The sequence below is a fragment of the Lagopus muta genome, chromosome 5, assembly GCF_023343835.1.
Source record: "Lagopus muta isolate bLagMut1 chromosome 5, bLagMut1 primary, whole genome shotgun sequence".
Lineage (NCBI taxonomy): Eukaryota > Metazoa > Chordata > Aves > Galliformes > Phasianidae > Lagopus > Lagopus muta.
Genome location: NC_064437.1, coordinates 31,475,649 through 31,597,544, shown reverse-complemented (window position 1 = coordinate 31,597,544; position 121,896 = coordinate 31,475,649). Strand labels below are relative to the sequence as shown.

The window sequence follows — 121,896 nt, the reverse complement described above, 5'->3', positions numbered from 1 at the left end:
TAGCCAGGAGGCTTTTGCTGAACGTGTCCCAGTGTTTGAATGTTCCAGAATCCACTGCTCTCAGCATAGCCTTCAAGAGTCCATTGCGTAATTCAGCGATCCTGAAGCTGGTGCACAATAGGAGATGCGATATGCTCATTCTGTGCTGTGCTCTTTGGCCCATGTGGTTATGAGATTGTTTTGGAAATGAGTCCCATCACATGATTCCATTCTTTCTGGGGTAATGTTAGCACAAGACTTACTTTCAAGACCCAGGGTAGCATTTCAGGTGGTGGCATGGGATATGTTTCAAGCCAGCAAGTGGTTGCTTCCACCATTGTAGCACATAGCATTTGCCATGGTATGTTTGTGGGACTGTGATCCCTAACTGCCATGCATCTTCATACTTGTATTTCAGTTGTTGTCCTCCATACCAAAGAGGTTTTATTCCCTTGCAGCCCATGTTTCACATTCACAGATACAGTGTGCCACAGCATCCATAGTCATGTCCACCCCTCATTTCCAAGCCCGTCTATACGTTGCAGCTCTTCCTTGATGGCCTGGTGTGACATGGGCCCACCAAGCTAGAAATAATTCACCCTTATTTTGCCTCTCCAGTTCTACCTGAGCTGTCTCAATCCTAGTGGCCCAATCCACCTGCTGGCTGTTTTGATGTCCTTCAGTTGCACGACTCGCGTACGTGAGCACCTACATGATGTACTTTTACAACCTGAATGCCCAGATCTCCTTTTTTCTGGCAGTTTGTTATACAACGGAGACTCTTCAGCACATCACCTTCTCTTCTGGTGATATTACAAAATCTTTGCCTTTGGGCCAGTCCTTAAGATTCTGAGATTCCCGGACAACTATGGGATTCCCTGTTTGAGCCCACTGTGTGAGGGGTGTGACCCATTTACTCCACTTAGCATCAGCAGCATGACGTGCGGAGGGGACACTTCCTTCAAACATCCAGCCCAGCACAGCCAGTCAGGGTGTCAAGAGGAGTTGTGCTTCAGTACCAGACATTTCCAAGCTGCTTGGACACTTCATATGCTGTTAATATCTGCTTTTCAATTGCAGTATAGTGGGCCTCACATCCTATGTATATCTGGCTCCAAAACCACAGGGGCTTACCTCAAGTCTCCCCTGGAGTGTTCTTTTTTGTTAGTTGGTGGGGACATAGCAGTTATTTTATTGATCACATCTTTGAGGGTTTGAAAACATCCATCTTGCCATTTTGTTCCTAAGAACTGGATCTCCTGTGCAGGTTCCTTGACCTTACTTTGCTTTATGGCAAAACTGGTTTTCAGAATGATTTGAATTATTTTCTTCCCCTTGAGGATGCTGAGCTCGGTAGGCATGGGCCAGGTCCCAGCATGCTGCAGTGATTTATGTCTCTTTAGGATTGCCAGGGTGATCGCAGTCCTTTTCCAAATATTCCACTAGTTTTTCATGATTCTGCAGCTGTTCAGAGTGAAGTTTCAAACCTCTGGCTGTGTTCATTGCTCTACATGCCTGCTCATACCACCCCAGCCACTCAGATCTATCCTGTGTCAGGGCAGAGATCTCTGGGTTATTTTTAAATAATTGTTTAAACTTAAACATAACCTGAAACACATTCACAACACATTGCAATAGGAGCATGCTAATTTGAACATCCCACAGATATTCAAAATTCTCAAGAGCTATTGTAACTAATCTAGGGAAAGGAGGAAAATGAAAGAGAAAGGGATGCTGAGGAACTGCTGGAAAATGTACTTCCTTATCTCCTTATAGCTGGGCTCCCCAAGGAGACAAAGCAAAGTGTCCAATAACTAATAGCCTCCACAAAGTGGTTTCTGAAACCCAAAGATGACTGCAGTGCTGAGGACACACACGTTATACCCTGCATAATCTATGTTGAAATGGTTTTGGACCTGCTCCAAAAGCTGGACACTCACAAGTCCAGATGGGGCCAGTTGTTCTGCACCCTAGAGTACTGGGGGAGTTGGCGGATGTGGTTGCCAAGCTCTGGTTGCCAAGACTCTCCATCATCCTTCAACAGTCCTGGCTAACTGGGGATGTTCCAGTGGACTGGAGACTGGCAAATGTGATGCCCATCTTCAGAAAGGGCCAGAAAGAAGATCATGGTAGCTACAGACCTATCAGTCTCACCTCGGTGCTGAGGAAGTTTATGAAACAGATAATCTTGGGAGCCATCATGGACCAGTTAAAGGTCAACCAGGGGATCAGGCCCAGTCAGCATGGGTTTATAAATGGTAGATCCTGTCTGACAAACCCGATTTCATTCTGTGACAAGGTGACCTGTGTAGTGGATGAAGGTAAGGCTGTCAATGTGGTCTACCTGAACTTCAGTAAAGCCTTTGACACTGTCCCCCACAGTATCCTCAGTGGAGAAGCTGGCTGCCCATGGTTTGGATGGGCATATGCTCCACTGGGTGAAACACTGGCTGGATGGCTAGGCCCAAAGAGTTGCAGTCAATGGAGTTAAACCCAGTTGGCGGCCAGTCACGAGTGGTGGCCCCCAGGGCTCAATACTGGGGCTGCTTCTATTCAACATCTTTATTAATGATCTTGATGAGGGGATTGGGTGCATCCTCAGTAGGTTTGCAGACAACACCATGTTGGGAAGGAGTGTTGATCTGCCTGAGGAGAGAAAGGCAGTACAGAGGGAACTGGATAGACTGGATCAGTGGGCCAAGGTTAACTGCACGAGTTTCAATAGGGCCAAGTGTTGGGTCCTACATTTTGAACGCAACAACCCCACGCAACCCTACAAGCTTGGGGAGAAGCAGCTGGAAAGCTGCCTGATGGAAAGGGACCTTGGTGTTCTGATGGACAGTTAGCTGAATATGAGCCAGCAATGTGCCCAGGTGGCCAAGAAGGCCAATGGCATCCTGGTTTGGATCAGCAATGGAGTCGTGAGCAGGACTAGGGAAGTCATCCTGCCCCTGTGCTCAGCACTGGTGGGGCCTCACCTCCTGTATTGTGTTCAGTTTTGGGCACCTCAGTACAGAAAGGACTTGGAGGTGCTGGAGCAGGTCCAAAGAAAGGCAACAAGGCTGGGGAAAGGCTTGGAGAACATGGCCTAGGAGGAGAGACTGAAGGAACTGGGGCTGTTTAGTCTGGGGAAAAGGAGGCTGAAGGGAGACCTTACTGCTCTCTTCCAATATCTGAAAGGGGCTTACAGGGAGAGCTGGGTTGGTCTCTTCTCATTGGTGACAGGTGACAGGACGAGGGGAAATGCCCTTAAGTTTCACCAGAGTAAGTTCAAGTTGGGTATCGGGAAAAACTTCTTTACAGAAAGGGTTGTTAAGCACTGGAATGGGCTCCTGATCCCTGAATGTGTTTTAAAAACTGTTTAGATGTGGTGCTCAGGGACATGATTTAGCGGTGGGTTGTTAGAGTTGGGTAGTCTGGTTAGGTTGCGGTTGGACTTGATGATCATTAAGGTCTTTTCCAACCTGAGCAATTCTGTGATTCTCTGATGAGTTTCTCAGCAGCTATTTTTATCATGATGTAAGCCAAGACCACAGAGTGTTCCTCAATCCCATCCCCAGAGCTGACAAATGATGCAGAAGGGAAAATAAACAGCAAGCAAGGTGCTACACAGTATAGTTCCATGAGAAGATTCTCAAAAAGCTCCAAATTAACACTGTGACCAGCAATTATCAAACTACCACAGCACCCTGTGTTAACATGGTCAGGTCAGATCTGCTGTTATTTCAACCCTTCAAGCTCTGTGCTGTGTGCCAAAATGACTGCAGTGGCTCAACCAGACAGATGGCTCAGCACCACACAGCCACTCGCCCACTAACCCCTTCCCAGTGGGTTGGGGAGAGAATCGGAAAACAAAGCACAACTTGTGAGTTGAGATAAAACTATCTACTAGGGAAAAGGATAATAGTTGTGACAAATGTATGTATGCGAATGCATATAACAAGTGATGCGCAAGCAATTGCTCACCACTTGACAAACAGTGCCCAACTGGGCTCTGAGAAGCGGGAGAGAGAGAGGTGAACTCCCACCCCCTTCAAATTTCTTCCTGTATGATGTCGTAATGGTGTGGAATACCATTTATATATCCCTTTGGCCAATTTAAGTCAGTTGTCCTAATCCTGTCCCAGCTGAAACTAAGACATCTTCTTTTCTGATGTCTTATGAATTCAGCAGTTCTTCCCAGCTATATGGACTGGGCTCAATTTTATGGACTGTGTTATTGTCTGGATTAGGTCTCATCATTCATTAGTTCTCTCTGAGAGCCTATTCACGATCAATAAGCATTTATTTAGTGAGTAAAGAAAAACAGTTCATTTTTTAGTACAATAAGAATCAGTGAGATTCATCTGGGACAGGTGCTATTTGAATGAAAATATATCAAACTAATGAGGCTGAATTGCAGGTAAAAGTCAAAACTTTGCAAAAAGCTGAGCTTTGCACAGCAAAGGACAACGAGAAGCACATAAGCGACAACAACATTTTTCCTACAGAGGAAAAATGCCACAGAAAACCTCCCAGGTGTTCATTTGAACATCACGGGTATCAAATCTACTGTTCAGAGGCAACAATTCCTTTAATGAAAACAGTTGGCTACAGGTTTGTAATTTCAAATGCTGCAGATGTGCCTTCAAAGGGATAGAACTGCTTGAGCAGCCTCCTGTAGTGCCCGAAGTACTGGATCCTGTAGATGCCAGGCTCTGTGCTGCTAGGGATGTGCCATTCAATTGTCACATTGCTCTGGCCAGACGACCCTTTGGTCCAGTAAAACCTAGAGGGCAAGACCGAACTGGAGTCAGCAAGAAAATACATTTGTTTTAACATAAGATGAATGTGTTCCAGCTAAGTATATTTTAAGAGCTACTATTACCCTTTTGCTCATATATTTAGGCTATCAGAGCAGCAACCAGCAAGCCAATCCCAAGCTCTACAGGGTTGACAAATTTTTAGAAAGTGTTAGGCTGTGTGTAATGCTGTGACCACAAAACGCTGCTGTGATGGACCTGTGCTGATGGACCTGTGCCACCATCCTCTCTCTGTCCCTTGGGACCCAGGAACTAGAATTCAGCCTAGATCTCACCTGGGAAGAACTTTGGGCAGATGAGCTCGTGGCGATCTGGCCACCATTTATCTCTGTTTTCTGCCTTCAACAAAAGGCAGGGCCAGGCAAATTGCTGCCCATCCTCCTGAGCAGTGCCAGGGCAGCGATAACTGCCCACACTGCAGATGTGGGGTCTGGTCTGATGCTCCACTGTTGTGAACACCAAGACAGAGCCCAGCAAGTCCCAAGTAAATTAGAACACTCTCTCCGATGCCTGACGTTATATGCGGTAGGATGTCGCAATGCCAGAAGATCTCAATATGGATGTTTTCCACTTTCTTATTGGTTGGTGTGTGTGTTCTTAGAGGTGCAGGGGAAGACTGGCAAATGCCTCGGTTTATTGTAGCAGGAGAGTAACTTCAAAATGAAAAGTTTGACCAAAGACTCCCTTGACATTTGTACTTTGTATACTGGCTTCTAGGATAGCTTTGAAAGGTGACATCAACTTTGCTGCATAATGGCTGTTTTTCCTCATGATTGACATCTCCAACCTTGATTTTCTTTTCTTATAGACTTTTAAAATTGATATCTGTTTCTGCTCTATGATGTACAACAAACCAGACAGTCTTCTCCTATAAAAGCCTTACTGTTGTCTGGGCCTCTTATTTGGTATCCTATCCATTAGCACAATACTAAAGATGGATGGATGGATGGATGTAGGCTGTGAACAAATTGAACACTGATCCTGCTCCAATTCTTACTCTTCAGTATACCACTCTCAAATTTATAAGCTTTCATTGCAGAAGATATACCAAGGGGAAGGCTGAATGTTTTGTTCTGGACACGTTAACCAAACGAATGTGGACTGATGTATTCCCAAAGAGCACTGTCTGAAGGAACAAGACCAACCTAAGGTTGGATTAAACTCAAAGCCCATGCAGAGACTGCGAAGCAGTGTTAGGGACACAGACCTGGTGTCCCAAGAGGCATCGTTCTGTACCACCTGCCAGCTCCCTGTAACATTCATGTATCTCTCCACGGTCAGGAAGTTGTGTTCAGTCTGGAATAAAAACAAAAGAATTGGCCAGAGGCTGAGTGAACAGGCAAGTCCCTACTCTTCTGTGTCATTTCAAGTGGAAAAGGGACTATGCTTCTGAACTTAAACTTACAAATGAAGTAGGGAATATGTAAAGTACTTGACCATTGCACAGGCAAGTTATTTGTGACCAGTTTCTGTCTTAGATGACTGATGGAGTGAATTATTTACATTTCTGACTTTCTTCAGCTAATTAAATGGATGCACTGAGCAGACAAGATGGAGACTAGAGTCCACTCTTGCTCCAGCTGGAGGGCATTTTATACTGGACTGTTGCATGGCATAAGTACCTTCAACTTCAATAGTGTGAATAGATCATGGATGATTTGTATATGACCTTGAGTGTGGGTTTCATATCTAATATGTCAAATACAAGCCAACATGGTCTCTAACAGACAAAAGTCCAAAATAAGGACTTTAATCCAAAAATCTTCTGTTGGAGTGAACTCTCAAAGGAAATCCCTATAGGAAAAACTGTCTTCTGAACTTGCAGTGAAACAAAAAGCACTGGAAGCACATGGTCTTACTCCTTTCGAAACAAGAACATCAGTGAGTTAAATGCATAGGGCAGATGCACTAACTAAACATTAACTAATCCTTAGCATCTCCATCTCCAACATTTCTGTGTTATATTTACCGTGTTCTCTGCAGAGTTCCTGGGGTTTGCACCTACAAAAGTTACTGCAGCAACTTCTCCCTGAGGGGGAAATTGAAATTTATGTTAAAGTCTGAGCAGCACATTAATAACATCCTTTGAAGATGTCTTAAGAGTGTTTTGTTTGTTGTCTTAAAATAATTTCACTTGTTGCAATAGCAGTGAACAGTTTATATCATGAACTGGCATTCCGTGCCTTCCCCTTTCCTGGTTGTTGGACAAACATCACAGCATGTACAATTTCTTTGTAAAAGACAGTAGGAAATAGGTCAGATTTTAAGAATAACTCCCTGCCTTCTTCCTATCTTACTGCTGGACACTGCATTGAAATGAAAGCTCTTGCTCTGAACTCCTTATCTACATTTTAGGTATTGAGAACTCAACCCTTTCTAACATTTTTATTTCATTTACATTCCACCCCAGAAACATCACAGGCGTCCTGATTTCTGCTTGTAAAGAAATCACTGTACAGTATTTGACCACTTCATTATCAACAGTTACTTTACGTAGAAGCAGAAGGGAGAATGTTCTTCATGTTGATTATCATAAGGACTTAATTTTTCCTTAATTTTAACCATATTCAGTACAATTACATTGGTATGAAAACTCTGTCTCTCCTCTGCTACTCTGATCTGAAGAGTACTGCTGCTTTGGAAAATTGCTAGCGTGTTTAACCATTTTGCAGAAATAAAACTTCATGGTCAAGGGGTAAGTTTGGTTCGTTACCAGAAATAAGGAAGAAAGGAGGCATTTTGAAGGAGCTTTTAGAATTCCAGAGCGCTCTCTGACCTTGTGCACATGTGGAAGATACAGAAACGAAGTGCATGACACGTGCATGGATGGGTACAGCTAAAATCTGCCTTTTCACCCGTGCCCAAAAAGAGCAATGATGTCTTTTAGGTTTGAGATCACCACACAGTTTAGAAAATTCAGACACTTCAGCAAGATAATTAAGCATTTAAAGATTATTTTCTAAACGGGTTTTAGCAAATGCTTGAAGTTCTCACCACTCGATACTGTACGTTCACTTCTTGAAGCACATCCCCAAATGTCTTATTCACTGGTGCTCTATCGGGAGTGACAGCAGGCACCAAGGTCAGGCTGGTTACATTGAAAAGTGGGGGCTCAGGGCCACTTGGCAAGTCCTGCACTGTGTTCTGTGGGAGGGAAGATGTGTTCATTATACGTCAGTCCATATAGCCACTCTCTCCATTATAGAATCATAGAATCCCAAGCTTGGAAAGGACCTACGATACCATCCAGTCCAACTGTCCTCCTATCACCCTTGCTACTGCAAGCCACTAAACCATATCTCGTAGCTCCTCATTTGAGGATTATGAATCACATCAGTGTTCTGGTTCTTTATCCAAATACATATCCAAACATATAGCATATAGAAAATATTGATTACCGTAGCAATAGCCCTTGCAATTCCTCTGTACAACTGGATGTAAGCAGAAAGGGTGTGTGGTCCATAAATAGTCGATGCCGCCTCGTATCGTTGAACCTAGGAAAGGACAAAGTTAGAAAAGGGGGGGGGCTGAAAGGACTCTTGAACAGTGTATGTGTCTCATCCAGCTGCACCAAGACAAGAACAGTACTGTACCTGCAAGGGCTTATTTAATGATTAATATTTAATTTATAATCCTTATTTAAATAGTTGGTTTCCTGCATCTCAATCACCTTATTGCTAGGGGACAGTCCCACTGCTAGCCCAGGTATTTCTGCTGTGACTTCAGGTTATTCTTCTTTCTCCTATCCATCACAAACAGGGAGAACCAGCTGTTACTCTTCTGTTTTTCATAGCTCTTTCACTCTCTCAAAGGCTTATAATTTTTTGCCTCTGACTCTTTGGTTTGGACAATCCCAGCTCTCCCAACATCTCCTCCCAGGTCAGTTTCCAGAATCTTGGAAATGGTCTGCACTTTGGCACTTGCACCATCTTGACTAGTCCAAAATAAATAAGGTTGTGTTGGGATTGTGGCTGCAGAATCCTCAGTTTTTCGTAGCAAAGGAAAAGTACTCTATGTGTGCATAATTTCACATGAATTATTATCTCATATAGGAAAATCTGAATCAGTTACCTGGTATTCTTCATAGGTGGTAATGTAATGCGTGTAGACATTACACAGACCCGCAATTACAACATCCATTCCTACTGTACCGTGAGAGCCAAATTCCTAAGAAGGGAAATAAATAAATCACTCATCTTTTATCAACTTCTTAATGCATGGTCATGTTATTATATTGTAATGTTATTATTTACCAGGGCAGATTACAAAGTTACAGTGGGTATGGGGCTGGATGTTCATGAAAGCCATACTGCAAGTGTATTAATGATCCTTTTTCACTTTCTACACAAAGAGAGGAAAAATGACCTCATGCTCCAGTGAATACAATTAGTTTAAGGGTGTTGTGAAGTCTGATATCTGTATTCTCCTAAATATCTTGGCAATGTAACAGTGTGAGATAGCCTCAATGTGTTGTGGGAGCAGTAGGCAAAATTAAGTATTCAGACCAAAATTGAGAATGAGATGTATCCACCACGAAAAGCTACCTTAATGAAATCTAATTAGTTTGCCTCTTGGGGAGGATGTTTGTTTCTCTTGTATATCAGTAAGTGCACACAATGTGAGTGTGAAGGAACCACGAGAAGGAGAGCTCTGTAAGGCATGAGCTGGGAGGGGACGAGGGAAAGATCAGAAGGATCCAGAAATGTGAAGTTCCAGGTGCAGTGCCCCATCAGGAAGTCTCGTCTTTGACAACTCACGCTTTTAACAGCTTCCCGCAGCCTGCGTCCCGACATGGTCCTAGGGATGTTAAGGGAAAAATGTCAGCCTACAGAAACCGAGGGGCTTAAGCAGGAGTCACTTGTTCACCACACAGCACAGCAGGACAGAGGAGAGGCCACAAGAAGCTCATTGAGCACGTTCATTTCCATCTCATTCATTTATACAATGGAGAAGAGAATGGGAATCTCCAAGGAACCAGAGAAGACAGCATACAGGCAACTCAGTGCAGTGGATATATATATGTGGAGCCTGCAGAGCTAGTGCGTATATGGGGGACAATTTTTAGCCTGCTCTCCTTTTCTACAATAGCAATGCTCTCAGCTGTGATAAGTGGAGCAAGAAATACGTACGTGAACTCTCCAGGAACAGCAACAATTGCCAATGACCCAATAGTAGCAATCTGAACATCTACGATGTCAGGGTGCCAGGGGTGAGGCCAAGTCATCTGAGACAGAAAAATAAGTTGATATGACTTCTATGGAAAAGTAGCAAAAAAAAAAAAAAACCAATCTAGCCCTGGCTTCAAGCCACCCCATAGCACAGACAACACCATTCTTGAACACCACTGAGCAGCATTTCAGCTTGAAAAAAAAACACTTTTTAAAAAAATGAATGTCTGCTAAAAAGAAATTGAAAACAAGAACTCGAGAGTTATGTGGCTCTGGAAAACGAAATGCAGAATCCCACCCAATATGGCAGGCTCAGAGCACATATGCTGCTCTGTTCTTACCTCCCCGGTGCTAAAGAGGACTGGCTTTGGTTGGTGGCAAGCCTTTGTTTCATTGGATGGCTCTCCCAGGAGCTGGTCCCGGATGTTGTCCCAAAATGGGTCCCCTTCTACTGAGCCTGGAGGAAAAAAATCTCTTCAACACTACTGCTGCACAGCCTCTGCAGGAGCTGGCAGACAGAAGCCTCATATATTGCCCACCCCTTCCTTGTGCCAGGTCAGCTGTTTCCAACCATTTCCTTTTCTGGGGTGGTTTGAAATGCCAGCTGTGCATCAGGGCAATGAGAAAAAATTGGAAGACTGCCCTGAAGCAGATCTTCTTCCTCCCCATTCCATGTTCAGAGCTCCCCTTCCTGCAGGGCAGGGCCACATCCTTCTCCAGGATCTCTCTAATGAGCACAGACAAGCTTGCATGGGCTTTAAGGCCACACCTTCCTCAAAGCATCACCTAGTGGAATTGGCTCAATGTGCTGTTGATGTTTTCTAAAGAAATAGTAGGATTTGAATCCAAATGGGACATGCCCCACCTCCTCCTCTTTTATGTGCATAAAGCCACATTGAAACCCACTCCCCAGATCACCTTGTGTGAAGTTGAAAGCCCCCACTCCATCTATGGTCCCTGCAGCAAAACTATGTCCCAAGGCTGGTTTGCATGTTTTAACCTTAATCAGAAGAGGGGAAAAAAAAAAACAAAAAAAAAAACAAATTACAAGAGAGAGATTTTAAAGCCACTTCCCTCCAGTCTGTCTCATCACACTGTGAGAGCTCAAACCTTCTTACCATGTGTGTGGCATTGAGCTGCACCTGGACATCACTCATGTTGACCCACTGGTGAGCGGAGAGCAGCGGCCCAGTGAGCTCCTGGGTAGCACTGATGTACAGCTCCTAGAGGACGTAACAAGTCAGCACTCCAAGCAGGACACAGTGCAGGGCCTGCTGGAGTGGGAGGCCTGATGAATAGGCAGAATTCCTTGAGGAAGGATAAATCGGGCATCCAGCCCTTCTGAGCTTCATCTAGAAGAGTCGTATCTCCACTCCCTGACATATTCCAGTGATGCCAGTAAGTGGCATGTGATGGTGTCCTGGAGCTCTTCAGGAGTCTCCAACATCTCTGGTTTTCCCACCTGATATCTCTGAGCTGCATGCACTTGGAGGGACAACTGTAAGGGAGCAACACCTGCATTGTGCAGCAGCAAGGAAGAGATTAAGATCTCAGAAAAACATTTGCAAATTGCAAGGCCTATGATCAAACATCTAAATAGATGTGTGCACTTTTTGAATAATAGGGAAATTTTCTTTAAGTATACTAACATGGATTTTGTAGAAATCTAAAAGAAAGAGCAAGTGCAAGAAATTTGCCCAGACTAATGCACATTTGTTTTTGTAATAAGAGCACTCGGGCACATTTGTAAAGCAAAACATCACTCACCTTTGCTTTCAAGTAGATATTTTGTGCAATAATTCTTGTGCTGTCGAACATGTCAGTGCCAGGTCCCATGGCCATGCACATTGATGCCTGTTAAGAAATGTGCTTAAATGATAGTGGCCTGTTAATATGGAGGGCATTTTGCTGCCAAGCGGGTGAAGGCAAAAGTGATTTTCTTCACGTGGGAATTAATAGCTTCTTGTTAGCCACCTAAAACGTAGGAAGTTGGGTTACAGCACTACTGCAAATTCACAGCATGACACATTTGGATCTGGGCTGCCTGGCCAGAAAACAGGGAGGACAACACATGTTATGTTTATTGAAGGAGTGCCCAGAGCAGTCTCAAAGGGGTTCTTTACATGCAGAATTGTAGGAAAACACCACACAGTGCTGTATGTGCAGTTCCAGTTCAAGCTTTCTTTTTTGTCATAATTTATGTGGATCAAGCAATCCATACATACCCCCCCAACAGGACAGGTGCTCTGTGGGTTATCACACGATTCCCCTGTGTTTATGCAGAATGGACCTTTGGTGTTGGGAGACACATCCCCCAGGTTGGAGGATGCAAAGGCAGCAACAAAAGAGCCCTGTAAAACAGAGATATTGTCAGATGGGTTTTACTGACTTGCAGTGATTGCAGACATTGCCTGCATTCTTTCTTTTGGGGCTGCAAGCGTGCAATTTACCTCTTCCTTCCATGTGGCCCTGCATCCCCAGCTCTGTGTGTTACTGATCACGCTCATTGCAGCAATCTCATCCAGCTTTTCATTCTGCTAGGCTTTCACCATGACAGATTTATAGGGTGAGAGCCAGTGGGTACGGGTGCAGGAGGTAAAACGTCGAGAGCAGCAAGGCTGGGTGCACACCAAGTGTGGCTGAACTCAGCTCTCAGCTCATCTTCTTGTTTCCCCCCTTCTGGAGATGGCATGTGTCAACAGCATCTATTTTCTTAACTTATCAGCTCTTTAGTCATTTGTGAGACTGCTAGACGAAACTGTCCAGCCAACCATACTACTGAATGGCAAGTCCTGCAAACATGTCCACACATACAGCCTTGTGTGCATGTAAGCTTGCACCAACTTGCATCCATAACCATGCACTATGTCAAGGGAAATAATACTTTCTAAAGGAGCTGTGTTTGCATCTGGATATATGAAAACCAGGAGACAGAACCAGCTGGAAGCCACAGGAAACAAGTAACCAGAGGTTTGATCCTACACTACATATACAGTGTACGGGATCTACTATCCCACGCTTGCCTTTCTGGTGTTTTCCAGTGTTTCCAGTAGTAAATAGATCAAAGGATGCATCTTCAGCCTCCTTTTGCTGCATTTACCCCACTGTCCTATTTCACCATTCAAAGGAGCCTGCTGTGGACCATGGTAAGTATCACCCTTCCACCCCATTGCACTATTTTTCCCCATTATTTTCAATCATCTGAAAATGCTCCCACCTCTCCAGGAAGCACACCCTTGTTCTTCTCCTGCTCAAACAGGAGAGATGCATAGCCTATGTTGTCGCTGTTGACAAGATGGTTGGTGTTGTTCATGCTGACAGGATGCACAGCAAACCAGCTGAAGAGAAGACATACATAAGGAAATCCTTTATTTAAATGCATCTACCTAAATATTTGCAATTGACTTATGGGAATTTTCTACGGGGAAATAAAAAGCCAGACCACCAGTGCCCAGGGCTGGATTAACAAGGGCAGAGCTATTTACATCTTCTCCCATCATGAACAGGACTCACGAAGAGCCAGATCATGAGTGTGCAGATGGCAGAGTAATCACCAGGGCCACTGAGAGTTAATTGAACCCCAAATGAGCTCCAAGGTTCACCGCAGCTCGAAAGGACCCTCCCTCCATGGATAAAACTGCGTTTTCAGCAGATTGCTTAACTCTCACTGGGCAGAGGCTGTCAAACAGCACGTTTAATGATTATGCATGACAGCCGGTGGGACAAGACCGTATCATAAAACTGCTGAGGCTTGTTTTTTTCTCATCACACTGACTGTGACACAAGTATGGAGAAAATCACAGAGGAAAATGCTCCTAATGCAGTCAGACTCTTTTCTGGTTTCTGAGTGGAGAAATCATACCATTGGCTTCAGGACTGCCTTTGACTTCATTGGCCCAGCCTTGAGCTCTGAACTTCGAGCAGCCAAGAACATGTGCTGATAGGATGGCTGTCATAAAAAGGGCACCAGGCACCCAGCACCAGGAACAGCATGCTTTGATTGAAATATAGGGTGCTGAATGAGCCTCAAGGGCTGGCAGTGTGATCTTCATCCCCTGTTCTACACTGTTGAGATGGACGAGCCTTAAACATCCAACACCCAGCAGGTAGGAGGTTTTTGCACCCCTATCAGGGCAGGCCAACTCTGGTCATCTTTTCCAGGCTCCTCTGCAAGCCACAGTGTAGGAGCCATAACCAGAGAAGTGCCCATTGCAGTTCCAGAGCAGATGAGAGACACTGACCTGGTTTACACCCTCAAGGACTCTCACCATAACTTGTTCTTCCCTCAGAGACTCTCTACTGACCATCTGGGAAGAATGGTATATAGGAAAGTCATGTAGATCTTCCTGAAAAGCAGGAAGGCTTGTGCAAGCAGGGAACTACAGAACTACCCCTGAACCACACTCCTGATATTCTCTGGTTTATGTGAATTTGGAGAGAAGAGTGTTTCTTCAGTAGCCAGTACCTGATGAGTCCTAGGTCGTGTCCATTCTCATCTACCATCTTCAGCATCACCATTTCTTTATCTGTGTTGGTTGAGTACCTGGGACAATGAAGTGGAGAAATCACATTAGCACCAGGGCCAAAGTCAGACTCCACGTTGTTAAATCTCCACTGGACTGTGCAAGAAAACAAAGAGGATATTACAGATATTACCAGGACATGGTGAGACCTTACAGGACCATCCTAAAATAGCTGTGAATATAAAGCAAGAAGTATGGTCATTGCTGACCTCAGTCACTGCTTCCTTTAGTGATGGAGAGAGGAGCTCTCTTCAAATACAGCCTCATGCATTTTAATGCTGCCTGACATACAGTGTCTACTAAGGACATTCTTTTTCTGTTGTTTTTAATAATGCAGAAGGTCACATCTTTAGCCAATGCCTCACATGCTTGGAAGGAACCACAACTTCCAAGCCTGCACATACAACTCCTTTTTGGGAATGCAGATGCCAGACAACCCAGGATGGTGACAGTGTCATTCTGCTGAGGACTTGCCTCCACTTTTGAACCATCCTATAAATGACCAGGAAAAGCTGGCTGTAAAGACAACTGGCTCCCAACACAGTGTCTCTCTCATTTTTGAGGTGAGTTTACCTGCTACGTTCAGATGCTGGATTCTGGAGATACGAGTAAGGGCTGCGGTTGATTTGACTGTTTTCTACCATGCCTCTGTTTAAAAAAAGCCTTCCTCTCTTCATGTTCTGATGTGCTATATCAATGCTCTGAAAATCAGAAGGATATTAGACCACAAATGTGAAAAATATATGAGATTATTTGGAGAACTCCTCCCCTGCCTATTCTAACACTTTCTTGGGATTTTGGGGGTTTTGTTTGCTTTGCTTTTCTTAAATAGCTGGAAATCTTAGAAAATTAGAAGCTAATTAGAAGCAACATTTCAAAATCAGCCATAACCACCTCTTTCTAAAAAGAGTCTTTTGTTTTCTGACCTGATCTCACTGGCAAGCAGAAAACCACTTTTGAGTGTATTTTAAGGCAGTGGTTGGAACTGGAGGATTTTTAAGGCCCCCTCCACCCAAAACTGTTCTGTGATTTAGAGGTTCCTTTGATTTAGAGGTGCTGCATCCTCAGCATTCTTGTGAGGTGCTACCATGAACATCACAGCGAGTTGGTCACAAAAGCATCTCCCCCACCTTTTCTGTGTTCACGGACTTTTATGTCACCAGTTCCTGTGACCCCTACCTTTACAATGCCATTCACTATAGCATTGAGGTTTGGTTTGATCAACCCTCTGCTAGTGATCCAGAAGAGTGTGTACTGGAAGTAACCACCAGGCCCTGAGTGCGTGTGGGTGCCACTCAGGATGACGTTGTCCCTTCTGTACAGCTCGCCATACTTGATCTTCAGTTCCTTCAACACCTAAGGGAAAAGAAATGGTCCTAAAACCCCTTTTTCATGTTCAAGGGCTGTGGGGATTTGTATCAAGCCCTGCAGTAAACCCAGCCTCTCTACCAGCTCCTCACTCCTCATTTTCCACCTGATACTCCTATACCAGTGGCCAAACAAGTAGGTTGTAGTTGTTGACTTGACAACTGTCTTAAAATAATAATATATTAAACAATAATATATCTAAAAGCGAAGACTTCTATGGCCAACTTGCAGCCCACACTAAGTCATTCATGGAGTCTCCATGTCTCAAGGATCTCCTTTCGTCCTCTGTGGTGCTAGAAACTCAGATTTACTCAGGCACCAAGGTCACATATATTTTTTGATAATTTTTCTGCTGAGAAAAGCCTCAGGAATCAGCAGCTCTTCTTCAGAAGAGACAGGACATCTCTCAAGATCGTGCTGCAAAGAGATTCCCAAGCAAACAGTCATGGTGCTGCTAGATTCATTATCATTTTGTAATGTCTGCAGCCTTAACACTAACACCTGCCACCACTCAGACCTTGCAGACTTCCAGCCACATACCTCCAGCCTCAGCCTCTGGGACATCATCCCTATGTCAGTGCTGACAAACACCACTCTCCTGGAGTCATTGGGCTCAGCCACGATGAAGGCTCGGCTGTAGAGGCGTGTGAGAAGTCCGCCACCCACCTGGTCTGGATTGGCATAGCCCATCTGGAAGGGAAGAGCTCCGCCAGACAAAATACGGGATGTGTCCATTTCCATATGTTTTTCTAAGCATATTTTCCAGAAGATCAGAGAAATCTTTTAACTCAGAGATGCAACTATCTTGCCTTTTGATTACACAACAATTCACATAATGATTAATGAAGACAACTGTTTGCGAACACAGAGATTGTAAGGCAGAAGTTCTGGGGAAAAAAAAAAAAAAAAAAAAAAAAAAAGCCCACACAAACAAACAAACAAACAAACAACAACAACAAAAAAGCCCACTGCAACACTGAGGGATGATGAAAAATCAGTATTTAACTGAACTTCTGAGCAATTCCCCATACATACCAGAGGAATTTCTGCTACAGGCCCTGTGCAGTCTGCCCGACCTACACCCAGTAAGTAGTTTCCAGAGCCATCAGTTGTTGGTGGTTTCTGGGTTGGCGATGGTTTATCATAATCTATAATAAGATAGATAGGGAATTTATTTTAATCAATGGGAGAGAGTGGATTTCAACCACTCAGAAATCTACTGGGGAAATGGCACAGTAAGCTGCAAGCAATCCAGAGTCCCATGGGATCCATTGACAACAACTTCAGGTGTTGGACAAACCCACTAGAGGTGAAGCATTGCTGGACCTGGCACTCACCAATGCAGAGGAGATCATTTAAAAAATTAAGATTGGAAGCATCTTGGACTGCAGCAACCATGCCCTGGTCAAGTTCATGAACTTGAGGAATGTGGGCCTGGCAAAGGGTGGATTGAGGACCCAGAACTTTGGGAAAACAAACTTACGCTTGTTTAAGGAATTGTTGGATGGGATTGCCCTTAAAGACAAAGGAGTGGTGCAAAACTGGCTCGCCTTTAAGGATGCATTTCTGAGACAAGCAAGAGTTCCCCAGCCCTCAGAATAAGAAAGCAGCCAGGGGAGGCAGGAAACTGGCTTGGCTAGGCAAGGAGCTGCTGGTCAAACTGAGGGAAAAGAAGAGCAAGTACAGGCAGTGAGAGCAAGGATATGTCACCTGGGAAGAATATAGGGATGCTGTGCAGACATGCAGAGATGGGATCAGGAAAGCCAAGGCACAAATGGAACTGAATTTGGTGAGGGATGGTAAAAACAACAAGAAGGGATTCTATAGGTACAGAATTCAGAAGAGACAGGCCAAGGAGAGCATAGCTCCTTTGGTAAATGAGAAAGGACAACTGGCTACAATAGATATGGAGAAGGTTGAGATACTCAATGAGTTCTCTGCCCCAGCCTTCACTGTCAGCCAGGCTTCTCTCTTGTGTCTCTCATATCCCACTGAGAGGGGTGCCTAGGGGAGCAAATAATAATAGGGACCCTATTTTGCTCCCCTACGCGCCCCTCTCAGTGGGGCCTGAGGGAGCAAAATTCCCTCCACTGTTAGGGTAGAACAGACATGAGAAGGCCTCATGAGGCTGAACATTTACAGGGCTATGGGGCCGGATTACACACATCCCAGAATACTGAAGAAACTGGCTAATGTAGCTGCCAAGCCACTATCCATCATATTTGAAAATTTGTGCCTGTCAGGTGAAGTCCCTGGTGACTGGAAAAAAGGAAACATCACTCCCATTTTTAAGAAGGGGAGAAAGGAAGACCTGAGGAACTACAGCTGAGGAGTCTCACCTCTGCCTGGGAGGATCATGCAATGGATCCTCCTGGAAGCTATGCTTAAAGCACATGTGGGATGAGCAGCTGATCTGAGACAGCCAGCATGGCTTCACCAAGAGCAGATCGTGCCTGGTCAATCTGGTGGCCTTCTTCTTCTGGAGTGACAACATCGGTGGACAAAGGGAAGAGCAACTGATGTCATCTGCCTGGACTTCTGCAAGGCTTTTGGCATAGTCCCCCACCACATCCTCATCTCTAAGTTGGAGAGATTTGAAGGGTGGACAATTCAGTGGATAAAGAATTAGATGGAAGGTCACAACCAGAGGATGGTGGTCAATGGCTCTATATCTAGGTTGAGACCAGTAATAAACGGTGTCCCCCTGGGGGCTGTCTTCAGACCAGTACTCTTTGACATCTTTATCAATTATGTAGATGATGGGATTGAGTGTTTCTTCAGCAAGTTTGTCAATGAAACCAAGCTGAATGGCGCAGTTGTTACAGCAGAAGGAATGAATGCTATCAGAGGGACCTTAATAAATTCGAAAGGTGGGCCCTTGAGAAACTCATGAGGTTCAACAAAGCGAAGTGCAACGTTTTGCACTTGGTTTCAGGGGGAATCCCAGATATGTACAGAGATTGGGAGAAGAACTCCTTAAGAGCAGCCTTGCGGAGAAGGACTTAGGGGTTCTGGTTGATGACAAATTGAGCATGAGCCAGCAGTGTGCTGCTGCAGCTTAGAAGGCCAATGGTACCCTGGGCTCCATCAGAAGAGGGGGGGCCAACAGGGACAGGGAGGTGATTCTCTTTCTACCCTGCTCTCATGAGGCTTCATCTGGAGTATTTTGTCCAGGCCTTGGGCCCCCAACATAGAAAAAACGTGGAGCTGTTGGAGAGGGTCAAGAGGAAGGCTATTAAGGTGCTCAGAAGGCTAGTGCTCCTCTTATATGAAGACAGGATGAAGGAGCTGGGATTGTTCAGCCTGAAAAAGAGAAGGCTGCAGGAAGACCTCATTACGGCCTTCCAATATTTAAAGGGAGATTACAGACAGGAGGGAAATCAACTTTTTCCACAGGTAGGTAGTGGTGGGGCAGGGGGGAATGGTTTTAAACTAAAGAAGGGAAGATTTAGATTAGGTGTCAGGCAGAAGTTTTTTTACTGAGAGAGTGGTGAGGTGCTGGAACAGCCCAGAGAGGTTGTGGATGCCCCGTCACCAGAGGTGTTTTAGGCCAGGTTGGATGGGGCCCTAGGCAGCCTGATCCAGTACTTGATCTGGTGGCTGGAACCCTGTCTATGTCAGTGGGATTGGAAGAGACCTCAGGGATCAGCAAGTTCCAACCCCACTGACAAGCCATTCTGTGAATCTGTGAGATAAGTGGCCACAAGAACAAGCAGAATTAAGATCATAAGAGTTAATGTAGCCTTTGTAAAGCGTGTCTGAAACCTGCTAAACATTCCTGGGAGCTTAGGAAGCCTATGGACCAGGGATCTGCCTGATGCTCAAAGTGTCTGGACAGCGTCACAGGAGAAAAAACAGTGAGAGTTAATAATTAAGTAAGTAAATTCTCTGTGCTTCAGGAAATCCCACAGCCACAAATCACTGGAGGCTGAGATAAGACCATGGGAAAATATTTGTGTGTGCTTAATCTGCTCTTCCTGCCCTGCTGGAGTTGGTCTTCCCACCATGCCCTTTCCTTGGCTGTCATGTAAAACAGAGGAGAAAAGATATGCTCTCATTGGCCACAGACTGCCCACAGGAGCAGCAGACAGATATTGCTCGTGCTTAAAGCAGCATAAAGGAAGAAGATTCCCATTAAACCATTAAAACCTCCCCTACCAATATTTTATCTCTTCAGAGGATAAGAATGGGGCATATGAGAAGTGATCTAAGGGTTCCTTTGAGCAGGTCCTGCCACCCAATGCCCCAAGTCTGGTGGTGGGCTTGGAGGCATAAAATGGTTGGTAATGGTATTGCAAACACTGTGGTGCATCCCATCAATTTAAATTGCAGGTCCAGGCACACAGCTCACAGACAACATGCTCTGTGCAACTGGAAATGGCCCAGGAGTGCAGACTTGCTCCTTAGATTTCTCCTTCTCTGGGTTTCAGTAAAGTGCTTCATCGCTTGACTATTTTTTTTTAGTGCTGTTTTAGGCTTTCCAAAAACGCAAACTGCTTCATGGAGGAATGGACTGATGGGATCTGAATGCATGGCCACAGGACATGTCATGCACATGAAATGACACACCACTGCAGAACTGGGGAGAACTGGGGCTGGTATTCAGATTCAAGCAAAAATCATTGACCAGTGCAAATAAGGGGCGCGCTTGTAAAGGCTCGAGGCTGCGAATGATTTGGAAATGAGACACCACCATGTCACTGTTTCATTTTGGTGTGGATATCACTGTTTCTGCTTTAAAAAGAAATCTGACAACTGTGCATCTCCACTCCCTCCTGCATCCTCCCTCCTTCACAGCAAACCCTCTTGAGCTGTACCAAAAGAGCTCAACTTGCCATTGCTGCTCTCCCCAGTGACAAAGTGGAGGACGAGGAGTGCCACGGTCACCGCTGTCATCAGCACCAGGAGAGTGATGAGGACAATCTCCAGGCTGGAGTAGGGGTGTCTATTCCTCTGTCTACACATGGCCCTGTGTGAGCAGAGAGGAGCTGGTGGGATGGCAGACAGGACACTGCAGTGAGCCACTGATGGTTTGTGCGCTGCACATCCCCTCACTGAACAGGGATGCTTGGCATGCTCTCTTAAACAAGTCTTTCAAATAAAAGTCTTTGAAAAGTCTTTTCAAATATTCAGATATTTTGCCAGGCTGTATACTCACCAACCAGCCAAAGGAAATGCCTGAAGCCTCACTGCATTTTTGCAGCTTGTGCTCAGAGCGCACAATATTTTCATCACAACAGTGTTTAATTTAGGAAACTTGAGGCAAGACAAACATCTCCATGGCATGTGCAAATGCATTTCTCTCCAGGATAGAAAAAGTAGTACTTGTGACAGTGCTCCTAGATAGGACCCTACTGTAGAGATGCCAGCCTTTCTCCTGCTATGCAGAGCTCCTTGCTTCTCCCATTTTGAGCATTGTTCCTCCATTTCATTTTAAAGACTAACAAGAAAAAATGTTGAAAATAAGGCAATGAGAAAATGCTGCATTTCCTCCTACATTAAAAATCTTCTATTTGTCCTGCCCTGACATCTGAATTTTCATCAAGATCTTCAGACTTGCTGGGTGGGAAGTCGCACTTAGATCTAGGATGTGTCTTTTGCCCTTCTTGGAAGCATCTGTGCAAGGCAGAAATAAGCCTTTAAGACAACTCTGGGCATTTTCAAACATACTTAGGTGCACAAAATGGCCACAAATCCTGTTCCTTTATATGCTTCTGCCCTTGTCTGATGCACATACCTGCCCAAAGGGGCAGATTTCTGAGGGTCTTTGGGAATCTCCATTCTTGGTGGTGGTCCCAAATTTCCTGGAGATGGCCCCATGCAATGTGGGAACCGCCAGCCTGAGTGACAGTGTTTTGCCCCTATGGCAGTGTCTCAGCATGGAGGATGGACCCACAATTGGAGAGGAAATTTATGGTCTTGGAAGCATGGCAATGAGCCAGTCACCCAAATCTGCTATAGATGACCTCTCTGTAAGTTTCTTTTGCCACAGAGAGATAAAGCAGCTGTGATCACTGCTGAATTTCACCTACCAAACCTTTTAGTGGTAAGAAACATAGTATTATGTGTTCCCTTCCATCCCCTTTCTTGGCTTTGCATTTTAGTACAGAAACTAGGAGCTGGCATCCTATCACATATCGCAACCTATCTGGGTAATTGTTATCGCCGTGCCATCCCAAAACACATCCACACAATAGGATTACATTCATTTCTCCAAGTGATTAAATAGCTAGAGTAATAGTAAAAAGTGAAAAATAGTACCACAGAATCTCAACAACACCTCATGCAAACTCACCTTGCAGCGCAGCCTCCAAGGGTTTTGGTGTTCTGGGTGCTGTGAGGCTTTGGTATGCTCAATTCTGTCTCTGTACCTGTGGTCTCTCACGTGTCCCAGGGGTTGGAGGAACATCTTCCTGCTTGAAACCTGCTGAAAAGTCCAGCTTGAAAATTATTGCTGTTATAGCCCTGTGAGTCAGGCTCCATGCAAGATAAGGGGAAACAGATCAATAACTTTTACTGCGAAAGCAGGCAGAGTTTTTCCATTCATTTAAGTTATGAACAGTGTCTGTCTCTTCAACACAACCTTTTTAGGATTGCATAGATCACCTCTAGTGCACCAGGAACTTAGCAGCAGGCCTGTTCCCTCCTCTTTGCCTCATCACTGCCTGAGCTGCCTGCAGGATCCTGCTGTGATCCCCAGTCCCTGTGGAAGATTGCTCCCAATGTTTGTTTGACAGACTTCACTGGATGAGCTCAAATACAGGGATATACTCTTCTAAGGCCTTCTAGGGTCCTACAACTAACTGGGGAATTTAAGGATGGAACCACATACCTTTTCCATCCTACTCAGCTTCCAAACATCAAAGCAGATGCTGTTTTCCACTTTTATCCCTGTTTCTATCATACTCCTAATCCAAAGGGTTAATATCTCAGTGAGCAACCTGAGTCATGGATTCAAGGTTCCCTCCAGTATTTTGCTAAGTCTCAGCAGATTTCAGGCTGGCTGGTGGGGAGAAGTAAGATTTCTTGATACGTTATCTCCTTGCTGTGATACCAATGGAACGTGCTGGCCCTGCTGTTGGTGGCAAACAGCCTGCAAGGCAGGATGCCATGGGAATAGGCGGGGCATTGGCAGAACATGAACTCTTTCCAAAGGTGATGTATTGGCTCTTCACTGTGAGACTGACTTTTCAAGAGCTGGTATAGTGATGGTGTGCTTGTCTTATAGAACCATAGAATTGCTTGGGTTGCAAGGGACCTTAAAGCCCACCCAGTGACAATCCCCTGTGGTGGGCATCCTCAGTGCATGAGGATGGGTCTTAAGCACATTCAGGGATGGGGAAGCCACAGCTTCTTTAGGCAGCCTGTGACAGAGACTTCCAGCTCTTCTCTTACAAATCCACAGGAGCCACAATCGTCTTCATGAACCGCCTGAACCTGAATCCTTCCATCCTTATCTTCCAGTGTCGGCGCTCAGGAAAGTCGATGGAGGAGACACAAGCAAAGGTACTGGTGGGACACTGAGGACTTCCATCTGTCCTTGCTTTCTAGATGCTCCTCCAATGCGAATACAAATTTGAGCAGACCACAAAAGAGAGAGACTAACTAAATAGAGTGCTTATTTGTCTGTTCTTCCCCTTTGTTTTCCTTCTCTCAATTCTCATTCTGACTCATCTCATTGGCATGTGGTAGACATTCATCCAAACCCCTCCTTGCAACAACTCATTTTGGTAACCCATAGGTGCGCAGCGTCTGAGGCAAGCCGGGAAGCCATTTATCCCCACCAAGAATTTACCACAACATTCCCAAGCCTAACGGACAGAAAATGCTCCATCTGTTAAAAATTCCAATTAAAAATCTCTCTTTGAGGTAATGTTGCAAGTGTTGGGCAGAGAAAAGAAACCCCTAAAGGGTATCTGCTTTTCTGTCCAACATCATCATCAGGACAGCAACCTTGCCGCCTTGTTTTTGCACAGCCAGCTGAGTTTCGGCCAAGAGAATCAGCATGAGAGCCAAAAGGCAGCTCATTTGCATTGCAATTAAAACCTCAATTTGTATGGAAAGCGGCCTCACATTTGGGGTGAAAGCCCACTGATTTGTTCTTGCAAAATACTGCTGGCTGGTGTCTCTGTCTGCTGGATTAGGCTTGGGCTTTCACTATCCCCAAAAGTCTGTCTCAGAACTTGCCCTAATTTTGATGAATTTAAACAACAGGAAGGCAGCAAAACGAGCCCAGAAGATACCGACTGACTGGAGCTGCATGCACATAGCAGGGGACAGGTCAGACCTGCTGCACAATTCCATGAGTTTCTGCTTGCCTCCGCAGGGCACTGTCAGAAGGATGGACAGGGAATGAATAGAGTGACATTTCCTTTCCCCCAAAAAATGCACGGCGTTGCCCAGGCTTCTCTTCCTTAGGCTGGAATGCGTTGTGCCACTCTGAAACCTGGCAGACACTGCAGACACTGAAAGCAGCAGCATCAACACCGCATTATTTGGGAATAATGCCGGGGAAGCCACAGCAGGTATCCCGAAGCAGTGACACACCACAGACTTTGGCATTCAGAGAATGGAAACTTCCTTTCAAACCTGTTTGTGCTGTGTTTTGCACAGCTGGTGTCTATAGCAGGGGCCTGGAACAAGGATCAGCTCTCAGTGGGAGTTTGCTGTTTGTCCAGACTCAAGATGTTCACCAAAGCTTGGGATCCCAACTGCGAGAAGGGAACGCAGGTCTGAAGCCTTTTGCATAATGCTGCTTATTTAATACAGAATGTCCAAAGTCCCTTTTATATGGATCCTGATGACAGCAGATAAGGTTTCCGAGCAAAGCCATCAGCAAAATCCTTCGGGGCTCTGGCAGAGACAGGCAAGGTGAATCAGGCAGCACCACGCAGATCTCCCCTCCTGATTTCCCAGCCAAAGCACCCCGACAGCAGCAGGTAACTCCATCAGGTGAAGGGCTGGGCTGTGGGAGAAACCGTGGAAATGGTGATATGTAGAATCAGATGCCACCTCAGTGCCTCTGAGCTTCTTCTCGTTCTGTTTTCCTTGAAGCCTATAAGACTAGGTGGAAATGAAAAAATAAGTGATAGCAGAGGCTCAACCACCTCAACTACATGGGCAGGCAAAAAGATCTGTCCATGCCCAGATTTACAGCCCCGGCTGCTGGACCCACATGCAAGAAGCTGAGATAAGCCAAAATTAACTTAAACCAACTGCTGCTCATTGCCCATTTCTGTGTACACAAAGATTTGAAACAGCACCTCAAAGGTCCACAGAAGTAACCCAAAGCATCACAAAGAGCTGCAAGGGAGAGACCCTTGGGCTCCAGAATTGTGTCGCAATGTTTGGGGATGGAGATGCACCCTTGCAGCTACAGGACTGGTGGAGGTTGGGACCCTCAGGCCAGCCAGCAGTGCTTTCTGTGCTTAGGAGGTATCAGAAGAAACCATGCAGCAAATTTAGGCTTCAGCCCACGCTGCCCCAGGCTGACCCCCTCCACCTGGAGGCCTTCAACAGCTTGGTGTCTGGTCACGTTTGGATACCAAAGAGCTCCAGTACAAGACCAGGAAACTCTTCTTGGGAATCTCTTCCTGCTCACTGGGCCCAGAGATGGGAAAATGACAAAACAGAACTGGGGAGGACCTTCCCAAGCTAACGCCAGCTGACATTTTATGGACAATAATTGAGTAGAAAGTGACTAAGATGGGCTGCTCTACATGCATCCATACCTACACTTGCCAATGATGGCAACCAGCAGGGCTGGGGATGCTGCTGGAAACCCTCTGCAAGCAAATTTCACAATGTGGCAGCAAAAAGCACCTCCTGCTGCAGAACATCATGATTTCAGCTCTGTGCTCACCAGCAGACACTCAGAGCACAGATGAGCTCAGGTTTGGAGAAAAACAAAGGTGCAGCCAAAACACTGAGCTGGTGCAAGAGTCCATTTTCTGCAGTGTGTGTTCCTGCTGGGTTACACAGGCAACACCAGGAGGCACCATGCAAATGCTTCACCACCTCTGTGCTCTTTGCAGAGAGTACCAAAAAGCAAAGCTTTCGTTGCCTTTGCTTGGCTTGTGCTCAAGAACCTTCCCTCCTTGTATTTTAAGAATCCTGAAACCTTCCCCACCTGAAAGAGCCAAAAACAAAGCCACAGCGGTGTGCAGCAACGTGGGGACTCACCCAGGTCCACTCCCAGAGAAAGACCTCAGCTACTTCTCCCAGACACCAACAACTGCAGGGTCCTTCTCGGTTCTGAGCCCTTTTTTCTTTTCTTTCCAACTTGTACGTCTGGAGATGTCTCCTTCAAATTCCGGTCTGCCCTGGACATGCTATGTTTTACCCCAGAAAAACAGCTGTGCCTCAAAACCTTACTTCTCATTATTTTTAAGTGCCCTTACAGATGCCCATCACAGGAAGCAAATGCAGAAGAAGTGGGTACACATATCATACCTGAGCATCCTGGGGGAAATGCAGAACTCAGTGTGGCACTGCTGGGCTCGGCATCCCTGCCTGCCCCATTATTTCTCATGACAGCACAGCATGCTTTACCAAAGCACAGCTCTGCCGTGAACAAACAAAATGAAGCCATGTTCAGCAAGACCCATGCAGTAAGTCAGACACTACAATGCAGAATTCAGCAGATTCCATTTAATGTCATGTGCATATATCCATACATTACTTATGTCAATGGTTTTGATGTGCGTGATGCCAGGTCTTGAAAAATCTACTTATTCTTTTACATCTGGGAGCGTGAATTCTCTCAAGCAATTGCCTTGGGATGGATTTGCTGTTTTAAAATCAGCTTTCAACCGCACACTTGCAAAGACAATTACTGTGAACTGAAGGCAAAGCATGCAGAGCTAATCCCTAAAACTTGCAGATGGCTCTGCAAATACTGCTGCAAAGGGCTTTTGCCAAGAAATGTGGAATAGGAAGAAATCCTCTCCCTTCCAGGGAGAGCTTCTAAGGAACGGGCTCATCTTGCTCAGCATCCCAGGCAATGGCGAGGCAAAGCAGCAGAAGTAACACAGGAATGATTCCTCAAGGAGGTTGAAAAGAGGGCGGAAAAGTAAAGATAAAACGCTACCATCACCACCACCACCACAAACCCTAACCTAAACCAGAAGAAGCAAAAAGTGATACTGTCACCATCAAGAACTCACAACAGTGGGACATTCTGGGCAGCTCCTGGGCTGCCGGCTGCCTGCCCTGCCACACGCTCTGCCACTGCACTTTTGGGGTAGATTTTTCAAGCCCTGGGGATGGTTCCAAGGAGGGCTTCTCAGATCCGCTCCCAGCTCCCACATGGTCAGAATGTATTGCATAGTATATATTTCAGATAAGGCACTGGTTTGCCAAAGGTGCACAGCAATTCAACAGCAATGCAGTTTCCATACAATTTGATGGCCTACAGTGCAATTACATGTAAAATCAAAGGCAAGGTCGGGAAGATTAAACCTAGCTTAAAATTTAAGATTAATACTAGAAACATAAAGGAAACTACATTTTTCAAAAGCCTTTTTATTTTCCTTCACCACTGTTGTTTTACAATACAAATATCACCTTGTGAATACACAAAAACCCTACAGAAGATAACTCTGCTTCACGTAAAATACAGAATGTATATATATATATATATTCATATATTTTTTTTCTCTTCTTCATTCTTTAAAAAAAACTATTTTGTTCTGCACATTGGCAAGTTTAGGATAGAATACTTCCCCAGACATACAGTATGTATGGTAGGAGTGAAACTTATAGTTACATGCAGTTTCTGCACAAATATTTTAAAGAAATAGATTATCTTTGTTGTTTTTCCAACAACAGCTCAATATGGGATGGAGAAACCATTTGTAGTTCACTCAGTGATCATTTGTAAAATTCTTAAAAAACAGGAATTCATGGCTGTTTTCTTATTAAAACACAGCTACCAAGTAGACAATAAAGTAATTTCTTTTAGTACGATCTGCTCACAATGTGTGAACAAGATCTGACCCTTCTTTTTTGGTTTATCCCTACCCATGGCAATTTCAACATTATAAGCAAATTTCCAGTTTAATTTAGCTATAAATGCAAAAATTAGTAATTATACAGTATATATATTTCTGCTTTCATGGAATACTTTATTTTAAATAAAAACATTTAAGACTGCCTACTGACCATACAATCAAGACAAGAAAGGCACTAGAAACATAGACAAATCTCTCTCTCCCAAGAAGCATTTTCTTTAAATTTTAACTCTCTATTCTCTGACATGTAAAAATCTTTTCAAATTTAATTTTCATACACATTTTGAAAAATAAAGTTAGGAAATACTTAGAAAATCACTTTACAACTTTTTTTTTTTCTTTTTTTTTTTTTTTTGCACTTTTTGACACAGTCACTGCAGATTCTACAAAACCAAGATTAGCAAACCTTCCTGTGTCTATCATCTCGCTTGTATCGCGGTGCAACAGGTAGAAAGATTTCTCGATTTACCCGAGGCAGGTATCAGAAACCTTCATAGAGTCATTAGCTAGAAAATGGCTTACAGCCCAATCTTTGGGGCAAGAGATATGAAAAGTATGTTTTCCCAAGAAAATAATACGCATTATTCCCAGACGTGACTGGAAAGACCAGAACTTATGGTATAAAAGCTTTCATTTATGCTGTCGCATCATATACAAAGGAACACGGTGATGGGTAATGGAAATCCCAAATCTATTAACAAGAAATGTATAACAGTGCGTGATAAGTTAAATTCTCTTTATTGTTGTCCAACGCAGATCCTTTGGAGAGGAAAAAAAAGATCACAGTGCTTACCAGGTAACTGAATAGGTTAAGTCAAGGGAGCTGTTAAAAGAAAGGGTTAGGGAGGGGTTGGGGTTGCTTTGTTGTTTTTTTTTATGGCATCTTCTTGCATGGAGTTCTTAGCACTTGGGACGGGCCCTTTCCCCCTCTGTCCACCAACACGCTGCTATGTGTCATTCACCAGCCGGCTGTATTTCACCTGCCTGCCCCGGTGCAGCACCGGCCAGGGGAAGGGCCAGTGGTAGGAGCGAGGTACAATTCCTTGGACATTCTTTTCAAAGTACTGGAAAGGCTTGTACCACCAGACCTTTGCAAGGAGGTTGGTTTGGGAAGCTTCTTTTAGCACCTGCAGACGGACAGTCAGAAAACAGAATTATAAGAGAGCGCATCTCCTGCATGACTTCACTGTTTGACAATCGCTCCCATGTATCAGCGCTGGCCTTTGCTTACAGCTGTTTCCAAAAACCTCTTGGCATCTTGAGGTATCTGCTGAATAAATCTGTACAAAGATCTGCCAAACAGCCAAGCTGCCTTTCCACAGCCTCCCTGCACACAGAACCTGCTGCACCTCAGTGACACTTGCCATCATTTCCAAGCCCTCAGCTGCTCAACAGCTCCAAGCAGAAAAACTGCATGTCAAAAAGGTCAATCTCACCTTTTTACCAGGAGCCCAGCTGTGTGCATGCCTTGGCTCATCTGGAAGAGGCAAAAAACCTGCCCTGGTCTTGGTGTGCACTCACACCACAGCCACCACTCTTTTTACTGCTCTCGGCTATGAGCAAGCCACAGCTGAAATAAAAGGAGTGGGCAGGTGCTGAGGGAATCAAGCGAGCACTTTGCTGCACATTCACTGTGCCACAGCAGGGAAGCCAGGCATCAGCCCACTGGGAAGTGCAAGCACAGGGCCTGCACATCAAGCTTTCTTTCTATCCCATAAACTCACATGTAAAAAAATCCACTTTCTGAAAGGAGCTTTTTAAGGTCACAAACAAGCCATGGCACAGGGAGCAGCACCAGGAACAGACAATAGGACACAAACACATGCTCAGGAAAGGATCCAGCAATCAATATTCCCCAGCATCTTAGCAGATGAGGGTAACAGTGCTGAGCCATCTCCTCTGAGCCTCAGCACGCTGCAAAAGAGATACATGTCCATACAGTAAGGCAAAGAGCTCTTCTGAAGCATGTTCTCATCAGAACTCAAAGCTTCCCAGCTGGAAACATGACCGCTCAGTGCTGCATTTTGATAGACTTTCGGAAATCTGAGGCATGGAAGCCAACCGAGTGCAGTGTGACAACAGGAAGTTCAGGCACAGACTTTAATGAACACCGTAGCTTCCGAAGTGAATGAACATGAAACTGCATGATCTGCATCAGGCATTTGGAAGCAGAAATATGCAACAAGGTTGGGGGTGCTGCTGCAAGTAGCACAAAAAAGGAGGAATAGCATACGACACAGTAGCTATATAGACCTTGGTATGAATTGAAAATCAGCACCACAGTATTAACTCATTTCCTACTATCATACTGGGTCTTTGTCAAACATAATTAACTGCTACTGAATGCAACAGTTATGTAAAATGCCTTCTCCATGTTGCACAGAAAATATCTGGACACTGATCAGTTGTTACAGGCCTAAGAGAAGTCTAGGATAACTTCTCTTAATTCACTGTGTGCAAAAAAGTGTTACCTCTATAAGCTATGTTAGAACACAACAAAAACTGCCCAAATTCAGAGGGAATTCAAAACCTCAGGTTACACAGCCTACGGCAAGCCTTCAAATATTTTCTGCAGTCGAGACACAAGATGAAACCAAACAACGCCTCTTCTCCTGTAATCCCATCATGAAAAGGAAGAGCAAGATGCTCCAGAGGGACAGACGCCTGCAGAAAGGCTCAGGACAATGTGTGGATACTCACCCCCACCACAATATAGCAAACAGAGTTATAAGGATCCAAAGACTGGGAGAAACTTACTTGCTGGTTGGCCATTGTGTGATACCACCAGAAAAGTCTTGTAGTGATGTAGTAAGCCACCACCACGTCCACAGTGTAGTGGTCATGAGCAAGGAGGATGCAGAACATCCCAGCCATGCTGAGTGTCCAGCAAAGCCAGTGATACCACCAGAGTCGCCGTGGGGAATCTGCAAAGAAGCACAAGCAGGCTGTTAGGAAGCATGCAGAGGAGGGCCATGAAAATGACCCAAGGGATGGGAACACCTCTCCTACCAGGACAAGCTGACAGAGCTGGGGCTGTTCAGTCTGGATGAGAGAAGACTCCGGGGGGACCTGAGAGCAGCCTGTCAGTGTCTAAAGGGGAGGAGTAAGAAAGAAGGGGACAGACTCTTTAGCAGGATCTGTGCAATAGGACAAGCAGAAAGGGTTTCAAACTAACAGAGGGAAGATTTAGATTGGATACATGGAAGAAGTTTTTTACAATAACGGTGATGAGGCACTGGCACAGGTTGCCTGGAGAGGCAGTGGCTGCCCCGTCCCTGGGGACAAGAAGGGTCAGGCTGGATGGGATCTGAGCTGTACGCATCTCCGTTCACTGCAGAGAGGTTGAAGTAAATGACTTTAAGGGTTTTTTCCAACTGAGATGATTCCATGATTTCAAAACATTATCAGCACTCAGGACCATTGCTGTAATTAGAAGAGGATGCACACTGCAATCCTGGGTGGGTAGAAGAGTTGACATTAAGAGCAGGAATGCTGAGATGACAAAAGCACCACCATTCTGTCAGGGTGCAGCTTTCTAGTGTACTTAGAAGTGATTAAACACTTGATAGAAAGGTTATAAAACCTTAGAGAAACAAGCCAGATACATAAAAATCTGATATATCCTGGTTTGTAAAATTAACTGCTGTATACCTCAACATTAATTCTACATAGCTGACAATCCATTCCTCTTGCTTTTCATAAAAGGCAAAATGAGTGACCCTGGCATCCATCTCTCTAGACAAGGAGATGCAGTTAAAATACCATCCACAGGGCACGGTTCAATGAAGGTATAAACTATATTCTAGTCAAAACACTGGAATTCAGATATATACTTCAGACATGCACATGGGAAGGTGTTGTATTTTGTCTCCAAAGTTTTCTTTTTCAGTAAAATCTATGTCCTCAAAGTTGTATTTCTTTTACTTCATGGGAACAGGTGCACTTCCACTGAAGCGGTATTTACCAATCCGCACAGCAGCCATTCTTTGATGAGCTGGGAATGTATACAACAGGAGATTCCTGATGAACATACTTACACTCTTTGATAAATAAGTATGTGAGAGTTAATATGACGGTGTGCCCGCTGTACAGATAGTCGCCGCACATGTTGTGGGATCCTGTGATGGACAATCCTCCGCCAGCTATCAGCTTCATTATCCTTCGCAGGTGAGATTCCCAGTCTCCAAAAAGCTGGTGGAAGAGCAAACCGCAAGTGAATGATGTCATATCACTGCTAACCTTTCCAAATTTAAAGCACGCCATCAGTCAGCTGTTTGTCTTTCACTTGTTCTCTCTTTTTGCCTTGATATGAAAGAATTTATTCAGTAATGTGTGCATTAGGGAAGTCTGCATGTGAGCACAGGCTGCACACGCCTGCATTTGTTTGTTATCTGAAGTATTCTCAAGAGAGAGAACCAAGAAAATTATTGCAACTTTCCTACAAATACAATATCCCAAAGGATTACATTTTTTCTCCTGCACCCACAAGACAGACAGAAGAGGCAGTATTATTTATCCGTACAGATATTCATGAATGTATGTATATGTGCAAAAAAGCCCTATACCATGTCACATCTGGTTGCAATGAGAAACATGGCACCTTTCAGTCTGATACCAAATCAAAGAAAGGTCCAAGAAGTGTCAACTTCCTGTCAGTGGCCACACCGAGTAAGGAACTAAGGGTAAAACAGGTAAGTGAGCAGAAACTGCTGCTATTTATAAGTACTTATTGCTGCTACCATGAAAAGGCATTATCTTTCTCCAAGGCCTTGCTGGCGGTGTTGTCAATGTTTGAGGCTGTGCGGGAAACTACTGTAATGGGAATCTTCAAGACCACATAAGGGGTTCAGATTTTTCATTCATTATGTCCTTTTATAAGCCCCACAGGTACAGTGAGGAGCAGAAAAAGGACTACTGCAAAACATGTGAATTCTGTAATAGTCTCAAAAAATCCAGCTTCGCAAAAAGAAAAGGAGATAAAAATATTTCCAGTTATAGTTAGAAATTTCTCATGATTGCTAAACATCTGTTTCCCCTTCTGTTCAAGAGGCAACACAATTTAAATAAATCAAGCTTAATTTAATTCATCTTGTTCGTAACAGTGCAAGCCCTGCAGATGATGATCCAACTGAAAATGAGACCAACTGCCCAAGTTGGACATCCAAGCTGCCTAAAGCCAGATTTAACACACATTTTGAGTTTCTCACTGCAAACACTAAAGGATCCCCCTGCCCTGCCTTGAGAAGTTTTAAAACTATTTCTTCCCACTTCACATCAGAAAAGAAATATAAATGGGATTTGTCATAGCACAAGCCATAGCACAAGCCAAACCTCTGCAGGGGCTCCAGTTCACAACACCCACACTACCAATAGGGATGGTCCTCCACACCTGAATGATCTGCTCTGCATGACCTGCAACTCATACTGTTGGCTCAGAAGGCATTCCTGAATATCTTCCATTTGCCTTTGAAAAGCCAAAGCGAATCAAGTCCTTCTCTTGGATTTGTTGCCCAACAGGTTGCTGGCCCTGTCCCTAGACCTTGCATTTGCTGCTCACAGCCCTAACATCAATCCAGCCATTAAAGAAATTCTCAAAGATAATGTGGGGAAAGCACAACTTGGAGGTACTGAGCACCACCAGGACCCAACGGACACAGGAACCAACTGAGTTTGGAGGAGGCCAAATGGGTCAGCACACTCAACTGCACATCTGCTGGATCCTTACCTCATTTCACTAAGTTTTACAATCCATTTAATGGTCAGAAGGAACACAGAATGCCCTGGTTAGCCATCACAGGCAACTTGCTCCTTTGCTTTAAACTTCCTTCTTGCTTTAACAAGTGGAAACTGTACTTTCTGGACAGATCTATGCAGAGTCTTTGTAGCAGTCAAATATTTCCTGCTAGCAATTCCTTATGAAACATTAAGATGTTCCCAAAGTCCACCCCGTGATTGTTAAGAGTAAGGTAATGAGATGTTATTTTTTCCCACCAGGGTATCTAAAGCTTTCAAGAAAGCTCAGCTAAGCTTTTAAGCAGAGCAATGAAAGAACACAACATAGGCTTGTCTTTACTTGAGCAACGAGCCCTACTTGCTGTAAATTTCTGGAGATGACAGATGTACTCAGGTTAGCCCATAAATATCTGTGTGGGTTTTTTTTTATTTCATAATGGCTGACTGTTCAAATACATTGTTGACTCTATAGCCTCTACTTCTCTTTAAAAAAGACTGACGTCCCTCAAGAAGCCACACGTGGCTTGGCAAAGCTCTGCGCTGCCAAACAAACAATAAAGCACGTTTGTTAGCTTTGCCTCCCCAAGGAACTCAAGTGTTTTGGCCCTGTTTGCACCACAGGTTTGTATGTTTCAGCAAACCTCATAAAAACAGTGACAGCACGTGCCTCGAGTTGAATCACAGGTTTGATTTATGGCTTTACTGCCTGTCATCTGCCTCATGGCTGTGCACACAACCCTGAACCCTGCACGCCACAGAATTTCTGTTTCACAGAAATTACATTTCTGCCTTTTCTCTTACAGTAGAGGCAAGGAGAGGCAAGGAGATGAATGCTATGAAGAAAAATCTCATGTATGAAGCTTATGAAGACATGAAGCTTATGTGACAGAGGTGGACTGAACACCAACACCTCAGTAACTCGGCTTCACCACAGCTTTTGTAAGCCCATGTGGCACAATAAACAGTCAGGGATAGCTCAGGGACGGTCAAGCCCTTGCACTAACACAACTGCAATATATCCAGGAACTAATAGCAGCAAAGACTTTCATGTGAAACTGACTTTTAAAAGTCTCCTTGGATCGTTTTCAACTAGAAATCATGAATGGGTTTAACAACAGGTTGCAACCCTGAACTGCTTTAGCAAAGAGGAAAAATGCTGAACGTTACGAATCAGTTACAACTGCTACAGAAACTATGTAGATGTGCAGAAGGAAGCTGCCGTCCCACTCCCACCTTCCCAGCACCCCCTCATGCCAAATTGTTTTCAAATTAGTAACGATCACTGCGAAACCACTGTCCACAGTTCTGTTAACGGTGGGACAAGGGGAATCATTAAAATACAGAAAGTTAGTGAAAAGTTTACCTTTGGAGAACACTTGAAATGCATTCCAGGTACTGGGAGTGTAGTTACATACATTGTAATACACCGATACAGGTATAGTGTGCCAACTATACAAAAAAACCTTCTGCCAATTATAGACCTAGAAGAAGAAAAAAAAGAAGAAAATACAATAAGGAAAGGTAAACAAAACACACAAGCTAGTAACTTTGGTCTTCTTGACGCTTTTGAAACTTGGAACTTTGTTCATCTATGTCAGCTTTCACCTAGGAATACTGACTTCCTTTACAAATATTCCCACGCTTTGCAGGTCAGAAATACACAAACGGCTCAACTAACTGGGTTAGTTAACTAACGTTACCCAGGAAGTTGGCTACAGGAAATTTAAGGATTAAAATACAAATGCCTAAGCAGATTTAATGCTGAAAACATTCCAAGGGATTTCATGCCCATACCCTTCCATTAGCTTAGAATGGTCACTAATTTTCTATTCAAGGAGGGGGATAAACTTACAATATTTTCATTAAAAGATGAAAAGGACTAAGTTAATTTCTGCTGACACACACCTCTTAGTAATTAGAAAGGAATGCTGTAGAAGGAATAGCTTGTATGACCCAAATGAATGAGAACATTTATTTCTTGAGCAGCATTAAGGGAGAAAGCAGCTCACACCAGCAATAGAACGTCCAAAATACCGATTGAGAGCTGCAGCAGCTGCAGAATGGGGTGTTTTCGTAGGAGGGCACTCTCCAGGCAAGCAGTCAGAGTTGCAAACGAGATTCATTCATTGAGGCCTGCCAATAAATTGCTCAATTTTGGGGTAACATAGGGAAGTTTTGTAAACACAATGAGAGCAGAGTTTTAAGTCTGACTCAAAAGCAACAGCCAGCTCCAAACCAGGCCTACTGAGTTTAACTGCTACATACCAGGCAACACCACAAGAAAAAAGTTTCCAGCACATCCATCAGCTTGCACAGCTTTTCATGAAAAAAAAATCACCAATAGCTTTATATAACGGAGGCCAGACCCAGCTACAACAGCTCAAGACTTTAACCACTGCTGTATCCTGCTGGCTACAGACTCTTTGGTTTTGGTTGATTCTAAACCACTGCTATCTAGAGTTAAGGTTATTTGGGGAATACAAAGGTTACAATACAAGGTGCGAGTCCTCACATTCATTTGTTCCTATTCTGAAGCTTTCACTTTGAAAGATGCAATAATAATTTTTTTACGAAGTTGAAGTTGTTTCATAGCTCAACATTGGTCGTATTTTCCTTTTAATAGCTTTCGGCAGAGTTATTAAACTGATTGCTCTGCTCTCAGAGGAGTTCAACTTTGCAGTGCCAGATCAATAAGAACGTGAGCGTCCTAATTTATCAGAAAAGCTTCAAATCCTCCAGTGCAAGTGCATTTTGCACTTGAGTACTCATTGAGTGCTCTCAGCTACTGAAGCACTGTACTTTGAGACTTTTCCCGCTCCCAGTGCAGCCAAGGACGCAGCAGGGAGCTAAGCAGCACACTGTATTAGTGTAGCTGCATGGACCGAGTAGTAGAATCAGATTCACCAAAGTGAAAATTCTCCCTTGGAAAGGTGATCCATTCTCACACATGCTCAGCTTTTTAACCACACTCAAGCTTGTTTCTCTTTATACCCCTGTATAAAGACAAAGACTAAGGTTGGGGAATTAAAAGCAGCAGCACATTTGAAAGGCCAAAGAAGTGGCAGTGTTTTACTGAGCAATGAACGTTTTTGTTAACATTACCCATGAATCTACTTAGTTTAAAGTAGATTTAGTGTGCTTTGGCTTAGGAAAGTCTGCATCAAAGTGCTCTGCTATGTAGCATTAAAGAAAAAAAAAATCCAAAAGGCCCCATATTTTCCCCTTTCAGCAAGGTTTGGCATATGTGTGTGTGAGCCAGTTAACAAGTATGCTGTAAGCTTATTACTGGCAAAGATTATTACAGTTATCCAGACCTTACCCAACATGGGTAGCAAGTACACTAACTAATCACATATGTGCTGCTTGAGTGGGCTCCTCACACTCTACAGAAAAACACTCGGGGCAACCAGCCAAGCCCCATGCATCCTCCCCACTCCTGCTCTCTGGTGAAACCAACCTAATCCCCTTGCCAAAAATACCAGGGGCAGGATTCTGTGAGAAGAAGGCGCTTATCTCCCTCTAATACACCTAATGCCTGCTCCAGAACCCTCACTGCTAAGCAAGCTGAGCAGACAGAAAACTCTAGTGTCTACCTGACTTTAACATTATTTTCCAGAGAAGAAAGAACTAGCAGGAGCCAATCTGCAAGTCTGCACCATGGTTAGCTGGATGGATACAACCAGCATCCAAGTCCACTTCATGTCTGGTTTTGTAGCACATCAAAAGACATGTAGGCCCTATTCACCTTCATCATGCAATGCCTGGACAAAACAAGGAAGAGATTGGTATCGTGAATGACATGTCTCTATCAGCCTTCATCGCTTGGGAGAAAAACATGGGATGAAATCAGGCTATTGGTAAATAATGGATATCGTGTGAGAAGCAATAAGAGTTTCCCTGCTTGACAATGACAACCTCATGCTTCTGGCTCATCAGTGATCCCAAACTTTCCCTCAGAGATATTGACGGGTGGTAGCTCTGTCAACTAAGTAGGAGAAGAAATGGGTCTCCTGCTCAGCAACCACCAGGCTTCACAGCTCACCTTCCCATCTGCAACAATGGCTATCCCTGACATTGCTGATGCTCAAGAAAGTGAGAAAAGTCCATCCGGCTTCATTTCCTCCCTTCATTCTTGAATTAAGTTTCAAAGAGAGGTGATAATGCTCTCCACCAAGTGACTCAGTTCTTTTATAGCACTTGGTGGTTCACCAACCAAAGCCATTAGAATGAGGTCTTCTAGACAAAGCCGTATCACCAGACCCTGTTCCTTTCTGCTCCTCACTCATAGCCCAGGCCTCTCAGACCACAACAACTCTGCTTCTATACACACAAGAAGAAAGGTCTCTAATGTGTTACGCAACCAGTACTCATACTGACTTGGCACAGAATAGCTGTTCCAGGACTGATACTGCAAATGGAAAGACCTATGACTCCATAACATCGTCACCTTACAGCCAAAGCAGAAGAACACATCAAGCAAATAGAAGGAAAACTCTCCACATTTACCAAGGATGCCAAAATACTTCGCTATTACTTTAACCCATCTCTCATTGCTTTGAAATCTCCAAACACTTCACAGACTCTGCTGTTCTTAATCCATCACAGTGTGCTTGAACCCTTGTACTGCCCAACACATGTTTGAAAGCAATTTCCCATGGTCTTCTCTGGGTTCTTCCCTTGGTTTTGAACATTTCTGCTCTGGGACACCAGTTATGGTTCCCCTTTTCATCACAGGACCACAGCAGCAAAGAGAACTCAGTATTGCAGCTACCACCATGGGAGCCTGACGCAGAAGCTTGTAACAGCAAGAGACCATGTCAGGCTAGATTCTTCTTCCTAAACATACATGAACACACACACAAAAAAGCAATTTCACCGTTTCTAAGCATTTTATAAGAATGGACTACATTAACCATTCTAGAAACTTTCCTTTAAGAAACTCCGTGGAAACGCACAATGGTCTTAAAATTTCAGCAGAGAAAACCCAATAACTTTTATAAAGCAACAATAAAGATGAATAAACAACAGCAATTTTTCCAGTATTCTTTAATGACCTTTGTATTTCATAAAATAAGGTGTGAGGTTTTGTTTTTTTTTCGATAGGAGGTGCTTGTCCACAGTTAATTAGTGAAAAGATACACAGCAAAAGCTGGGATGTCTGGGATAGGTCCACAGGATGAGAAACTGATAGCATCAGATTGCTAAACATTTGTCAGATAGCTGTGGAAATCTACAGCTCTGTTACGTAAAGGTATCCTGCCCCAGCACAGCAGTTCTCTCCAGCTGCCTGTACCTTAGCAAACTGGTGAACAACCTGAATACATTTAAGTTTTAATAATTTTCTCCATTATAAGGGTGAGTGAGCTGCCACCTCAGGTTTTACTGTTTTGAAAAAGAGAAACTGAAAACTTTAAGGTCATTACAAAGTCCTGCAAACCAAAGGATCTTGTATTTAACATGGTGCTGCACAGACTAGATGCCTTCCAGCTGTTGTTTGTTGGTTTTGTTGTTGTTTTTTGGTTTTTGTTTTTGTTTTTTAATATGGGAATCACATAAAAAAAGAGACCTTGTGTTAGAGGAGGAAAACCCCTTCGGGCAAGACAGCTCTAGAGCACACTTCTGCCTGGTTTTAGAAAGGAAAGGCGACATGCCACTTGATATTGCTTAGAGCCACCTAACTTTGAACACTCCAACGCAGTCCAAGGTATGGATTTATGGCATTTTAAAGAAACTGAATTAAACATCCACTTGCACAGTCACCGTGTAGAGGACAAGAGGTAGGTGAACTGCACTGGCAAACAAATTCTCTGTTGCAATTCTGAGCAGGTATAAGCAAGTACCCAAATAGCTTTGCAAATTCACTGTGGATCCGCACTTCTGCATATTTTATGATAAGCTTTCAACACACTCTGTTCCTGACATTACCTGTACTACTGAATGTCAAGCAGAAAATGTCCTTTAGAAGTTTTAATGCAGCATTGCTTCGGTTCACAGCACTGCCTGCTGTTTAGTGCCTGTCGATGCAGCCTGCTGATGAGGCCTGCTACCTCCAGCAAGTGCTTGTCCTGCTAGGGGACTTCAACCACTCGGACATCTGCTGGAAATGCACCATGGCAAGCTGCAGGCAATCCAGGAGGCTCCTGAAATGCACCGAGGATAACTTTCTGAGTCAAGTAATGCGTGGCCCCACCAGGGAGGGATGCAATACTGGACTTGCTGCTCACCAACCCAAATGACCTGATTGATGACATCAGGATTGGAGGCTGCCTGGGCTGTAGTGACTGTGATGAGGTGGAGTTCATGGTCCTGAGGGATATGAGACAGGTAAAGAGTAAAATCAGGATGCTAAGTTTTATGAAAGTTAACTTGCAGCACTTCAGAGAGTCAGTCAACAAAACACCCTCGGAAACTGTCCCATGGGCAAGGGTGTGGAGCAGAGCTGGCAGATCTTTAAGGAAGCTTTTCTCAGTGCACAAGAGCTCTCCATCCCCAGGTGTAGCAAGTCAGGAAGGCATCATGGGAGAAGTATAAGGAAGCTGCTGGGATGTGTAGGGATGGGATCAGGCCCGGCTTGAACTGAACTTGGCTAGGGATGCCAAGAATACAAAAGGCTTCTACAGGTACCTCAACCAGAAAAGAATAGTCCAGGAGGGTGTACTCCTCCTAGTGAGTGACACAAACAGGCTGGTAACAACAGACAAGGAGAAAGCTGAAGTACTTCACAAATTTTTTGCCTCAGTCTTCTCCAACAACTGCTCACCACACAGACCTCATATGTTTGGTTTGATAGGATGACATTGGGAAAGCAGTGTCCCTTCCACTGTAAGTGAAGAACAGGTCCATGACCACCTGAGGAACCTGAGCCATCCACAAGTCTATGAGCCCCGATGAGATGCATCCCAGAGTTCTGAGAGAATTAGCTGATGTAGTCGCCAAGCCACCCTCAATGGTATTTGAAAAGTCGTGGCAGTCAGGTGAAGTCCCTGCTGACTTGAAAAAAGGCAACATTGTGCCCATTTTTAAGAAGGGTAAAAAGGGTGATCCTGAGAACTACCATCCTGTCAGTCCCAACTCTGTGCTGGGAAAAATCATGATGCAGATCACCCTGTAAGCTATGCTAAGGCACACTGAAAGGCAGGGAGCTGATAGAAGAGAACCAGCATGGCTTCAGTGAGGGCAAATCCTGCCTGGCCAACCTAGTGGCTTTTTATGATGGTGTCATTGTGTCAGTGTACAAGGGAAGAACCACCGACATCATCTATCTGGACTTCAGTAAGGCCTCTGACACAGTAACCCACAACATCCTTCTCTCCAAATTGGAAAATATGGATTTTATGGGTAGACTGTTCAATGGATGAAGAACTGGCTGCAAATAGTAGTGGTCAATGGCTCAACATCTGGATGGAGATCAGTGACAAGTGGTGTACCATAAGGGCCAGTGCAGAACCAATACTCTTTAATATCTTCACCAATTACACTGACAGTGGGGTCGAGTGCACCCTCAGCAAGTTTGCCAATGACACCAAGCTGTGGAGTGCGGTGACACACCAGAGGGATGGGATGCCAGCCAGAGGGATCTAGACAGGCTGAGCAGTAGGCCCAGGTTCAACAAATCCAAATGCAAGATCTTGCACCTGGGTCAAGGCAACCCTCACTACCAATACAAGCTGGGGGATGAAAGGATTGAGAGGATCCCTGCCAAAAAAGACCTGAGGGTAAGGATGGATGAGAAGCTGTACACAAGACAGCAATGTGCCCTCACAACCCAGAAAGCCAACCATACCCTGAGCTGCATCTAAAGAAGCGTGATAAGCAGGGCAAGGGAGATGATCCTGCCCCTGTGCACTGTGCTGGTGAGGCCTCACCTGGAGCACTGCATCCAGATGTGGAGCCCTCAGTGCAGGAGAGACATGGATCTGTTGGAGTGTAACCAGACAAGAGCCACAAAAATGATCCACAGAATGGAACCTCCCCAGTCAGGACAGGCTGAGAGCTGCGGCTGTGCTGGAGAAGAGAAGGGTCCATGGTGACCTGATAGAGGCCTTTCAGTATCTAAAGAGGAGCTACAGCAAAGACTCTTTAACAGAATCTGTGGTGACAGAACAGACAGAAATGGCTTCAAGAGCCTTAGAGAGGGTAGATTTAGGCTAGATATAAGGAAAAAAAGACTTCCAAGGTAAAGCAGGATCAGGCCCTGTGTAAGCTGATCTAGCTGTGCATGTTCCTGTTTGCTGCAGGGGAGTTGGACTAGATAACCTTCAAAGGTCCCTTCCAACTCTATGGATTCTATGGAAAATACTGTGATCTTAAGGTAGGACCTTAACATCAAGTAAACTACAGTGAGAATTCTCAAATCAGTTCACAGATGATGACTCCCATCCCAAATCAGTTCACAGATGATGACTTATATGTTCACTCACCTACAGACAGGACAGTCAAATGAGTTAAGAACATAGTTACACTCAATTCAAGGCTTTTCAGATTTTAAAAGGGTTAACATTAACTCTGCAGTCAATTGAGATCATAGTTTCTTATGTAGCAGAACTGCCTGCTTTTGTACAAGCAGCCCACACAAACTGCAGAACCCGTGGTGTGGCATCTATTTCAGCTGGGATACCAAAACCAGAAAGACCACAAGAAACATCACTTTACTTGGACTGTACCTGACCTCCAAATCCATCACAAGTACACCCTAGAACACCAAGTTTCCAAAAGGTTTTACTTACTTGTATTTTAACAGCAGCCACTGAACAAACCACAGTCCTACAAGGATCATGCCATTAATTTCACAAATAGAAAAGGCCCATTGCACCCGATCAAAACGATCAAAAAATGCATCTGGTAGGGGAGGCTGCACCTCCTTGGGAGGCACTCGTTCGTGAACAACTGAGATAGTCACTGTGGTAAAGATGAAACAAAAAAGTGCATAAATAAAAGCCAGGAGAGTTTTGCCCCATTCCATGGGATACTGCAAGCGCTCTGGCTCTGGCATGGGGATCTTTATCATCTCCTTCTTATAACCATTTGGCACTCCGTTCAGCTTTGTTTTACTGCTCAAGCCATTTTCATGTGCGGTGCTGTTAACACTGACACGGATGTGCCCGTTGACATGCCCATTTTTGTGAGCCTCTATGTGATGAGCCATTTTTAAAGCCTCGATCATGTGCAAGAGCTGCTGGCCGCTGTCGGACGACACTCGGGAGAGAGGCGTCTTCTTGAAATCCTCCTCCGTCAGGTTGATCAAATCCTGCCCGGTGAAGCTTTTCAATGGCTCACAGTACTCCGGCACAGCATTTTCCATGAGCCAATTTGTCACCTCCTCAGGTGACCACGACACCACTTCTTTCATCCTGCCAGGCAGCCGGAGCACAGTCTTACATCGATTTTAAAGTGGGCAGCAGTCACTGCGGCTCCAGCACATCAGAAGGCTCCTCCTTGGCTTCATCTTGTCCGAGGAAGCAGTTTGGCAGGAGACAAGTCCCTGTCTCTGACCATTTGATGTGAGCACCCAGGTGCTGTGGCAAGCGCAGCAAACTGTTCACTTCATATTCATGTTGGCATTCTTCTTCCTGGGGAGGGGAAAAAAAAAAAAAAAAAACAGGCACTTAACATTTACTGAAAGTTTGCAATTCAGGTTTAAAGACAAAATGACTGCCAAAGAATAGGCAGACTCTGGCTTGGAAAAGAGAGACTGATTTGAGTGCCAGCCTTGCATGCACAAGCCTTGTCCCCTCTGAGCTTGTTGCCAATTATTCCAGAGCCTTAACAATTTTTATTAAAAACAGTGCTTCATAGTTGAGTTGAAGACTTCTTTTGCTCTGGACTGAACTGGACATGTGAGATACAGCTTTTAATCTCTTTCTCTGCGGAATCACCTAGGTCTGATGCTCAATAAAAGATGAAGCTTTGGAAGAAGGGCTCACAGCACTCCAGGTACACCACCTCTAACTTGGTGCACGTGCCAAGTACGTGCGTGCACTAAAATACACAAAGCTAACAGAGATAACGATAAATGCTCTCCCTTGCAACTACCCTCACTATTTAAATTCACGGGAAGAAAGGATACAGCTCTATTTTCTTTCTTCCTTTTGGCAGTGGGATCACATGTACTGAGAAAAGCTGTCAGACACAGATCACTTCATTACTCAAGTGGTGTTTAGCAAATCGGTGTTTAGTTACAGAGCTCCGAACATGGAAAAACAGGACTGATTGAATTATGCATGTTAACCCACATTACACACCCCAAGCAGACTCTCACCAGAGGACAGCTTGGCTTGATATCACACCATGCTGTGCTGACACCACGCTGTGCTGCATTGCCACAGGGCACCTGAGCTCCTGGGTCCCACACTGGCTGCAGCACAAAGCCTGGACGTGATCTACGCCACACTACCATCCATTCTGATGCCCACAGTATTCACATCTCAGGTGATGTGCCACCAAAGAGCTCCATCAGCTGCCTCTGCGAGCTTTGCTTTACAAATTCAGCACGGATGTGGGGCTATCAGAGCACTTGGCACACATCATGAGGTGGGGTAGCATTAAGACTTTTAACTTTTATAAGTTGGAGAGCAAATGCCAGTTTCTCAAACACAAAGAAAGCTGGAAAGGACGAGAGAACATCTTTAGCCATTATCTTCCTAGCACATCAGTCTTTCTGTCCAGCCCCTGACAAAACACTGCAGCTTCCTGCTTGCTTAAGGAGTCAGGATCCCCAAGACACAGAACTGCTTTTATCACGGTGCAAAAAACTGCAGCCAATCCCAACATTACATCTCATTGCTCACAATGTGTACACCTTCTCTTGCCTGGGCTAAGCTAGTAAATTTTAAGATGAATTCTACACGCAGTGTGAAAGAACAAAAAACTGATGCCAATTGTAAATGCTATTCTCATACTAGCACAAAAGTCATAATATGCTCCTGTAACCTTATGAGACGGGCCTGGCAGCTCTGCGAGAAGTAGCAAATGTGTGCTTCTGGCAGCAAAACTGTGGGAGCCTGCAACATTGCTTAAAGAAAATACAGTCAATTCTGAATCATGTACGTGCTTTATTCCTTAAACTCACCATCAATAATGCCTTTAAGAGACATGATGCAGAAAAATAGATGGCTCAAGTCCTGCATTTTTGTCCCTTTAGAGTATAAAAGCATTTTTTCCAAGAAACTGTATTGGTTTTAAAAAATGAGGAATCCTATCTCACGTATACATGGGCACACACCTTCATCCCTGTTAGAAATCCAGGTCTCACCCTCTGCAGAGGAACAGCAAATGGCAGCACTGGGACCAAAGAGGAGCTAAAGTGCACAAAGTCCCAGAGTCCCAGTCTTTGCCGCTCTGGCAGCGTGAGCTCAGCACCTGCTGGGTGAAATCCCAGCCTCTGCCACCATGCAACCAGCACATAAATTCCTTGGAGCACCTTTTCTTGTCCACAGAAGCCAAAGACATCAGCCACTGCTGATGTGCACTGGGGCTCTGTGCACTGGGTTGGGAGCTCAGGCAGGCAACAAAAATGCTCCCTCCATCTGCATCAGATCTGCCTCATTAAGGAGCCGGTATCTGGTAATGAACTACAAATACGAATGTGATTAGCATAATGATACCAATTGCACCATCACAATGACAACACAGGACAAAAACCGGTATCTCAAAACAGCCGTCACGAGACTGAGAGAGATGAAGCAACTGTGGCAAGTTTCCCAGCTCCCACCTTCTCATGTTTACACAACCTTTTCTCTACATTCACTGCAAATATTAAAGGAACTTACAGATCCTCTTCCAATTTCAAAACAGGGAGTGCTGGTAACCGAAGCTCTTCCCTCTACCACTTCAATCTAACCAGAGAGGTTGGAATACCAAAATAACACCAGGAGGTTCTACATGCACTAGGAAACCTTACAGAACAAGATCTCTTTTGCATCATTTCTGGGAGATGCAGTTGAGCACAAAAAGCAAATCAGAGAGCAACCAGCTCTTTGATTAAAGGACGCGATCTGTCTGCAATAACACCAGCCATGCCTACAACTCTGCTCTCAGCCTGCTGGCCGAGGTGCAGAAGCCTGCAATTTTCCACCCACAGGTCTGCTTGGAGGATAACCAAGGACCCACGCTACGTGTCATGACCTTGGCTTTCATTTCAAAGTCCACCTGCTCACTGCTCAGCAAGTGCTGGACAACCCCAGAAGTACAGAACTGGGATGGCTGTGTGGGCCACAGAGCTCTCATCTTCCTCCCAAAGCTGGCTTGCAATATAGCACTCCTTATTACTTCTAAACTTGCAGCAAAAACCATTGCTTCTCATCATTAACACTGACAATTTAGAAACAGCAGAAAAAGACGCTTTGGTGTCCGTTTGGCATCTGAATGAGGAAAGGCCTAAGTAGAAGTAGGTGGGGAAAAGGGAACAGAAGTATTTACAGAAGGGAAGGAATACTGTTGTGAAAGCAAAATCTAGACCAGTGATCCCTAATGCCTTCCTCATGCTTGCACAGTGCTTTTATTCTCTAAGCAAGGACCTTTGCTGCCAAGGCAACAGTCGCTATAGAAATCAGCTAAATAACCAGTCATCTCAGAAACCTCAACCAGCTCCACACAGCTAAGGAGATTTGCAAATCCTTTCCCATGAAGTAGGTGCATTTTAGTTGCAAACTGTGTGTCATTCATCAGCACCCCCAAAAAGCTGACATGATAAAGCCATTAGCAGAAGTATTGCTAAAACAAGCAATGCCTACAGATAGGTAAGCATGGTTTAAAGATAAAGTGACACCGCTTTCTCTCTTGAAAATTAACATACACTGCCATACACACTGATGATGATTGCACACACAAGCAGGAGAAAAGTGAGTGCTGTAACGACTGAAGTTTTAATGCTTTAGTAAGCAACTCCTCAGCCAATTCCAAAAACTCACCAGCAAGCAGAAGTTACATGGACACTAAATACAGTCTGGAGGAAGCTCTTGCCCTGCAGTTTTACGGCACAAAACAAACTGCTTGTAACAGCAGCATGTGAGTCACAGTAGTAGTCACCTTCTCCACAGGAATTTTGTCATCACTCACAATAATGCTCCCACATCTCCCCAGCTGGGTGTCCTGCACCTACAAAGCTCCTCTGCATGCCAATCTCACTAACATGAGCTCACAAGCAATGCACTGAACCATCTCCCTCTTTGCAGGACATCATTGCCTCTAAACCAGAAATTCCCCTTTGCACAATACTGCACTGCCGGCAAGCAAGAGACTGCTGGCATTTTAAAACACTACGTGATACTGGCTTTGTGCTGTAAAGACAACTATTTGCAAATTGAAGCTATCTGTACATATAAAATAGAGGCAGGGATGAGTGTACAAGTTTCACAGAGCTCTGAGATAAGTTTCCAAGGTCAGCCCCAGATAGAAAATGCTGTCCCACAGATGTGAAGCTGAAGCAAGCAGAATTACTACTAAGACAAGACAGGCTGCAATCAATCTGCAAAGCAACTCCCACGTCTCCTCAATAGCTGCTCACACCGTTTCAGAGAGAAGAAATTGCCTGCATGCTACATAAATCCCCAAGCAGCCCGTTTTTGCCTAAATTATTCTACAAAATGAAACAAGCCTACCCTAGTTTATAGGAGCAAAGCAAAATCCACTCGCAGACAGGGATCTCAGAAGAACAGCTCTGACTCAGTGCCAGAGTTCAGCAGCAAGGATTTCAAACTGAAAGTATTTGCACTGAGCCTGAATCAACAAACAAGTTTCAGAGAGGAAACACTGCTAAATCTGTTACACAAACACATAACTATACATGTGTGTATTATACGCACACACCCTGTACTAATTCATAGAGACAATTTTTTCCTCCAACTCTGATGAGATGGAAAGCCTTGCTCTTGGCTTCTTTGTAGGCCTAAATCTCTCTGCTCAACTTTTCTCCTCACCCTTCTTTCTGCAGCTCTGAAGTAGTTATGGAAACCAGCAAACACTTGGAGAAGGCTTCAACTGACCAGCAAGCTCATTATCTGGCCAGTTGCTAAGCAGAGCTTTTGTTCTGACGCTACGGAAATCCTGCTTCTAGTGATCCAAGGTTGGACAGGATGGGGTGGGGAAGGTAGCTGCTGGCTTTGCTTTAAGTTTTGAAGAATTACTTCATCCCCAGAAGTCTCATCACGAAACACAGGACCAGAAGAGCAGCCAGCACCTGTAGGAACAGCTAAGAGCTTTCCACCTACTGGAAGGATGGTCCAAGTGTGTATGCCATTTTGTAATGCATGCCACAGCACAGACATTCAAGTTCTTAAGAACTGCAACACCTGCAGCAGAAATGGGATAAATATTAGCCTTTTCCGAATGACTGCAACTGGAAACCATTCTTCTAATCCCCCCACTCATATGCTTTTAATTTTGTACAAAAAAGATGCAAACAACAACCCACCTTCCCCCAGAGCTCATTTTCACTGGTAAAAAAAAAAAAAAAAAAAAAAAAAATCTAAATTCAACTTCTAAGAACTCTGTTTTGCAATTCTAACAGCTTACCTCACACATGGGTACACCTACTTTGACACTGGGATCTTTAATTCTTCAGCAAAGACTTCTATAGCAGTACCAAAGCCGTCCACAGCACCCGTCACTTCTGCACTACCTCAGAAGAAAGCCCCCACGGACCCCACTCAAACCTGGCTCATGTGCTCTCTGGACAGAGTGCAGCTTGGAGCTGCACTCGGGCAGCTCCAAGTGTTGGCCGTTGTCTCCACCAGAGCTGAACCACGTCCGTGCTGCATGTTGGGATCTGGGTCAGGCAGAGGTAGGGCAGAGCTAGAAATAGAGTCCATGTCCTCACGCAACCTTGGAGCTAACACCAGTACTAAAATGCACACAGTGATACTTCCCTGCCTCTTGAAACTGTACAAACCTTCTTGTGTCTGCATAGAGACAACAGGAGACCTCAAAGGGAAAACAGATGAAACATCGAAAAAGGCAGAAAAAGCATCATTTTACCCCAAGGCACAGAAATGGGGAGAGCACATCACAGAGCAAAAGGATGGAAATAAGAAGGTAAGAAGGAAAAGAGGCAAAACGTTTGTCAAGTGTTCCATGTTTTGGCTTGGTTAACCAAGCTGAGGTGATTTGGGCTGCCTCTTTTTGGCCTGCTTTGAATACCTAGAAGTCAGTTATTGTCAGGAAGCCAGATCTGTGGTGAGGCTCTGGGAATCCAAGTAGTGTAGCGGCAAGAATTAAAAACAGAAAAAAGAAAAAGAAGAAACAAAACAAAAACCACCACATATTTATCAAAACAGAACGGAAGTTTTGCCTGGGGAAGCCAAGAGCAGTCTTGTGACCAATGGTAACGGAGCTCTAAATGCCTACACCAGCACATTTGTAAAAACGGTCATGCAGACCGGGGAAATGAAAATCAGCAGAAAGTACAGCAAAACTAAAGCCCACATTGAAGGCTTAATCAGTTAATTGTCATATTTATTAATATTTGGTCTTGGTCCTGGACATATACTAGATAGCATCCACACCACAACAGCTGCTTCCTCCTGACTGCCCTTCTCTGAGCTCCAGCCTATGCAAAAGAAAACTGGGTTTGTGTGCTTAGAAAGCAAACCTAAAATATGTTTTCATATCTCATTAGAGAAATAAATATTTTATTTAAAATACACTATTTTTGAAGTCCAGCCCAGAAGAACCAGATCAAAAAGCCTCCAAGCCCCAAGAGTCAAAATTTCAGAAAAAGAGAACAAAAAGATTTAGCATCATTTCTGGTATAGCTTTCCTTGGCCTGATTTCTGAGCCCACATTCCCTCTTTATCCAGTAGTAAACTGCTCAGGGTTGTACACATCAAACTCAGATACGGAAAACATATCTGTAGGCAGAAGGAGATTAAGACTGCTCTCGTGTAGCTGGCCCGGATCAACCAGAAGCCTGGAAAGCCTAGAAAAAAAAATAGCATTTTAGACTGCCAACAAGTTAATGATATACAATTCTAACAATGGGAACTTGCCTTACCAGAGCCAGATCTACTGAAAATTCAGACAAACTGCCCTGGCACCTTTCTTTTGTGGCTAACGCCGGAGACAAGAAAACTATCTTGCAGCTCGCTCACCTGCCAAACTTCAGCTACATTCCTTCTCCTCCTCACCACCAGCCACGCTGATGCCAAATCTCCTGTCTGCAGTGGAGATCTGTCACTATCTGCCTTCAGTTTAATGGCAAAAACACATTCCCGTCCATTCAGCAGCATCCAGCAATGCTGGAAATGCATCCTTTCTCCACCCCAGCTGGGCCATGCACCACCTCCTTCTTCAAAAGCAAGGAGTGCCAGAGAGGGAGAGCAGTTCAGAGCAGCTCTGTTTCCCACTCTATGGGTCCCTATTTTTTTTCTTTCCTCTTGCCTTTATACAGACGATTTCAGAACTGTTGTAATCCCTCCCACTGATTCTAATACTGAGACATGGACAATGCTACTCCAATCTTCCTTCCAATATCAATTCAGCACGGAACTCAAAGAACAGATGCACACGACCTTACTCCCAAAAATGTCATGCATTCCTAACACTTTTTATTGTGGGATATTAGCAGAGCACAAACAGCACTTACAAACACACCTGCTTCCACACAACCAGTGACAACTCTGTGTTACCAGGGGTCAGTGGCCAAGACCATTGGCACAGTTACCTGGAAGCTCTGAGAAGAATTCAAAGTCTGCAAAATACTCAACCTTTCCAATATTCATCTCATCTTATTTTCAAAGTTATGACCAACTCTGCTCACTGATAAGAAACAGATAAGAGATAACAACCATGCATCTTGTTATCTGACTGCTCTGGAAATTATGAATATTTCAGTAACAGACTGAAAGCCTTAGAAGTTTTTCCTGCACACATCCTACTACCTCTTCATTTTCCCACCCTCTAGTTTCCTGTACACTAAGGGTATAGGAAACGACTGTTGCCTTTTGCTAACAGCTCCACGGCGATGCCCATGAGCTGCTCAGCAGTTCCCACTGCCATCCCACGGAGCACCCGGGCAGGGTGGTTCTCAGCATTCCCCTTCTGTCAGTTTGTAATTCCAGCCCAGCACAAGAACTTCAGCTGCAAGCACTAGCTAAGAACTAGCAGCCTGCATTCATTTCATGGGAATTAAGCTACACTGAAAAAACACTGTTTAATGACAATAATCTTTCACTCACACCTGCTGTCCCCAAGCACATTAACACCCATGACCCACCTGCAGCCCATGGAGCCCTCACAGAATGCCTCAAAAAAAAATGCAAAGTGTGCTCAGCAGGCACTCCACACTTCTCAAGCAGCACTAATAACACATCATAAGGCACGCACCTCTCTGGAGATGGTCGGTGGCACAATGCCTCTGACCTGCACATCCTGCACAGAAGGGTTGGAAATGTGGGCCCAGACTGCCAAGATAAGGGCACGATTCCACAGCCATGAGAGCGGGCGTGCGGCCTCCAGCAAACCTTGCTAACCACTCCAAGCATTTTCGCTAACTGAAGGCACACTGAGCTGTTTGCTACAGAGCGTACGATAAAACCCTTAAGAATCCATCCCCTCCTTGAACTACACATGCAGAGGGCAGAGCTGATGGCTCACTGCAGAGCAGTGGGCCGCCATTAGCGGCCACATAACAGGCTGTGTCACTGTGCACATGCTGCGCCGAGCCGGCAGCAGCAGCTCCAGGGGCTGAGCCGCACGGGGCTCCCCATCTGTGCTCTGTGTGCTGCGAGCAAATCTAATTGCTCAGATAATTTCAGCTGGTTTAGAAATTGAAAAGCATTCCTCGTGAGAGTAGGCACGTGGATTAACTATTTAATTATGGGATGCTGTCACTCCAAGAGGATTGCTGAGCTGCTCATCTGCACAAATAAATCGCCCTCACAGCCCACAAGGGACCCCTGTCACAAATTAACAGGAAGCACATAATGAGACCTGCATATCCACAGCAGCATGAGAAGTGCAGAAACCCAGGAAGATAAACCCAAATAAACTGCAGCAGAGGAGATGAGGAAGAACTTAAATCTGCGGTCATGCGGACGGCGGAGCTTTCCTCAAGCAGACGGGTGACACTCAGATTAGCAAGGCATTAAGAAAAGCAAGGCGTTAACACCAGTGAGGTCCTGCTCAAAAATAGCCAAAGTCTGACCTACCTGTCCCAGTCACATTGGTGCCGACCAGCTATGCTGGCTTCTGGGAAAGGAAGGGAGCTGGCAAGGAAAGCAGAGCACAGTTGGAAACAGCCTCAGCAGTTCAAGCCAAAAAATGAACAGCAGAGCAGATAACGAAGCAGCAGCCATGTCAGAGAGAGCACTGCTCCTCCAGCAGCGAGACACAGAAGGCTCGGTGGGAATATGCCCTTCCCTTAGGTTAACATCAGGGTGGAATATCTCTGCTGTATGCCCAAGTAAGCAAGCAATACAAGGGAATATTGATTATGCTGCTGTTCCTGACACACAGGATCCAGCAGTGGGAACACTCACATGGGGGGGGGATCATCCCTTGTGGGGCATCTCTGGTGAGATGGAACTGAAAGCATCACCAGGAGGGAGCAGTTACCAGTTCAGCAGACACTGCCCCAGTCATGTCCTGAGCCTCCACATGCCATCCAGCACTGTGCTGCTGGCAGGGACACCTCCCACAGTGCCCTCTTCACTGCAAAACATGCTCACTAATCCCTGTGGTCCCAAGGAACACACACACACGAGTATTTTAGCCTCCTGAACAGACTATTTTAAGAGCAAAGGCTGAACAAGGGCCAACCTGACACTGCTGTTGCTCTTTCAGTCAGTCCTGCTCTGCGGGACTGCTCCTTGATCTGTGCTCTGGCAAGCATCCCATAGCTAGATCTAGCAAGTGAAAAGAACATTTTTAAGATCCTGCAACGCTGATAAAATATGACATTTTAAAAGGAGGTCCTAAAAAATAATCTTCCATGTAGAAAGATTGTGAAAATTGACAAGCGGTCCCCTGGCACTGGCAGTGCTTCTCATGCAAGCCATACAGACCTTTCAAAGTGCCGCTTGGACTGCTAAGGAAAAAAACTGAACTATTTTAGAAGAGATAAAATCAGGTACTATCAAATCTTCAAACCAAAAGATATTAAACAGTCACTGTAATGTGCATCTGGGGTTTGCTTGGGCTTTTTTTTTTGTTTTGGTGGTTTCTGTGGAAGTGAGGGTGGGGTTGCACATGCGAAGACTGCAAAGAACAGAAACGCATATGAAAGTTGCTTTTAAAAGCAAGTGTGTTGTTATCTGTCCTCAGGCACTCCAAAGCCTCTACTGGCTCTGAATATCCCTGTTCACAAATATTTCACGTGGGCAAGGGGATGAAAGTACCACGGTGTAAATCCCAATGAAATATGCAGCTCACCCCAAGTTGCAGTACCACAACAGCACTAAAAAAACCAACCGAGCCTATTATAGGTTTTACTTCATGTCATCAGTGAAATAACGCAGGGACTTGATTTGATTCTGAGAGCCAACCGGTGCTGGTCTTACTCATTCTTGATCAGCTGAATTACCAAAGCCTGGCAGCATCAGAGGGGCAGCATTTAGGATAACCCTGACCACAGCAGGAAGGCGGCACCCCTGGGCTCACTGTTCAACACACTGCTTGCTGCAGGCACCTTTCAGCATGGCCCAATAATAAAACAGCATCTTCCATCAAGCACAGTGAAACCAAGAGGATTTTGCATTCTCATCTGCCTCACGGATTTCTCATCCTGCCCAGTGGGCACAATGGATCCGCAGGAGATGGGCAGTGCAGAGCAACACCGGAGGCTCTCCTCATTTTCTGCATGAGTAACAAGGAAGGCTGAATGTTTACAAAGTGTCAGGAGATCCTGGGAAAGAGCAGCATGAGCAGCAGGAAGGACAGCATATATAAACAGCACCAGAACAAAATCAGGAAACTTATTTCACAACTTCACTGAAAGCCATTTTTTGCTAAGTAACCAATTTCCTTGCACTCTTTGTTAAATAAAATATGAAGGGCAGGCAGGGACGTAAAATATACATGCATGCACTTACATAAGCAGTAGGCCCTGTTATTGTAGGTGCTGCACAAATTGTTGACGACAGGGAGATGTATGTACCCTGACGGAGGGCACAAACCTCAAGGTCAGTCCGCAAGAAAGGAAGTTTCATACCAGCAACTGGTGCACCCTGATTCCTTTTGGTGATCCACATTGAAATGGACACTACAATTAACAGAAATCAATCTGTTCTGTGTGTTACCTAGTCAGGCCAAACTGCTGAAAGGCAGAACCAAGCCTCAAGACAAACGTCAAGTGATGGAGGATTTGTCCCAGATCACTGACATTACTTTTTTTTTTTTTTAAAGCAGAAGACTGACAAATAATACAGTGCTCATGTTTACAGTGCACATTTTCTTTCCCTTCTTGCTCTTCGAAAATTTGATTCAAATTCTGCTGACACCTCCAAGTTCAGTCATGAAAATTAACTGCATTCCCACTTGCAAACAACCTTTCACCTACAAAATTACAACACGGGGTAAAGTATTTTCACATTATCCTCTCACCCCCCCATATTTGCGAAGGGGACTTTGCGGTGGCCTTCAGCTTGCAGCCAGACAAGCAAGTTCTGGATGAAGGCTGTGCTATACTGTCCCAGCAGCTTCTCTACAGCAGGACATCCAAAGGTCCAAGACAGCAGTGTGTAGGTCTTTAGGGAACCTCACACTACTCCTTTTCCCCATACAGGACTTCAAAGCATAATAGGTCCCTTCTGCAGCTCCAAAACTAGCAGCTCTGCCCCAAGCCACGTGTCAGCTTGCTGCTGCCTCCTCCCTAATTACTCAGAGGCTCAACAGAACCAAAGTCGTCTTCATACCCTGAGTGGCTTCTGAGTATAAGCTTTCATATGGAATGGAAAAAAATAATCCTTCTGTTTATCTGAATTAAAAGGGACTTGTAGACAGGAGTCCCTTCTTATTTCAAAACACTTTTCAAAGCTCTACGTAAAGCCATATTTATTGATACAGACCCATGATGCATACTTGACAGCTGGACTAGATGATCTTTAGAGGTCTTTTCCAACCTTAACAATTCTGTGATTCATCAGAAGAGCAAGCTGAACTGCATTACACCAGAATCTAACAAAAATACAAAGAAAGGCAGTGTTCATCCCAAACCAAGACCTAGACAAAAACAGCGGGTGCTCATGCTCTCTGGAGCTTCTTATTCCCTAATTTTTCCTCTAAGCAGCAGCAGCACTCGCTCTCCCACCCCTCCTTCACCCACTCTCCCGCAGTTCTCTGTAAGACCCGCCTACCTCCTCTTTCCCTCTTTTCAGATTTTCAAAGGAAGGAGAACCAACCTGAGAGGATCAGGAGGACCATAAACAAACGATGGCTGTTCAGCAGTGATCTCTGGCCGCTGAAAGGAAAAGCACAGCAAGCTCTGTAATCACTCAAAATAAACTCCTCTGACGGCAGCTCCTGTGCTGACCGCTCGGTTATGCCTCTGCAGACTGTTACAGAACATTAAGCACTAACAAAACTTTTTCCCCATATAAATCTCATTCGGTAACAGCGCTTTCAGTCTGACTAACTGAATTATTGGATCCATTCTTTTCCCACCCTTCTCTCACAAGCTGCAAAAACCAGGCCGCCACACAGTGTGACAAAAGCTTGCAAATAGTCCCTTTGCTAAATAGCTGTAATTTGATTACATGGGAAGATAATCCTACCACTGAAAAATATTTATGGTTTAGGAGAGGGTTGTTTACGTAAGTTTAGTAGCTCAGAAATCAAAACAGGCACAAAGTTTTCTCCTGGCTGAGGGATTACTCCAGCCTCCTGGAACAGCTCTTTCTTTCATCCAAAACGCAGCCCCATGCAAACAGCTGTAGCTTCAGAACACATAAGTTGTGTAAGGAGATCCCTGAAAACAAAGAAACCTTAATGCAGTTGCAAGTTGCTTTGAGTTCTCGATTTGAGTTTGCAATAGAGTATTTGCACCTCCTAGCTTCAGTGCTTCCCACAAGCAGATGCCCTCCTCTTCTGAAGCAACTCCCCACTATCTCTCAGCAGCTGTACTAACACAAAATACAGTTCCTTGAGGTTTGCTCAAATCAGATCTTTGCTATTCTACCCGATGTACTGCAAGGGACCCACATGCAGAAGGCTGAACAATGCTAGGGTCTTGCCACGGATTCAGGTATGGTGTGACAAGCTTAGAACAGACCAACAAAAGGCCCCCAGAAAGCTTCTCAAATTAGAAGGGAAAAAAAAAATTAAGATACAAAAGGAGTTAGAAATAATATGGGGGAAAAAAAAAAAGAAGAGTAAGAAATCAAAATCAAAGATGCATCAAAACAAGTGGTCGTGCTAGGAAGTCTTCATCACAGCTACTTAATGCTCACTAGCCACAAAGCATTAGATTCCCCGGTATAAATAAACTGGGTTGAATTGAGTTAAACCTCACAGTTTCTAAAAATTAAATCTAACAACACTGCCGTCTTTACTGATGAAAAATCTACTTGCACTGCTAAAGGGATCTTTTTAACAGATCCTCTGTACTGCTGGTTACAAGAAGCTAACCAGTACCAAAGGAGAAAGCATCTTGAAACGTTTTGAAGTTGAACTGAGTAAAACTGGCTTCTTGAATGAAGAACTCTCATCCAGAGGTTGAAAAGAGGAACTTCAGTTGTTAGAATTCATCACTTGAGATCACAGAATTTTACTTGGTACAGAACTTCACTGAGTTCTAGACAGGTTTTCTCCACAGCCATATGCACACAACCTCCTAAAAAGAATAAATACTGTTTGTCTCCAAGCTGTCTGTCCAGGCAAAGTGTTACATTACAGGATTTCTGCACTACGAATTCTATCAGTAAACATTACCAAGATGTGCTGAACTAAATGCTGTTTTTCCTGCATGCCCCATGCAGAAAAACAGCACCTGGTGCAGCACACTTGTTGTACCAAGCATCTGGAATGCCCCTCTCTTATATTGGTACTATTAGGATAGGACATTTCACTGGTTATTAGGAGAGCTGTGACATCGGGAATCTGCTGAACCAAAAAGCAGCTTGAGAAATCCCACTGTTCTCAATGCTGACCAACACAGGGCCAAAAAAAACCCAACCAACCACCAGCAAAAAATACAAACCCACAAAGAACTACGACCAAAAAACGAAACAAAACAAAACAAAACAAAAAAAAAAAAAACAAAAAAAAACCAACAACAACAAAAACATCAGAAAACAAACTTTCTAGCAAAGAAAATTGTGGATTTCTTCAACTGGCTTTTGTCCATATTTTAGAAAGGCCATAGAAAATATACTCAAAGTTACAACAACTAGTGGTAAGTACAAAGACTAGACTGAAAGAGAGAATGAAGAGCTGCTGACAGGACACCATGTAATGGAAACTTTCTAAAAGCAATTCTTAAGAAGTACGCAGCCCATAGCGTACACAATATATTCACCCTTGGAAGCCTGCTGCCAGCTTCTTCCTAACATTTCACATGCCTATTGCACACTGAAGTCTCTTACAGTTGTATAGTACCCAGGCAGAACACATTCAGTAAGTGAAAGTAAGGCTCCAGTACTTCTCAAATGTTTTCCAAGCTCCTCCAATAAACCTTCCCCATCGACTACCAGAATATGAGCGCTACAAACAGCAAAGTCAATCTCCTTATAACTTTGTACTTAAATTACACAGACCGACTTGAAAACTAAACGAGCCACAGCTACAAACAGCCGCACACACACTGCAGCTGCTTTCACCCCAAGCTGAGCATGCTGAGAGCAAACAATAACAACACCAAGCATTTGAGATGCTCACCTGAATGCAGCTCCCGCACACCTCAGATTACCTGTTCCAGAGGAGTTAAACCATCTACTTGCAGGCACTCAGATCCCCTCCCCTCCAGCTCTACATCCCCACCCTTCTCTCTTGTGTGACCACATGGTGGAAAACTCCTATTTTCCTGGCTGGGCTTTCTGCTGGGTGAGGCAGCCAAACCAGCTGCGCAGTCACACAAGCACAAGCAAGTTCTTCCCCTTTCGGTGGCGGCAGCGAGTCATCAGAGCAGCTCAGCTGCGTGTCGAAACCGTACCTTGAGTTTCCTAATCTCCCTTTCTATTTTTAAGTGGAGTCATTCCCCCGTTCCCTGCCATGCAGGCAGCTGCAGAGAGCAGCTGGTGACAACAGAGCAGCTGATACGCTCTCCAGTGCTCCCCTGCACATACAACTCAAGATAGCTGAAACTGGGCTCTCTTCCCTCTCTCCGTCCTTCAGGTCTTGTGTCAAGGACAGCTGAGCATCGCTACCCGGCTATCCAGAGGACTGCTGCTCTCCTGACACAGCTCATTTAAAGCAGCTGAAGTCCCAGACGGCACCTCTTATCCCTAAAATGTCCAAGGAGAAAGGCACAGAGGTACTGGAGAAGCAGCTCACAGGACAGCCAGCACCTAACTCAGCTGCAGGAAACCTGACAGAAACGGGATGCAGGGCTGCAGGTCCCACTGACCACTGGAAGGTTTGAGCCCATGTCCTCCACGTGCCCCAGTATTAGGCATACGTAACAAACCCTGAATTCTCTCTTCACACAGCTGAGAAGCTTTAAAATGACAGGCTTTAAAATGCGCAGTCACTGTAAAGTCAGCCAAGCAAGGAGGGCACTTTCCTATGTGGCCAGAGCTGTTCTGAACCTCTGTGGGGATGCAGAGCACAGACTGTGCAGGGCAGCCAGCCGCATGGACCAGCAAGAAGCTGGGCTCTCAGAGTCTTAGTAGCACACACTTCCAGGAGAGAAGTGGAAAGCAGGCAGGTCAGTCACTTGAGGGGGCCTGGCTGAGAGCTCAGCATCTCAAAGGACACTTGAGATGAGACTTGCTGAGAGCAAGCTAAGACACTGTCTCAGGGCTGCACAGCTTCATTCAGCCTTGTATGCTTTTGGTTGTGGGCAGCTGGAACAGTTTGAGTCCTTTCTGAACTAAGCCCTTTTACTTTCATTCTCACAGCCACAAATACAGAAAATGAAGCTACTTTTACTCTTCCTCCTATAACATGTTTTTGTGTGTTACCTGCTACCTACAGTACAAATTATTTGAACAAAAGAAGCTTATTGGAAATGTCACTGATAGAATTTAAGGCACATGCAGACAGGACAAACAGATAAGTATCAAAACACTGGACAAAGCCCTTTTTTAAATGCCTGCAAACCCTGGTGTAGATTTAAGCATGCCAAGGTGCCTAGACAGCTCAAACTGGCAGATTCAATCCACCTGGATTCTAGGAAACAAAGCCACCAATCAAATCAGCCCATCAGCCATTAACTCATTTAAAATTAAGCTTTTCTACTGAGTCACAGTAGTTACGGGCAGCTGAGTAATGCTTCTGTGGCAAAAGGTGATGGGACTCAGCGGGTGCTCCATGGCTGCTGCTGCCCGAGGAGCAAAGCCTCGTGGTGAGCAGCCCAGCCGGGAGATCTGAGAACTGCTCCCCGCTACCCAGACAGCAGCAGCCCACAAGGACACACTGCACTCGCTGCTGTGTGGACAGCTACACATCTTTATCGCTGTTTGCTTCCTTCCTTCCTTCCTGGCCTCCAGTTGCTTCAACAAACAGAGATAGGATGCTAATTTCCCCGTCCACCCAAGCTGCTGCAGAACATTTCTTGCTTCTTCATACAACATAAGAATGTTACCTACCTATAGTTCTTCCAGCGCAACAGCAAAATGTAAGTGAACTCCACTGAAAGCCTGGCTTTCCCCCTCTGCCTCACCTTCCTAATCCAGTTTGAGGTGAGGGCTGTGTGCCTTGGCGCAGGGAAGGAGGTTCCCTCCTGTTCCCAGCCCCCTGGACTCCATTGCCTTCCGAACCAGAACAGAATGCACACCAGCAACAAAAGCCCACAAGCTAAACAAAGACCTGCAAATCACTTTGCTTCTTACCTCCTGGAAGAGGGGAGTTTTAGGGAAGAGGAACCTTTCTAGCGGTGTTTGCGGGAACTGAGACCTCGTGTTAATGATTTACCCAGTAGTGCTGGATATGTGGTTTATTGTTATCCGCCTTCCTGCCTCAATCTGCATAACCAAATCAACAGGCACATGAAGAAGGGACTTTAAGCAGAATTGAATGCCTCAAAGCTCGCTTATCCCACCCCAGTTTAAAAATACATTCCATTTATGTGTGTATGCGTGTGTGTGCATATACACACATACACACAAAAAAGTCGATGCCTAGAGGTCTCAGTGTGGGTAAATGTATCATAGAATCATAGAATCACCAAGGTTGGAAAAGACCTTCAAGATCATCCAGTCCAACCGTTCACCTATTCCCAGTAGCTCCCACTAAACCATGTCCCTCAACACAACATCCAGCCTTTCCTTGAACACCCCCAGGCTCGGTGACTCCATCACCTCCCTGGGCAGTCCATTCCAGTGCCTGACCACCCTTTCTGAAAAGTAATACTTCCTGATGTCCAGCCTGAATCTCCCCTGCCGTAGCTTGAAGCCATTCCCTCTGGTCCTATCACTAATGACACGAGAGAAGAGGCCGACCCCCAGCTCACTACAACCTCCCTTCAGGAAGTTATAGAGAGCAATGAGGTCTCCCCTGAGCCTCCTCTTCTCCAGGCTGAACATTCCCAGCTCGTTCAGCCTCTCCTCATATGGCCTGTGTTCCGGACCCCTCACCAGCTTTGTTGCCCTCCTTTGAACACATTCCAGGGCCTCAATATGGCCTCAATACAGTATGTCTGTGTATGCAAACCAACACCTCAGTGATGGATCTGCCCAACCTCATCCCATTTCCACAGGGAGATTCTGGAGCAGAATTACCTGCAGATGTCTTCAGTGACACTCAGCATCAATTCTGTGAACTCTTCCCACTGAGCACATAGATGAGAAATTTCAGGACTAATTACATGGCACACTACAGGCCAGATTCCTTGTTGCATGAATGACACCATGTTTACCTGGGTCAATACATAACAACGGGGCACAGGATAGCAGCCAAATTAATAAATCACTTCTGACAAGAAATGCATTCAGATTTGACCAAAATGCTCCTGCTTGCTCCCATAGGTCTTACCTTTATGCTGTATTTTCCTAGCCACCTATGGCTGTATGGCTTTAGAGACTAGAAGATACAAAAAGCAGCCAGCCTTGTTCTCCCATGGCTGAGGTGGGGCTAAGAGGAGGGGGCAGCTTGATGACTGCAGGTAATTAGGAGCAAGCTGTTGAAATACCTTCTAAACACATTTAATCATTATGTATTTAAATATTGCATGTGTTCAGGCAGATGCAACTTAATATCACATACAACCCTAAACAAATTAAAAGAAATATGCTTAATGAATTTTTCCAAAGTACCTGCAAAGCTTTTTTGTTGTTGTTTAGTTGTCATTTTTCCCTTTTCTACAGACTTTGGCCAGGACATATTCAGACAAAGGGCTACCAGGGAGGACAGCCTGAAGTGGCTGTATGTGTATCATTTTTCTTCCAAAAGATGGAACATCTTGGAGTTGTGCTTCCTGTTACGTGGCAGTTGCTTTGCTTCACATCTACCTTCCCAAGCATTGCTGTGAATGATGATCACCACAAAAATGCCTGAAGTCAGCCACGGAGCGTGTGCCTGTTTGTCCCTAATCAGGAGATGAGCTATGTGACAGAATGCTAGATCTGAGGATGATTGCTAGCACTTCAAAGAAATAGCTACTATGAGCTTCAGCACGAATGTTTCTCTGTAGCTCCAGCAGCACTGACACTGGCTGGAGAGCATCCTTCCTGAAGTCTGGCTGGGGAAAGGCCTTCCCTGTCCCGGCATCTTAAATCTGCTTAAGTACGAAAAGCAAAAGGTCACAGCAAGTAGATTATATTGGGTCACCTCCTTCCATGCTCATCAGGAAGGAAGGTGGGAAGTAAAGTCTAGTGGAAGTAACAGGTCATACCCACTTACACCAAGGTGACCCAATCCAAATCCCCAGCACAACAACACAGACAAAGGAAAACAGTGGCATGGCTTCAATGATAACTTGAAATACCAGGAACTTGCAAGCTTTTCTGCATGCATGGCACTCACGGGTGACAACGCTGTCTCCAGCTGAGCCACTGGCTTGGACAGGAAACCAAAAGCAGAGCTGTAAAAGTGGTTTTCTATAAAAAGAGAGAAGAATGCCCACAGAGCCAAACTCAGTGAAAAGAAGAGGTCAACAAAAATAAAATTTAAAAGCAACTGGTAAAGAAGAAGTAGCTTAGAGGTGAGATAAGTCAGTTTTTAAAGGGCTTCCCCTTAAATTACTAAGAAGCACTCCTTGCAAAGCAGGGCTTCAATGAAGCAGCTACACTCCTGCCTTTTCAGGACGCATTTTACAGGGCCAACACAAAGGCATGCTTCTTGCTGGCTACCACAGATCACCACCAGCACAATGCAAAAGCAGGTATGAACTCAGCCTGGTTCTGTATTTCTCGGATCATCATCTACCAGAGAGGTCCCATTCAGATTGCTACACATGAGCAACGTAAATCCCCACATTCACTGCTCATATCTCCCAGAGAAAGTATCCTAAAAACTTCTTAAGCATTGTTGTAAGTTATCTGATTCTGGTCACTGATGCAACAAACCAGCATAAATATGCCACAAGACCATAAAGAAGTTAATCCCACCATCATTTGCTTTAAAGCACTGCGTTCAACAACAGTTTGAGGACATATTTTTAAGCACTTTCAAATATATAGCCCATTTTCTTCAAAGTGAAGTTTTTTGGTCTTAACCGCAACACAACTGCCTGACCATCTGAAAGGAAACATCTCTTACTGTACTTGACTGCTGTTTGCTATGAGCATCAAAAACTCTCCCTCACTTAGCATTCAGTGCCATGATGTGCCAAACAAGCCAACACCAGTGGGAAACTGCTGCCTATTACTCTGCTTCAACATTTCATCCCCAAATCTAGTGGCCTAGTTTATACTAAACCCTCTGTGCAATCTGCAGCACAAATCTCTCCAGAGATGCTGTGAATGCAACAAACCCATCTCCTCAAGCTTATTACTTCTAGCTCCAAGGTGGGTTTTTAAATCACTTTTCCTAAGCTGAAATGCCTTTTTAAAGCAAACACGAAGTTGAGAACATTGGTAAGTTTTAAACAGCTTTGAACTATTGTTTAGTGCTCTCAGCTGTGTGACCCAGAAGTGAAGCACTTCTTATTAATGAGGTAAAAACCCACATCTCTGAAACAAAGCTGTTCTGGCCACCACTGCTCTACCCTTCTGAGAGCTTTCAGCTGGCAGATGTGTATATTCTTCCTTTATAAAACGTGATCTTAAACAGGCTAGTAGGTAAAAAGACAAGTGCAGTGGACAACCAGAAAAAAAAAATCCTATCATTTTTTCTAACTAGTTTAAAGAGGGAAATCCAAAACTACTTCATCTGTATTACAGCATTAATAGCCATTACCACTTCTATGAGCAAAGCAGTTAAGAGAGGACATTTACTTTTGAAATAGAAGAAAGCTCATCAAATATTCCATTTCATTTTCATTCCAGAAGCATTAATGAATACCTTGTAGAATTGCCAGTCCATCTTTCAAACAAACTTCCATAACTGCCTGGTTAAGCATTTAGCTGTATCCAACACAAAGGGTGACTCTCGAGGTCCATGAAACACTCATCAGCTCCAGCAATTGCACTTCCAGAGAGCAACACTGTGTCATACAACGTGTGACTCGCAGAGCAATGTCCAGAGGAAACCACACTTTTGTTTCTCTCCCTATAAAAAACTCAACCTGCTTTTAAGTTGAACCATTTTACCCAAACAGAAATCTTTCTGCCAACAGAGAAGCTAATTTCAGCTTGCTGGAACACGTATGCAAGGTGTACTTTAAAATCACAGCAAAAATAACAGTCACACAGCTTGCCACCAAACCAGTCACCTGCAAGATCAGCTAAAAGCTTCCCCTGCTCTCCTCCTCCAGAGAGGCACTAGGGAAATACACTGTGCTGCTGTATTTCAACACGTGGCTGTACTCTGACCCAATGCCAGTTTTGCAATCCCTAACACTCTGGCAGTCCCAGGGCAGCTCCCCAGCCTCTCCCTCCTCTCTGACCCTGCACACGGTCATGGGACTCTACTGAACTGCAATGGCTCAGAGGGACTGCAAGCAGCCATGCTCCCTGGGCGCTCGCTGCAACAGAACTGTAAAAAGCTCAGCAGAAACACCAGGGGGGTTACACAAACCTGAGGTTTTCCAGGCCATAAGACCTTTTGCTGCAGATAAACGAGAGTGCTGCAAGCAATGCAAGCAGCCTGAATTTCACTGCAGCCTCATCTCACTGGAAGCATCTTTGTGAACATGCTCATCCCACATGTTGCAGGCTGTGTACGTCCTGCTGCCATTGCCAGTGAAACCCCACAGCTGTTGTCCTTGGGATCACCAGTGAAACACCTGCATTGCCTCAGCAGGGACTCTGGGATGGCACAGTGGAGTGCAACTCTCAGAAAACATCAGGGTGGCACAGTGTGTTACTGCCATCCGTTCACACAGGACACATGCAACGAGACAGCCAGATCAAAGCAAGTGTTTAATGCCACTGTGATCAATAACAGCGACAAAGAACAAGCTGCTCTTTTCAAACTCAGCGTTGCAGCCAGTGGGACACCTGTCACATGGCAGGGAGCTTTCCACGTGTGACTCCATCTCACATCCACACCTACAGCTCCCAGCCTGCCAAGTGCCACTCCTATTCTCAAGCCACTTATTTTACTTCTCGGAAGTCGCATTATCCAGGTGTGTCCAAATGATCCAACTGAAGAAGTCACCACAAGGGAATGCCAGTTTGGTTTAGTTGTTCCAAAACCAAAACCTCAACCCAAATGCCTCTGCTGGAGGCACCTAACAGTTCATCTCTTCAAAACACTGTAATGGGACACACTGATCTTTCCATCAAAGAGTTAATTCCTTTCTTATCTGCCCTACATCTCACTATGACCCTGCTGGTTCTCTATACCAGCAGTTTGGGACATAGCAGGTGCTCTGGCTTCTGTAAAGCCTTTGACAGAGCAAGCTGTGTTTGCCTTAATCAGAAACATGGCACGTAAGGATGGAAGGCAGCTGCTGCCATCCAGGAGCAATAAAGAACCTTTCCAAGAAGCGGCCTCACTGATCTGAGGCAAGGCTGGCTGAATATAGCAAGTCACTGATTTATTATGCATAAACAGAGCCAAAATGGCCATACTTGGGGCTTACGCACAGCACTGCAAGGCAAACATTCTTTCTTTCAGAAAATGATGCAGTTCAAACTAAACACACATCTCACTAATACACAGAACTTCTGGCTCACAGGCCTGCCCAGCAATCCCTGTTTTAAACAGTGAGATCTGAAATTGTTAATGCTGGTTTCTATGCAAAGAAGGGGCAGAGAAGTGAGAGAAATATTTGTTTCCTCGGATTTCCTATATCTTTCAGCAGCACCACGCCTTCCTGCAAATGCCAACTGCAGGCTTTGCAGACACTCTCTTACCATCCAGAGAAGTTTCTTATTAACTCAGAACACCCGAAAGCACTTTCCAGTAAAGTGAAATTAACAAATTTTTTTAAAAAAGCAAGAGTTAATATGTACCAGTTTTGCACCAGAGGTCAGTGACAGGGTTTCTGCCTGTGGAAAAGGCTTTACCCCATCAATGATAAACCAGCTCAGCCTCACATCCTGATCACTGTTCGCATACCATGAGAGTTGCACTGAATGCAAATCAGAGAGAAATCCAGCTCCTTAGCCTGCAAAATATTTGTGCAGTGTGTCAACAGGGTGATGAGGTGCTCCTAAACACACAACTGATCCCTGCTGCTCCCACAATGAGCACCTTGTCCTTTCTGTCAGGCCCAGGAGGCAGACCCTAGGGCTGCGTACCTTCTTCAAAGACTCTGAAGACAGAGACAGCTTCATCTATCTGCTTCCGCCATCCTAAGGGCAGGGGAACACCACCAGAGGAGCGATAAGGAGCTATCTGCAACACGGCCTGGCATTACGCATCCCGTGGCAGCACAGTGGGCGCTATCAGTGCCTCACAGGAGGGAGCTGTGCAACATCACCACCTAACACGTGTTCCTTTGGCACTGCTTCTCCCAGGGACATTGCAAGTGCTGGTTTCAAAGGCTGATCCAGTGAACGTGGATTGGTAAGCAGATGGAATGGAGCTCGGCGATCCCGAGGCATTCACTGCAGAAGGATGAGAAGATCATATGTGTACACAGCTCTTCCTGCTCCTCCCCAGGAAGGGCAAACACACAGCAGCGCAACAGCACAGGCTGCTTCTGGAACAGCCCAAAACGTGGCCAAACTGGCAGCTCTGCCAGTTGCTAGTTATAAAAGCATTCCTGCTTCCTATTTCTGTACACTGGCCTGCTCTATCTTGTTTTTATAGCCCTGACTGCCATGATGCAGACAAGAAACGCAGAAGGACAAAGATCAAAGTGCTGGGTGCTTAGCACAACCTCTGTGCTCCCAACACCAGGGACATAGCAGGACATGGTCCTACCGGAAGAGCGTGTAATGCGTAGGAAGCACTGCTTGTGCTGCAGAAGCACAAGGTACAGGCAAGCATGGAAAATAGTGGAGATTCTAATACAGCAAAAGTTACGAAATGTCAGCTATGCTTTATTTCGATCTGACTGCTCAAAACTGGCTAAAGCTATTGGGAGACACTAACACCACACAGATTCCCAAACTAACCAGCCCCGTCACCTGTGGCTGCTTCACAGGGAAGCATTTACCACAGTCTCCTCTGAGACCTCCAAATGGGACCTCTCACTCATGATAGGTTTTCCCTCTGGGGAAGGTATTTACAGATCAGGCTGCCATTTGCTCTAATCCCACTTTCTCCTAGTAGAAAGTAAAAGTATCGATTCTGCAGAACCATCACTACCTAGTCCTTCCACCAACACCACTGATATATCCCACAAAAAATTCAGCATTTAGCAAGATTCCAAATCATTCTATTTCTTATATGCATTACTACAAGCACCAGAATTTGTGTCTAACTACAATGCTGGGCACTAAGCTGAGCAGGGTTAGTCATCCTGCTCCCACCATGGCCAAGGCTCAGCAGCTTTAATGCACCACAGACAGAGAAGACTGTATTTTTTGGCACATTTGAGCTCTGCTAAATGCTGCTAAGTGAGCTGGGAGCTTAAGAAGGATGAACGTGCACAGATTTCATTTGCAAGTATCAGGTTTCAGTTCAAGTTGCTCCTCCTTAAGACAGTTAGCTTTCGACAGCCTGTGTACAGCCCTACTAGAGAATCTGCTAGTTCTCTCAATATTAACAAAACAAATGTACTATGCTGTATACACAGAAGAGTGATTGTTAAATTAAGTTATGGTCAAATATCTTAAATCTTTTTCTCTTTGCATGGTGGCATTTGAGTTGACTTTCTTTTTCTTTAATGTGACACCAGTCAGAAAGGTTTCCTTTCTACATTCATACCTTCCAAACATTTACCAGATCATTTCTATGCCTGTATGCCTGAGAGCAAACCACCATGCCATTCTGATCTCAGTACTACCTTGCAAGTCCCTGAATAATCAACAGAGACAAGGAGAATCATTCTCCTTGCTATCCTGTAGCACTCAGTTATTCCCAATGGATTATCCAAATCCAGAAATACTCAAGCTAATCTGGTCCATGCTGGGTGAGGCAGATGTGTAAATAAACTGAACTCCACCATCCTTCCCGTGCTCTTGGAAATTCAAGCCACAGGAAGCATCTGTTTCTTTTTGAAGTTCTTCGCTGCTCCCAAAGGATGACACTACTTGGACATTATCATGCTGCACACTATGATTTCCTAGACTAAGAAGAAATTATTTCTTCCCCACCCACACCAGAGAGGCCTAATTCAAAAGAATATTCAGCAGAGCTTCCCTTGACAGTTAAACACCGTGCTTCAGAAGAATCACCAGAAATGTTTTACCTCTACAATTACAGCTCACAAAAACGTAATTCTACAACGAGCCTAAAAGAACTCAAAAGACTAAAGATAAACATGTGAGTTTTCTGAAGAGGTGAATTTGCTCTCTTGTCCCATTTATCTATGTAGCAATTATAAGTTGCTCGTCTGTGTTTTTACAAAAACACGGTGCTTAAACATGCACTGCTCCAGCTTAGAACCTCAGAACTTGAAGTGCTACTTCATCTTCTACTGATCAAGCAAAATGTAGCAAACGCATCTTAAGACCTCAGATAACAGATTCTTAAATGAAAAGCAAGGTGCTTGCTTTTGCAAACTACCCTATAAACACATGCAAAGATTATTTAGTCTATATGCTGAATTTTCATCCAAATTAACTGTTTAGACTGAACACAAAAAAAATGGAATAGTGTTGGGAAGTTTTGCAGAACCTGGAGATTGCTCAGAATGCCAACAAAGAGTTAAAATTCAGTCTTATTACAATTAAATCTTCCACGGTGCAATAACGGCTTTTATATTTCTTTTTCAGTGGGGGGATTTCCCTGGCCTCCCTAGGTAATTACAGTAATTTTAGGTTTGCTGCAACAGCTCTTACATGGATGGGAGGAGGGACTGGCAATCCCTGAATGCTGATGCTTTACATCCAAACATTAGATGAGAAAATCTTGCTGGATTATTAAAGATCCATTGTACCCACAACTAAAGGCTTTCATCAGCTGGAATCACAGGTCCTTTGTAAAACACTGCCTCCATATTTAACAATATGGCTCCAAAAAAATCTTAATTCAAGTTCACAGTCTGTTCCTGGAATAGTTGAACAGAGAAAGACTTCCCCTTCACAGGCTCACTGTCCTTCCCAGGTGATCATTTTCTGCCATTCATCAGACTCTCTTCTTGTTAAGAGAAGAAAAAACAAACACTTTATCTTGCACATTTGGTTTGGGTTTGCCTCAGATTGAGAAATTTCTTTCAAAGCAAATACTCCTGCAATGTAACAGGGTGTGTATATATATACACACATTCCAGGGGAGAAGGAGAAAGAAAAACCGCCCTGTTGTAGATACTGAGTTACATTAGGAAAGACATAGAGAGAGAATATGAAAGAGAAAGAAAGTCTTTATTTTTCTATAGCTACATGCAAGACATTGACTCAGACACTAAAACCAGGTTGACTGCTCCAAGGTAAACATCAAATCCATCCAATGACAGGGACACTTTGTTACATTAGGAAAGACATAAGGAGAGAAGAACATAAAATAGAAATAAAATCTTTATTTTTTCTAGAGCTATGTGCACCATGTTGACTCAGCCACTAAGGCCAGGTTGAATGCTCCAAGGAAAATACTGCACGTATCCAAAAATAGAGACTCGATTCCTGGCTTTTGCCAAAAGAGGTGTTATTTCTGCTTAAGACAGACTCCATCTTGGTAGCTTACAAACTACATTTCTGCACATCCAAATTAAACATTAGGAAAGCCAAACCCACCAGCAAAACTTGATCAAGGTGTGTAAGCAGATGGAAATACCTGCAGGCCATTAAGGGGAAAGCTCTCACACGCCTGCTGAACGGTCAGCACGGTTGGGTGGCAAAAGAGCTGGTTGCTGCTATGGAATTACCTCCTCCAAGCTGAAGAATGGTCCAACTGAATAAGCAGGAGGTGGAACAAAGCCTGAAAAGAGGAGCAAGGAGCTCCCAAGCAAACTCAAGTGCAAAAAAATGATCGCAGCAGGGGCAGGAGACACACATGGAATTGAGGAATGCTGTCTGATCACGCAGGGTTGGAGTGAAGTAAGCCAAAGACCTTCTGAAATGAATATGGGGAGTGATGTGAAAGGCGACTGGTAATACTGACTCAAGAATCTCATGATCCACACACAACAGGGTAAGTCCAGCACAAGGATAACACACCATTGATGGATGAAGAAGAGGTTGGGGAACACTTCAACTGTACATGAACAAGCCTAAAGGACTCATCTAGATGCACTCACGAGTGCTGAGGGAGCTGGCTAATGGTGTGATGCCCCTCTCAGTTATCTCTGAATAGTCATGGCAACTAGGAGAGGTTTCCAATGGTGGAAAGCAAATGTCATCCTGTCTTCAAGAAGGTGGATCCACGGGCCTACTGGCCAGTCAGCCTCACCTTGATCGCTGGGAGTGGCTAATCCTGGAAAAAATTTCCAGTCACACAAAGGGCAAGAGGATTATCAGGAATAGTCAGTATGGATATATGAAGGGAAAAAAAAATAATAATCACACTTCACCAACCTGACCGCCTTGTATGATGAAGCAAGTGGCTTGGTGGGAGAGGGGAGGGCAGCAGAATGTTGCTTGTCCTGACATTATAATACTAGCAACACCATCTCCTGTGACAACCTCAGACAAAATAAAATATGGACTAGATAAGTGAACTGAAAGCAGCTCAGAAGGTGGTGATCAAAAGCACCAAGTGCAGTTGGAAGCCAGTTACTAGAGGTCTACCAAGGCATTGATATGAGAGCTAACTCTGTTGTACCTCTGCATCAGTGAGTGACCTGGATGGTGGGCTACGTGTACCCACAGCAAGTTTGCAGATGACACAATGGGGACAAGTGTCTGATACAACAGAGGGTCACACTGCACACCTTGACAGACTGGAGCAAAGGGCAGACAGGAACCTCATGAAGTTCAAATAAATGCAAAGGGAAGTCCTTCACCTGGGGAAGCATAACCCTAGGCACCAGCACGCAGCTTTGCTAAGAAGGAGCCATGGTTCTGGTTGACATCAAACTTCCATGACTGAGCAAAACAACCATGATTAAAGAACTGCACTCTCTCTGCTATGGGGAGAGGGTGGGAAAGCTGAGAATGTTCTGCCTTCAGATGAGAAGGCTTGGGAGAGAGCCAGAAAAAACTCACAAGCTGTCTCATTCTCAAGATTGAGATTCAGTTTCCAGTACTCTGTAACTCACCTTTGCTACACTTCAGCTCAAACTGCTTTCATAATGGGTCTTTTCTTCCCACAGTGACATAGAGGAAACATTAAAACACTAGTCCAAAGTTTCATCAGACTGCATCAGACTCATCAGATTCCTTTTATCTCTCTTACAGCTTCCACTTCTCTTGCCTGTTTTATGTGTTTTGGTGCTGTTGTTTTTTGTTGTTGTTTCGTTTTGCTCAGTTGTTTTGTTTTGTGTGTTTTATTATTATCTTGAACATCACCTTTTCAATGAACACCAACAGTTTAAAAATCCCTCTATTCCACAAGTGCTCTGAATTGTGTCTACAAGCTGAAGGATGAATCTTTTTCAAGAAAGCAAGAAGAATGAGACACAGACAACTATCACTGATGGGGCTTGCGCAAGATAACAAAAGTCCTAACATACTGATGACCACACAACTCCCCAGACTTGCAAAGAAAAAGAGAGAATGCTAATTACAGATCAACTCACCTCCTCAGTGCCATAAAAGCATCAGCAACACTGTCTCTATAACGCATATTGTCACTGGGATTTCATTAAAGCAGGCGTTTTGCTTCTCGTGCATGGAGCACCCTTGGGATGGGGAGAGCTGTGTCAAGTGATGGCAAGCAGGAAAGTCTCTGGCCTTCAACTCCCAGCTGCCTCCAGCTCTACCGCAAAAGCTGAACGCAGGTTGTCCTCCAGAACCAAACTGCTCCCGGTGATCCTCGGTCAATTAACATGCTGCTTAACACCACCATTAGCAGCCATCACCACACAGACACCACCCAATTCAGGCTTCAGGCAACAGGGAGGATTCTCAGTATGTAACACTGCCACGACCTGCTTTCATGAACAAAAGCACCCTACCCCCCACAGGCTGGTAACACTGAGCCTCTACATCCGTTTCATCTTTTTGACATATTCACCAGCCCATTTAGGTGAAAAGTAGGTAAGATTGTTCCCTAGGAGTTCTGTGCAGTGGGTTTCAGGGCTGCTTACTGATTAGAACAGACAGACAGCAAAGTTGTGTGGTCTGTATGCACCAACCCACCTGCAAAGCCAGCAGCCTTCCCCAGAAACGAGAGCTCTGCTACAAGAGCAGCATTCCAGCCAACAGATGTACCTGATGTTCAGACTCAGCCACTGCTCTGTGAAACGGAAAGGGACACTGGGAAGTCCAGCAGATCACTGCTGCACTGATCGACCCCGCAGAGCAGCTTGTGTCATAATGAACATTTTGCTGAAGCCGCAGGGCTAGAGTGGGTATTAGAAAGAAAGGAACTGATGCACACAGACACACACACATAGAAGTATATGGGATCAGAAGCTACAGGAAGAAAATACAGCCAACAGAGAAAATCTGCCTCAAAGAAGCAGGCAGCTACAACCAGTCCCTACAGGTAGTTTCTGAGTGATCCCAAATCAGAGAAGTGTAATTCCTGCCAAAGGACCACTGCAGGACAAGCCAGCCTTCTCATGGCAGGCTCTCACAACAGAACCTCACCGTAACTTTGGATCATTCACCTAGTGACAAAAATAACTGCATTAATTCCTAAAGTACATTATGTGACAGGACAGAATGACTCAGATGGACACAGTGGCTTTTCCTTCTGGATAAGAAAGGCTACAGGCCTTCCCATAATCAATGATTTTTTGAACTCATGAAGAATTCAGTAGAAAAGACTGACGTTATTTATGAATTGCTGTCAATACCAACATATTCACCACAGCCCTTTGGAAGTCATTGTGCTGCCTAGTTTCTCATGGTGCTCAGATCACAGCTGACGAGCACAGTTGCTATACAACTAAGCAAATAAAAAGGCAAGTTTCTGCAGCCATCATGCATCTCTTAAACAAACAACAATAATAAAAGCAAAAACGTGGTGCTCAGGGACATGATTTAGTAGTGGGTTGTTAGAGTTGGGTACTACAGTTGGGTAGTGGTTGGACTTGATGATCTTTTAAGATCTTTTCCAGCCTGAGCAATTCCGTGATTCTAAATGAATGCTGATCGTAAAGGTTCCCTGGTAAAGGTTTATTAAAGGCTGGAAAGCAAGAAGTAGATCTATTGGACACAGTGGCTTTGTTCTTCATTTCCATTCCCACAGAGGTAATTCTTTAGGTGCAACCCAGCCAGCTCATTGTTGCACTTAGAAGAGTTATGAGGCCAACAGGAAACTAAACAAAAGAAAGAAAACTGGCCAGCCCCTGCATGAAGCAGCTGCCTACAAGGATATGACTCACTTGCTGTTAGCACTGCGCCATAAAAGGCTTCCCCCAGTAATTTTGACCATGTCAGCATCTTCATTTATTCCATGGTCAACTGTGTCCAGAAAAGAGCAGTGAGAAGAAGGATTCCTGGGTCTCAAAATTCTGGCGCAACTAGCTGTACTATAGCCTACAGTATTCACTTGTTCCAAATCATCACCTGTTCAAACAATTCCTCCTTGCTCCAGCTCTCCCCTCCACACCTACAAACTCACCACATACATACCAATGGAATCCCACAAGCTGTGTGACATCTTTCTGTGCTTTCAGAAGCCAATGGACTCTTCCACTTGAGCCAGAGGAGCTGTCAGTTAACAGCTGCATCTTGCTTAGTTCTACCCTCTACCTGAAAGCACATTCCTTACAAAATTTAAATTCCCATATTACAAAAGTTAAATTCCCATATTGCAAGTCAGGAGTGTGTGCATGAAGACAGAGAAATGGCAAATGATGTCCATGCAAGTGCCTGGGTGATCTGTGGGGAGTCATCCCTACCTGTCTGGGTCCAACTGAGTCCTCTCCTAATCTTACTTCCCCAGAAGGTGACCTTCTGCCTTCCTAATTCAGATGCTACACAACATCTCTTCCCCAGCCACCTCCAAGGTCCTTTTGCAAAGGCTGTGGGGATAGTGTAAGAGCTATATGGGAGCCCACAGATCCTGACAGGCTCTCTCAACATTCATTTTGTAGCTGGGTTCAAGCACAGCTACCATGCAAACGTACTTGTATGCACACCTATGGGACCAGCTAACAGGACACAGTGGTACCATGACTCAGACAGAAACCCAAAGGCACCAGCCAGTATTCCCCATTTCACATGCACCCACCACAGCTACCATAGGAAAACATCACTAATGGCAGCAGCTGGCAGAGTCGACTCTCTGTTCTATGATTTTTCCCTCTGTTGCATTATTTTGCAAACAAAGGAGGAGACCATGGCAAGTCTCCTTGGAGAATGGCTGTTAGCACCAGGGCTCCGCTTCCCCAGTCGTTTCTGGTCTGAGCTGCTGTTAGGAAGCTGTGCCTTGTCATAGCTCCAGTTCTGCTTGAATTGTTTGGTTTGTTTTGAGAGCATAGCCCTTCCTCCCTGTTTGTGTCTTTTAAACTACTAAGCACTTAATTCTTTTAAACCATAAACCTACATATCCATGGCTCCAAAAATAAAAATGTAAAAGTTACCCCAGACAAAGATGTTCACAACACTGCAAAAACGTATAAAAAAAAAAAGTATATCCATTTAACAGCACCTGCCCATTCAAAACCTTGACAGTACCAATGAAGTGCAATAATAAAATTTTAGAAGGACATTAGAGACAATACTGGCTAAAAGGTATGGACATGGCAAGCTGCAGATATTTCTTGAGAAAAAAACATGTTGAAGATGAAAGCACAGGTTTTTGCTGGGACAAAGTGCTGCGAGGTAGCTCATACAGCATTCAGTCTTATCTAAGTGAAGGTGTCACCTTCTCTATCTACTGACTACATTTATTTAAATAACCAAAATCATAAACCTCTGGTTATAGGGCAGCAATCCTCTGGCACCGAGCCTGCACTCACACAAAGATGCTACCCTCCTCTCCCTGAATGCATAGATGATTTTGTCCTCAAAAGCAAACTTCCTGTAATTTGTTTCAGTAATCTTTAGCAGCAGACTTTAAACTCCACGCCTCTCTTATGATGTTTTTGTTTCCAATACATTCATCCACTGCACACACTTCACTTTATTTGCATTACATCAGCATTCTGTATCATATCCCATTATACTGCTCTCTATTACTTCACCAGATTTTCTGATCTTTTCCGTTAGCACAATTCTCTCTCCTCTACTTTCAAAAAAGTCTGGGCAGTTTAGGAAGGGATCCTCAGCCATTTCTAACCAATGTTAGATAAGCCAGCACTATCACCTGAATGAGACAACACAAGAAGTGCAACAAATGGCAGCTCAGCAGCCTGCTAAGGTGACTGCACTGATCAACCAACCGCCCTGCAGCCAGGAAGCCAGAACATACAGAACTACTTCTCCAAGCCCCCCTGTGCTGGGGAGCCAGTCGCACTCACCCTCACCCAGCATAACCACATGTAGCATACATCACAGTGAGTCAGCTGGACTCACCAGCACCATCCCTCCCCACACTCAGTCCCTACAGAACTGAAACATCAGCAGCTCACTGATGCTCTGGTCTAACAGTGGCAACAGCAAAACATGATGCCTGCCACGCAGCAAAGCTCCACCACAGCCTCTTCCAGCACATGTGATCTGTGAGCAAAATCAATTCTGTCTGTCACATCTAATCAAGTCTCTCAAAGCTCTTGATGCCCCCAAAGCAAAAATGGAGTTTGCAGGCCAGCCCTCAGCCAAGTATATTTGGGCTTTAGAAGGACTCGTAATAGGGAAGTGGGCACAACAGGAGCTGACAGGTTTGGTAACAGTGCACGTGGCGGGTTTAAGTGACACACTAGAAAAAGAAAACCAAAAGAAGCAGAATCCTAACTAGTATCAGCACATACAAATATAAACCAAGAGCTTTTGCAAGATATGTCAGACATTTCTAATTAAAGATCAAGTCAGAAATCACATAAAACAATCAGAGGATAAAAGAGATGACAGAGTTTCAAATTAAGAAGTAAGAAAAAAACATCACCTAGTAAGTTTCCAGAGCCTGACAGATGCATGCAGGAGACACATTTGTGGTTTGCAAAGTTTCTCAGATGAGCTTCAATATTCTGAACAGCAAATGCACAGTCAAAGGCCCAGATGATGCCTCATATATTTTGAAAAGTTATGCTGGGAAGCCCAAACTGGGCTGTGGGGGGGATTTTATTTTATTTTTAGATCAGGTTACACTGCAAAAGTTTTAGCAAGTGAAAATACTTCAACCTAATCCTCACCTAGTGTGAGCAAAATAGCTCTAATCCCACAGGTAGATTATTCTGTCTGGTGGCAAAGCCAAGGAGCTAAAAATGAAGGATGGAGAGTTACCTCAATCAAACTGTCTAGAAATCAGTTGCCACTGTACATTAAATACATGCTTTCCCAAGTCATTTTTTTTTGTGCTTTCCCAGTTTCTTCCAGCAAATTTAGCCCAAGCACATTCAGCAATGCTGTCCTTACTGTGTTATAAACTACCACTTGGCTATTAGAGGAAGGAAAGCAGGCCAATAGTTTCCTAGCTTTTATGGAAACAAACTTTGCTGCAATAGACGTGAGCAATCACGAGAAAAGAGCATCAGACAAGTGGTAAATCACTCCAACCAGCTCTCATGGTTCCCATGCAAACCAGCAAATCCATGCCTTAGGATGAAGCCTATCATCATCCAAGATTTCCCAGTGTGCGGACCACTGCCTCTTCCATTTTCAGGGCATTTTTGGGTATACTCAGGAGCTTCAGCTTCATGCTCCAGCAAAAGCCCCAAAGTCTCCAGGAAGTATGACTGTTTCACATGGTAACCAAGCAAACAAACTTTGCAGCATGTGGTACAAGGTTTCCCCTCCTACCTGACTCACCCCAGGCACCACCTCACAGACTAAAAATCTTTGATGAAGCAAGGCAACAAGTTATCCAAGACAACTACAGCTATCATCTGCTCTTAAACACCAATCTTCAAGCACTTGAATTTTCTGCCAGTACACATCTGTTCTTCATTACTTAACAACAACCTCAAGTCACGCAGAAGCCAAGAAGTCTCACGTTTAATCTGTTCCTCCAACTTGCAGCCCTAGATGCATACTAGACAGCATAGATACAAGATGGTATCTGAAAAGAGCAAAGTGGTATTAATTACATCCATACATAATAAATTTCAAGTTTCTGCAGCAAGTTTAACATTGCTGATATTACCTCCCTCTAAAATATCGCTTCGGTAACGTTTCTCTGAGCCAGAAGAGGCTGCTTCAAACAGCCAAGGTGAGGTTTTATCCAGTCTTCGCTTAACCCCTCATCACAGCACATGCAGCAACCTGTGCAGCACTGAAAGGAAAACTTTACCAAATGTAAAGCTTTCCCATTATAAGCTTGTTGCTTCTTCATTTCTTATTTTTAACCTAAGCAGGGAGGGCCTGGGTACAGTCATGCTCTGCTCACACTTTCCATAACATTCTCACTTCCCCTACTCTAACCATTTCTTCTCCAAGCTGAAGTTTATTCAGCTCCTCTTATACAAAAGCTGCTCCATGCCTTCGTTGACCCCCATTGTCCTTCACTGAGCCTGTTCTTTTTTTTGGGACAGAGGCACAATTGACATTGAAGACACAAGGAATGACAGATACAAAAATGTGTTTAATGCAAATGTATATATATTTATTTTTAATTTATTTATTTATTTATTTGGAACAGTAGCCCTGCAGTTGCCCAAGCCAAGGATGCAGGGCGGAAGAGGCTGTGGGCAGGTAAAAGCACAGACCCCACACTCAGCTGGAAGCATAACTTCAGGCTGCCTATGAACTAAGTCAAGCCCACACCTTGAGCTGCTTGTGCTTCTGGAAAAAGACAGTCCTGGTCACCCGCATGTGTTACTTCCCGAAACAGCACCAGCAAAACTACCCCTACCAGGATAAACAGGAAAAGACTCAGCTTTTTTATTAATTACCTATTTAGCTTCATCAATCTCTTAGCACACACACATTTTTCACCTTATGTGGAGTGGACACAAGCTTACTTTTATCAGGTGCAAAATGCATACCTAGCGCAGCATGCCAACACACAGGTCTGCATCTCCAAATTTCTGCCCAGGATGTGGATTTTTTTCCCCAAGATTTCTGCACCTCAAACTGCAAATTTCTCCCAACATGGGATTCAATACAGATTTGCTTTGAAGCATCTATTTTCACTCAACCCCAAATTACCAGGCAGAAGCAAATACTGGCTGAATAGCAGCACTCACAGCTTCTCTGGGAGACTTCGCCAGGGTCTCTTGGTCCTCTGTATAAGGAATTTCCTCCTGATTTCTAACCTAAATTTCTCCTCTTTTAGTCTGGCATGATCTTCCCTCGGTGAAGCTGTGCTGGCTGCCTCAGATCACCTCTGCATCTCACACGTGCCTAACCATCTCTTCCAAGAGGATCCTCTCCATGACCTTCCCAGGCACACCAGCCTGTAGTTCCCTGGAACTCCCTTTCTTAAAAATGGGAGTGATGTTTCCCCAGGAACTTCATCTGACAGCCAGGACTTTTCAAACACAGCAGAGAATAGCTTGGCAACCGCAGCAGCCAGTTCCTTCAGCACCCCGGATGCATGTCATCGGGCCCCACAGACCTGCACACATTCAGCATTGTGAGGCTGTCTGGTACTTGCTCTGCTCTTACAGCGGGAGGGATTTTGCTCACCTGACCCTCCCCCAGCAGTCAGGGAGGTGAGAGATACAGGAAGCCTGACTCAAGACCCTCTCCTTGGCCTCTCTCTTCTGACCAGTGTGCCGGGAAGGACCAGGGTGACAGCTTGCCAAGCTGTGAACTCCCCCTTGAGTTTCCCCTAACCTGAATTACTGTGCATCCTCTCTCTGATGCAAGCTCAGCTCAACTCAACCTATCCCCACCAACTACTCTATCAAGGTAAGGGAAGCAGATGGAGCTGATCTATGTAAGAGAAACATCTGTGAAAAGAGACTTTCTGTCCACTTCTGGGATGTGTAACAATTCAACAGCCTCTATGAAACCCTCCAGCTAGAACCAGTGCCTCCTGTTTCACAATACTTTGTCTGGCAGACCCTGCTATGAACAACAAAGTGAAACCCACTGCCCCAGCAGCCCACCTCCTGCAGCAGCAAGGAGCAAAGCACCAGCAGGGAATGCACAGAGCTGAAAGCATTTTCAGCATCAACTGATGAAAAGAAGAATAAAACCCAGATAGAGAGCTCTCAAAGCAGCCACTGTCTTTTAGCTTCAGACCAGGTTTTCCAGCAGTATCCTATTTTCACAAGGCAACCAACACCAGAGCTCTTGAGTTAAGTTGTAACAGCAACCCAAATGACCTGCATTCTGTGTTTAAGAAGTTTAAGAGCTGCAGGTTTTGTTTGAGTTTGGATTGCAGTTAACAATGCTCAGAGGAAAGAGACTGATTAAAGCTCCCCAATTAAACCACTTCTTTACAGTGAAGAAATGCAAACAATGACTCTCATCTGCTGTTGTCCCTTGCCTTTTTACAAGGCACTCGTGTGCACACAGTGGTGCATTTGAGTTAAGAAGCTGAGCACATCACATACTTCCCCCCCACGCAGAGACAAGCTGCCTTTCTCACCGGCTGCTGAAGTACTGCCTGATGTAGTCTGTAAAACTGAAACCTACAGAACTTAGTCAACGAACAGACACAAAAGTGTTAAGTTCGTTATCCTTGTACTATACCTCCTTTATTTCTTTATTTTAACATAGCATTCAGAATGAAACAGATGACACTATTAATAATCTGATGAGCTGTCTCTTCATTATACGAACTGTCTCTCAACAGAATGCTTTGGAGAAAGCTGGGACGGAAATTGTATTTTTATAAACAAACTGCAATTTTGCAATTATCTTAAGATGCCTTATGCAATTTACCTATGCCACCACTTCTCTAAAAATAGAGCACTTAGAGAATCTGAACTCAGTTTGGGGCAGTCACCCCCTCACCAACAGCCCCCAAACCCACCTCGTGGGCACTGCTTCACACCTAGGAGTGGTTTAAGGACCTCACCTCACCTTTGGCAGATCTGCCCATAGCATTAATTTGTCCTTCAGGGTTACGACCAGAGAGATCACACACCAGCTTTGCAAGCTGAAAGCAAGCTGACATCCTCACTGAGCACACACATGAACTCGTTTTGAATATTGCTGGAGTAAGAAAAAAGTATTTAGAGAAACAGCAGCTACAGCAACTGCAACACAGCTCCTTGCTTCATCTCCTTTGTAAACAGCTTTCAAGCTGCCAGTACAGCTATGGTTAAGGAGCAGGAGATGAGAAAAGACATCCTCATAGCTGCTAACAGGCAAGTTATCTGAGCTTCAGAACATGTGTTTAAAGATAAAAGAGCACAAAGAGGATGCCGAAAGGATACTGACAGCTTAAGGAATACACAACAGTTTTCAAGTAATTCCTGTGATGTACAGTGATATTTAAGATCACAGCACTGGCTGGGAATTAGAACATCCATTTAGCAGTCGGTCTGCCAGATAAACTGTCTGGGGCTTGGACAGCATTAGCAAAAATTGTAGAACAATGCAAAACCAGAGTCAGTGCTTTTGCGTTCCCAATTTTCAGCTGCCTGCTCATAGAAACTCCACAGAAGACTAAAACACGGAAAATAAAACACATCAGGAGGAAGAGCAAGTGAGGTACCACAACTGATAAGGGGCATCTTTCCCTGCTGACCGCTGTGCCCAGACCTGTCAGTCTACATCCACCCTGCCTACTGCTCTCCATTTCACAGCTGCTTCTGGCTTTCTTAACCTCCTCATGCACGACAACCAGTTTCAGAACAGGGAGAACAGGCACAGTGTGTCACATGCAGATTGTCCCGATTTTAGGCTAAGGAGGGCATCGACTTTATCTAGATCAGTGACAACTTCCACCAAGCAGCTGAAGTGACTTCAGGAGTAGTGAATGTATCTGAGTAATAAAAAGTGTTTGTGCAAAGCGAGTTTTTCACCTCTCTGCCAGCTGCCCTTCCAGACATGCTGTACAGGTCAGGGCGTCCCCAAGGCTGTATTTACAGAAGCTTTCCAAGAAGTAATTAGCAAAGCTTGGGGAATTTAACAATACATCACTGTCTGGTGGCTGAAATGAAGAGCTTTGCAGCCTAGGAAAGGGCAGGGAGGAACCCAGAGGCAGGAGCACGCTCCACACAAGATGGCATTTGAACCTGCCTGGCTGTAGTCTGGACACACACATTCTTTAACAGCCCAGACAGGCACCCCTCAGCATTTTAATACCAAATATTCTACCCATCCTTTCCTATATAGTTATCACCATGGAACAAAAACCATCAGATATAGCATTTTGGCTTCCTAAGAACTACATGCAAATCTCCTGTCAAATCAGTTGCTGACAGCCTTTCAACTACTCACTGCAAACAGGAAGAGCAGAGGAAGGCTAGGAAAAGCCTTTTTGTTTAAAAGCTTCTTCCAATTACAAATCCATGAGAACACAGAAAAACAAATTAACAAATGAACTGACAGGCTCTGAATGAACTAGTTTCCCATAACTGCAAGCCCAGGTTGCTTTATCTTTGCAATCCTAACTCACAGCCAGGCAGCAAAAATATAAAATTAGAGATCAGCAAGATGGTGCTCCCCCCAAATACAAATCAAATACACCCATCTTGAACCACTTCCAGCATGACTTCAACACCAAATAACATTTGCTGTTAGTAACATCGTAGTTGAAATTTTACCTGCCTGCTAACAGCTAGGGTAACAGGCAGCAGCCCCAGGTTCAAGCTCAGCCTTTCCTTCCAAAGGAAGTGAAAAAAGTTCCCATAAAGCTGTCACTGAGTGCCTTTCAGATGGAGCACACACATCTGTACATCCACTCCACAAGCAGGACACGAAGGTAGCTACCAGAAGTTTTGATGCTTGCCCATGATGGATGTCAAACCCCAACAGAAAACTGGGAACCTTAAAAGAAATTCAGGAAAAAACAAAAGGAACACGAGGAAACAGGGCACAAAGCAGAAAGCCTCATCTCTGCCTCCTGTAAGCTGTGAACCAGCCCCAGAACAACTCAGAGCCAGCACAGAGGGCCAGTTCTATGCTAACACAGCAAAATACAGTGCAGAGCAAGAAGATGCACTCTACAAATTAGAGACTAACTACAGGCAGGTGTGGCTTATTTCCATAAACTGCAGTCACTTCCTGCTGTCGCACCCTTCGCCTCTCCCAAGCCCCACGTTTTAAGGATTTGAATGAGGAAACAAGGATGAAACTGACAGCACCCTGCTTGTGGTGCACCTTTGCCAGGAGTCAGCTATTCTATTTAATAAGCAGCAGAGGCCAGGGAAGCTACCGGGGTCAAATGAGATCCATCTGAGCAAAGGATGCACAAAATGCCTGTTTCAAACTCAAGTTAAACTTTTGTTTTCCAATTACTGCCATGATAATGAACCATCACTCCTCTCTGGGACTTACCCCCTGGGTGCACAATATAGCAGAGGCAGCCGTTGCACAGATCAGATCCCAATATTTCCAGGTACTGTGTACCCCTTAGAAGAGCCACCTTGCAGAGCCACCTGCAAATCCTGCTGCGCCGACTCGCTGCTTCCACTTGTACAGGAATTCAGATGCACACAGCTTACGTGCAACTGCGAAAAGCAGGGGCAGGGCTGCAGGGGAGCAAAGCAGAGCTGAGAAGAATCTTCCTGGAGGTTGGTCGGGTGCCACTGCAGGGAGTCAGCAAGGACAGAATTACGCAGCAGCTCCGAGCTCAGGCATTCCTGGCAGCGAAGTAATCGCCACAGCATCAGCACCACAAAGCCCCATTTGCACCAGAAAACCTATCTGCAGGCAGTTACATGACTAATCACTATCCCCAAGGCACTCTCACGTGTGCAGGCCAACACCCAGAAACTACCGACGGCGGTTTTCATAGAGATCATTTCCCATGCATCTGACATTTCACTGGGTTTTTTAAACGTCGATCTGAGCTGAAAACCTCCATGGCTGTTAACTACCAAGTAGCCCGTGCTGGAATTTAATTTCAACCATTTCAAGTCCCAGCTAGATGCATACACATTTTTCTGTTTTTAAACAGGCAACTTCAGCAGAAATCTTTACAGAAAGACAAATATAAAATTAGAGATCAGCTAGACGGTGCTCCCCCCACCATCGCACATGGTGACACAAACACCTTGAGGCTCTGTTCCGTGGAGTTATGCTCAGTAGGTACCAGCAAAATTAACTTAACAAAATTCATTAAGACAAATTAAGTTCCAGCCCTAAAATACTGCTTTGCACATAGTAATATCTACTCACATTAGTCACTGTTACACTCACATCCAGCAATCATTTGCTTGCATGGAGAGCAAGTTTCAATTTAAAAGAAATTCAGAAAGCAAGTTCAGCATCAAGCTGAAGGACAAGTTCTGTTCCTACAAGAGGTTCCCTGGATTAGTTTAAGGCTCAAGTTGTGCAAAGCTAACAGTTGAGGAAAGGGATGTTTTTGTGACCAATCCACAAAAGAAAAACCATTGAGAGCCAGCAGTACCTTCGTTTCCATGATGTTAGACCCCTGGATTTCAGCAAGGAGCCACCTATGTATTTTGCTACCCTGCAGCACTGGAAAGTACACTGCTATACAGTGAGACAAGCACACAAATCTGACCTCGAATGTATGCAGGTGTCTGTAAGGAACTGCTCAACATGAATTAAAAAGGCATGCTGCATCTCCAACAGTGCTCAGTTTGAATTTTTCTCAGATGGTGGGAATAAAGCAGCTTTGCACTACACCTACATATGTTCAACCCCTATTAAGCTGCAATCAACTTAAGTAATAGATTACTCAGTTATTCATCGGGTCTGTGTACTGAGCCCTGAGAAAAGAAAGGTTGAATCAATACAGCGACAGGAGCTTCAGCTGTCTGGCACAAGTGCCTTCAGCTCTCAGTGTTTGTACAGCTGGTGAAGCAAAGGTAGGAATTTTTCAGGACTGATGGAAACAACCTCGGGTTTCACGTTTAGAACAGCCACCACACAGATGCCAGCTTTCAGAAAGCAGCAACGACAGAATTAACTCCTGCCCAGAACAATTAACCTTACATGCAACACACACACACAACTCCTTCTTTTTAGCAGCTTTGATTTTAGGTCACATTTTTCTCATTATTTCTGTTTACTGGCTGTATTGTTGATGGTATCTGTAGAAACACTACCCAATATTTATTCTACAGCACTTGAGATTTACAGGCATGCTGTCCTGTGATTGCAGTAGGAGAGGGACTAAACCCAGTCTACCTAAAACCAGGTTTGCTCGGGGCACTCGTAGGGAGAATTACAACTGGATTAGGAAGAACCACAACAGAGAGCTGCTCTTTTGCTCTGTCCTTCACAGCAGCTGCTCAGGACCAGCCAGTTTAGTCTCACCCATTTTCAAGCACTTATAGAGAAAAGGCACTTTCCTAGCCAAAGGCTGTGGGCACCAATGCCTTGTTTTATTCAATATGCTAGTTGCTCATGTTACACATCAACAAATAACTGCTTTAAAAACCACATTCTTTCTCAAACATCTCTACAGTTCAATAGCTCTTGCTTTCATTTTCCAGTTCTTACATTAGTCATGGAGCCTTTCAGCACAGATCAGACCCAACCCAACAATAAAAGAACCTTAAAAGATGCCCCTCAACAAATCCTTGGGCAGCTTCAAAGCATTACTGAAAGGGGGAAAAAAACAACAACAAAAAAAAAAACCATAACAACAAGCAACAAGAAAAGGAAGATGTCCAGTTTATTTTTCTCAGTGCAGGTCAATTTATTTGTGTTGAAGTCAGAAACGGGAACAGAAATCGGGCATTCCACCTGTCTGTGTCACCCACTCTATAGATCACTCTGATTTCAACAACCACAGGGGCAAAGATTGCCTTATAAGCAGTCTTTTTGTGGTATTTATACCACATCCATATAAGTTACATCCTCTGAAGCTCTGTTCTTAGTTGACCTCAAATGGAAAGATAAGGGACTGACCAAACCCATCTTTCAGTTGACTTCTAAGATTTTACAATTCAGTATTGGAGTTGGACTGTTTTCTTGAATGGAAATTGCCAGGCTGGCACAAGCAATATCTAAGCTAACAGAAAATGGACTGAATCATTCTACATTTGCTAGCAAGCAATGATTCTGAATGGAAGGCTCACTCAGAAAACCCAGCTAGTACGAGTGCCAAAAGAAACAGCCATGCAGCTGCAAGACATGAAGTCAGTTGTTACAGCCACCTGAGTGTGGACCACAGGCTGCTGCCAGCACCGAAGGCTGCCACTGGTACACATGCAAAAAACGATTAATCCAAAGCAAAATGGATACTCATCCATTTAAGTCCAAAACGAGAATGCATCCAAATCCAGGTCACATTTAGTATCAGTTTACAGTAAACAACATATTGAAAAGTATACTGCTCCAAAACACTAACCCTTCAAAACGCAAAATTTACTTGCTTACTTGGAATTGCTTTCCTGCACAGAGCGCTCGGCTCATTGGGTTAGAAGCTCACTGTGACCATGACAGCCCAGAAGACCTGCAGCTGGCTGCTGCTCACGTCCTCAGAGGGTCACTGTAAAAAACAAGTCACTGCAGATTAAGACAGCAGGGCTACTGGCCAGCCTCCTGTTAAAAATATTAGGGGGATTGTAACATGAAGATTCTCTCAAGGTCTACCCGTAGATGGGATATATGGTAAAGCACTGCCATGACATAGGCAGCTATTTTAAAGAGTATTTCCCCACGGACATGGAAACAGAAGACTCTCATGCCATACAAGCTCCACAGCATCATCTGTCGCATCTAAGAGGGGTCTGGAGCACTTCCTGTGCCCCATCCTGTGGGGCACGGCACTGCGCAAAGGGAGAAAAGACTGGAAGGAAATATATCCCCAAATACTCTCTGAGGGGAGCTGGTAAAGTCACCTAGGCTGAGAACCAGGTATGACAAATGAGGTAACTGCTGAGCTGGCACAAAGGAAGTGCAGGAGGACTGAAAGCTTTCTGTGGTGGTCTTCAAGCTAACCAAGTTCACTTACAGGAAAGAAAGCGCAAACAACAAAGCAAAGACAAAATGTAAAACCAAAATCTGCTCGACCAGCATCCTCCAAGGGTGGCACAATGGCAACAGGCTTTTTCTCAGTCCCTTAGTCGCTCAGCTCTCATCAAGCTTGTGCACAGGCCAATGGTAGGGCTGACAGCAGCAGATAGGAAGGAATGTGCTCATCATTCAGCCCTGCGCTTTCTGAGGGAGACCAGAATGGGGAGACTGGAGTTCTGCCACTTGTCAAGAAGCAGGAAGGCAGGGCCGGCTCAGCACTGTGTGCAGATAAGAGAAACAGATGGCCCTGCTCCCCTCACACTTGTTAGAGAGCTGCTGCTCAGACACTTCCATCCAAACACTAGTGGGGAAAAATTCCATCCCTCCTGCTGAAGCAGAACTGAACGCAAGCCATCCCCAGCAGAAAGCAATCAGTGATTCCCGCCCAGTTTGATCTAGGATTGCTTGGAAATCTGTATTTAGGTTTTACATGATGTTCCTGGCTCATTTTCAAGACTGTTTCATGGAAGCACTTTGGAGACAGTGGCAGCATGCCATCAGGTACCTGCTGACCCAGCACACGGCCCCGAACCCGAGCGCCACCCACACATGTCCAGTAAGGACTGAGCCTTATCTCCCGGCAGCAGGGACCCGCCCAAGCACACCGTATTCCCCGACTGCATGCTCACCTGCCAAGCTTACAAAGCTTGGAAACCCATCACCAGTTGCTGTAACACTGTCTGCATCCAGGCACAAGGCTCCCAGCACAGTCTGCCTGCTCCTCCAGAATAGACTGATCCTTACAATGGAGCATAAACCCAATTATTTGAGAGCCAGCTACATACAGGAAAGCAGGAGTGATTCACAGCAACGCTGAACTCCATTCACCTCTGAAGTCACAGTGGTGCTGTCATTGCTCTCAGCTGTGGCAAGCTTTGATAAAGCTCATTCTGCCTGCTTGTGGCACACACACAGCCACGCAGTTCTTTTTGTGCAAACTGATCCTTGATCTTGAAGGTCTTTCCTAGCCTTGGTGATTCTATGATTCGATGTATTACACACAGTGTGTGCTTTCAGAAATTAAGGCATCCCTTACCTAACTCACCAGGCTGGCACACCAAGCTCCTCCACCTCCTGCTCCTCCCAGAGCAGAAACAGCTTCTGTGCCATGGAGCCACAGGTGCCAAACCTTGCACCTGGCTCCCCACAAGCATGCTCCAGCCCCTCTGTGGAAGTAGCTCACTTCTGGAGTTGCTAAGCAATAGCAAGCTGCGATGGCATGAGAAGCCCACCTCCACTTCAGCGTGGGATGACAGCATTCAGCTCCATGGTACCACTTGGTTTTAATATCTGCAGCAACCCAGAAGCATCAGCTAGGGGGCATTTTGATGGTTTTGGAGCTCCTGATTTTTGAAGATGAAGAAGAGATACTGTTGTTTTCATGCTACTCAAACTCTGTGTAGCTCATTTACTTTATATGCACCATTTCACATGGTCTGACCCAATGCACTGCAGCAGCAGATACATGCATGCACATCCACCTTGGCAGGCTCAGGGCTGAACCTGCACTTCTAACTATTGCATTTAAATAGATAGCTGCTTGCAGATGCTGCAGGACTTCCAGAAAGAGCATGCAATCCCTTCCATTAACATTCAGTTGTTTTACAGGTGAACGCTGCCACCATGATCATTCATGCAGAACTGTAAGCGAACCAACAGCTGAAACAATTTCAGAGAGCTGTAACTATGAGCCACTATCAAAGCCACAGAATTCCTCCTTGTCCTGTATGTCAGCTCTGTCTGCAAAGCACAGACATGAAGATGTGGAGACGGGGATTCTCCTCTTCCTACGCAACAAGTACACGCAAGCAGCAGCACTACAAATGCGGTGCGAGTGGGCTGTTCCTACACCCTTCTCCAGCACAAATAGCAAGATCAGGAACGTCTGCAGAGGTTGGATTAACCAGCTGCCAACTGCTCCTTGGGAAAGGCATCTTGCTGCTATATTTTAAGCTTACATTCAATTTACTCTTCTGACTTTGTTTACAAAAGGCAAAGTATTTTGGCTCCTGTTTCCATTTTAGGAAGCTTTAGAGGCAACTGCTCACAGCTACACACTGGGTTTTTAATCACTGCTCAACAAAGTGTTACATTCCCTTCAGCTTTTTTGCATGGGAAGAAATTAGCACAGCAGTTGACATGCTGCTAAAACCAGCCCTAATTTCCCAAAACCCAAAGAAAGGTGTTAGGGTTACAACCAATGGCAACAAAGTCTTGTGAAGCAGCAAGATTTATTCACAGGATTACTTCAGCACCTGAGCCCCTGAAGAGATCTCACAGAATAGAAGATGATGCTTGCAGCAAGCACTTCCACTGCTATTAAATGGTTCTGCACTTCTGTGAAAGGACACAACTGGGCTCATTCTCACAGCTCAGACATCTGCACACCCAGTACTCCAGTCTGCATAATGCCAGCAAAAATAACACACCACATCTTGATTATGTTGATTAACGAAGCATGGCTTTTAGAAGTGTCAACACCAGTTAAGAGGCCAAAATGTTTAAGTCCCTTACTGAACTACAGCAGACACAGAAGTCATAGGCAGAAAAGACAGCATCCACTGAGAACTAATCAGACCCCAAACACCCTTTGACCACTGCCTGGATTTCCTTTTAGGTCACAGCGTACAAGACTAAATCACAAGTGTACAAGAAACAACAATCCCACTCACATGAAATGGTTGGTCCTTTCCACTGTTTCCAGCATCACCATTCCTCTCTCAGTGAAACTAACAGCAGTCAATTACAATAAAACAAGTTATTACTACATTGGAAAACATTTTAAAAAAAAAGAGAGGGAACATATGAACTAATTCAGCCTGGTAGTTTTCAGCATATTCAGTGTTTTATTCAGAGTGGACCTGCCTAGATAATTACCGCATGTTACAGAAACACGAGGTCCCATTATTTAGCCAGACCATATTTTCCAAATCAGTATTTGGAAAAGTCTCAGCTTTGATGCTCATCTCAAGGTATCCTGTTGTAACAGGGTGAGACCCTGCTGACAGGCTGAGAGAGCTGGGGCTCTTCAGCCTGGAGAAGGCTCCACAGGGACCTTATAGCGGCCTTCCAGCATCTGAAAGGGGCCTGCAGGAAAGCTGGGGAGGGACTTTCTATAAGGGCAGGTAGTGAGAGGATGAGGGAAAATGGTTTTAAACAGGAAGAGGGTAGATACAGACTAGATATTAGTAAGAAATCCTTTATGTGAGGGTGGTGAGACACTGCAACAGGTTGCCCAAAGAAGTTGTGGATTCCCCATCCCGGGAACCACCCAAGGCCAGGCTGGATGGGGCTGTGAGCAACCTGTTCTAGGGGGAGGTGTCCCTGTCTATAGCAGGGGGTCAGAACTAGGTGATCTTAAAGGTCCCTTCCAACCCAAACAATTCTATGATTCTATGATAACAGCTTTCTGAATGATGCACTATCTGCTGCTACACAAGCTTCCAAAATGTACACACCTTGAATACTGGCAAACCCACCAAGGGTTCCCTCAACTTGCAATCAGGAAATCCATGTAAAAAGATAACATGCCTCTTCCCCAGAAACAACCAGGAAATTACAGGCCTTTGTTTCATTCCATGACCTTCTGTGTAACATGCAGCGTGTTCACAAGGCAAAGCTTTTAGCAACAAGGAAGCTGCTGCTCTTGGAACATGCAGTAACAAGATTGGAGTTTCCCCATTTTCTGTCAGTAGTGATAACCGCTTTGAACAACACTGCTTATTTCTACCCACCAAACCTGTGATTGACTGCTCATCTGGATCATTTTCCATCGGTCTGTACGTGCTTTGGCTGCTAGAAACTGAAGGAAGACTGATTGCGAGCTGAGTACTCTGTGCCACGCATGGGCCACATGGGGCTAAGAGGATGGAGACAGAAATGGTTCATCTCCACTGAAAAGCAATGTTGTGCATCAGAATTTCTATTAAGCTCATGACAGAAATGCTTTTGGCTGTGAGATAAAGCTGACTCAAAAACAAACTGTCACTTTAAACTTCGCTCTTTCCATTTCCACGTGTTTGAAAACAACAGACCATTGAACACGTCTCATCTTTGCATCCTTACAATGAAGAATTGACACAAAACAGCAAGGCATCACTTTCCCTTCCAACAGAAGGCCTCAATGTTTCTACTGGACTTTGCGACACCACTTACCATTCAGTACTCTGGGTTGGTTTTGTGATGAGCTCAGTTACAGACTGCAACCTGGAGAGGTTAAAAGAAACAAGTGCAGCACAAAACCAGACCAGTTGTGCTGGTTTTCAGCTCTAGCAGGGTTAGAATGCTAGTCAGATTCACTTTTGGGAACATGATCCTGCAGTGGTGACTGAATGCCTGCTTTGTCAGCTACCCGGCGAGGACACAGGGTGCACAGCACTCAGTGCATTCAATTCCAGAAGGACTACTGGATGCCAATAGTTTTCTCAAGCAGAGAGGCCAGGGCTACTTAACAGGACAGCATATGTGCTGGGAAGTTTCTTGGAAATAAACAAAACAAAAACAACCCATCAGCATTCTCCACTTCCCCCTACCAAAAATGCTTTCAAGCAGCCTTCTCTATGTTATTGCTGCAGTTAAAGATCTTCCAAATAGTCAAAAATGTGCTCAGCAAAAATGTTAGCAACATTCACATAAAATTCATAAAGGAGACTTCTTGGCTTAAAGATGAATGCATTAGCTTTTAAAATATTGTTCAGTACTTTGTACATGGGCCTCTTCTACAGAGCATATTTACAAGACAGACAATCGTGATGATACAGAACAGCTAATAGTGCCACATACACAGTGCTTGAGCAACCACTCCATTTCTGCCTCCTTTTTGATTTCACCTTGCCACCCAAGGAAGCTTCACCATCAAAAGCTGTAAAACAGAAAACTGGAAGCTGCCAATATTCAGGTAGATCTATGGCTCTTCCTCCTGAGCCGTTCCCATCTTTGGCTTAAAAAAACCACAAAGTATTGCTCTCACAGTTCCTCCAGGCTGAAGCCAATGCATGCAATATCTGGGAGTACTTTTTGCAGAGATTCCCTTTGGTGCTGCTATGAGGCACTAAGTTTGGCATTCATCTCTACTATTATTAGCCCTGTCACCAGTCACCGCAAGCTTCAGTTTTTTTATTTTCCCCATCCCTGCATAACAAAACAAGTTCACAACTGTTCCACTGCGCCAGCCCAACCAATGTGTAAGAGCAGCTGAGCCATGCACTCTCACTCCATCTGAACCTTTGACTGCTTTCAGCCAGGAGAGTTTCCCGAGTCTGTATTTAGAACCTTTCAGGACTGCCTTATCCAAATATTTGCTCAGCTCCCCTTGATTCCATTAAAACTGTCCACAACATCATCTTGCAAAGGGTCCAACACGGCTGTTGCGGTGTTGATAGGGAGCCCACGTGCCACTGTGCACAGCTTGGGATTCCGCTCACTGCTGCTTCCCATCTCCCAAGCAGATGGGTGGAAAGGAATTTCCTGGTTTCCAGGCTAATCACAGATTCAAGCAGGTACGTTCACACCACTACCTAATTCTTAAGTTGTCACAAGGCATTGGTTTTCCCCCTCAGATCTCTCACAAACAGAAGCCGGGTTACAATCCACAGGTTGAGAACATACTGCAATAACACACGGGAGAGGTCTGAGAACACCCTTCTTCCCACAAAACAGCAAATACCAGAAATGTGAGTTTCCTCCACAAGAAAACTTATATTGAAACAGGTTCCTCCACCATTCCTAAGATGCAGCAATAAGATCCTCAAGCATCACAAGCAGCAGCACGACTGATCCTGATGAGTGCACACCCATGTCTCCAAATACCCAGTGCTAAACCGTACTCACCAGGCCTCTTCCTAACCACACTGCTGCCATCACTCCTGGTCTGTTTTTCTAGAGCAGAACCTGATCAGGCTGTCAAGATGGCATTCCTCAAGCACGCTGCAGGAATACATCATGTGTCTCAGCTGCGCGTAGATGCTGTGCAGCAATATTTGGTGACAATTTGGGGGAGAAAAAATTGCTGTCAGCCATTTCATACAAAAATAAAGCTGGTTGCAGGATACAGAAGTTTTCCACTTTAGAAAATGGTTTGGATTGTAGTACTCTGATCAAAATGAACATTTGCATCTGACACACTGCCCCAAGCAGCCCACTTCCAGCCCTCAGCTATGCCAGGGCTCCTTGTTCCTGCATTCCAGGAGGGGGCAGCCTGCAAGTGCTTCATACAGTATGTGAAATGCTTTGTTTATCCAAAAATATTTTAGCTCCAAGAGATATGAAAGCAAGATTTAGATTTCAGCATTTGCACAGTAAAGAGATGCAACTCCTACAGATACTGCCAGAAAGTTTCTTCCTTGAGTCTTCCTAGCTGTAAAATATATTTTGCAAAAATAAAATTACAGTAAACCAAAAGTTGAAGCAATAATAATGGAGAATAATAATAATAATTCCTTTATAAATTGTTATAGCAAGAAGAAAGAAGCACATAACATTCGAAAGGTGCTACTGCATTCTTGCTCCCTTTGTTAGGAGCAGATCAAGGTAGGAAAACCCTTCTGCGGCTGAGAGTAAAACAAATCTTATGGGATCTTCCCCACTAAGTGGCCCTGCAAAATCAGAATAGCATAAAACATAAGGAGCTTCCCTACAGCCTGACCCCAGTTTAACTGAAGAAGTGAAATCTAGCTACCAACAGATCATCTGCTAGCACTGAAGTTTCACAGTGTTCATACTATCTTAAAAATAGACATCTGTCCCTAGCTAGTTATTTCAGTGGTTACTTAAGATGAGGAATTAAGCACATCAGTCATCAGAGACAAAATCGTGACAGTCAACAGGGCAGGACTTTCAAACAGAACACTCAATTCAATGCAGCTCAATCACCCTCAGTTACAGAACTGGAAGACAGGACTATTCAAAATGTTACAGCTCAAAAGCTGCAAGAAAGTACCTCGTTTTCCAGCTGAAAGCCCTTTTCACTTAAAGATGGTATGCTCTCCACATACTTGGTTCCTGATCTTGACAACAGCGGTAGTCCCACCACACTGTCTCAGCAGCAGCTTGTTCAGCCTGGAGAAAAAAAGGCCGTAGGGTGACCTTACTGCAGCCTTTCAGTACCTAAAGGGAACCTACAAACAGGAGGGGAATCAACTCTTTGAAAGGGTAGATAACAGCAGGACAAGGGGAAATGGTTTGAAGCTGAGGGAGGGAAAATTTAGGTTGGATGTCAGAGGGAAGTTCTTTACAGAGAGAGTGGTGAGGTGCTGGAACAGCTGCCCAGAGAGGCTGTGGATGCCCCATCCACCCCTGGAGGTGTTCAAGGCCAGATTGGATGGGGCCCTGTGCAGCCTGGTCTGGTATTAAATGAAGAGGTTGGTGGCCCTGCATGGTTGGAGCTTCATGATCCTTGAGGTCCCTTCCAACCCTGGCCATTCTGTGATTAAGGCACTTTTCAGTACCCAGTCCTTACTGAGCTCCACAGGCTCTCTGTCCCACAGCTCCAGTTGCACGTTTCCTTGGGCTGCGGTTTCACTGTTGGCCTCTTCCAGGAAATACCCAAGCACAGGCTGACTTGCACAAGCCCATCGCTTCAATTGGTGGCTTCATTCACCAAGGGGCTTATCTCAAACTGCGCTGCAAATGTAGAACCAACTATAAGTAAAAATAAGACGTCCGTCTTTTAAGAAAGTGATTTGGAAGTTCTAGAAATGCTTTTCTGCTAAGTTCACTAGATGTAGGTTTGCAACAAGACAACACCATAAACTTCAGTATGTTTATGTTACAAAACACTAGCAGATTCTGTGGAGCATGACAACAATAAAACAGCAAGTTTTGACACTGTCAAAAACATTATGTGCAGAAAGCTGTGCAGTTTGGTAAGCCATTTCCTTTGTTGCAAGCTACTAACCAAGGCACAGATCCTCACGGTTTGGGTCTCACCCACAAGCTCAAGTTCACTCTGTGGTCAGAGACCTCAGGCATGCAGAAACTGCAAGAAGTAACACAAGAAGACAATTTAGTATGCATAAAAATGAAAGCAACAAAGAAAGTAGGTTGGAATCAACTTTGGTCAGCTCCGTGAGTCCCCTCCACAAAGGCTCCTGTTGAGACTAATTGGCACTAACAAGCAGAATTAACCCCGATTTTGTGTGAAAACTCAGCTTGGGCCAAAGCTCAGAATAATTTCAGTCTTTAGAATACCAAAGAGTGTGGTACCACTCAGCATTTAACAACACAACATCAAGAGTAAATCAAAACTGCTACATGACAGTAAAACCAGACCTGGCTGTCCATTTTTCTTACAGCAGGGACAAAATTGGTAAGCACAAGGCACACTAAGTACCAAATCAGCTTAAAAGCAACATGCAAAGCCATCTGCAGTATTTCCTGAGGCACAAAACCAAAAGCAGTAAATCATACAAGATTTTGCACAGTGTTGGTAAAACCAAAAATAGAAAGGAAGGGCTGACCCCACCTCCAATGGCTGTGGTCAGGAAAGCAGGCTTCCTCTACCAACAGGACCTCCAGATTTCACCACAGCCTTGCTACCTCACTAAAAATAGAGACTGATTTTTTTTCATCTCTAGAGACTCGCCTTACAGCACCTTGGGAGAAAAGCCTCACTCCGAACCAAACCGAGACAGGCATGTGAACAGCACCAGGGCTGCAGCACATTTTGAAAGTGGGACAAGGTAAAATCCATACAGGCCTCAGGCTTTGGAGTCAGTGCAAAGAACAATATGCAAAGCTGCCTGGTACTGCTGAATTTGCATGTCAATCTTAAAGCAGACAGAGGACGCAGCTCAGAAGCGACCTTCAGGCTCCCTGTCCCTTCATATTCTTCTGCTCAGGCTACAAAACCCGTGCAATGACAATGGCCCACAACACATACCTACCAGTTTCCTCCAGTGAAGTCACCCATCACCACAGACCAAACAACCAGTGCCAGGCACCTATCAGGCCCTGATTTAAATCAGTGGTATACCAGCTCATCAGCTTTTCACATCACTGCAGATGGAGGAAGAGAAAAATGCATTCCTTTCAGTTGCAAAGATTTACAAAGGTTACACTCTCCACAGAGAAACCGTACAGCACTTTTTTCTTCTTCAAACCCTATATATATACACATTTTTATTTTTATTTTTTAACTTGGAGGCTGAATTAATTACAAGCACAGAGAAGCACAGCTGAGTTTGTGAGCAGCTCCACCTTTTTCTGCTGCCAGATTTTGCTGACCAGAAACCTCTCCCCACCTTGCAAACTTTGGTGTGAGGGGAAGGAGAGCTGAGGGCATGCTATCATGTTACCCATTCCTTTGCACAACTGATCTTACTTTCCGGATCTGAAGCAGAAGGTAAAGAAAGGATGGCACGGGCACAGCAGCTGCCAAAAGGACTGAAAAATCCAAGAAAAAGATCTTTCCATGTCACACATAGTCACATTAGCTTCATCTTCTGCTTGCATTCAGCAATTCCAGAGTTGCAGCCACAAGATTTACACTCTCACTCTGATGTCACCTTCCCACATGGCTTCCTGCTGTCACAAGGTGCTCACAAAGGACCTGTCACAAGCCTCACCAACTAGATCACACACCGCTCTGCTGCCTCATGCTTAATATGGAAACAGGAGGATTAAACAAGCTGGGGTTGGAGAAGGCAGCTGGAGCAGGCGACTTCCGAGCGGTGCTCTGCAAGGAAATCTGTGGTAAGAGAATACAGAAGTTGGCAAAGGTGCTGGTAACACTGTAAATCGTACTTGATCTCTGGAGTACAGAAGCTGCTGGAGAGGAGGGCTTGTGCTGGGGCACAAGATACTTTAATGAGCCTGCTAGTGCCCAGCCTCACTCTGGGTTTCCTATGCAACCTCAATGCTTTTGCACTCTGGAGAGTGTTGCCATGCTTCTCGTATTTTGACAAGGCCTGCGCTCCTTCTTCTTTCTGACAGCCAGCTGCTATGGAGAACTTTGATGTCATACCCAGCTGCCAAGCTGTGGTTTGTGACAGAAGTTCCCTGAGGGAGGTGAGGTGTGGAGCAGGAGGAAGAGGGACCTCCCTGTTGCGGTTCCTCCTGTAACACACATGGCTGCGGGGCTCCGCTGCTGCTGCACAGACCTGAGGGATCCACTGCACTTTCCAAACAGGTTCGTCAACAATGAAAACATCACTTTGGCATTTACACCATTGCCATTACTCAGAGGCCATCTCCTGTCATGCAACTGTTACTGGAGTTTTCCATTAAGTCAGTAAATGCCAAGTTCTAATGATTTAGGAATGATTTTCCCAATTGACTGAGGAAAGCTGCAAAAGCACTAAATTGGCAGGAGAAAGGAAAATGAGCTCCAGAATGTATTTGCAAATTTGACCAGAACAAAGCATTGTATCCCTTAAAGCAATCCAGAAACTCTGTAAAGAGACCAAAAGCTGCTGGGGCCACAGGGAAACCTCATGTTTAGGACAAGGACCGCCAGCAGAAAGCACATCCCACACACACCACAGACCCTGAATTCCCTCCATAATGCCTTGCTCCCAAGGAGTAACTCCAACTTAATTCCAAAAAGAGCGCTGGTGCCACAAAGTAGCAAAACCACATTAAACAAACATGTTTGAAAATGTCCGTTTCTGCCCATTTCTGTATAGCAGTCCAGTGACTGCCTCCAGTCCTATCACCGATACCTGCAGTGAAGGAAGTATTTTGGGAGTTGGTCACCCCAACATAAGAAACAAATATATGCACCAGCAGGAACCACCTCCTCAGAAATACCACCAGTACAACAACCTTCCCACAGAATCCCCCTTTACCACAGACCTTACAACTCAGATGGCCTTGCATCTAGCAACAGCCTGCTTTTCGGCAGCACCATCCCCAGATCACAGAATCACAGAATCACCCGGGTTGGAAGGGACCCCAAGGATCATGTCGTTCCAACCCCCCTGCCTAGCAGGGCCACCAAACATACACATTCAGATCAGGTTGCCCAGGACCCCGTCCAACCTGGCCTTAAACACGTCCAAGGACGGGGCATCCACAACCTCCCTGGGCAGCCCGTTCCAGGGCCTAACCACTCTCCTAGTAAAGAACTTAGATAGAGGCCTCTAAAGCAACCCCACCTCAGGGTCAGCAGCAGGAATCTGTTTCACCCCTTCATCTACAAGCCCTCTGACCTGCCAAGGAACTGCAAATTCCACTGGACCATCTCCTTCACAGGGAGAGGACTCTCTTTTTCCAGCCAGCAGCCACACCAGCTCTCTTCCCCTGCCCCAGGGGAAAAGCTGTGCCTGCATGCTAGCAAGGTCCTCGCCCACAGCTCCACATGCTGTTGTCTTTTGGCTGCTAAAGGAAGAAGGCTTTGAGCATCCTCCCACATTCCCTGGAAACCAGACAACCACATCCACAGGCAAGGCAGTTCACAGCCCTGCAGGATGCTTGCTAACAGCCCAACAGCTGAGCAACAGCTTAGCACAGCGAGGTATGCAAAGAGGCTGAGCAGCCTGGGTGGCTTCAAAAAGTCCCAAAGTAGCAGCAGGTTCTACTGCCACCCGAGGTCTCATCAGTAGTCTTTGTGCCTACGGTTAAGGACAGATATATTGACTCAGCAAAGGTGGCTGCTGTTTGATAATGGTGTTTCTCTCCCCCCTCTCCTTCTTGCACATCCATGCTCAAGTTGTGGGAATGAACCACACACCCAGGGTGCAAGCACCCAGCAGGTCTCTGCAGAGAGCTGGGTGCTGCTCTGCAGCGGGCTCCCTGCAGCCTGCCATTGGAGGAGCAGTGCTGCCCTCATCCAGCACACCCCATTCACTCATTCACAGCTACGGAACACTGATCCCAATCGGAAGGTGGTTGGCCTAGGGCCACCTGACAAGTGCAGGGTGATCCATTCTGTCTGCTAATGGTCAGTGTGACATTCTCACTTAAAAACATAAAAACACTCTGTGAGCTACCAGACCTTTAGTGGTGTCAAACCCTAGAATACAGACCAGTCAAGGTGCCACAGCACCACTGTGGGATGCTATTTCTGATATCCAGAGTGGAGTGAGGTGAGTTTATGGATGCATCCCTGCAGTCCCAGCTCAGTGATGACAGGACAAGTGCTTTCCCTTCTGCACATCTTGCACAGTTTCTGGCTGAAGGGTTATTATCCAGTCTGCAAGCAGAGGTAATTAGTTCAGTAGCACAGCAGCGCATCTTACAGGCTGAACGTCAGCATGGAGGTGTTACGTGGAACTGCCTGGAGGACCATAGAAACGTCCTACAGTTCTTAGGATGCACTCCACGTTTAGGCTATGAACATGAAAAGACCAAAAACTGTTCTGAACACAGAAACAAGATTCCCTGACTGCCAACAAATGAATTCTCAACCAATGAAGTCAAAAGATGTTTTCGCATACAATTATTTTGTATTTTTGTTCACATCCAGCTACAAACAGAGAGTGTTAAAGCGTAAGGGATTACAAAGTTACTGCAAACAGTCCACACTTAACATGCTGAGTGCTCTGTGATATTAGCTCACCTCTAATGGGAAGAAGCACAGAGGGGTTTTAAAGACTGGCAGGCACTCAAAGAAACAGCAAAGGAAGTTCCCTGCTGGCAGCTACTGCGATGCCAGGCAACGCGGTGCGCAAGGATGAATGGAGCAGTTGGGGTTGTAACAGCAAGACCCTCAGCCTCAGAGCCCTCCAAAGCTCCACCCAGTAACACCAGCTCCACTGGCATGCCATCCCAGCAACACTACACATGCCTGTGGACATCAGGATGTACAGATCTCTGCCTTCTCAGTGCAGACGCACGTTTTCTTGCAAGTGTTCCCCAACAAACGCTGAACAAAGTATCAGAATGCAAATAATCCACATCTGATGAATGATGTGGGCTCTTTCTGAGGTCTCCTTTGATAAACCATCTATTTATATTTCAAAAGAGAGAAAACTAAAATAGGAGATCATACATGCATAAAAAAAAAGCAGTATCTGACCAGTATTTTTTTTTAATTTGCAGATAATTGCTCATCACTGCAAAATACAGCTTTTGTGCTGTTTCAAAGCAAGTAGATAAGAAACCCTAAGCTATTACTAAATATTGCTTATGGCAAATAAAAATCTCTCCCAGTGTGGCTGCATCTCTGTATAACCACATTTTGACCAAGCATCCACCCTGGCATCCCTCAGGTACTGTAGGACACAGACCACCACATTCTGCCCAGGTGTTTCACAGAGGCCCCACCAGGGGCCTCCACATGCTTGCATCCACCCCTTCCTCCCCATCCTCACTCTGCTGTAGTTTCTTTGTATTCCCTCCTCCTTGGCACACAGCTATCCCCACACTACCTTTCCCCAGCACTACAGCTGCAACCATCCAACTTCAGCATCCTGTGTGATTTCATGGAACTGCAGCTCAGCTTGGACAGCACTGTCCCACCTGCATATAGATGCAGAGTCAGCCCCATGCAACTACCCAAGCCTCCCAGCACACACAGCACCCTGTCCCGTGCACACAAGCAGGCCTTTGGCAGCCTGGCATGCTGCTCGGCTGCTGAGCACAGCTTGCATGGTACATTTTCACTCTACAGCAGCAGGACAGCTCACGCCAGCAGAGTAGAGGAAATGCCATCTCCGTGGCAGGAGGTCAATGTGCGGAACTGAGAGATTGTATGGAATCGGTCCAAGGCAAAACTTCTGAAAATCACTGTTCTATATACGGAGTCATGGTTTATGCTGCTATGAGAAGCCAGTAAACACCACTGTTGTGACTCTTTTCCAACCAAGAGTAGTACTTTAACATTCTGCCTGGTGCAGGGGTGGGGCCTCCTGTAGGCGGTGCAAGCTGTTTCTCCATTTAATCCTTGGTTGTTTTGCTAAGGTTAAGAATAAAAAATGTTAAATTCTGTGCACTGTCCCCTACGAAAACGTTTAGCATGTAGCAGTCAAACAAGAGGCAGTCACACATTAAATAAAGCCATACATCAGACAACTGAAGACAGCGCAGCACAGTTTAAAGCCCACCAGCCCTGGTGCTGACCCTTCTGCACCACCCTGTGAAATAACAGAGGAAGGAAGGAGTGGTGAATTTAAACTGGAATGACGAAAGGTGCTGCGTCCTGCGCCATTTTCAAGGAAATATACATGGTTAAGTCAGGGTCAGCAGTGATCCTGCAAAGACACTGAGCACGAGGACTTCCATCGCGCTGGATCTTGCCAGCTGTCACCACATCATGATTAACAAACGCAATTGGGTGAGGACACAGAACCTCGAAACCTGAGCTGTCTGCTCAGGGCTCCCTCTGATCTGCCCGAACGCCAATTGCAAACATTTCAGTACTCCCCGACCCAAGCAGTTCATTGTCTCAACCTGCCATTTTAACAAATCCAAGCACGAGGCATTAAATTCCACAAGAACAAATCTCAGCACTCCCAGCATTAAATTTGCAAGTGGCATTTAATGGCATAAAGCGCAGGCAAAGCTGAGCTAAGCCACTAATGGACCAGCGAGGAAACCTCTGTGGCTCCATGATGCAGCGCCCTTTTTAGCTCGAGGAAATGATGGTGTGGGCTATGCTGGGCAGGAAGAGATACCAGCAGCTTAAAAATGTGCCTCAAACTACAGCAGCCAGAGCTGTGTCCTGCAGACCTACTGCCCGGCATGCTCTGCACATAGACAGCACATACACCACACAACAGGGCTCCCTGCTTCCCTGCTGCAAGGTGCTGTGCAATCCTGCCACTTTCTGACCACACACACAGGCACAAGTAAAGCCTGCTGTTGGGAGAGATGCTTTTCAGATTATTTGCTTACACTGTAACGGACTACACACAGCACAGGGAAACTAGTTACACCTGGGAGTTTCTTAGCATGGATATTAACTTTAACAACCAAAATCAAACTTCCAGCAACCTAATTTGTGAGAACCATAAAGCACATTTGGGATGAAACACACAAGAACCCAAGATTTTGTGTTTTTCTTCTCTCCTGCATTCCTCCCAGCTGTTCGGTGGGGGAAAGAGACTTCACTTACAGAGCTGAATGACCTTGCACAGCTTCCAGCCCTCAACACAAAACACCAGCTCATGCCAACACCTGTGTGCTGCTTTCCTGGATGCAAAATGCCTCCGACGATGCCAAATCCTTCAGACAACCCTGCCAGTAATGTGGGAGCACTGGTCATGGGACACTGATGCTCCAAAATCCTCAATCCTTCGGCTTCAGTTCTACTGTACACAGTTGGTTCTGTTGTACCACATGTGAGTTCTGTAACTGAAAACAGCACCTGCTGCAGTTTGAGGAGTGGTTAGGGAAGCGATGACACCAGGAGCACAGGCATACAGGAAACATTACTGAGAGCTCGCTGCTTCTACGGGCCTTGAGCAGTCGGGTGGTATGCACAGATACCTGCCTGAAAGTTACCTGGCCACTTTGGTCTGTTACATTTCTAGGTGTCCAAAGCTCTCCTTAGAAGCCAGTAACATACAGAAACATGCTGTCTCCAGGCCAACGCGTGGAAGCCAAAAGGGCAGCGACAAGCACTTTGGGAATCACAGTTCTTACACAGGTCACAACACAGTTTAAAGACTTCCCAGCAGAATTTAATTCTATTCTACATGCAGAAACCTGGAAAATATCAAGGTGATCTCCCCGGGTAGGAGTGGTTTTCTTATCAGTACTTAAAACTAGCATTTATCTCTCACCTGCCAGCACCCAGAGCCCTGCTCCCCAGCCACCACCACACCTCACACCGACAGCGGGAGGCCCCGAGGCCTTCCTTAAGTGAGGCTGCCACACAGGGCAGAACAAACCGTGATGGGAGCGGGGCCACCAACAGGCAGGCAGCAGAACGTGGAAGGACGGACACACACAGACACACAGACAGGCACACAGACACCAGACCACCCAGCGCCAGGCCGCGTCCAGCACCGGCCGCACACCCACCTGTCACAGCGCCGGCAGGGAGAGGCGCCCACAGCTGCGGCCGCAGCACCGCCGCTCCGCGCTCTCGGCCTCCGCCCTCCCGGCGCTCGGACAGACACCACCCGGGTCCCCGCGTCCCCTCCGGGGCTCGGCGCGGCGGCGGCCCGCGGCGCCGAGGGGAGGGCGGCCGGCAGGGAGGACCGGAGGCCGCTCCAAGGGCGAGCAGACCGGACCCCGCGGGGCTGAAGGCAATCGCGCCCCGCAGAACAGCGGAGGATCGAACGGCCCCCCAGCGCCGCTCGGCCCCTCCTCGGACGGCCGCCCTCCCGTCCCCGCCGCCCCCGGCCCGCGCCCCGCCGCGCCGCTCGGCCCCTCCTCGGACGGCCGCCCTCCCGTCCCCGCCGCCCCCGGCCCGCGCCCGGCCCCGCCGCACGGCCCGCTCGCGGCGGCTGCTCACCGGGAGGGCGGCGCGGAGCCCCAGGGCTCGGCGGGTTCGTGGCGGCGGCCGCCTGCCGGGCGGCTCCCCTGGACGGCGGCTGCGGCAGCGGCGGCTCCGCGTCCCGAGCGGCGGCGGCGGCGGGCGGGGCGGGGCGGCGCGTCACGTGAGCTCCGTGTCATCTCCCCGCCGCCATCTCGTGCGCGGGGCCGCGCAACTCGCGGCTCCGCCGAGCCGTTCGGAAAGGGTTCGAGGCCGCGCGGGCGCGAGGCTTCACGCAGGAGCGTCCGGCGCGAGGCTCCGCCTCGTTTTCCTCCCGGGGAACGGCGGCAGAGAAGGCGGAAGGTCACACGGGTTCTCCGCCGCGTCCCGTCCGGGGCGGGCGCGCTATCGGCACGGCTCGCGCGTTGTGGCGGGGTGCTGTCCGCTCTCTGACGGCCGCTTCTGGCAGCCCCAGGGCAGTCACAGTAAACCCCCCCCGCCGGGGTTGTTCCCGAGTATGGTCGTTTTTTGGTACTTTATGAACTTTATGAGACTGTAAATCGATTCCCTGTTGGGAATGACAAAGAGCCGACCGAGAGGCTTACGCGTAGCCCGGCTGTCTAGCCTTAATCCCGCTGATGGCCTTGTGATCCTGGCAGCTCTTCTCCCTCCCACCACTCGCAAGGCACCAGGAGTCAGGGAGGTGCCCACGTATGCCATGGATGCCAGGTAACACCGCGACGGGGCTCCCTGGGGCCGGGATGCCCAGTGGGAGCAGGAGGAATCACAGAATCACAGAATGACCAAGGTTGGAAGGGACCTCAAGGATCGTGAATCTCCAACCCCCTGCCACACACAGGGCCACCAACCTCCACATTTAATACCAGACCAGGCTGCCCAGGGCCCCATCCAACCTGGCCTTGAACACCTCCAGGGATAGATGGGGCATCCACAGCCTCTCTGGGCAGCTGTTCCAGGAGATAGCCTACAGCTCTGCTCAGTAGAAATTTCTCCTCCAGGCATGTGAAGCCCACATCAGCTCTGCCTTTTCTTCCCCAAGCACCAAAAGGGAGAGGAATGATAAGTGAGATGGCTCTGACTCACCCATCGGCTCAGCTGAGATAGGTGGCGCCTCATTAATGATAAGAGCAAAGAAGCAAAGCTATTTAAATCATAATCACATGGTAAAGGCATTCTCTCTTAGTCTCAAGAGGAGACCTTCAGGATGAGAGGTTACCAGTCCCAAAGCAGATCATTTGCAAGGAAGTCTAAGTCATGTTTCTGTTGGGAGGAAATATGCTGAATGGTGGCAATAAGTTTATAGTGGATAAATAGGAATTTAATTGAAAATCAGTGTTTGCATTAATGGATAGAGAGTAAAATACTAATAGATCACAATCTTCAGAGATCAATTAGTAAGAAAATAATGATATTCCATTCTAAGATATATTTTCATGTGGAATATATTTATTAGTAGCACATTAATATTTAACCAGTGAAATAATATTAAAGTACGTTCACATTTCTATAATACTAAAATAATGGCATTGGCATCAGATACCACTAAGCTAATTCTGAAGATGGCTTATTCCTGTCTCCTGCATTTACAACCCAAACTAATGTTTTTCAGCACAAGTTTGCAACCAGTCCCCAGCAGGCTGTGGGGTGGGAGGCCTCGAGTTAGCATCAGGGGTATTAATTCACTGTCCCCCATTTTTGCTATTGTGCAGCATTGGAAGTAGCCCAGAGATGCTTTTCGTTGACAGGGGAGGACCTTGCTCACATACTTGCTGGATTATTTCTCCTCTTGGGTGTAGTGGGTCTAGAGGAGGGCAACAAAGATGATCAAAGGGCTGGAGCACCTCTTCTATGAGGAAAGGTTGAGGGAGGTGGGTTTGTTCATGCTGGAAACAGAAGGCTCCAGGGAGACCTCACTGTGTCCTTCCAGTACTTAAAGGGAGACTATAAGCAGGAGGGGAGAAAACGTTTTACACAGACTGATAGTGATAGGACAAAGGGAAATGGTTTTTAAACTAAAAGAGCTTCTGTAAAGCAGGCTGAGGGGTCTCCCACACTTCCGTACAGGTGGGGTCTGGCTGACATACAGGGCCCTCCATTCCTCTCAGAAGGGAGTCTCCTGTGGTGATTACCCTTCTTTCCTTCTTGGTGGAGGAGTCTTGAGGCGTGGAGTCAACCACCTCTCCATAGACAACCTTCTGGGTGGACCTTCCACAGCACCTGCACTTGTCTTTGGAGATCCAGAGCCTCAAATCTATGGTATAAAGGCAACTGGGAAAGCAGCATAGGTAGGGAGGGGGGCTCTCCTGTTTCCATTCCTTTCTGTCTCTTAGGTTCCCCTCTCCCTGCCCAATTGCAGTGGGGCAAGGGATCCACAGCTTATATGAATTCCTATCACACCACTGCCTTTCTTGCAGATATGGCAGGGAGCTGCTTCACCAGTCCATCTCCTGCTCACACTCTCTGACGTTCCTTAATCTCTCCAGCTCTACCAGCAGGCTGAGCAGGTCATCCACCTTATGCTGATGGTATTTCTGCCATCGTGTGAGGGCAGCAGCAGACTCAGGCAAACCCCGCATCTAAAGACCTGAACAGCCGCATTTCTGGGTAGCCACGTTCCTTTTAGCAAGAGCTTTCTGGCTAGCGGAGACCACGGCTGGATGTGTAGGCTGGGAGGCAGCAGACCGTTGTGCCGAGAGGTGAGCGGTCCTTGCGCGCACTGCCGGGCCGCGCCGTCTGCCCGCGCCGCTCGCGCCGCTCACTGCGCCCCCCAGCGGCCGCTCTTGGAATTGCAGGAGGTCACCCTGCTACTCCCAGTCCTGCCGCGTCGGAGCCGCTGCCGAGTGGAAGAGTTTGCCTGGGGCGGTACGCCTAGCAAAGCCTGACGTGGGGTCCGAAGGTGAGCTCAGGGAGGGCAGAGAACTCCCGTGGAGCAGAAGGGCAAAAGCGCTCTTCGTCCTGATTTTCGGTATGTATACAGACTGTGAAAATGGCTCAAAACTTTAAATAAAACAAGAAATGCTTAACAGAAACAGGACAGTAGCAACCATTTCCCCATTTAAAGATAAAAAAGCAGGAAAAATAAAAAATGGGCACAAAAGACAGTCAAAAGATTTGCCTCTTGATAAGGTCTGTGGAAACCAGCCATGCATTCCCACGACATGTGTCACTTCTCATCAGAACGGTGCTGTAGCTTTGTCCTTGACATCAGTTCATGGAGCAGGTTGGTTTCCAAAAGGGAAGATGGTATTTTGCCATTCACATACGTGGCCTGGCATGGGTCAGCTGGGCCTGGGCTGCAAGCCACTCCACTACATCCTTCTACTGCAGCAAGTGCCAGATGCTTGGGCAGGTCCAGCAGCAAAGGGCTCTGCAGCAGCCAAGAGCCAGTACTACAGAACAGTTAATGCTAAATGACCTCAGCTGGACTGAGAGCAGGAGCTGGCAGGGGAGGAAAACCACACGGTACAAAACCAGCTCCAGCAAGATGGGATTTCACAGCAGAAGTCACACAGCTCCAGCTTTGGAGCAGCTCAGAGAGCTGCAAGGACAGGTGTGGAAGTTTCTTCCCAGTCAGCTTCCAGCTTCCAAGAGAACATGCTGCCTCTCTGGTGTGGGAGGAACAGGAGCATAACCATTTCCAGGAGGTTCCAAGTCATGATCATCTGTGTTTTTCTGTGAGCCCAGAAATTCTGTAGTCACGTAATGACAGCTCTCCTTACTACTCAGTTACAGGATCTGATCGTGGAGGCTTCCATGGTTTCACCCAGTATTTATCATCCCCCCACATGAATTTTGAGAATATCCATTTCAAAACACTTTGTGTTTTCTGTCCTCCTGTGGCTCTGGCACCCAGGGATGGCATCAGTTGCTTGCTCAGGCTGGATTTTCTGTTTCACCTGTTGGAGCCTTTCAGGCCAGTCTAGAGAAGAAAGATATCTGTAATTAAAATAAAATATTTTTTGTTTCTAGTGAATGCAGCTTGGGTAGCAGGAATAGTGTCAGCACAAGTCTGTACTAAGTGGTTTAACAATTACCATTTCCTTTTAATGTTTAACTCACAGCCTAAAGCTGATTAGTGATTTGTGTCCTGTACCACTATGCAATAAGATTTACAAATCCAACCTCCCTTTGCAGGTATTGTGAACAATAGTTTTACTCTGGACTGGAAACTTTCAGAGATCCCTTGAACCCCCTCACTATTGTCAAGCATGGTAGAGAGCCTAACTTCTGCGGACTGCTGTTACTGTGGCTCTGACCTTCTCCTGGGGCTGTGAGTGTCTCTCAGGGGCTGTTAAGCAGACAGTTTTGCTGGCAGAATGCAGGTACTAGAGCAGCTCTCACCAGTGCAGGGGTAGTTTTGTCCTGGAGCATCACTGGATGCATCCATCTTACTAGCTGCAGGATGCACACGTGATAGGACAAGGGCTGAAGGCTGAATGTGTTTGTTCTGCAAATTGGGCTGATGTTGTGAAGACCATAAAAGGGGGGTATGTATCATGTTCGGCCTTTTGCTGGTAGCCAAGATTTCAGTGTATTACATTTCCGCCGCTACAAAAAGCCCTCGAGAGGGCAGCGACATGTCGCTGAGCACCTGAGGCACAGCAGAGGAGGTAGTACAGCTCTCTCCCAGGCTGTCTTAACGTGGTGCTTTTGTAAGGTACCCCTGTCTGCACTCCCCTGCAAGGAGACCAGCTTCAAGGCAGGTGACCGCTCTCCCACTCGCTGACCCAGTGACTCTAAGTTCAAACATGGTCTCTACCAGACGTCGGGCATGCTCCAAAAAGTCTGTGGCGACCCAGACAGAGGGACTGCCCAGATCTGCAGCGGTCCAAGTCTCTGGCTGCAGGGAGTGCCTGAGTCTGCTGCTGCCGGGGGACAATTGGAGGGATGCCACCTGCGTGAGGTGTGAACAGTTGGATGAGCTGCTCAGCCTTGTGGTAGAGCTTAGGGAGGAGGTGGAGCGGTTAAGATCCATTAGGGACTGCGAGAGGGAGATAGACTGGTGGTGTAACTCTCTGCAAGAAACAAGCAGAGATTGCAACCCCCAGCCTGTAGTGGACTCTCTGCCTTACCGTAGTAAAAACGAAAGAGCTGACTTGGGAGGAGAAGAGGAATGGCAGCATGTCCCACCTCAGCGACGCAGGCGGCGCCCTCCCCAGCCTACCTCGGTTCCTCAGGTGCCCCTAAGTAATAGGTTTGAAACCCTGGAACTGGAGGGTGAGGAGTCTGAGAACAAGGTGGTGGAACAGCCTCTGAGCTTTGCTAAGGAGAGGCGGTCGGCTGCACGCTTGAAGACCGCCTCTTCTGGTAAAGAAAGGAGGGTGATAGTTGTAGGAGACTCCCTTCTAAAAGGAACTGAGGGCCCGATATGTCGTCCTGACCCCACCCGGAGGGAAGTGTGCTGCCTTCCTGGGGCACGGGTCAGGGACATCTCTAGAAAGCTGCCTGGGCTTATTTGCCCGTCTGACTACTACCCCTTATTGGTAGTTCAGGTTGGCAGTGATGATACTGCCAAGAGAAGCCTAAGGGCAATCAAAAATGATTTCAAGGGTCTGGGGAGGGTACTGGATGGTGCGGGAATGCAAGTGATCTTCTCTTCTATCCCTTCAGTGGCGGGGAAGGACTCTGAGAGGATCAAAAAGGCCCTCCTCATCAATAAATGGCTTAGAGGATGGTGCAGGCAGAAGAACTTTGGTTTTTTTGATCATGGGGCAATTTACTCGGCTCCTGGCATGACGGCTGCAGATGGAGCTCAACTGTCTACAAGGGGTAAAAGGATCCTAGCCCAGGAGCTGGCAGGCCTCATTGAAAGATCTTTAAACTAGGTAAGAAGGGGAAAGGGGACAAAATGAGGACTGCTGAGGTTCAGGTAGTTCAAGGCTCAAAAGTGAACTTGATGGGTGACTAGGGTGGAGTTCGAAGGGATGGAGTGTGGCAGGGGAATGCTGCCTCCCTGAAGTATCTATACACTAATGCGCGCAGTATGGGAAATAAACAGGAAGAGTTAGAGATCTGCGTGCGGTCACATGGCTATGATCTCATTGCGATCACAGAGACGTGGTGGGACAGCTCACATGACTGGAATGTTGTCATGGAGGGCTATGTGCTTTTTAGAAAAGATCGGCCGGCGAGGCGGGGTGGGGGAGTTGCTCTTTATGTAAGAGAGCAGCTTGAATGTATTGAACTCCACCTGGGGGAGAGTGGTGTAGCAGTGGAGAGCTTGTGGGTAAGAATCAAGGGGCGGGCTGGTATGGCTGACACCGTTGTGGGTGTGTGCTACAGGCCCCCTGATCAGGAGGAGGAGGTTGATGAGGCCTTCCACAAACAGTTGGAAGCAGCGTCACGATCCCAGGCGCTGGTGCTTATGGGGGACTTCAATCATCCAGATATTTTCTGGAAAAGCAATGTGGCCAGGCATGTGCGGTCCAGACGGTTCCTGCAATGTGTTGAAGACAACTTCCTGATGCAGGTGGTTGAGGAATCGACGAGGAGAGGGGTACTGCTGGACCTTATTCTCACTAATAGAGAAGGGCTTGTCAGGGAAGTAAAGGTCGGGGGCAGCTTGGGTTGTAGTGACCACGAGATGGACTTTAGGAGAGCCAACTTCGATCTCTTTCAGGGCCTACTTGGAGCTGTCTCATGGGCTAGGGTGTTGGAAGGCAAGGGGGCCTGTGAGAGCTGGTCGGCATTTAAGCAGCTCTTCTTCCAAACTCAGGATCAGTGCGTCCCTGTGAGGAAGAAATCGGGAAAGGGTGGCAGGAGACCTGTGTGGATGAGCAAGGAGCTCGTGCACAAACTCAAAGGAAAGAAGAAAGCCCATGAAATGTGGAAAAAGGGTCTGACTACTTGGGAAGAATACAGGAATGTTGTCAGGGTCTGCAGGGATGCGACAAGGAAGGCTAAAGCCCGCCTGGAATTAAATCTGGCAAAGGGGATAAAAGATAATAAAAAAGGTTTTTTCAAGTACATTAACAGTGAAAGGAAGACTAGGGAGAATGTGGCTCCCCTGCTAAGTGACGGGGGTGTTCTGGTAATGGGGGATGCTGAGAAGGCGGAGATACTGAATGCCTTCTTTGCTTCTGTCTTCAGTGAAAAAGCTCCCCCTTGGGAATCTGAGACCCTGGAGATTAGTGAGAGGATCTGGGGAATGGAAGACCCCCCTTCTGTCAGGGAAGAGGTGGTCCGGGAGCGCCTAGGCAACATCAATGTTCAGAAATCCATGGGACCCAATGGGATTCATCCACGGGTGCTGAAGGAGCTGGCAGAGGTGATTGCTGAACCGCTTTCTGTCATCTTTGAGAAGTCTTGGAAGACGGGGAAGGTGCCTGAAGACTGGAAGATAGCCAACGTCACCCCGGTCTTCAAAAAAGGCAAGAAGGAAGACCCAGGCAATTATAGGCCAGTCAGCCTCACCTCTGTCCCTGGAAAGGTGATGGAACAGCTTGTACTGGATGTCATCTCCAGACAACTGGAAGAAGAGGAGGTTATCAGGAGTAGTCAGCACGGGTTCACAAGGGGGAGGTCGTGCTTGACCAACCTGGTAGCCTTCTATGATGTTGTCTCTGGCTGGGTGGATAGGGGGAGAGCAGTGGATGTAGTCTACCTTGATTTCAGCAAGGCATTTGATACTGTCCCCTACGACATCCTTATAACAAAGCTGAGGAAGTGTGGGATAGATGAGTGGACAGTGAGGTGGGTTGAGAACTGGCTGACTGGCAGAGCACAGAGGGTCGTTGGTGGTGGTGCAGAGTCCGGTTGGAGGCCTGTAACCAGCGGTGTTCCTCAGGGGTCTGTGCTGGGTCCGGTCTTGTTCAACATCTTCATCAATGACCTTGATGAGGGGATAATGGCCACCCTCAGCAAGTTTGCCGATGATACGAAGTTGGGAGGATTGGCTGACACGCCTGACGGCTGTGTTGCCATTCAGCAAGACCTGGATAGGCTGGAGAGCTGGGCAGAAAAAAACCGGATGAGGTTTAACAAAAGCAAGTGTAGAGTCTTGCATCTGGGGAGGAATAATTCCATGCACCAGTACAGGTTGGGGGATGACCTGCTGGAGGGGAGCTCTGCGGAAAGGGACCTGGGTGTCCTGGTGGACGACAGGTTGGCCATGAGCCAGCAGTGTGCCCTTGTGGCCAAAAAGGCCAATGGCTTACTGGGGTGCATTAAAACGAGCGTGGCCAGCAGGTCAAAGGAGGTGATCCTCCCCCTCTACTCTGCCCTGGTAAGACCTCATCTGGAGTACTGCGTCCAGTTCTGGGCTCCCCAGTACAAAAAAGACTGGGATCTCTTGGAAAGAGTCCAGCGGAGGGCCACGAAGATGGTGAAGGGCCTGGAGCATCTCCCCTATGAGGAAAGGCTGAGTGAAATGGGTCTGTTCAGCCTTGAGAAAAGGAGACTGAGAGGGGACCTGATCCAGGTCTATAAATATCTAAGGTGTGGGGGGCAGAATGGCGAGGCCGGACTCTTTTCAGTGGTGAGTGGAGACAGGACAAGGGGAAACGGCTGGAAACTGCAGCATAGGAAGTTCCGCACAAACATGCGCAAGAACTTCTTTACAGTGAGGGTGACGGAGCACTGGAACAGGCTGCCCAGGGAGGTGGTGGAGTCTCCTTCTCTGGAGATGTTCAAGACCTGCCTGGATGCCTACCTGTGTGACCTGCTGTAGGGAACCTGCTTTGGCAGGGGGGTTGGACTCGATGATCTCTGGAGGTCCCTTCCAACCCCTACAATTCTGTGATTCTGTGATTTCCCAGCTCAGACCAAATTTTGTGGTAACTTACAGCAAGGAAAGGTTTCAGTTTCATTGATAATGGCCATCTTCTTTTTAAGATTTGATATAGTAAGTTGTAAGACTACTTCTCTTCATTGGGAATGAGATGGTAGGAACAACTAAAGCTGAATCCCCTCAGGTCGACCAAGGCAGAGACTTACTCCTCCAGGCACCGCAACTTCCAGGCAACCTGTCAGTCAGCAAAGCACGAGGCTGAACCAAGGTTGTGGACAAAAATGCAAATCACAGATATGGCACTGTGAGAGATCTTCTAAAGCTCAAGTCAACTGATCAGCCCCATCCTAAAATAAGCAGTGGGGGGCTTACCTGTGGGTGGGTTGCATGCATCAGCCCTGCACGTTCAGCTGGGGAGCGGGGATGGGGAATCATGTGGCGGTACCAAGTGCTGCTGCAAGTACGTGTGCTTCACCATCAGTCATTTTCTCTGCTGTACTCACCTTGTTGCAGCACTGCCCTCATGACACGTCCCAGTTGCACCACAGTCACAGGCTAGGAGCAGTTATTTCTACAGCAGTCATTTGATTTTAGAGCTTCACCAGGTATGGTGTCACTCGCATACGTGCATCCTTGGTGCAATAGCAATACGTTAGACATTGCAAATCATAAATCAAGTATAGTTGTTTCTTCCTTGCTTGCTTCCTTCTCCACTACTGTACAATGAGAAACTAGATTGTCTTCTTGCACCTTACAGCACAGATTCTTGCTGTACAGGAGCCTGACTCACTCTATGCATGTAAGAGGATATATCCTACAGATTTCTTTCCTTTTTAAATGCCAGGAGGAGTGTCTGTTCTCCCTTTCTGAGGGCAAAGGATGATTGCCAGGTGACCTGGTCATCTTGTATCCTGTGGTATTTTTGAAGCAGGAAGGATGTTTAATGTAGGTTTTGTGAGAATAATTCACATTTATCTGTGCACAAACACAGATGTAATTTGGTTGGAATGCACAGGACATTTAGAAGCAGAAATGTCGTTATCCTAGCAGTAATTCAGGACTATTAGAGCAAAGCTTTAATGAGTAAGACTATTAGCATAACAGAGTTAATTTCAGTAAAGTAAAATATGCTGATCAAAGAACACTTTTCTCTACAGAAGACCACTAACTTTGATATGCAGCAACACCAGTAGCCTCTGGTTTGTGGAACCCTTCACCTTCTCACTGAGTCAAAGAGAGAAAAGGAGGTTTTGCCTCTTGCAAGACTGGCTCTGTGTGACAGTGCTTCAAAGAGCAAGGAGCACAGACTGGCCTTCGTGTGCACGTGGCTACCTACACTTGGACCAAGCCTTTACGTGTGTAAATAGCAATCATTGCAATAATGAAATAAGCAGCTAGATAAGAAGCTTTATGGAAGGTACGTGTCTGGGTTTTCAGTAGGCATGGCTCTACCATTTGCTGGAGCAGAGTGCAGTGCTTCCTCACTGCATGGACCTGGCGTTGAAAGCTTGTTGGAGTAGGATTTGACCACCTATTTAGTCCAGATGCAGTCTTTGCTGTGTTTCTTTTCTTTTGCTGCAGGGCTAGGAGGGCAGAGGCTTAAGCCATGGGTGAAAAATCACAGCTCTTCTGGCAGATGTGACAAAGCCCCAGCTGGAAGAATCACAAGGGCTCATAGCTGCTGTTAAAGAGATGTGCCCAGACCCAGGGGCCTCTCATACACTTCTTCCTTTACTGAGCTGTAGAAACAGTGACAAGTATTATGGCAGAAGCAGCCAGCTGTGAGTGCAAGGCAAGGAGTAGCCACAGAGCTGTAACTGAGAGCAGGGACACCGTTGTTGTTCCTTGCCTTCTCCACCCCAAGCCCACAATGTCACAAGCTTAAATTTACTACAGGCTCTTCTCCAGTGCTGTTACCACGGAGTATCTTTGATATGCATCTGCAAAAGCATCATTTGTGTTTGTCCTCTGCAAAGAAACATTGCTGTAGGCAACGGCAGTCAGGGCAGTATTGCTTGTATCTCCGTAAAGTATCACAGAATCACAGAATCACAGAATTGTAGGGGTTGGAAGGGACCTCCAGAGATCATCGAGTCCAACCCCCCTGCCAAAGCAGGTTCCCTACAGCAGGTCACACAGGTAGGCATCCAGGCAGGTCTTGAACATCTCCAGAGAAGGAGACTCCACCACCTCCCTGGGCAGCCTGTTCCAGTGCTCCGTCACCCTCACTGTAAAGAAGTTCTTGTGCATGTTTGTGCGGAACTTCCTATGCTGCAGTTTCCAGCCGTTTCCCCTTGTCCTGTCTCCACTCACCACTGAAAAGAGTTTGGCCTCGCCATTCTGCTCCCCACACCTTAGATACTTATAGACCTGGATCAGGTCCCCTCTCAGTCTTCTCTTCTCGAGGCTGAACAGACCCAGTTCACTCAGCCTTTCATTCTACATAGATCACTTAAGGTTTGGACCAGTGTCATGCATGAAACAGTGTTTTTCTCAGGATCACAGTGTCACCACAGTGCTGGATCTCATGGGGTCCCAGTCTACCTCCTGCTCCCAGGTGTCAGTGTCAGTGCTCCAGCCCTTACCTGTTTGGTATCAGCAAACAAAGCAGAAGACACATTCTTTCCTTTGGAAAAAGCTGAGACTTTCCCCTTTCCTCAATCTGTTTATTTGAGAAGCTTGTGGGTTCTGGCCAGGCACTCCTGCAAGGTCTCCATCTCATAATGCTCCTCCTCAGATGACACCCCATTCATCTCTTTGGGAAGTGTGGCTCAGAATTATTACACTGTACACAGAATTATACTGAAATATGAATACAGAATTATGAATGACCACACATTTCTTAGGGTTGGCCTGCTTTGTTGATGCCTTGCATTCAAGCACAAGGACATCAGTAGCCTCTCTGCCATCATGGCTGCCCTTATCTATTTCTAGGCTCTCCCAGAAACTCCCTATATAACCTTTAGAAAACAGCTTAGACCAGATCCCTTCCTCCTTGCATTATAAAATAGAACTGTGTAGGAATATTGTGGACACTTCCATGGAGAGCAGAGAACAAACTGAAGCAATTTTGCTGGCTCTTAATGTCTCCTTTCTGTCTCCAAAAATACCTTGTGGTTTTTTGATTCTGAATCATTTAAAAAAGGACAGTTTGTCTTGTCTGGGTGACACATACACATCGAGTTGATGCAGGAATGGCTCTACTGGTCCAGGTGTGAAGTCCCATACGTCTCCACCAGCGCGAGACTGCTGCAGCGAGAGTTCTTCTGTCCTGTGCACGGGGCTGCAGGCTTCTCTGCATCTCAGGTTTGCTTTGTGCTTAACAGCCCATGATTATTTTTGGCTAAAAATAAAGTGCTCTAAGGTCCAGGAAGAATAAATCATCATTCTATGCCAAGAAGGAGTGCTGACTTTCTGTGTCAGTTCAAAGTTATTCCTGGTAATGAATTAGTCCTTGCTAAGACCACACATATTTTAATGGGCTCCTTGACTCTGCCTGCCTCGCTCACAGCAGCCTCAGGACCAAGTGCCAATATGCACACAGGAGTCAAGCACTGCAGCACAGTGCTTCTTCTGGGAAATAAATTCTACCAATGCTGCACTTAACTGGAAGGAGGTCTCCAATGCTAGCTGACATCAAATCTGTTGCAGAGTGTCTTTTGGATGCAGAATATAAAGGGGCTTAGAATGATACTTCTGGCAGGATGATAGTTTCAAATGCAATCATCACTTCAAGTTAAATGAACAACTTGCGAGAACATGTTTGTGCATCAGCCCGGAGATTTCTGATGGACTCAGCCACTACAGCAGCATACTGAGGTTACTGCCAGCAGCTTTGTTGTGAGCAGAAGAGCTCTAGCGGGATCTGTAATCGCACAGACTACAAGAGTTGTCTTCTGTATGTGCTTCGATGAGAGTGAAAGCACACCAGCAACAGAGGGAGCAGGCTGGCTTAAAAACTGTCCACGAGACAACCAACAGCTTGGTCTGTCCACCTCTTTTTAGATATAACACAAGTGTGATGTTGCAATGGAATTTTACCTTACAGAAAGTTTAAAGGTAATTTGGGAGCTCAGGGGTGATGTAAGGAAGGAAGGCAGAAGTCGTCCTTACCAGTGAAACTTGTTTTGTAAATTTGCTCTGCATAAAAAGACAATCTCTGCTTGTAGAGAGTTGCCTTTGACGTCAAAGCTTAGCTGGAATTTCTCAGGCCAAAATTACAGGGGAGATAAACCAGAGTTGCTATAAAAGGAACCGGGTGCAACCTTGTCATGGAAGAGGGACTCTTTTAGAGCTAGCAACAAGATCCAGCTGTCACATTTTATTTTAATCTTATTTCTGCTTCATGATTTCCCCAGAATAGACTCACTCAGTGGGAATGTTACATTCATCTTCATTCAGCAAGTGATATTTATACTTTCATATTGGATAGGATTGATTTTCCTATCTAGGTAATGCAGTATGTAATTTTTAAATATCCTTACTGTGCACAGAGACATATACTTTCTGTGTCAGAAGGGGACACGACTCACATAAATTGAGAAATTCTTTTTAATATGATAAATGGTTATCAGACTCCTTTTTATACTAAATCACTTTGCAAGTGAATGTATTCTGTAGCCACAGGTTGTGGGTCTATTGAAGAGCAACCTCAAGGTATACATGTTAATGGTGTTAAACCATGTGACATCATATTATATAGAAGAGGTATTGAAACTTGCCAGATTATGGTTTTCAGTACCTTATAACTAACATGAGGTAATATAATAAGTACACTAATATATACTTGGCAATACTTCCATACTAATATGTATACTAGGTGTATCTATCAGATATCAGTATCAGATCTAGCTGGAATTCAATAGGTCTCATTTCACATCTGCATATGAAAAAGTGCAGTCAGTGCCTTAGCAAATGGAGACAAATACTTCATTGAATACTAAAATTGTTGGAATTGGAAGAGATCTTTAAAGGTCACCTAGTCCAACCAACCTCCAATGAATGGAGATATAGACAGCTCCATCAGGTTCTCAGGCTGGACAGGGCTCTGACCTCAAACATCTCCAGAGATGGAACATCCACACATCTCTGCACAACCTGCGCCAGTGCCTCACCACTCTCAATGTAAAAAACCTTTTCCTCATATCTAAATTAAATTTCCCTTCTTTTATTTGAAACCATTTTCCCTTGTCCTGTCACGCAGAACAATCATGGGGTTCTCCCAGGCCCACTGCTCAGCCTGTCTAGGTTAAGTAAATTATTATCTTGACATTTTAAATAGGTTTATACAAATGCAGTATGCAGCCATGAGCTTTTGATGTATACAACATGAAAGTGAATTCCAGTGAGGAAAGTCTGCATAAGGAAAAGATTTTACCCCAGCATGAGTGAAGGAAACACAAATGTTCAATCAGGAAAAATGTGGGGAAGGACAAAAGAGCAAGGAACTCCTGTTCTGCAGAGTATCATGTCCCCAGTCATAAGAGCAATGACCTAAAAGTGGGACCTTACTGGTTGTGACACTGAAACCTGACTCTGAGCCTAACACAAAATATGGCCAAACTTCAAGGCTTTCAGTTGAAATGTAATCATACAAGTAATTCCTAAAAGAAGCCAAGAGGAAAAATGATTGTAACTGTGCTACCAAGTAACTGTTCACCACGTATTGATTCACAAAGCTTTCTTTCCTCAACCACGTCGATAACAACAAAGAAAAACTTTTCTGGAAAGTTATTTTGCTCTGCGTGCAGAGTGAGAAAGAATGGAATTTCAATATCTTCTCCTGTTTCACTTTTTATTCATTTATCTTGAAAAAATGATATATTTTTAAGGCCACCAGTGTTTCAGCCCTCACATTTTAGACTCATTTTTCTTTTTCTTTTTTTTTCTTTTGAATTTGAATTCAAAAGAAAATTTGGATTCTTTTTATACAAACAGAATAGGATGCTTTCCATGGCTTTTATCACTGAACTCAAAAAACATTCCTGACATGGGACATGTTAGCACTGTTTCCTTCTGGTAAGCCCCAAGTCCTGGGCACAGTTATTGAACTATGCAGCACTTTTCAACCCCAAATAAAGAGAAGTAAATGATTAACCTTAATGACAGTAAATCCAATTTTCAGCTCCCTTCTTCTTTGTCCAAGATAAAAGTGTTACTGGCATAATCTGATTTTGAGGGAAAAGCAGACAAAAGTTTCTAAGTTGTTATGATGGACTTCAGCTGGGAAGTTCAGGATTTTCTAGACAAAAGGCCCAGACTCCACTAACCACAGCTGAATACCTCTTTCTATTCGTTATTCCTTTTGTTGCACTGCTAAGGGTGCTAAAAGAAAGGCCGTGATGACCAATGTGCCGGCTCATTTGTGTTAGTGAAATACACGCTTTGAAATGCAGTGAGGATATTGAGCTGTGGGCAAAGCTGCCAGCCAAATCAGCATTTTTCCTCTGCAGAGCTCTGCTTGCCATCAGTCTCAGCCTGGTTTTGGGTGGAGCTGAACATTTCCAAAAATATGCATGGATTACATCATTTGTTTACAACCCATGCTTCCTGGAAAACATCAAAACATCTAAATACACATGTACTAGAACTGAACAAACAATGAGCGCAGAGCACAGATCTGCAGTTTGAGTGTGAGTTAGGAAACAGATTTGTAGAATCATATCATGGAATGTCCTGGGTTGAAAAGGGCCACAATGCTCATCCGGTTTCAACCTCCCTGCTACGTGCATGGTTGCCAACCAGAGAAAAGGCAACAATCCGCAAGGTACGGAGGGTGGCAGGGAGAGAATGGGGAGCAGCACGTTTATGGGGGAAGCCCCCTGCGAGCAGGCACGGGGCGGGTTCTTGACCAGACCCTTTCCTTCTCCAAGCTCTGAGGGAGGAGGTGGAGGTGGACATGAAGAACCTCCAAAAGGCATGAGAGAACACCAAAAGGCGCACTGCCTTGTAAGTGATTCCCCAGCGCAGTCCAGACCTGAGGCAGAGGGGAGCTGGGATGCCAGCAGCCCCCAGGCATCTGTGCCACCAGCTGGAGCTCGGGAAGGCCAGACCTGTGCAGGGCTGGCACCAAGGGGTGCCTGTCCCAGCTCCGGCTGAGGCCGGGCAGCTGCCTCGGGTCCCTGTGGCCACCTTGGGGGGGAAGAGGTCCTGGTGCTGAGGCCTCTTCTCATACACCAACCTCCTGGTATCTGTAACAGGAAGAAGGTGACCCGCAGGGAAGAGCACATCAGTTCCCTGATGCACGAGACCGTGCCCGTGCAAGTGGTAAGATAGAAAGCCTCGCTGTGGCCTGGGGAGGAAAGGGTCACCTCAGGGCCACGGCAGGGGATATGGACCCACTTCTGTGTGTGGAGACAAAGAAGGGGTTGCAGGCCCAAACCTTCACACACCCCAACACGTGTCCCTGCTTTGGCCTGTCCTCTAGGATGAGCAGACGGCAGCACAGCAACGTGCACTCACGACCTGGCTGCGGTGAGCTGCCCTGGGGTCCAGAGACAATCAGGCAGCTTTTGACTTTGTGGGGATGAAAACCTTCAGTATTTCTTAGTGTCCTGAGTGGGGAGAGCAGGTGGGGGCGGACTGGGCGGGGATTCTGGCAGCCCTGCAGAGAGGCACGACAGATTGGGTTGCTCCCTGTATGGCACAGGTCTGTGGAGCAGTTTGGAGTGGTTGGTTGGAAAGTGCTGAGACGAATGTGCCCCTTGGTCTGAGTGAACCTTCTTCTGTTGCTCAGGAGGTTTCTGCTGTTCTTGGGCCTGCTGCAGCTTGTCGTCTTCATCCTGGTCCTGCTGCAGAGGGACATCCTCCACGGGATCCTGCCTGCAGAGCTGGCAACTGCCCTTGGCAGCCGTCCACCAAAACCTGCTCTTTTCTGACCTCAGAACGCACTGCAGCCCTTCATCATGGCACCATTGGGTCTGCAGGCATTAGCTGTGCCTGCTTTGTCACCAATACCATCAATAACATCCATCCCAATTCCAAAATGTCTCACTTGTGCATGAGAAGCATGTATGGGAACTATTGAGTCACGGCCTGAACCTTCATTGACCACCTGAGGCAAGCACTGAGTCAGCCATGGAGCACAGGTGAAAGCAATTCAGCTGTGTGACCAGAAGGGTTGGAGCCTGGCTGCACCTCTCCTAGGCCCCATTTAAGGGCTGACTGCCACTGAGGAGGGATCTCTTGCTGGAGGTTGCTCCCTTTGGACTTTTTCTTGTAAGTCTGGTGCATGGATGAGCATTTTTGTTTATTTTCAATTATCCCTTTCCACAGTGATGATCTTTCTAGCTACATCATCTGTAGATATTAGCCTAACCACACCACTCTGTATGAATGTTGATTATACAGACCCCTCTCCTTGCTCACCACCCTTTGTTTAATGCAGCCCAGAACACAGTTGGCTTTCCAAGCTGCAAGCACACATTGCTGGCTCATGTCCAGCTTCTTCTCCACCAGCACCCCCAAGTCCCTCTCTTCAGGGCTGCTCTCAATGATATCCTTCTCCAGTTTGTATAAATACCTGGAATTGCCCTGAGCCAGATACAGCGCCCTGCACTTAACCTTATTGATGAGTTTCATCAAGAACAAATACAAAATAAAAATCTGACACCAAATCTCAGATAGGAAGCACTGGCTATGTGGGAACTATCCACAGAGCCAGAAGAGCTTTTCTTCGATGGTATTCCTTTACCTCCACTTATTATGATCAATCCTGTTTGGAATAGGGTGAAAGGAAATACTGAGCACTGGAAAATTACTTGAAAAAACAAACTGTTACAAAATCCTAAAATTGGTAATGAGCTTGCTTTCTTTTAATTGTGACAAATGGTCCCCTTCACTTCCTTTCCTCTTGAAACAAACCCCCAGTTAAGGTCAAAGCACTGTATGTTAGAAAAAAAAACCCACTGAATTTCTTAATCATGGATTTTTTCAATTGTTCTCTGAAGAAATAGCACCAAAATTAACTATGATTTTTGATATTACTTGATTTTTCCTCTTCTTCATGCTTCATTAAGGACATATAAACAGTGTTTTATTAGGAAATAAACAAAAAAGAAAACAGTAAAACCTGCTGAGTTTCCAAGAGCACTTTATATTACAGCATTATTGGTTTCTGCAATGCTTCACACAGAAAAGAGTCACAGTTTATGAAAAAGGCCCCTAGAGATTACCACTGTGACTAATATCGACTCCTTAAAAATCGTAATAAGCTCTAAACCACCTCTGTCTAAAAATAATGGAGAAAGCCTATCTGTCCATCTCCAAGGGCAGTAAGCTACAAAGGTAGGAAAATGACTTACAAAAGAGACCAAGCAATTCCCACAGTTTCCTCTTTATAAGTAAAATAGAAGTTGAGCCAACAGGTTCTGAAACCTGTGTTAAAAAATAGCACACCAAAAAAATAATAGTTGATTCCATCTGTCTATATATAGATGCCCTATTAATACATCTAATGAAGAGCAAACATTAACCAGCACACCTGTTTTCCGTCTAAGAAAAACAGAGCAATAGTTAGGAAAACAGAAGCCACAGAAAGCAATGTGAGAGCTTATGCAGGTGTTAATCCTAATGCAGGCAGAAGACCCAGCCATGCTGACTGTCAAGTGGAACGCCACATTACCCAAAACCGTTCTGAAATCTCTTGCAAGGCCAGTAAGGCTATCCAAATGCCAGCAGCAGCCAGGTGAACCCAGCAAAGGCAGCTGTAAGAACGACCTTTCTTTGGATGCTTGGCCCTTTGAAGTAATCAGGGCTTTACGGGGCCAGAAGGGGCTTTATTTATATTGTATTACTATAGCAGAGATGGTATGAACATGGAATCTGCCTTTGTCCTTCTCCTAAGTAACATATTCAACTCCCCCGGACCACCCCGGCCTCTCCCTTTATTGTCACATTAAGGCCTGGTTCATCTTCATCTCTTGACGGAATGTGAGACCCACTGTATGGCAAAAAGAAGGCAAAGACAGTGACTTCAAATGGGATACAGGCACTATGGACCAAAAGCAAGTAGTAAAGAAGGAAAATCATCTCATCCTTCCAACAACCAGTGACAGCTCAACAGAAGCACAACCTCTGTCCAGAGGGATGGTGCTCCCGCAGCTGCTAACCCTTAAATGAAGGTGAGGAGGGGTGGATCCAGGCTGCAGCCCTTCTGGTCACTCAGGTGCATTGCTTGTACCCGGGTTAGCCATGCCTTGTCACCTGGTGCTCAACCACCGGTTCATGCTGTGACCTGGCAATTCTGCTGCACCCAATTAATTCACAGACTTTCTTTTGAGAGCTTGCTTGATAGCTTCCTCAAAGTGCCCAACCCAAAATATTTTGCAAATGTGCTGTATGCCATCCATCAGGTATATCAGCAGCTGACCCAGCCACCCTTACTGCCAGTACTCTGATGTACTTCTAGCAATGCTGCAGATTCAGGGAGGGCAGAGCAAGTACCTAGCTTTTTTCTAGCTCTGAAATGGTATAGGAATTAATTTGCTTCTCCTCTTGCATGGGGGCACTGGCAAGCATAATAATCTCTCTGCCTTGTCATCTCTCAAGTGTAAAAGTGAAGAAATCTGAACAAAATAGGGCAGCAAAGAGCACTCAAAAAAATGAAAAGTGAGCCAGCAGTGAGTTGTTATCTCCTGTGGAAAAAAAAAAATGGGCAAAGCTTACTACTCTACGTAAGAAAAAGATTTTTAATGGAATTTAAATTGCTTCCAAGAAGGAGGATTAGAGGCCATGAGAAATATCTGTAAAACAGCAGCCTTCTTCAGGTTTTTCTTATGATAACATTGATGATCAATGCTTTTTTAAAGAAAAGAGGATCTATGAGAAAAAATGGAAAAGGTAGAAAGAATTTAACATTCATATCATAAGGACAATTTGATACCTCTGGATTGGGAAAAGTGCTACTGGATTATGTTTTATTTACTGAATCTATCAAAAAGGTGGATTGAAAAGGAAGAAAATCTTTCTTAGGTGATGGCTGTAATTTTCGAAATCTGCTGACCAACCGTGACTGTACATCTGCTGAGTACATTGGCAAAATGCCTCTCTTCTGTTCATCCTGACTGTTTTAATACAGTGTGACTTTGAATGCAGCACAGGACAGTTGGATTTGTTTCACATCAACTCCTGACACTGAATTTTTCTAAAGCTCTTTCAAAGCTCTTCTGTCCCTCTTTTCATGCAGGGATGAATGGCACTGGTCAGGGAAAGTCACGCTCCCACTGTAACATCCTGCTGCCCTGGGCGAGAAGCCTCATTATGAAAGCATGCTGCAGGCTTGAACCTGCTGCTGCTCTATGGCAAGAAGCAGAGCGGTATCAGGCAAAGCATCTCATTCATCTCACCGAGGTTGATAACTTTATCTGAGCTTAG

General features: G+C 45.5%; 2 protein-coding genes across 14 annotated transcripts; both read right to left on the bottom strand.

Moving 5' to 3' along the window:
- Positions 1-2,879: 2,879 nt before the first annotated feature.
- LOC125694038 (putative neutral ceramidase C) lies at positions 2,880-26,362 on the bottom strand. Of its 2 annotated transcripts, none has more exons than XM_048946676.1 (20): positions 20,676-20,934; positions 16,876-16,988; positions 16,381-16,530; positions 15,652-15,828; positions 15,046-15,173; positions 14,415-14,492; positions 13,167-13,287; positions 12,175-12,300; positions 11,717-11,803; positions 11,068-11,172; positions 10,868-10,949; positions 10,291-10,406; positions 9,911-10,005; positions 9,539-9,578; positions 8,853-8,948; positions 8,180-8,275; positions 7,776-7,925; positions 6,751-6,810; positions 5,989-6,077; positions 2,880-4,747 (listed from the first exon to the last, which is right to left on the bottom strand). In XM_048946676.1, the coding sequence occupies exons 1-20, from the start codon at positions 20,803-20,805 to the stop codon at positions 4,570-4,572; spliced, it is 2,217 nt and encodes a 738-aa protein (XP_048802633.1). In that variant the 5' UTR covers positions 20,806-20,934; the 3' UTR covers positions 2,880-4,569. The 2 variants fall into 2 exon arrangements, with proteins under 2 accessions (XP_048802633.1, XP_048802632.1); XM_048946675.1 differs by adding an exon at positions 22,136-26,362 and having other exon boundaries at positions 4,649-6,077; positions 20,676-20,809.
- A 1,150-nt stretch (positions 26,363-27,512) lies between these two features.
- Positions 27,513-101,922, bottom strand: SGMS1 (sphingomyelin synthase 1). Of its 12 annotated transcripts, XM_048946684.1 has the most exons (10): positions 101,814-101,921; positions 93,369-93,449; positions 92,931-93,094; positions 92,412-92,530; positions 91,304-91,438; positions 42,311-43,153; positions 34,948-35,065; positions 31,889-32,042; positions 30,609-30,775; positions 27,513-28,978 (listed from the first exon to the last, which is right to left on the bottom strand). In XM_048946684.1, exons 6-10 carry the CDS (start codon positions 42,931-42,933, stop codon positions 28,799-28,801), a joined length of 1,242 nt encoding a protein of 413 aa, XP_048802641.1. In that variant the 5' UTR covers positions 42,934-43,153; positions 91,304-91,438; positions 92,412-92,530; positions 92,931-93,094; positions 93,369-93,449; positions 101,814-101,921; the 3' UTR covers positions 27,513-28,798. The 12 variants fall into 12 exon arrangements, with proteins under 12 accessions (XP_048802641.1, XP_048802640.1, XP_048802646.1 ...); XM_048946683.1 differs by lacking the exon at positions 91,304-91,438; XM_048946689.1 differs by lacking the exons at positions 91,304-91,438; positions 92,412-92,530; positions 92,931-93,094; positions 93,369-93,449 and adding an exon at positions 54,917-54,975 and having other exon boundaries at positions 101,814-101,908.
- Between the last annotated feature and the right edge of the window lie 19,974 nt (positions 101,923-121,896).

Excerpts from the sequence above, each read along its gene's own strand:
- LOC125694038 (XM_048946675.1), bottom strand. The coding sequence starts at position 20,805 with ATGTGTAGACAGAGGAATAGACACCCCTACTCCAGCCTGGAGATTGTC. Across the intron at positions 16,989-20,675 it reads CACTGGGGAGAGCAGCAATG|ATTATGATAAACCATCGCCA; the intron begins GCAAGTTGAGCT and ends ATCTTATTATAG. Across the intron at positions 12,301-13,166 it reads AGGGTGTGCTTCCTGGAGAG|GGCTCTTTTGTTGCTGCCTT; the intron begins GTGGGAGCATTT and ends TCTGTTTTACAG.
- SGMS1 (XM_048946681.1), bottom strand. The coding sequence starts at position 42,933 with ATGAAAGAAGTGGTGTCGTGGTCACCTGAGGAGGTGACAAATTGGCTC. Across the intron at positions 32,043-34,947 it reads ATTTCAAGTGTTCTCCAAAG|CTTTTTGGAGACTGGGAATC; the intron begins GTAAACTTTTCA and ends CTCTTCCACCAG. Across the intron at positions 28,979-30,608 it reads ACACAATGGCCAACCAGCAA|GTGCTAAAAGAAGCTTCCCA; the intron begins GTAAGTTTCTCC and ends GTCCGTCTGCAG.